At 36.1% G+C, this 126,589-nt stretch overlaps 2 protein-coding genes across 2 annotated transcripts; one reads left to right on the top strand and one right to left on the bottom strand.

Annotated features, from left to right (window-relative positions):
* The first annotated feature begins 8,519 nt into the window (after positions 1 to 8,519).
* LOC131552230 (leucine-rich repeat and immunoglobulin-like domain-containing nogo receptor-interacting protein 3) lies at positions 8,520 to 78,327 on the top strand. Its single transcript, XM_058795864.1, is given in 6 exon segments — positions 8,520 to 8,868; positions 71,372 to 71,649; positions 71,652 to 71,884; positions 73,886 to 74,301; positions 75,237 to 75,600; positions 77,451 to 78,327. Coding segments are annotated over 5 exon segments (1,827 nt in total). The 5' UTR covers positions 8,520 to 8,868; positions 71,372 to 71,399; the 3' UTR covers positions 78,015 to 78,327.
* Positions 78,328 to 95,146: 16,819 nt separating this feature from the next.
* onecut3b (one cut homeobox 3b) lies at positions 95,147 to 119,801 on the bottom strand. Its single transcript, XM_058795937.1, has 2 exons — positions 118,772 to 119,801; positions 95,147 to 95,559 (listed from the first exon to the last, which is right to left on the bottom strand). Exons 1-2 carry the CDS (start codon positions 119,799 to 119,801, stop codon positions 95,267 to 95,269), a joined length of 1,323 nt encoding a protein of 440 aa, XP_058651920.1. The 3' UTR covers positions 95,147 to 95,266.
* Positions 119,802 to 126,589: the final 6,788 nt, after the last annotated feature.

Raw genomic sequence — 126,589 nt, 5'->3', positions numbered from 1 at the left:
CAGACGGAGGCATTTCGTCATATCCTGCCCCGGCGGTCTGCTGCTGTCTCCACCCGGCTGCAGCCCCTCCGTCTGCTCGTCGCCGAGGGCGCCCTCCTGCGGCCTCCACCTCCGCTCCAGCTCGGCCCCAGCAGCAGCCTTCACAACGGCCGCAGCGTGGAGCTGGCCGCGGGAAAGCGGCACAGCCCATCTCCGCCCCTGCCAAGCCCGTGAAGCGCCAGGGCAAGCGGCGTCCCTGAGACGGGCGACCCGGAGTCTCTGGATCCTGCTCTTCAGGAGATGGTGGCCGGGAGGAGAATCTTTTGTTCCCTTTTTATTTTGTTCCAAAACCTCAAAAAAAGAGCAGTTTCCTTTTTCTCTGGGTCCCAAGAGGGCCAGGATGGCGGTGCACGAGACACAGTCTCTACACCCCCGTTTCCTCTCTCTTCGCCAGCGGGCAGCAGGGTCTGGTCCGAGGACGCGATGCCTTCTCCCGCGCCCCCTGCCCAACCGTGGAGCCAGGTAAATGTTGTACCGCACACTCAGACCCCACTCCGGGACGCACTGCCTTCCGAGTCGGGTCCCTGTGCTCCACCTCGCTGCCCCACCGCGGGTACGTCGGTGGCTCCCCTGGTCCCGCTTTTACGGTCTCTGGGGGCCTGGTTAGCGCTCCCCAGGCCGTCTCGCTGGCTCCTGAGAACCATCAGACTCGGCTACGCGATTCAGTTCGCCCGGTGTCCTCCCAAGTTCAGAGGCGTTCAGTTCACCTCTGTGTTGAACAAAGATGCTCCTGTCCTGCGTGCAGAAGTCGCGGTCCTGCTGGCGAAGGACGCAATAGAGCCGGTCCCTCCAGCCGAGATGAAGTCAGGGTTCTACAGCCCCTACTTCATCGTACCCAAGAAAGGCGGTGGGTTACGACCAATCTTGGAACTGCGTGTTCTGAACAGGGCCCTTCACAAGCTCCCGTTCAGGATGTTGACGCAGAAACGCATTTTTCAGTGCATCCGTCCGCTCGATTGGTTCGCAGCAATCGGCCTGAAGGACGCATACTTTCATGTCTCGATCCTCCCTCGACACAGACCGTTTCTCCGTTTTGCGTTCGAAGGGCGAGCATATCAGTACAAGGTCCTCACCTTCGGGCTAGCCCTGTCGCCTCGTGTCTTCACCAAGGTCGTGGAGGCAGCCCTTGTTCCATTAAGGGAAGCAGGCATTCGCATTCTCAACTACCTCGACGACTGGCTCATACTGGCCTAGTCTCGAGCGCTGTTGTGCAAACACGGGGACAAGGTGCTCAGTCACCTCAGCTGGTTGGGGCTTCGGGTCAACTGGGAAAAGAGCAAACTCTCCCCTTTGCAGAGGATCTCTTTTCTCGGCATGGAGTTGGACTGGTCAACCTCACAGCACGCCTCTCAGCAGAGTGTGCTCAGTCGATGCTGAATTGCCTGGAGTCTTTCCAGTGCAAGAGGGCGGTTCCACTGAAACAGTTTCAAAGGCTCCTGGGGCATATGGCATCCGTAGCCGCTGTCACGCCGCTCGGGTTGCTTCATATGAGACCGCTTCAGCGTTGGCTTCACGACCGGGTCCCGAGATGGTCATGGCGGCGTGGCACATACCGGGTCTGTCACCCCGGCCTGCCGTCAGACCTTCAGCCCATGGTCGGACCTTGCCTTTCTTCAGGCAGGAGTGCCCCTAGTGCAAGTGTTCAGGCATGTTGTTGTATCAACAGATGCCTCTGCCATGGGTTGGGGTGCCGTGTGCAACGGGCACGCAGCTGTGGGGCTCTGGACAGGGCCCCGACTGCAGTGGCATATCAACTGCCTCGAGTTGCTAGCAGTATGGCTTGCTATGCGCCGCTTCAAATCGCTGCTACACGACAAGCATGTACTGGTCCGTACAGACAACACTGCGACCGTTGCGTACATCAACCAGCAGGGTGGTCTATGCTCCCGTCGCATGTTGCAACTCGCCCGCCATCTCCTCCTTTGGAGTCAGAAGCATCTGAGGTCGCTTTGCGCCGTTCATGTCCCAGGCGAGCTCAATCATGCAGCCGATGAGCTCTCACGTCAGCTCGCTCTTCCGGGAGAATGGCGACTCCACCCCGAGACAGTCCAGCTGATTTGGAGACGCTTCGGGGACGCTCAGGTAGACCTGTTTGCCTCCCCAGACATGTCCCATTGCCAGCTATTTTACTCCCTGTCCGAGGGGACCCTCGACATGGACACGCTGTCATACAGCTGGCCTCGGGGCCTACACAAATATGCGTTTCCCCCAGTGAGCCTTCTCGCACAGACACTGTGCAAGGTCAGGGAGGACGAGGAGCAGGTCCTCTTGGTGGCACCTTACTGGCCCAATCGGACTTGGTTCCCTGAACTGATGCTCCTCGCGACAGCCCCTCCTTGGCAAACTCCTCTGAGGAGGGATCTCCTTTCTCAGAGAGGGGGCACCCTCTGGCACCCGCGTCCAGACTTGTGGAATCTCCATGTGTGGTCCCTGGACGGGACGCGGAGGTTCTAGGTGGGCTACCTCTAGCGGTAGTAAACACCATCACTTCAGCTAGAGCCCCGTCTACAAGACACGCTTATAGGCTGAAGTGGAACCTGTTCGTCGATTGGTGCTCTTCCCGCCGGGAAGCCCCCCGGAGATGCCCGATCAGGGTCGTGCTATCCTTCCTGCAAGATGGGTTGGAGCGAAGGCTGTCTCCCTCCACCCTCAAAGTGTATGTTGCCGCTATTGCCGCACATCACCATGCAGTAGACGGTAAGTCTGTCGGGAAGCACGACTTGGTCGTCAGGTTCCTCAGAGGGGCGAGGAGGTTAAATCCTCCACGCCCCCATCTGGTACCCTCTTGGGATCTCTCCTCGGTCCTGTTGGCCTTGAAGGAGGAGCCCTTCGAGCCTCTGCAGTCAGTAGAGCTTAAGTTTCTGTCATTGAAGACAGTGCTCCTCACAGCATTGGCCTCGGTCAAGAGGGTAGGGGACCTGCAGGCATTTTCGGTCGACGATTCGTGCCTAGAATTCGGGCCGGGGAACTCTCACGTTGTCCTAAGACCCCGGCCTGGATATGTGCCCAAAGTTCCTACCACGCCCTTTAGGGATCAGGTGGTGAACTTGCAAGCGCTGCCCCGGGAGGAGGCAGACCCAGCCATTGCTCTGCTCTGTCCCATCCGCGCCTTGCGCGTTTACGTGGACCGCACGCAGAGCTTCAGGACCTCAGACCAGCTCTTTGTCTGCTTTGGAGGACAGCAGAAGGGAAGGGCTGTCTCCAAACAAAGACTTGCCCACTGGATAGTGGAGGCTATAGTCCTAGTTTACCAGGCCCGGCGCTTGCCGTGCCCCTTCGGAGTAAGAGCACACTCTACAAGAGGTGTTGCTTCTTCTTGGGCATTGGCGCGGGGTGCCTCGATAGCAGACATCTGTAGAGCTGCCGGCTGGGCGATACCTAACATGTTTGCGAGATTCTATAATCTCTGTGTAGAGCCCGTGTCCTCCCGTGTACTCACCTCAGGTGGCCAGTAACACAGGACCCGCTCGGTGTCGATCACGCTTGCTGCGCCATTCCCCTCTACGGACCGGATACGTGCGCTTTACTGCTTCTCAGTTCAGTTCCCCTTGGCGAACCCTGTTGAAGTTCCTCCCGCACCCTCGGCAGTCGGGCGTGGCGGAGCGCCAGACGCCAGGAAGGGGTCAGCAATAGTGCCGTTTTCCAAGGGATCCCATTAGTCAGTCACACTCACGTTATGTCGAACGTGACTGACTGATAGGTTAACGTCCCGTCGCCACAGTTGCTTTTTGGAAGTGAAAAAGAACGTATAATTTACAGTGCATAATTCCCTGCGTTACAGTTCAAATTTGATGTTTTTTTTGTTAAAATAACTATGTTTCTTCTTAATTTTTTCTTATCAGTTTTGTACATTATGATTGTATGTTACACCTACTGTTGTTAAATTAATGTTTATTGCATTATTTCAATTTCATGCGTGTTACCATGATGGTGTTTAGTGTTTGTGTGAATGATATGGTACAAATCTGGCAACCACAGCTGCTGTATTTTGACAGTAAATTTTATGGATTTTTTTTACAGTGCAGGCTTCTGTAATGATGGCCTGTATCTTTTTAACCCATAACACCACAGCCTTCAGCGCTGGATTACTCTAAACCGGCTGGTGTTTTCTATCACAGCCTCGCGTGGAAATGCACCTAAAGTCTGAGCACACGGTTAAAAGCAGCGCTGGATGGGAAGTCAATAGTGCGGGCTGTTATTGTGTGTCAGCCCTGAGAGAGAAGCTTCAATGCGACCGTGACCTATATTTACTGCTCGAGTGCGTTTCGCTCCTGTTACGCTGAGAGAGATTCTGGACAGAGAGACACGGATATGAGAGAGAGAGAGAGACATCTGGTAAACCGAAAATGTAATTATAAGCTGTTCCATAACTTAGTTACATGGTAAGTACATTTGTTTGATGTAAGTACAACGGCTACTACTAAGTACTTAATTAGGTAATTACTCTGTATTATGACACCTTAAAATAAAGCGTTACCGGAAAATGTTTTTAGAACATATTTTTGTTATTTGGCTTATCATTTTTTATCACTCCATAAATCACACATACTGTCAACAAACAGAAAAAAAAAACATTTTTGTGTTTTTAGGAATAAAATGTTCTGTACAATCAGTATAAATGAAATATGAACAAAACCCTCAGTAAAAACCTTCAGAATATAGAGAGGAATAAATCTAAGTTTTGGCGTTTGTAAGAGAAAAAACTCTTAAAAGATATGGATTGGAATTGAAATCCACAGACGCAAATAGATGAAGCGCAAAAAACTAAACACTTAAATGTGTATTTTGGTTGTTTTCTTCCACTAGATTGAAACAAAACATTATGAAAAGCCTTAAAAGACCAGTGCATGAAAAACAATGTTTTGCTTTTAAAAATCAATTGCAAATCTAAACCCACATGCAACTGCAAATTCTGGGATAAAACAAAGACGCAGAATATCTGACTAGCAAAGTTGCACGGGAGATAAATGGTGTGCACAATAACGAGATCTGTAATTGGCTCATTCCTTCACTCAGTGGAACAATTTACTCAATTTGCACAAACCCGATTGAGCTGTTTGTCTGTTTGACGGGCAACTTGTTTGGGGAGATCACGGGCTTTAATGCCATCATTAATTCACTTCATAAAGCACCCAGGAAAATAAAGATGTTTTAATAAGACACACTTGAGTAATTAAGGAACTGCATGAGACGAGCCTCTAGAATAATTCATCTAAAATCGATCAATCTGTCATGATTTACCCGCCCTCATGACAGTCCAAACCTTCGCTTTCTTCTGCTGAACACAGAATCATATGGGCTATAGTTTTATTGTACTTTTATGCTGCTTTTTTGGAGTTTAACAGCCTGGTCACCATCTGCATTTGTGAGTTTGAATCCATGACAGGGCGTTGCGAGCACAATACTGTACCATTTAAGCTCCTTTTGGCTTAAACGCAATTAAAGTTTGGTGAAAGTTCTATTTTGCTGATGTACTTGAAAATATTAAATGAGTTGCTGAATAATTGAACTCAGGGTTTCTGCAGTTCTTAAAAAGTCATATTTCTTGCTTTCACAATTTAAGTCCTTAAAAGTTCTTTAATCAGAGCAGAAAGTCTTAAATTCATGAAGTCGTGACACTAAATGTTGCATGCACTGCATAAATGAACATCTCCATCTGTAATTTAGTTTTGTTTTCCAATACAAATATCTAAACATCCTTAAATCAAGATACATTTACAGGAGATGCAAACTGAACAAATGAAGTACTGTTTTCTGAGAAATTGGTATGCTTGAGAGAAGAACAAATATGTGTCAACGGGGAATGAAAACGTGTTTTCCCTTTGAATTAAATTATTGTTTTAATCATAAACTTGGTTCATTTTGATCACTTTCTCAGAAAACAAGACTTAATTTGTTCATTTTGCATGAATGTATCTTGACCATACTGACGGATTGTTACATTCAATTTAATCCTTAAATCTTCTTTACTCGATCTTCTAAAAGGTCTTAAATTTACCTGCATGAAATGTGCACAAACCCTGTGATGCTAAATTATCTTCAGTGGAGCTGCTTTATAGTCGAAATTGCATTTGAAATTATAATTTTATCTTGAAATTGAATAATTTTGCAATGCTTTTTTTCTGTTTATTACTTAAAATCTGCATTAGATTAGAGCAGCTTTATAGACATTCTGCTAAATCTGCTAAATTCCACAGAAGAAAGAAGGAACGGCATGAAGGTAAATACATTTTAAGGTTTGCATGAACTATTCCTTTACTCAGTCTGGTCAGTAAATGCTGAAGACGGTGCTAAAGCTTTTACTTCAGTTTGGTTGCCTTTTGAAATGATTTGAATGGGTAGATTTACAGAGGAGGACTGGGGTGCAAGCATACACACAGCACGCTTTTAGTGGCAGCTGAAGTGAAATCCAATTACAATGTTAACACAGCGAGACACTGAGGCAGACAGTGAAGCGGCGCTCATCCACCTCCCTCAGAGACTCGTTCTGTGCTGCCCTTACATACACAAAATCTGAGACGTGCGCTCATGCACACACATTCTCCCACAATCCCGGACACTTTTACAGCACGTTACGACCCCTTCAAAACATGCATTTATGTGCATGATGGTGAAACACAACAGAATGTTTTCAAATCAGCATGAAAAAACATTTGCAACCCATTTTGTGTCTGTAGCGTGATGCACTTCCATCTGAAGGACAAAAATGAGTGTGAGTCTGCAGTAGATTTGTGGCTGAAGGTCAGGTTGCCAGTAGTAAAGCTTCTTTTTATTTTTTTTATTATTTTTTTAGCATTCTTTATTAAATGAATGAAGTTAGTCAGCATTAAATTGCTGTTAACTTATGGTAATTCCTATTGACAAAAAGTTGCATAACAGTAGCCTAAAACAATGGCTATATATTAGATATTTGGATATTTAAAGTAGATATTTGACTACTAGTTAACATTAAAGGGATATTTCACCCCCAAAAATTTAATTCTGTCATCATTTACTCCAAACATGAATTTCTTTTCCTTTGTGGAACATAAAAGAAGATATTTTGAAGAATGTTGATAACCAAACAGTTTAGTTTCCTATTGACTTCCATTATGTGGACAAAGATTACAATGTGAAGTCAATGGGAACTGGAAAATTTAACAATCCAAAAACAAACGTCTGATGTCTGATTTTAGAGATGGAGCTAGTTATTATATTTTGATGACACATACTTTTCTTTAAAAGAATGTGCACTAGTTAACATGGTTTTAATCATGCACCATTCAATGTGACGCCAGTGGAAATATTTTTTATGACATAGTATTGTCAAAACATTAAAAATACACTTTCAGAAAATATCCAGTGGAAGAAAACATGGGTTGTAAAAATGAGAGTGACCTTGAGCCCAAAAACAGTAGGACACATTGGTCTTCTGTCCCTCGTTTTCCAGAATATTGTAGTAGATTATGGATTTAGGGATCGCCTTTTGAATGTCCTACTGTAGCAACCACAGAGCAACATGCTAAAAACACTCAGAACCAGCCTGAATGTTATAGCAGCGGTCTAGCAACATGCTTTGAAATGATATGTATTGTGAAAAGCGCTTCACAAATCAATGCAAATTGAATGTTATGTAATTGATAGTTATCATGTGACGTCACACCCTTATAGGAACGCCCACCTGGAGGCCAGTTATTTTTACACGGTTTGCATTAAGTAGTAATGTAGTAAAATGCTGATATTAAAAGGTGAATTTCAGTATACACCTTATTGATGATGCAGACTTTGAACAGGCAAGCAGAGGAACCCAGAATATAAATGCAATGCGCAAAGTTCCCACAGACAACCATTATAAAGAAAAAACTGAACCTTTTAGCGCATTGCATTCATATTCCGGGCTCATCTGCTTGCCTGTTCAAAGTATGCATCATCAATAAGGTGATTACTGAATTTGGTCTTTTATTATCACTGTTTTAAATCGAAATGTTTGTGGCTTGGAAACAGATGGAGAGAGACACACAGACTCAGGTAACTTAATTCACACATGCAACTTTTCTCTCTCGCTCTCAAAATAGCCATATTTGAGGAAAGAAGTCCAGTAGTTTGCATCACTGGATATAGCTGTCCGTCATTTAACGTTTTTACTGTAAAACAGTTGGCTAATATTAAATGATTGAACTGAAATTATATCATGTTTATCAGCAACACAGCATATGAGTGAATAATGCAATATCTGCCTTTGATCTCATAGTAATCTGTTCCACTTGGAGAGGTCAGAACTGTCGGTCTTGACAGCGTTTATTTCACTCCACCCCTCACTGCAGCCGCCTACTCGCCTACATTTCAAGCGAGGCGCATCTCAAACAAGCCTAATGTCACAACACCGGTCACGTGACTGAAAGCTATGAATTGTTCACGATCCCTTATCCGCGCTGCGTTTTTGCTCCAGTGCTGCACTTGCGCGTCGCTCCCTGAGCGTGTCAGCGGGGTGAGCTGAAAAACCAAACAGCAGCGTGAGCACTGAGCAGCAGATAGACGGAGACAGAGACTCGAGACAGCGCCAGTGTGTGTTCTCTCTCTCTCTCTCACACACACACATGCACGCGAGCGAACCAGAGCTCTCTCTGGAAGAGCATCTCTGATCGTGCGCGCAAGGAGGAGAGAGTGTGTGTCGGCGTTTCTGATGCCAGAGAGGTAAACACAGACACACAGACACACACACACACACACACACACACACTCGGGTTTGAGGACACGTATGGACGCGTTCGTGTGACTTATGGACAGACGCGAGGAGGAGACGGCGAGCAGGAGACAGATGAGGACGGAGCCGTCACACTCCAGACCTGGGTGAGTGAACTTAACACAACACACACTCACTCACTGTCTCTCTCTCACACACACGCGCGCGCGGGAACAGGTGAACCCTGGAGCCGTGCAACCTGTGGAGCGCGTGGGCTGCGAACGCTGAGCTTATGCAACATTAGTTGGAGGTTTTGCTTTTGCGCGTCGCTTTCGTCCTGGATGTTGAGGAGCATTGAAAGTTTAGTTTGGATGAAGTGAGCGGCGCACATCCTGCACTGAAAAAAAATAATTTTCTTACTTAGTATTTTTGTCTTGTTTTCTAGTATAAATATCATTCTTGAATCAGATGCATTTACTTGACAGGTAAAATTACATAAGATTAAGTCTTGTTTTCTATTTTTTTTAAAATATCTAAATTTAGTTAGTTAGTTTTTGCTTAAAATGAGCAAAAATATCTAAGAAAAGTAATTTTAATTCAGTGGCTAAACAAGATTATTTTCTTACCCCATTGGCAGACATTTTTGCTCATTTTAAGCAAAAACTATCAATAATTTTTTTTTAGAAAACAATACTTTTAAGTTATTTTACCTGTCAAGTAAATGCACCTTGATTCAAGAATGTTTAGATGTTTGTACTAGAAAACAAGACATAAATACTAAGTAAGAAAATCATTTTATTTTGCAGTGTGACTGTGTGAGATGCTGTTCAGTCGTGCATTATGGCTTTTTAGTTTGACACACTGTATTGACGAGGCTTTTTGAAGGCTTGAGCTCCAGGGACTCGTGTTCCTGCGTTTATAGTCTCAATATCTATCTCTCTTTCTGTCCTGTCTGCCGTTCCACCATCTTTATTGTAGTTCTGAATAGAAATGCACTTGTTTTAAAGACGAGCGTGCCAGTGAATGTGTTTAAAATAGTTTTCTTAATGTTTGTATCACACATTGACTCAATTGGCTTATTTTGAAAAAATCTGATTTCTAGAAATCTGAATAAAAGCAAGACAGAATGTCGTCACTCACATTTCATGACCAGATTGTGTCGAATCGAAATTAATTTGCATACAAGCTTGTGTACATGTCAATGCGGTGATGTCAACAAATAAGCATTGTTTTTGCACTGATTTGAAAAGAGTAAAGATAAGAGGCATTTGCGTCATATAAACAGGTTGACTCACTTGGCATAACCTGATTAAGGAAAATTCAGATTTCTAAATAACCGAATAAAAGCAAATGCATGCTACAAGACAGAAGGTTGTTGCTTGGCGCATGTTTCATGACCAGATTGTATCGACTCAAAATGAATTTTCACACAAACTTGTGTAAATGGCAATGCATTGACAACAACAAATAATGTGGAGGAAGGGTTTTGCAACATTTTGCACTGATTTGCCAAGAATAATAAAAGATAAACACCAGTTGTATCAGGTTGACTCAATTAGCATGACCAGATAAAGAAAAATTAATGTTCCTAGAAATCTGAACAAGAGAAAACACACACTACAAGACAGAAGGTCATCGCCATTTGCATATTTTAAGACCAGATTGTATTGTTTAAAAATTAATATGTGTACATGGCAATGCATTGATATCAAGAGCTTTGCCTCATTTTTGTACTGATTTGCAAACAATAAAAGGTAAAGTATATCAAAATGAAATAAAGATCGAATAAATAAATATAAAAAAGATAAAAAGTGCCTGAAAATATGAAAATGAGTCTTGTAGTGTGTGTTCTGCATAAGTTGTATTAATCAGTTCGGTGTCTTGCAAACCTTTATCTCTTCATATTTATGCACCAGTGGTGTGTGTTAGACTTCTGAAATGACCCTCTCTGCTTTTTTTGTTTTTTTTTAGTCCAGTATATGTACACTGTAAAAAAAATTCCGTAAAATTTACAGTAAAAAAAACGACAGCTGTGGTTGCCAGAATTCTACCTTAAGAAGAAAATCTTCTAAATTAAGAAGAAACATAGTTATTTCAAAGAAAAAACATCAAATTCTAACAAAATATGAAATGCAATGCATGCAATTCTGGGAACGTCAGTTTACGTTTTTTCCCTGTAAATTTTACAGGAACTTACCGTTAACCGTTTAACAGGTTTTTTACTGTAGCATATTCACAGATTTTTACCGTTAAAATCACAGTCATTTTTTACAGTGTGTATTAATAATTTATTCAAATATTCATACATAGTTGACAGATTTAAGGCAGCAACGTGTATTTAGTCCGTCCATTTCCTTTGTGATTAATCGGTGAAACTGGATTTCAAGCATTTGCACTGATTTGTACTGTAAAGCTGGTTTGAAGCTATTTGTATTGTATAAATCACTAGGCCCTATATAAATAAAATTAACTTGACGTTATAGAAAGATAATTGGCCACTCGTAGCACAATGAGGCACTGCTTCCTCTCTGGTATATCTCCATTCCTCCTTCACATTCACAGCATGATTTAAGATGTCTATGAGTGGAGTACACAATGAGCTCGGTCTGAAACTTCAGAAAAATGAGTGCTTTAAACACTATTCAGTCTCATATTTCATAATATTTCTTTTTGTACTGTTGATTAATTTTTGAGCCGCTGCTTTACCGCCTCCTCTGAGAAAACACCCCCAAATGAAAGTAATTATGAGTGATATGAAACACCCCAGACGTATGTTTAATTGCTCTGAAATTTGTGTTTCGGAGTTTGGAAGATCTTGGTAAACTTTCAGTTAGATATCAGCTTTGTCTCAAATGTTTTCCCTAAAACTCCTCAGGAGAAATAAAACCAGACTCAAATGAGTCAGTAGTTGTTATTCAGAAGGAGTAGCTGCTCTGATCATTTGATGAGAAATGTTTGTGTTCATATTGAGATATTACAGACTTTGAGATGTTAAGCTCTGTGTGAGATATTGTTGAGAGAAACTCTATAGAGGAGATGCATATTAAGGTTGTGCAATGAATCGTATTATTCTCATCATGGTTACTATTTCCGCTTCTCTTGATTTATTAAGCATACTCGCCAGCAGGTTATTTATCCTGAAAATGTTTCATTTTAATTAAAATTTGGCATCTTGCATTGGTGTGAAGCTTCCAAAAGATTTCAAGATTGTGGTTGCCAGATTTCAAGAGTTTTATTCCCCCAGAGCTTTTTTCATAAGTTGATACATTTTCTGCCCAGTGGTTTACTTTCTTTTCGCACTCGCTCTCTCTACATTACGCAAAAAACACTGACCTGAAAAAAAAACAAAAACAAAAAAAAAACCTTTGTAAGGAGTTCACCAATCTCTTGAGATATTTTTTGCTTTAAGTTTGATTGCAACATATAGTCATTGCTGTTAGTAGTGTTCACCGTTCACCAATTTTCTGTAAAGCTGCTTTGCAACGATTTGCATCATGAAAAGCGCTATACAAATTAACTTGAATTTAATTGAATATTCTGCTCAAATAAAAGTGTATAAGTGCAGTGCAGTCTGTTTTCGGTCATGCAGTTGTTTGCAGCAATTAAGAGTGCCTTTACATGAAAATGATATACTAAAAACTGAAAATTTGTTTCTTTGCATTTTTAAATTTTGCAATAATCCCTGTTCGCACATATCCAGCAAAAATGACTAAAAACACTATTGTGGTTGTCAAGTACTGACTGTTGTACAAGACTGAACATGTAATACACATGCGCATGGCACTTTCCCAAATTAGAGTTTTTGAAGGTTACACAGAAGAAATAGTACAGTTTTTCAAAGTTTGCATTTTTTTTTTTTTTTTGCAAATAACTTAAAAGGCTGTATTATGCATGCCAGGCCAGTAGTAAACACTACGTGAACACAAGACGCATGCACACGAAGAGTTCAGATGCAAACGCTTCTAAATGCCGCTTGAAATTTCTTTTAAAATGAGCATTTTTATCAGGCTCCTATGTGTAGGTTCAGTAATTTCACTTTAATGGCAATGAATAGGTTCTTTTCATTGCCTTTAAAGTGAAATAACTGAACATTATTGAAATTTTAAACACAAATTTGCGTTTTTGTAGTTTAAATTTGTAGTTTACATGGAGATGATAATGGTATTGTTTTCAAAAACGTGCACTTTGAAAGGCATTTTAGAGCCCCAAAAACACTGTTGTTGTGTAAATTAGCTGCTGAAACGCTTAATAAGTTTTCCGTTTTTAGTTGAAAATGAAGTCATGTCACCGTTTTCACGAATTTGTGTTTTTGTAGTTTACACAGAAATGATAACAGCAGCGTTTTCAAAAAAACTTTAAAAATGGTTTCCGAAAGTTTGCGTTTTCAGGCCTTGAAAAAATGCCATTGTTGTTTAAATGAATGGCCAAAACGCATATAAAGTAAAAGCCTTCTTAATTTGTGCTTATGTGAAAGTGCAATAATTCTGATGAAATGTCATTTAATTTTTAATTTTTTTAAATTAATTAATTAATTTTTTTTTTACAATAATCTTGATTATATTTTTGAGCAAAATAATCATGCATATGAGATAACTGGAGTCTGACTAGAGCAGCTCTCTATTCTAGCATTCTGGATTTAAGTTGCATGAATGTGAATGATGCATGCAATGCTAGGTTTAGGAACATGGCTTTCGATATGTGTGCACTTTATGCAAAAAATTGCAATCAATGCTGCTACACAGAAATATGTGCATTTATGTTCTGTGCATTGAAATCATGCAAACACAGTCTGTGAGATATGAGCTTATGCATGTGTATGTGTGCATGCACTGCATGTTATCTGCCTCTCCCCCGTTCACAAGCCGGGCCATTATAACGGAAAGTGCTTTTGACAGGCGCGTTATCGTGTTGCCCAGGGCAATGAGGGTTTTAAACAGGCTACAATCTCAAACCGCGAGAAAGATGGGGGAAGGAGAGATAGAAAGAGAAATCCAGCTATAATAATATACATGGCATGCATGTTAGCATCAGTCTGTTTCCGTTTCCATTTGAAGGTGAATCAGACAGGCTTGTTCGTTCACACTGGCCAGTTAATTTATGCCGTAATCAAGCAAAACACCAAAGGAATCGAACAAAATCATCTTGATTGGCTGAATGAGCCGGTCCACCGGGTCGACTATTATGATTAAAACTAGTGAATTAGAATAAATGCACATTGTTTGTGCTGATTAGACAGCAGAGGATTTTCTGTAGGATGCTTGCTTTTGATTAAGTGCTCATTTGCATACGTAAGGCGTATGTTGAATTTTAAATTAGCTGTGTTATCTACTATTGCGCATACTTCAACAAACATTCCTTTAGCTTAAACGACACCATCACTGATTCCTTAAATAAGTGAAAAGATGCCGTTTGCATGTTTAATGTTGTGCATCTTGTCCATTTCTGATGTGTTTCCGGTCTGGGCGTCGTAAAACGGAAAGGCAGTGTTCCTGCATCCAACAGTTCGCCCGTTTGGCATCAGTGCTAATGAACATTTCCTCTAATGAACCCAAAGCGGCGCTGCCATCTGTTTTTACGGTTTGATTTTGTAGCGTGATGAGAAACGGAAGGCGCTTGACAGAGATACAAAGTAGCAACAGGAAATGTTTGCTATTTCATATGTTTTTGGTAGTTTCCTCTTTCATTAGTGGTGTGTTGATGCATAATTAGAGAACACAATAGTGTTTTTATTTGGCGTGTTTCTTTAAATGCTCTCAGAGGAAGATTTAGTTGCTCAGAGGTTGCTCGTTTAAAGCTCAGGGAACTTAATGGAGTTCTTAGTTAAGATTGTCCTAAAATTCCTCAGGAGAAATAAAGCAGACTCAAATGAGACAATAGTTCATAAAATAAGAGTATAGTGCTATAAAATTAATAGAGAGAGCTGCTCAGATCATTTGAGATCATCGTCGAGAGAAATGTTTGAGTTTGTATTGAATGCTTTTGATTGCAGTCTTCAGTAGCTTGGCAGATCTGAGCACAGTTTGAGACCTTCTTGAGATCTTGTGAGAACACATGAGTTCGTTTTTGCTCTAGAACAAGGAATCCTAAACTGTTTTTGTCAACCAAACCTATTTGAGCTAAAATTCCCCACGATATTTCAGTAATTTAACAACACATTCACATGTTAATATTTCTCTAATGCCAGTTATTGTCAGATAACATGCATGTAATCTGACAATAACCTGAGCGGGTTTCGAACCGTGGTCTCCGGCGTGGGAGGCGGGCGCTCTAACAAGGAGCGTCAGTCGTTAGAGCGCCACTTGAGATCGGGGAGTGAGGTTTTTACCTGCACAGCACTTACCCGCTGGCCTCTGCTACACTCACCCCCCTAAACCTCACTCCCATCCGGGTCACGGCACCAATGTCGCGGTCCTACTCGCCCCGCTCCGAGCGTTATCTACTATAACGCACAGCACAGCACTTACCCGCCTCTGCTACACAAACAAATAAAATATTTTATTTTTTTAAATAATATTTATACAATATTTATTTATTTTTTGTTATGAGTTAATTTATTTTCAAATTATTTATTGTAATTTTCCATTTTATGATTTTATTTTTTTATTTACTCAATTTAGCAACACATTTACATTTATATTTCTCTAATGTCAGTTGTTGTCAGATGACACGCATGTAAACAAATAAAATAATATTTATACATTTAGTTTTTAAATTATTTTAAAAACTAATTATTTTAAAATTATTCATTTTAATTTTCCAATTACTAATTTTTATTATAATTTTTTTATTTATTTATGAACTTCAGTTTGGAAAACACCGATCTAGAAGAATCAATTGAGATTGCATTTTTTTTCCTATTTGTATGCGATCTGCCTTTTTATTTTCGTAGTAAAAGGTTCACAAAGATGCATATGATAATACAGGAATTGCTGTGAGTTTTATGTATATTTATAGAAACTGCATGTACAACAGTGAGATTCTGTAGCTGCAGTGTTAAACAGCACCTCTGACACCCTCGTCCCATTAGAATTCATGGCAGAATAATAGAACAGACATGTAGAATTATGAGATTTCTATTATAAGACAGAGACTGTCTGATATCTGACTGATGAGACAAAGACCTGCTTTATGAATCATAAGTCATTTTGAAAAAACTCAGGCTAATAGACCATGAGAGGAGTATTAGCACGTTTCGTTTAAAAGTGCACTCAGTCATTGAAATGAAATGCATATTACTTTTTGGCATGTAGAGATCACACGATCACTTGAATATTACTCAATTAATCTCTGGCACTTTTGCTCACAAGTAAATTAATCATGTGTAGCAAAATATGCCATTTTTACATTCTAAATGTGATTCTAAATGTTGGCTCAGAAATGGTTTTGGAGCCAGTGCAATATTTCTTAATGAAATTATTACTTGTATTCATCAAGGGTGCATCAAAAGTGACAGTAAAGACATTTATAATGTTACAAAAAATTCTATTTGAAATAAATGCCATTCTTTTGATCTTTCTATTCATCTGTGAATCCTGAAAAATAAAATGTATCACGGTTTCCACATAAATATTGTGCAGCACAACTGTTTTCAACATTGATAATAATCATAAATGTTTGTTTAGCAGCAAATCAGCATATTAGAATGATTTCTGAAGATCATGTGACACTGAAGACTGGAGTAATGATGCTGAAAATACAGCTGCGCATCACAGAAATAAATTACATTTTAAAATATATTTACATAGAAAAGAGCTATTTTGAATTCTAAAAATATTTCACAATTTTAGTGTATTTACTGTATTTTTAATCCAATAAATGCAGCCTTGGAGCGCAGAAGAGACTTCTTTCAAAAACATTTATAAACTGACCCCAAACCTTTGTATTTTACAGATCTCCCTGCTTTAAAGGAAAGTTTTTTCCACTTTTGCTCAACACAGCAGACATGAATGATGAACAAAGAGCAAGACCGATTTATTACTGAAGGCTAAATTGAATTGCAATCATATCAGTGTAGCCTAAAGCTTCTTAACTTCATTAAGGAGATAGATACGCACGTCCGTTTAACAGAGAAAATTCAACAGGTTTCCCACTCAACCCAAAGACAAATATAAACTGACCTTGTGGGTGAAAACTGTAATCATCGTTCATCTCTTCTGGACATTGCAGAGGGCGGCTGTACTTGTTTATGAGATAATTACATCAGTGATTCGTTTAAGTGCTGAGGAAATTCTCACAAGAGTCCTCGTGTTGCTCTGAGCTAATTATGACGGCAGCGTCAAAAGTTTGACCGTGAGATCCGGTTTGGATCTGTCACTTTGTTTCTGTTTTCATGAGTTACATGAGCTTGTTTGGAAATTCAGAACTGAATTGAGAAAGCTATATGAATTAAAGCTCAATTCCTGAGTTTAAATTGAATTCGATTTGAGGTAGAAAACAGGAATCTTAATTGCAGGACTGTAAATAACTATAGATGGATGGATGGATGGATGGATGGATGGATGGATGGATGGATAGATAGAATGATGGGTAGATAGATAGATTGATAGATAGATAGATAGAAGGACAGAAAGATGGATGGATGGATGGATAAATAGATGGATAAATGGATAGAATGATGGATGGATAGAGCAATAGATGGATGAATGGATGGATAGAATGAAAGATGGATCAATAGAATGTTGGACAGATGATAGAACAATAGATGAATAAATGGATAGAACGATCGTTGGATGGATAAATGGATAGACCGAACAATGGATGATGGATGGATAGATGATATAACAATGGATGGATGATAAAACAATGGATGGATAAATAATATAGATAGAATGATGGATATACAGTAGATGGATGGATGGATAGAAAGATGGATGGATGGATAGACGATAGAACGATGGATAGATAAATGAATAGAATGATGGATGGATAGATAGAAAGATGGATGGATGGAACAATGGATAAACTTCAATTCCCAGAATGCATTGCCTGTGTTGAATTTCTTTAAATTACAATTCAGGAAGTAAATTCAGTAATTCCTGTTCAGATTTAAACGTGTCCAGTTCAAATTCCAAGCCCTGAATGGAAGCCGATCGTTGAGTTCTGTGTGTGGTCCTGATGTAGTGAAAGCTGCTCTCTAAACCTCATCTGAACCTGATTCAGATCAAACATGCATCTCACATTTCCTCACATTTGATGCACAGAATCCAATGCCTTTCTCCATTAAATCATTCCCTGCACAATTATTACATCTATTTAAAGATGCATTTGACAGATGAAGTTTCTTTGCATGTTCTTAGAGATTCTGTGTCTCCATCTTTATTTGACCCTCTAACTCTAGCACTCTCTATTCTAATTCTGTTCTTTAAAAAAAAAAGAACCTTTTAGACTTGCACTCTATTCATTTAACTGCTTGTTTTCTTTAAAAAAAAAACAACTAACACTAGCTTCTCTAATCTTTTTGTATTCTATCTATCTGTTTTCTTTTTATTTATTATACAATTAACAAAAGCAGAAAGGCCTCTAACACTAGCTCGCCTTATTCTTTTTCTATTCTATTTATTATATAATAAACAAACAAAAAACCCTTGCTACGTGTCTTGCGTTAGACTAACTGAGACTTGTCATAGCACTTGCGTATCATCTTTTGTTGATTTCGATTGCTTCTATTGTCCTCATTTGTAATTCGCTTTGGATAAAAGCGTCTGCTAAATGATTAAATGTAAATGTAATGTAAATTTATTAGACGTTAGGGGTTTTTTATATTCTGAAACGGATGTGAGGCGTAAATGACCCTCTTTCTGTGCTCAGCCGTAAATCTGAACACAATCTCACACTGCCTTATGACTCTTATCAATATTGCATTTTAATTAACGATTTACAGATCAAACGGGCAGCTGCTGTGCGGAACTCAATCGATGCAGAGGAAATTACAGACCCGTGTTCACGTTATGGCTTGAATCCAGGGTTTATGTCTGAAAGATTTATTAAATTGATTAAAGTTTGATTACTGCCCTAAAATAGCTCGGCCGGTATTAGAATGGCTGGTATTTTGGTCTCGTATCAAAATGACTTTCTGTTCTTTCATGAAGCTGGTCAGAAAATGTCTGGTATGTCGATGTTTTTGGATGCTGTGATTGTTTTGATTGTAAATATGGCGTCTGGTGGTGATGATGTTTTTGTGTGCATTACTGTGCATGATTGTGGCTGTTTAGAAGGATATGTGTATTATTTCTGTAATGTGCAGTACGCACACTTCCTTTTAATTAAATGTGATGAGGTCATGTGACAGATTTGTTGCATAATGTAGTTTCACAAACAATTTTCCAAAAATTACATTATCTTAATCCTGCTAATTTGCAACAAAAAAAGGCATAATATTACCTAGTTTGACGGTGTTGAGTTTATAAAATTAATAACTTTTCATCAGTTTTTTCACAAAGAATGAAGGTTTATCTGTCTGTCTGTCTATCTTTGTGTATGTATGTACAGTATGTACCAGCTTTAATGCACTTATCAAAGTAACAAAAGCAGTCAAAAAGTTTCATTTTTAATTTAATCAAGTTTAATTATGCATAGTTAAATGGAAGCTTGTCTCCATTATGGGATTAAAAAATGAAACGGTAATTGCAACTTTCATCTTTTTTCTATTATTTTTTTCCCCAGCAATTCTGTGATTAAATTTGTGAATTTTAGATTAAATCTCAAAACTCATTAACAAAAAACATTACGAGAAAAAAGAATTGTGAGAGGAAAAAGACACACACATCTTTTTTTATTTCGATGTGGAAAAAACCCCAGAAGATGTGAACTCAGAATTCTGAGGGAAAAAAGACGCGGAAAGCGGAGGAACAGACGAACCGATTCAACTGAGTGAGTCATTTACTCTGGAACCGCTCCGATTGATTCAAACTCGTGACTTCGATCATTCAGTTCAAGCGATTCACTAGAAAAAAAAACGGATCAAAAGAGCAAATTTCGACATCGCCTTTAATGATTTTAAAAAGCACGTACAGTGATGGGTGAAACGGAGCTTTTCGAAACTCCCAATCAGTTAAACCACTGCATCCCAAAATGATTCACTGTTTCAAAGCGCTCCAGTCGGATCGCGAATCATTTGATTCGGATTGGGTCTTAAAATCGCATATAGCGAATCATTTGATTCAGATCGGGACTTCGAACGCATCTTTTTTTACAATGTTTTTTTTTTTTATTAATCTCTATAAAACATCAAATCATTAAGATAATACAGTTATAAAAACAAAACAAAGAATAAAGAAACAAAGTATACACACATACAAATCCCTTAAGGAAATTAACCATAGTTTTAAACTTTTAAACTTTAACCGCACAAATGGCTGTAAAAGCAAAAATGCAATGAAATGCATCTTATTTAGTGAGAAAGTGCGATGTGCTCCAGCAAAACTGACACTGTTTTTGGAATCAGCAGCATTAAATTAGTAAGCTTTGGATTTTATTCAGTAAATATGCTGCAGGGTGGAGTTTTAAGCAGAATGCAGTGCACTAGTAGGCTATTCATTGCTAACTTACTGCCACTATCAGTTTCTTGTTGGCCCAGGTGGACCAATCAATTTCATTAATTGGACAATTAAGCATTGAGAATGTCTATCCTCGGCTGCCCTGCAGTTTCATCAATAACAGTGTGCAGTTTATTTGAAAGACAGTAAATGTGTGTTGTATACGAACGGCTGCAGGGCTCATATGAAGTGCATACTGTAAATGCTTGTGTGTGTTTAAAGCAATATTCTGGCTAGCTTTCATCTTAATTTCTATGTGCCGCATCTGTCGTCTGCTGTCGTTTCCAATATCCAGTAATATCCGAAATCCAATAATAGTGAACGTTTAGCAAGTGTGGGGAAATAATGAAAATCTATTTCAAATTTGAAACTCTCACACTTTTATAAGCATAACATTTTCATTTATGCATTTGACAGACATTTGTGTAGGACTCAATTTGGGGGAAAACTGTTTTTTTGTTTGTTTGTTTTTTTCTCATAAAAATTGTGATTACAGATTTAAAATGTGATTTTAAAAAATGAAAAATAATAATAGTAAATATTACTATTATTATTATTATTAAAAAATATAAAAACATTATGTAAAAATAAATATTACTGTTATTTTCAAATTATTTATTGTAATTTTCCATTTTATGATTTTAATTTTTTTATTAACTCAATTTAGCAACGCTAAACAATTGTCAGATGACACGCATGTAAACAAATAAAATATTTTATTTTTAAAATAATATTTATACATTTAAATATTTTAACCATTTAGTTAGTTAATTTTAATTAATCATTTTAATTTTCCAATTACTAATTTTAATTTTTTTTGAAAATGAGTATTATATTATATATAATTATAATTTACATCACAGCTGTTAAATTACCTGTGTTTGTCTTAATTTATTCATTTTCAAATTTAAACCATCAAACATTTATTTTGATTGGAGCCACATGAGCTTCTCTTCCTACAAAAAATATTCAGCAGTTTTCAACATTGATAATAATCAGAAATGTTTCTTGAGCAGCAAATCAGCATATTAGAATGATTTCTGAAGACTGGAGTAATGATGCTGAAAATTCAGCTGCGCATCACAGAAATATATTACAGTTTAACAGGTATTTTACAGTATTTTAGATTAAATAAATGCAGGCTTGATAAGCAGAAGAGACTCTGCACATACTGTGTTCTCTGCAGCTCTTGCTGGTGAAAGCAGATGGTGATATTTTAACAGTCATTGTTTGACTCATTAATCTCTGTCACTCAAAGTGGGTGTGAAACATTTTGTCACGAATGTTTCTGACTTTCTGAAGCACTCCTTATGAATCTCTGCTGCGCTCTGAGAAATGCAAATGAGGGTCAAACTCTCAACTACAAGCTCGGTGTGTGTGTGTGTTGCACATGTTGCAACGGTGAGCGATTTTGTGCCGTTTTGACAGAGATTCATCAAAGACAGTGCCATATAGTGAATTACTATGGCAACAGGAGTGTTGGGTGTAATGAAAGGCGACTGGCACAGAGTCGCTGGCGCCGCTCCGTCATACAGACTCATGTTCTGCGAGACACACTGTTACCTGCCAGCGTCAAACACTGCTGTCATACTGTGATGTCAAGCCTTTCTCGTTCACTGTGACATCAGTCAGTATGCAGTGAGGCTCTGGCTCGTCCATGATACCTGAGTTAACTATGGTATGTATTTTATACCTGCGACATAAAAAAGTGCAATATTTGAAGGGATTACAACTGAAAATGATTTTTTTTTATAAACCTGTATGATTTATTTTCTTCTGCAAAGCACAATGGATATATAGTATAGTAAATTTATATACAGTGTGTGTGTGTATATATATATATATATATATATATATATATATATATATATGTATGTATGATGTATTTGCTTATATATTTAACTAATGTTGCATATATAAGCATACATGAGACATGAAATACATTTATTTTTTCATGCAACATGTGAAATACAACTTAAAATACTCCTCAAAATGGCAAACCTATTAAAATATGAAATGAAATGCACCTTAAAACAATATAAAATAAATCAATATATGAAATAATTAAGTGCATGATGAAATCTTGCAATAAATTAAAGTGCAAAAAATGTAAGAATAAATAATAAATGTATTTTCATGCAACATGAAAAAAATATGTGAAATACATTTATTTGTTTTATATTATTTTAAGGTGTATTTCTTTTTTGTATCAAAAAATAACTGAATACAAAATGACATGTTGGAATGAGTACAATGAGTAATTTAGGCATGAAATGCATTTATTTTATTTTCCATCACGTTTTCCTCCCTTTAACCCATTCTGTGAAGTTTTTGACCTGCAGATGCTTTCATATCTTCATATCCCTCGAGGCAGTGACGGTTTTCGTTTCAAGGCGTTTTTCATGTTACACGAATAAATACATTTCGGATCCAATTCATTCATCTGTACTCACTTTTCATTAGGTTTATGTTTATTGATTCCAACATTTCATTATATTTTCAATTGTTTTGTGTTATATTGATTTGTTTTATATTGTTTCCTTCAGTTTATTTCAAGGCGTTTTTCATGATTTTTTTTTTTTTCATTTTTAAGGTATATTTTAGGTGGTATTTCAGTGCTTTTTTTAATGTTAAATGAAAAATAAATGCATGTATTGCATGTCTTATTTATTGCATATATTGTACTTTTATTTATTGCAGCATTCCATGACATATTTAATAATTGGATTATTTATTTAATTTAGTCTGTAAATCATTCCAGACAGCATTGACTTTCATTGTATGTTCCATGGAAGACAGAAAGTCACACAGGTTTGGAATAAAGTGTACAGTTGAGGTCAAAAGTTTACATACCCCTTTCAGAATCTGTAAAATGTTAATTATTTGACCAAAATAAGAGGGATCATACAAAATGCATGTTATTGCTTATTTAGTACTGACCTGAATAAGATATTTCACATAAAAGATGTTTACAGTCCACAAGAGAAAATATTTTAATTTATAAAAATGACACCGTTCAAAAGTTTACATCCCCTTGATTCTTAACACTGTTGTTCCCTGAATGATCCACAGCTGTGTTGTTGTTGTTTTTTTGTTTAGTGATAGTTGTTCATGAGTCCCTTGTTTGTCTTGAACAGTTAAACTGCCTGCTGTTCTTCAGAAAAATCCTTCAGCTCCCACACATTCTTTGGTTTTCCAGCATTTTTGTGTATTTGAACCCTTTCCAACAATAACTGTATGATTTTTAGATCCATCTTTTCACACTGAGGACAACTGAGGGACTCATATGCAACTATTACAGAAGCTTTAAACGCTCACTGATGCTCCAGAAGGAAAAACCTTGCATTAAGAGCCGGGGCGTGAAAACTTTTGAACAGAATGGAGATGTGTACATTTTTCCGTATTTTGCCTAAATATCATATTTTTTCATTTAGTACTGCCCTTCAGAGGCTACAGAAGATAGTTACATGTTTCCCAGAAGACAAAATAAGTTAAATTTACCCTGATCTTCAAATTCAAAAAGTTTTCACCCCCGGGTGAAATATCTTATTCAGGTCAGTACTAAATAAGCAATAACATGCATTTTGTATGATCTCTCTAATTTTGGTAAAATAATTAACATTTTGCAGATTCTGAATGGGGGATGTAAACTTTTGACCTCAGCTGTAGGCCTATATGTTTGTAGGATTTTTCTCTTTAATGCACATTATAGAGAAAAGATCTCTTAAAGGCAGAATGTTTTGTACATTTACACTCGTGAGACGAGCCCAGAGTATCTCAGAGAGAGACGCTGAGGTCTGTGGATTTTTATGATCACATTATAGGAGGAGATGAGGTGCTGGAGAGAACAGAGACACACAGACTCAGCTGGACCGACCGTCTGCTTCATTCTGCTGGAAAACAGCACATCCTTACACACACACACACACACACACACACACACACACACACACACTCGGTCTGAATCTACAGCAGATCTAGATGCCATACTAATACAATACAGTCACAAAAGGTGAGATGTGTTATTGAGTTCGTTTGTTTTTCTCTGGTGCATCTTGTGATGAATTTGCAATAATTTTGCTGGTGATATAAAATCAAGCAACATTGTCAATATTACAATCAGTTTCATGTGCTTTCATTTGGCTGCTAATTTTCCTAATGAGTGTGACATTAGACTAGTTTCATGATCCTTAATTGTTTTGTGATGTTAGAGTTGGAAAATGATTCATTTCATGAGTCAGTTCAAACTGTCCGTTTCAGTGAATCGATTCAAAATGAAAAATATTTGCAGAAGTCTGCTCACAAAGGCTGCATTTATTTGATTAAAAACACAGTACAAATTGTAAAATATTATTACAATGTAAAACAGCTGTTTTCTATGTGAATATCTGTTAAGCTGTATTTTCAGCATCATTACTGCAGTCTTCAGTGTCACATGATCTTCAGAAATCATTTTAATATGCTGATTTGCTGCTCAAGAAACATTTCTGATTATTATCAATGTTGAAAACAGTCGTGCTGCACAATATTTTGTGGAAACCGTGATGCATTTTATTTTTCAGGATTCACAGATGAAAAGAAAGTTCAAAGAACAGCATTTATTAAAAATAGAAACCTTTTGTAACATTAGAAATATCTTTACTTTCACTTTTGATCAATTTAATGCATCCTTAATGAATGAATTATTATTTTATTTTTATTTTTTTTAACCTTACCCCAAACTTGTGGATGTGGTAGTGTTGATATGATTTCTGAAGGATCATGTGACACTGAAGACTGGAGTATTAATGCAGAAAATTCAGCATCGCATCACAATAATAAATGAATTTTTACAATATATTCACACTGAAAGCCTGTTTTTCAAATTTTAATAATATTTCATAATATTACTGTTTTTACTGTATTTTATTTATTAAATAAATGCAGCCTTAATGAGCAAAAGAGACTTTTTTTAGAAAACATTTCACAGCAGATGTAGTGGTGAACACGCAGACAGTCAGTATTGTTTGACTTTGTGATCCTGCAGATACAGAATTAGATTCAGTTTATATGTGGTCATTGAATACTTTTGAGATGAAAGTTTATTCTTCAACAATGACAAATGAGTCTCCAGCTCACATCCTCCCACAAACCTCCGGTTAACCTGCGGCTCGTCCTCATCACCTGTGCAGGGTAAATGCACAGAGAAGTACCGCAGTAAAACACACAGAGCGATGCTGAGGGCAGATGTGACGCTCTCTGCGTTAAAATAGCACCATGAACAGACTCCATGTTCAATAATTTTTGAGAGACAAAGCGCTGAATTATTCATTGTGAACCATCGGCATGCGTGAAGGGGACAAATACGCCGAATCAGAGCTCGGTTTTGAGTCCCATCATAAATTCATGACTCACAGATGAAGGAGAAGAGGATCTGGAGCAGCCTGGCGTTTCCCTGGGAAAGAGAAGAGTGACACATTAAAGACGGAGAACGAGCCGCAGTAGCACTCATACAGATTCAGAAAACCCACCAAACAAACAGGCTTTCTTAAAGGGACAGTTCACACTGACATACAAACTCACTTCAGCCTGTTCCTCTCACAAAACCATTGTCCGGCTTCACAGTACGTTAAACCTAACTAAAACCAAAGCCATAAAAAACCTTCCGTTACTTGAAATAAAAAAATATATATTTCAGCATTTCATTATATTTTCAATTGTTTTGTGATATATTGATTTTCACTGTATTTAACTTGTTACATTTAAACATTCGGATTCCTATAGTTTTCAGAGCAGATGAATACTGATATATATAATATATATATATATTATAATACACAAAAAAATAATAATTGAATACAAATACCCTGGAAGAAAAATACTCCTCAAAATGGCAAACCTAATAAAATGTGAAATGAAATACACCTTGAAATAATTTAATGCATGATGAAATTTTGCAATAAATGAAAATGCAAAAAATGTAAGAATGAATAAATAAACACATAAGTATATTTTTATGCAACATGCAAAAAGATGTGAAATACACCTAAAAATGAAATGCACCTTAAAATAATATAAAACAAATAAATGCATCACAATTTTGGAAAGAGTACAATGAATAATTATAAATTAGGCATGAAATGCATTTATTTTGTTCTCCATCACCTTTTGTTCATCCTCCCTTTAACTCGTTCCGTGAAGTTTGTTTGATTACAGATTCTTTCATATCTTCATATCCCTCGACGCAGTGACAGTTTTCATTTCAAGGCATATATCATGTCATATTTCATTTTTCATGTAACATAAATAAATACATTTCACATCCAATTTATTTATCTGTACTCACTTTTCATTAGGTTTGTTTATTGATTTTCAACATTTCATTATATTTTCAGTTGTTTTGTGATATATTGATTTGTTTTATATTTTGTTTGTATGTATATTTCGGAGTAAAACCATAAAAAAAACTTCCATAACGAAATAAAAACAACTTTCAACTGAAATAAAATATTAAAAATGTAACCTTATTTCAGCTACAACGTTCCTCATTTTCATTTAGTTAACTAGATGTACTAAAATAACTAAAACTATTAATTAATTAATTGAAAAATAGACATAAAGAAAACAAAAAATAATATAAACACACAACAGATCTAAAAGTTTTCCTAAAATAATTTTTCTAATTAAAAAAATAATCATTTGAATCCAAATAAAAAAAATTAATACAAAAGCATCATAAACCTGAGGTCAATGCATAAAGTAATAAATGCATACAAACAGATGAATGAATAAACACATCAGTGAGAAATTGTGTAAATAAGTTATTGTGTATGACGGAACTAAAAATTTATAATAAAAATAGACATTCACAAAAAAAAAAAAAAAAAACTAATAAAAATTGCAAAAAAGAGACCTAAAATTAAAATGAAAATTTAAATTAAATTAAAATTTAAAATATGATTAAAAACCATAATATTATATCAGTGATACTAAAATAACACTGTTTGTTATTTTACAAGAAAATACTATTTCAGTCTTTCCGCTCCAAAATTTCACACGTTTTACTTTTTGTGAAATTTGCCAGTAGTTTCTAAGTGAAAATCATTTTAAAGTAAATCAACATTTTTTTTCAGTGCAGATGTGTTGAATACTGAGATGTTGGTCAGATGTGAGTTATTGTGAAGCGAGGCCGCTGCAGATGTGAGTGAGTCTTTGACTGCTTTAATGCACAGTCGAGCACATGATGCAGCTCAATTGTGTTTCAGAAACGAACGCTTCATCCATGCAGAAGTGTGTCCTCTGCACACACAGTTTGTCCCGCAACTCTGTCCTCTGTCTGTATTTGGCTCTCTGACTGATGTGCTGTTACTCGAGTAGTTTGTGTGCATGCATCTCTGTTGTACGCCTGATGACTCTATTAGACTAAAGAGGCGCCGGCGTTATTTACCCAAACTCTGCCTTTATTTAAAGTGTCGGCACGCTTAAATATTTATGAGTGTTTATTCAAAGAAATAGCTTTGGGAGTCCCTGCATCTCTGTTGGGTTTGGTCTGATGAAGAAGCGTCTGTGTTGCACATGTAATGCATATGCCTTGAATAATAGAACAAAGCCAGCGCTGGCGTTCTGTCTGTCACCTCCAGAGGCAGAGCCGGTTTCATCGCAGCTGTGAAGGATTTCTGAGATTGGAAAGGATCGCAAACTTATTCCGGCTCTAATGGAATTGGGCTGTGCATTTGAATCCCAAACTCACACATACCTGCCGTAACCAGGTGTGTGTTTCATAGGAGTTTGAACAAGAACCTTTGGCAGGGTGATTATATTTAATCAGAACCATATATTAAACATTTTTGTTATTGCAGCTGGTCGCCAAGACGTTTCTCATTTTATTTTAGTTTAAGGTGGAGTGCTAAAATAACTAAAACTAAACTAAAAATATAATTGAAAAATAACACAATGCAAAATATAAAATTCTAAAACTGTAATTGGAAATGTATCGCAATACTAAAATAATGCATACAAACAGATGAATGAATATCACAGTAAATAATTGCACATTAGGTGCATGCATTTATTTGATCAAAAATACTGTAAAAACTAATGAAGTATTATTACAATTTCAAATAACTGTATTCTATCTGAATATATTTGAAAATGTGATTTATTCCTAGAAACCTTGAAAACGTTTGGGGTCTATAAGATCCTGACAAAGTACAGATTCAATTGTAATCAAAAGTGAAAGTAAAGACATTGTTATACAAGATTTCTATTTCAAATGAATGCTGTTCTTTTAAACTTTCTATTCATCTGTGAATCCTGAAAAATAAAATGTGTTTCCACAAAACACATGATTTCATGATTTCTGAAGATCATGTGACACTGAAGACTGGAGTAATGATGCTGAAAATACAGCTGTGCATCACAGAAATAAATTACAGTTTAACTGATATTCACATAGAAAACAGATATTATAAATTGTAATAATATTTCACTATTTTTTACAGTATATTTGATCCAATAAATGCAGCCTTGGTGAGCAGAAGAGACTTCTTTAACAAAAACATTGAAAAATCGTAATTACTCCGAACTTTTGACCGGTACTGAATGAATATTCATATCTGTACACATAAAGCATCCTCTGAAAATCTAAAGTCCATCGTTCTTGAAATACGAGGCTGTTTTAAAGGATTGAGTCTTGTATTACATAACGACAGCATCTCTCAGTTCTGTCGTCTCATGCAAAATTCAGAGGCTGATAAATACAATTAGCACGTCCTGTTTTATCATGGTGTCATTTCGGAGATCTTTTTGAACATGATATCTTCATCAGCAGCGTGATTTCGTCAGGAGTGAAGGTGTCGTCTCGAGTGATGGAGGAGGAATTGATTCAGAAGTGACGGCAGCTGTGTGGTTTTGTGGTGAGAGTTTGACGCCGTGTGTTTGTAAACTCCGGCCGGATTCAGGCATGAATATCTGTCTGTCTCTTCATCATAGTGTGTGTAACTCTCTGTCGTTTCAGCCCGGCGCGATCAATCACTCTCAACATTTCATAGCGCCGTACAGTTGCTCTGCTGCAGAACTAAACCAGCAGGACCTTCTGCAACCATTTGATGCGTTTGGCAGGTGCTTCTGTGCTGTTTACTGACTTTATAGTGTTTTTATAATAGCGTTTTGTTCTAGACCGATTTAAAATCGGTTTCTTAATCAGTCCTTTTGTCTTGTTTCAGAGTAAAAAAATATCTAAACCTGCTTAAAACAAAAGGATAAGCAAAGTTGTAAAAATGTAAAGTATATCTTGAATTTAGATTTTTCTTTCTTGTTTATTTATGATACAGTGGAATTATGGAATTTTCATTTTTAAGTACATTTATAATTTGAAGGATTTTTAGTTGTTATTACTGTAAACCATCACAAAAGTACTGATTAAAAATGATTTGAGTGTACTGTGGTGCTCTGATGAATATCATAGTTACTAAATTATTGCCATAATTATGCACAATGGTGAATGATGCAATCCAGAGATTTCCACACATTTTTGTCAGAGATAAAACATTTGTTATATCTTGATTTTTTTTTCTTTTAAAATAATTTATTTAAATTTTAAATTTTGATTATATATATATATATATATTTTTTTTTTTTTTTTTTAATAATTTGTTAATTTTATGTTTTGTATTTAGTTAATTTTAGCAAGTGTTTTTATTTTAACATTTGTTCTAATTTTACATTATGACATTTAATTTTTAGTAAGTTTTATGTTGTTTAGTTTTTATTTGATGGTTGTAAAAAGCTCATTTATTAAAATTTTTAGTAGGTATTTAATATTTTAAAAGAATAATTTTAATATTTTTTTATTTGAATACATTCTTAGTAAGTGTTTTATTTTAAAGTAATGTATTATTAGTTTTATTAATTTTATTTGTTATTAATAATATTAATTGTATATTTTTAAGTAATTTTTTGTAAGTTTCTTTTTTTTTTTAGAATAATTTCTTTTGATTTGCCATTTTCATGATTTGATTCAGTATTAGCTCACAAACCGTACAGGAAAGCCTGATGTTATTAATTAATCTGGGTTTAGTCACTTATGAGAAAATAGCACTACTGTCTTTAATACTCAAACACTACAACCTATCCATATATATATATATATGGATAGGTTGTAGTGTTTGAGTATATATATATATATATATGCTTCCTGCTGATGCTGAGCTTGTATTGTTTCATTAAGAGACGAACGGTTTTATTTCTCTGGTTCTTCTGCTGGACTCTCAGCGGGTCATGCTTTCATTCCTGTCTCTCCATCTTTCACTCTCTCTGTTTCTCATCCTGCTCCTCTCATCTCTCGCTCGATCTGCTCATTTTCTCTTCCGTCTTTCAATCAGTCCATCTCTCTTTCAGCATATTTCTCTTTATGAGTTCTGTGCTGAGCAGTAAATTAGCTTTGGCAGATGCATTGTTGTTTCCTCGGAGCTGCCCGATGACAATCGCAGTGCTGTCGTCTTTAACCCAGTCAAATGAATCGCATTATTATGCTTCCCGTCTGTTTTGTTCTTGGCCTTGAGCTTCATACATTTCTGTGATTTTCATGGACTGCATTCACACAGCAGCAGAAGACGCCTGTCAGTCCTACTTCAAGATGTCAAATACAGTTATGTTGAATGGAAGCTTGTTTCCACCATAGAATAAAAAATATATAAAAAATGTAATTGCAACCTTTTTTGCAACCTTTAATATAAATTCAGAATTGAGAGTCAGATATAAACTTGCAATTCTGAGGGGGAAAAAGTCAGAATAGCGATGTATAAACTCAGAATTATTGTTTTTTTGACAGCCGATGCTGATATCTTAGAGAGCAGCTGTTGGCCGATATAAAGGTTTGTGAAATTAAATGTTCATTCGACATTCAAAGATTTGTTTAAATGATATAAATGCATATTTGCTGAATGCTGACAGTAAACCAGAAATAATTATAATGTTTGCCTTTCTAATACTATAAAAGCAATCACTTTAATAGTATTTGTAAAGCTTTTAATTCCTTTGTTTAACATTCTGATTATTAGACAGACTTCTATCCCTATTAGCGAGAAAATTGTTAAACAGCGATAGTAAACAATGAAGAGTAACGTCAAAATAAAAGTCCCACTTCAAACACATTGGCCAAACAGAAAATCTTTTCAGCCAATGCCGATATTTCCAAAAATGTCAAATATCGGCCGATATATCGGTATTGATGATATATCGGTCTACCATTACTCAGAATTGCGAGATGTAAACTCAGGTTTGTGAGTCAAAACTGCAAGATATACAAGATATATCGCCAGATATAAACTCTGAATTTTGAGATATAAAATCGGCATTGCGCGATATAAGAAAAAAAAAAAAGTCAGAATTGCTAGAACAAAGAATTCCAATTTTTTTTAAGGAAGTAAGTCAGAATTGTGAGACATAATCTCGCAGTTGCTAAAAAAGTTGCAATTACCCTTTTTTATTATCTTGTGACAGAAAAAAAAAGCTTCCATTATATTCACATACAGTTTGTTTACAAACGAAAGTGATGAACTGCACCGAGTCCAGAAAAGGAGCTTGACTTCAGTTCGTATACAGACAGTATTCATTCGGCTCCTGTAAACTGCTGTATGAAGTATGAAATCTGTTGTATCGTCAACCGAACACTCGCTGTGTGACGCAGCTCTGGATGTGTTACTAGTTAGAGCCGGTTGTTGCTCCCGGCGAGTTTTGCTGCCTTTAAGTCCTCGGGGACGTTTGTTCTTCTAAGCTCTGCAGTTATAATATGATGTGTGTTCAAGAGATCTTTTACTGCTAATGCAACAGAATGAAGCAAATAGATGATTTATCTGTATTTTATCATTCATGCAGCCAGAGAATGATGGGAAATGTAGTTTTGACATGCAAGCCTGTTGCATCAGAAGTATTTTTGTTTTTTAGTATGTGCACAAATGTGCGTTGAATTATTTGAAGCCTTTATGTATAATGTATTATATGTTGTAATGCATTAGCATGCATCTTTTACTAAATAATTGTAACCAAAGTTAAAATGCATTATAATATTTGCACAATAAATCTGAAATTGGTTGTTTGTCATGCATTTTAATGCATTATACTTTCTAATGGTGTAACAATGAATTTATAAATATTATAATGTATTTCATTACAACATACAGTGCATTATAAGGTGCATTACAAGGCATAATTAATGCATTAAAATATGCATCATATAGAAATGCTTTAATTAAACTGTTTTATTTTTCAAAGTTGTAAATAACACCAAGATTATCGGAGAATGTTTTACAAGAAAATACCATTGCAATCTTTGAACTTGTTGCTTGAAGTTTCTTTATTTTTTTAAAAATCTGCCAGCAATTTCTGATCAAAAGATGTTTCAAAGTAAATCCAAACCAATTTTCAGTGCATTCTCATCAAGTTTTGTTGCATAACAACCTTTAGCTCTCTTTGTTGCATAAACATTATTTATGTCCATGCCGTGTTCATATGGCGAATAGGTTTTCTTTAATTTATTCTACAATCATTTATTTTGATTAAAAGTCATGTTTGAGTCTGGTAATGAACTGCTTTGGTGATAAATGACCCCTGTCAGCATAATGAAGTCTTTGTGCTGCTTTCTGCTGCCCACCCCGTCATTTAAAGAAGCGCTCGTTTACAGCATTTCATTAGGTTTCAGCACAAACAGCAAGGATGGCTAAACGCTGTAAGGCTAATGGTCTTTTTGTAGTGCGCTGGACGTTCTCCAGATAACGGATCGGAGTTTATCATTGAATCTCTAAAGTCCATCTGCTGCTCTCGCCAGTGCTGTCGACACTCATGTCTTCAGTCTCTGCTGAAGGATCCGAGCGGATCGAGCTGCTCGTCGCTAGCATGGAGATGAGAGCCGTTTCGACTCTGGCATCTGTTGCTGGAGATACTGAGATGAAGGAGTTTTGTTTATTCACATGCATGTCATGCATTGATAGCTACTTAAAGATGTGCATGTGAAGTCTGTACCGAGATACTCTAAACGCAGTGAAAATGCCCACGTGCTGATTCTCGTTTCATTTATTGACCAACTATTAATCTTAAAGTTTACATGCCAACATCTACTAGTTCAGGGATTCTCTAAGAATTTTTTGTCCACCTGAGATTTGAATAGTTATTTTTTTAATAATATTAAGCATATAATATTACCCTGGGCTTTAGAATACATATGCCGTATTATTATAGTATTTTACCTTTATTTAGTTTAATTATGTTATTTACTTTGATTTGTATTTTTTCTCACAGAAAAATGAAAAATAACTTGAGTTAATATTTTAAAACATATTTGCATGTTAATGGTTTTCTGATGCCTGTTTTGTTATGTGCTTTTGGCATTTATTTATTTATTGAATATTTTATTTGAAATTTTATTTTAAAGTTTTGGTAATTTTAGTACTTCAACTTAATTATTTTATTTAGTTGTCAACACACCATTTCTAATTTTAGTTCAGGTTTTCAAGTTAAAGTTTTTCATCTGATATTTATATTTGTGTCATTTGTTTTATCATACCAGTATTATTTTGAATTAGCTTTTATTTTTCTATTTTCATTATTGTTTTAATTTTATGTTTTAGTATTTTTGTTATGTGCTTTTGTCGTTTATGTATTTATTTATTAATTTTTATTCAATATTTTATTTCAAATTTCAGTTTTTGTTTTAGCAATTTTAGTACTTCAGCCTAAACTCTTTTATTTCAGTTAGTTACCAAGGCAACATTTCTGTTTTAATTTTTCATGTAATTGGTTTTTCATTTAATATATTAATATTACTTAATGTTTTTATAATTTTTTTTTAATAGTGTCTCCTCAGCAACATTAGCATCGTTTCCAGTTTCCAGAGCGTTTAGTCTTAGCAGCCTTAAGAAACACTAAACAATAGTAGATGTGCTGAAAAGTTGTGCAAAAAATGCAATGCTTTTCCCAACACTGGTGTCAGTACTCTAAACGATTGACCTTTGACCTCAGCCGTCACATGAGCATCTGCGTGAATCAGACAGACGTTTCAGATCAAGGTTCACGCTGATATTACCATCTCATTCCCACATGCCAATCTACAAACGGAGAGCGCAGTGACACGGCGGACGCTTTGATGCGTCTTCTAGAAATAGATTGTGTCCGAACCCAACCTGCGCGCGAGCTGCCAATCACTGCCAGCGGAGAGCTCAGAAACGGCCATCTGTCACAGAAAAACAGCCTCAGCGCTGCTTTGTTCCGCTGATTTCATGTTTATCCGTGACATTGTGTTACAGACATGATTTAGAGTCATTGCATTGGAAGAGATTCACTGAAATTGTTGTTTTTATTGTTTTACTGTCAAGAATAAGTTTATTGTCAAAAGACAAATTCAAATTCTGTCAAATTATTATTGTTTTGTCCTTCAGTTGATTTCATGCTTATCCATATTTTTTAAACAATTCAGTGTTAATACAATGGTTTGCAAGAAAAATGTTGCACCAATTCAAGTCCAAGTTTATTTATAAAGCACATTTAAAAACAACATCTGTTGTACCAAAGTGCTGTGCAATTAGGAGGAAAAACAGCAAAATAAACAGAAAATATTGAATAGAGTTAAGGTCCTTGCACACGGAGTCCTGAGTCGGGTTTTTTTTTCGTATTTGTCATCCTTTCCTATCAAAATGCTTGCTACAGACACAAAAATGCAGAAAATTGAACCTGGTCCGAAATTTTTTTATGACGGAAGAAGGTTTCGGAGGCAGTGTGTAAACGTGATTGACACAACATAACGTCGTATTTATTTTTTAACGTACTGTTATATAATGAATATGGGTGTAAAGTGCAGACTCTGAGCTTTAATTTGAGGGTTTCTCATCAAAATTGGAGGAAAGGTTAAGGAATTACAGCTCTTTAATATGTATCTCCCTCCTTCTTTAATTGGACAGTTGACTCAAAAGCTGTTTCATGGACAGATGTGGGCTATTCCTTCGTTATTTCTACATCATTAAGCAGGTAAACGGTCTGGAGTTGATTCTAAGTGTGTCATTTGTATTTGGAAGCTGTTGCTGTGAACCACATCATGCGGTCAAAGGATCTCCGTACAAGAGAAACAGACGAGTGTTAGGCTTCAAAAACTAAACAGATCCATCAGAGAGAGAGAGCGGGAACATTAGGAGCGGAGAAATCAACAGTTTGCTACATTCAGAGAAAACAGACCTCACTGATGAGCTCAGAAACATAAAAAGGCCTAGACGTCATAACACTGCTGATGATCGGAGAATCCTCTCCATGGTGAAGAAAAACCCTTCACAACATCCAGCCAAGAGAAGAACACTCTCCAGGAGACAGACGCGTCTACAATCAAGAGAAGACTTCACCAGAGCAAATACAGAGGCTTCACCACAAGCTGCAGACAAGCCCAGAGTAGACTTTGCCCAAAAACATCTTAAAAAAAGCCAGAGCTCTTCTGGAAAAGCATTCTTTGGACGACTGAAGTTAAGATGAACCTGTACCAGAATGACGGGAAGAGAAAGTGTGAACAGCTCATAATCAAAGCACACAGCATCATCTGTGAAGCACGGAGCAGTGATCATGAGCTGCATGGCTTCAGTGGCTCTGTGTTACTGCGGTTCAGTGAAGATGAGACCGAAGCAGCGGATCCGTTCTGAAGTGTATAGAGATATACTCTCTGCTCAGATTCAGTCAAATACAGCAAAGCTGATTCAGCGGCGCTTTATAGTACGAATGAATGATGACCCCAAACATACAGCAAAAGCCACCCAGGAGTTTTTGAAGGTAAAAAAGTGTAATATTCTGCAACGGCCGAATCAATCTCCTGATCTCAACCCGATCGAGCAGCATTTCACTCGCTGAAGACTAAACTACAGACAGAAAGAGCCACAAACAACAACTGAAGTCAGCTGCAGTACAGCATCACGGAGAAGAAACCCAGTCTCTGCTGATGTCCAGGAGGTACAGACTAAAGCCAGGCATTGCCTGCAAAGGATTCTCATCAAAATATTAAAAATTAACATTATTTATGATAATATTTATTTGTCCAATTACATTTGAGACCCTGAAAATGGGGGACTGTGTAGAAATAATTCCTAAGCATTTTATGTTATATTTTTGTTCAACCCCTTGAATTAAAGCTTAAAGTCTGCACTTCAATTTCATCTTGAGTGTTTCGTTTCAGATCCATTGTAGTGGTGTATAAAGGCAAAAAAAAAAAATTCAAGTAACAAAAATGATTTTAGTTCCATTGTTTTAGTTTTAGTTAACTATAATAACCCTAAAAAAGATTCAGTGAAATTTGCCGTTTTACTGTCATGAACACATTTTCTTGTCAAAAGACTTTTTGCTGAACTTTTTGTAAATTCGTTGATAAATTGCCGGTAAACATGCTGGTTTGTGGAACATGTTAGCTGGTTTATTTATGTTTTTCATCAAGGTTTACTCGCTAGTAAGTGCCTCAGAATGCAGAAATGTTTTTACATGCATACACTGAGGCAGTCTGTTTGGGAATGTTTTCATAAGTGCTTTCTAGCTGCTGCATGCTCTGTTCATCTGAAGCCGGTTAGGTTTATGTAGGCCGGTCTGGTCCGGTTTGAACCGGTTCGCTGGTATTATCCGGATTTCCAGTGGGTGTTGTATTATGGTTATTGTATGTTGTGATATTTGAGTGGAGTGTTTGCTGTGGGAGGTTTGAGGTCAGTCCTGTTGACCGCTGGTGACTGCAGACTTCCTGAAATATCCTCAAACCAGAACCGCTCGGACTGATAACTTCATGTCACCGTCAATTCAAAAACAGTTAAATAAGGATGAGCTAATACTTATTTGAATTAAATACTTAAAATGACCTCATCTCATTTGATTGTTTTTGTTTGGAACTTTATAGATCAGTGTATAAAATCAAAGATTTTTGCATTTGTGCATCTGCCACAAAAGGTGGATTTTTGTATGCACGAGTTTTCAGATTAATAAAACTGTACATACTCAGATCCTGCACAAATTCAACAGAATAACCATATATATATGTATGGAGCTAACAGTGGCTTATTTTTTACTATGCATAATCTCATTTGCATATAATTTCCATATTCATATTCTCATCCATGTGTTTAATGGTACAAGGCACTAGAAAATATGAGTTATGGACTGTAAATCATGTTAAATTGCTAATAATCATTTGGTGTTGTTCAGTCTTGTTTTAAAATAAAATATACAAATATCCGTGAAATAAGATATATTTGCCAGAATTGTATTAAATATGATTCAAAGCAAGTTTTCTCTGTCATTCATATTGGCAAAATATTTGTGATGGTTTTAAATGAACCACATTTATGCAGGTTTAAAGTAAACACATTTATTGATTTATTTATTCGCAGATAAATACAATGGTCTGCAGAAAAACTTTTTAAAATATAAATATTTCCACTTAAATTCATACACAGGATGCACTGTATTATTCATTTGTAATTATTAAAAAAAAATCAATTATTTAAAAATATTTATTATTAATTTGTAATTGATTTCATTTATAAGATGTTTTTATTTAAATGTGCAAATAAAGTTGATATTAAAATTTGATAAACTCATTAATTATTAAGAAAAAATATCAAGAATCATTTCAGATTTAAAAAAAATCTTTTTCTTTTTTCTTTGCAGTGTAAATACAGTAATCTGCAGGAAAGCTGTTTAAAATACAAATATTTCCATTTAAATTTGTATATAAATAAATAATATATTTTTTTTCCTGGATAATGGATAGCTTACTATCATTAATGAGAGTGCCATATTTAATTGCAAAAATTAATTTAATTAAAAAATTTTATTGAAATGGAAATTTGTGTATCAAATTGGTAAATAGTTTAAAATCATCCCGTTTACTTTATTTTTACATGAATTCGCTTACATCAGTACAGTGTGCGGACAGTCCATACATGTTTTACGTGCATATTTTTTATAATTCCCAATACATGCATGAAAAATCATAACAAATGAATGAGTCTGAATAAATAAAGCAGTCTTGTCCACACTCATATATCTCCTGTGGTATAAAATCAACACATTTCTTCTGTCTGTCAGTCTGATCCCTGTTAGTCACACCTGGATCTGTGCAGCGTCTGCATGGCACTTATTAGCGAGCGACGTGGTTAATTAATCCCATAAGCGGCACTGTTAAGCTGTGGGATAAACCCGCTGACAGCTGAGCGAGTGTCTGCTAATCTGAACAGCAGCGCGTACATTCTGAACATTCTGCGTTTGTCGTCTAATTTGGGTCCGGTGCACACATCGTCAGCAGAGGACGAGCTGAGAAACATCCCTTACTGCGGTTTGTCTGGAAGACTTTCAGATACTGAAAGCACTTTTTCTTTCTTTTTTTTGCACGTAATGTGTTTCTTTGTTCCCCTTTAAATTTTAAACATTTTCTCAGTTAACAATTTTTAACATACAGTTGATTTGATTTCTTATTAATTTGGTTTATTATTTATTATTTGTAATGATATATATATATATATATATATATATATATATATATATATATATATATATATATATATATATATATATATATATATATATATATATATATATATATATATATATATATAAATATTTTATTATTAATTTGTAATTATTTTTAAGAATTTGTAATTACTTTTTAAAAACAATCATTTGATTTTTTTGTAATTATTTAAAATATTATTTATTAATTTACAATGTGTAATTCTTTTTAAACATGACTTTTATATTTATTAATTTGTAATTATTTAAAAAAATGTTTAATATTATTTTTAAATCAAATCAAATTTATTTTATTTTTATTTTATTATTTTTAAAATTATTATTTATTTTATTTTTAATGTATAATTTGTAATTACTTTAAAAAATATTTATTGATTTATTTATTTGCAATTATGTTTTACAATGTGTATTTATTTATTTATTTGTAATATTTTTAAAAAAAATCATTTATATAAGTAATTTTAATACAATTATGCAAATAAATTTGATATTCAAATTTAGTAAACTCATTAATTATCCAGAAAAAATGTAGATCAAGAATTGTTTTACATTTGGTTTGTGATTCCCAGAATTGTATTGTGAGGTGCTAAAGGTTCCCATCCTAATGATGCAAAGATGTTGTTTTCGGTTCTGTGTTTGTCATCTAATTTGGGCCGGTCCGCTGCACACATGCACACTAATCGAGTGGGAAGCTAGCAGAGGACGGCAGCGTTTATGAATCTGTTGATCTGTGTTCAGTGAATGTGAACTGATTCCCCACAGACAGGCAGAGCTCATTGTGTCAGTGATTATAGCCCAGAATGACTGAATCCATTCAAACATCTTCACAAACAGAGTCCTGCAGTGAAAGATGTGAAATTGGGCTTGCTTGACCAAACCCAGAACGAGGACGTGTGTGTGTGTGTGTGTGTGTATTTGCATTTTAAAATTTCAATTTTTAACATTTTACAGCATTTTAAAACTAAGACTACTGATGAGACACTGAGGAAAAAACAAAAACAAGTGTGAAGCAGCAGCAAAATATGTACGTCTGACACATGTACACAGATTAATAATTAAAAATAGTGTGTTCCCTCAGTCTAATCTAATTAATACAAATACAAAACACAAAACTGATGGCAGAATGGATTCCTGAATGCCTAATGTGCAATCAAATGAAATAAAACAAAAATATAATACTTTATGTAATTTGTGTGTGTGTGTGTGTGTGTGTGGACTGTAGGTCCTTGACTGCCTAATAATTACATTAAATAACCGATTATTAATTATTTTATAAAAATTATTTTTAAAACGTTTTTTTTTTTTATTGCTTATTGTATTGTTATTATTATTTGAAATTTTTATTTAATATTAATTTGTTTATTTAAAAATTGGTCATTATTTTTTAAAATTATTTGTTGTTTTATTAGTTTCTTTTTTCTTTTTAATATTTATTATTTTGTAATTATTTTAAAATATTATTTATTAATTTGTAATTATTTTTAAAATTTGCAATTATTTTTATTAAATATTTTTATTTATTCATTTGTAATTTTTTTTAAAGTTCAGAATTATTTAAAAACTCTTTATTTGTATTTACTATAGTAAAATGATTTATTATTAATTTGTAATTATTGTTAGAAATTATTTTTGATTTATTATTTTTACTTTAATACATAAAAAATGTTTTATTTAAACTGATTCAGTATTAATCGAGCACAGACCTACAGTCCACAATAGCAGTTGCAAAATATGACTTTCATTTAAGTGCATTAAAGTTTCATACTAGGACTGACAATGAAGTAAAAAATGGAAATAAAAATTCCGGGGTGGAAAATCTAATATTGCTTTTTTTGTTTGTTTGCATCTGTACTATTAGAGGAGTTTATTTCTCTGTATTTATTTGGTCAGTCGTTCCTTTACTCATCCAAAGCGTATGAAAACACAATATAACAGCAGAGACATGGAAAGCTATGAAACAGAAAGATAATGACATTGTTCATCTGTGAAATCAGGTTTGCTTGATTAAACCAAGGACAAGGACGGGTGTGTGTGTGTGTGAGAGAGAGAATCTTCCCCTGCAGCCTCATTTTCATAGTAAGGTCCCATAATGACATTATGTTCCCTTTTGAAGTGCACTAACCTGCTCACTGAACACACACACACACACACACACACACGTTCACCTTGAGCAAGGTTAGAGAAGGAGATCTCAATCTCAAAGTCCTCGTAAGTTGTTTTGGAGAAATCACAACATTACAGTATTAGAAAATTAGAAAAATCTATTTTTCTGCAGCAGATTATCAGTTCAGTCACTACTCCATGATATAGATATTTAAATTTTCTGCATAAAACCTGTATGTCTGTGTCAGCAGCTACTGCAAATGCACTTGCAAATCCAAATACTTTTATGATATGAAATGAATGTAAACGCAGGACAGGACACAAGATCTGTGCATTACTGTGAATGCAGCCAATCAGAGCCGCCGCTGTCTGTGACCTCATCATCAATAATAATCAAACAGCAATAATACAGAGAAAAAGAGAACATCCCTCATTGCACTTGTCTGGAAAACCTTCAGATAATGAAAGCACGTTGTTTCTTTGGTCCCCTTTAAATATTTCACATTAAAATGGTATATTTTCTTAATTATTATTAAAGCTAAATTTATTTAAGTATTCTTGACATACGATAATTTATTATTAATTAGTATTTTTTCAAATTTTATTCATTTAATTTAATTCATTTTAAAATATGTAATTATTTTTATTTTTTATTTTTATTTTATTTTTAAGTTTGTAAATAGTTTAAAAAAATTATTTATTATGTAGCATATTGCTTTATGAGATGAACATAATTAATCAATAACGGGTTATCAATTATATATCCATCTTCAGGAATTAGCTGTAGTATTAATAGTACAATAAAATGATTAGTTCGTCCGCAGTACGGACCCTTCTATTGACTCTAAGGAAAATTATTCCTCTGGTCACGACAAATAATTTCCTTACTGAAACATTGCTCCGAGCATGTAACAAGACCGGACGTTAAAGTGACTTCGTTCTGAGAGCAGCAGACACAGACAACCAAGTGTGAATACATATGGATGTTTATTAAACTACACTACAGGGGAACATGTAACATAGAACTAGACAGACATACACACATTAAACATGGATGCCAACGCAAGGAAGGCATGGAGAGAGAGAGAGAGAGAGAGAGAGAGAGAGAGAGGGAGCGCCACAAGAGAGAGAGTATGGCAGGATTTTAACATCAGCTAACTACAACCTGTTATGAACCATCAGATAATCACATCACCTTAATTAAAAGGGGTCGAAGCCTAGAAGCGCATCTAGATAGTTAACAAGCGGTTACTTGCATGGGTTTTGTGAGTGCTGAGTAAGGCATCCTGGCGCATGTATAATGCGTAGATTCCTGATGAATTCCTTTAGGAGTGAAAGATTTGTCATTCCATCCATGGGTTGGTTAGTCCGAAGTGAGTTGACAAAGTTACTGATCTTAAAATCTGCCAGAAGATCGGACTCCCCCCGGAAGGGGAGCCGTGAGGTTTCCAAGGTGATAAGTGTGTCTCCGGGGCACCGAAAGTTAAGAGAAACCTTGGCTTTTGGTGTGGGAGAAGTTTTATCTGTTTCCCTGTAACACCCATTTTGGTTAGTTTGACCAATAACAAGGCTCATAGTTTCAGCGGGAAAATGTTCTTTGTCCCACTTGACACCTCGTTTGCATGTTTTATGACTGATCTGGAGAATGGTGTAATTTTCCCCACAGTACAGTAAAAATAGTGTGATGCATTTCATGATCACATAGTGTACATCATTGTGTGAGGAATAAAGAGCAGATCATTTTGATATCAAGAAAGAGACATCTGAAAGGTATTAAACCAGAGATACCTTCATACCTCTAAATATGAGTGTTTAGAGCTTACTAATACGAATAACGAGTGGTAACTAGGCTAATATAATAAGGAAACATACAAACAACACATGCATATACCAGATACATTTATAACTGCTTAATTATGGCCTAAATAGAGAAAATGTCTTTAGGTGTGTGTGTGTGATGTGTATTTGAAATCGTGGAGACAGACTAGTCTGGTCCGGGGGGGGTTACCCCCCCCCCCCTTCTGTGGAATGTTTTTGAAGCTTGATAAGGACACTTAGTCGATCCTTTTGCATCCTTTTGATAGTGATAAAGACCATCTGCAATTTAGTACCCATATAAATGTAAACGCTGAGGCCAGGTCAGTAATTTATATGCAAAAGTCAAAAGGCTAAGAGGGTCCCTTAAGCCATAAAGTCCCAACGACCATCAAGGATCATAAGCAGATGTTACAGAATCCCCCCTTTTGGCTGAAAATGTTCACCTGGAGACATCTTCAGCCAACAGTGGATCATGATGGTCAGATGGCAGGTGGATCACAAATGACTGATGACAGGTGGTTTCTACTTTTCCTCAGCTTGGGTGTTAACCTTGTTCAGGTTCAGCAGTGTCTCTGCCTGGGCCCCTCTTCTCCAGTGGTTCCGTTTGAAGGTCTGAGGGCGTGCAGCTGTGCACCTGTTCATGGACCTTTGCATCAGGTTGACTCTCAGGACTGGATGTGGGTCTGAGGAGGTGTAACCTGTCTCTGTCAGTCGCGTGAGCTTCCACTTCTGGATATCTTGGCCTTCTGTAGTGTTTGGTCAAACTGGGTGATGTTTTAGCCAGTTTGTCAAGGTCTTTGGGAGTCGTCTCGTGCAGTTTCGGGGTCTGCATGGAGGCTTTCTTCTTTGCTAGAAGGGAAGAGTTCTATGGTGAGGGCTGGCGATGCTTTGGTTTGCGGCCATTCACTTCTTCCAGTGTGTAGCAATTCTTGGATGGGGGACTCCGTTCTGCTCAGCGGTGGTGATGCTGATGAGGGCTCCGCTTTTCTTGGCTCTAATTCCTTTTCAGGTGGTCTTCCAGAGCATTTATCTTAGAGTCTTTGTTTTAAGGTCAGTTTTAGCTTCCTCTAGTAGCTGTTCTGCAGACTGTAGATGTCTTCTCATGTCTTTCTGGGAAGCCTTTAGTTCTTGTCGGTCACGTTCAGCAACTGCAAGGGCTTCTTGGAGCTGTTCAACTTTTTTCTTTGTTTCCGGTTTCACTCCACCTGGTACCTTGAATTTATCCTGAGTCTTCACTTCGAGATTGTCTGTGAAGCGTGAGGTGTGCAACAGCTCTCTCAGGAACTCAGTGGTCTGATGCCTGAAGCCATCCTGGACTTTCACTGCCAGTTTGTCTATGCGGGTTTTGGCCATGTGTCAGTTCCTTTTGCAGATGGGTGCTGGGCTTTGAGGGCATAGCTTAAGGAACTGATGGCCTTGTTTAGCTGCTGGTAGTCCGATTGGATGTGTCCTGGCTGTCGAGCCAGGAAGCGTCGCACTTCTGGGCTACAGGTGATCCAGAGTAGATAGAGTCTATCTTGGTGGTTCACACTGGTCCATGACTGCAGGAAAAAGTCAATCTCTCTTAAGTAAGCGTGAACATCATATTCTCCTGCCAGTTCTGGCGTGAATGCAGGGATGTTTCTGGCCATTCGGTTGAGGTCTTTGAGTGTCACTCCATGTGCTGTTTCAGGGCTCGCCTGAATAAATCCCTTTCCTTCTGCAGCTGCAGAGGTTTTCAGGAAGCTGAATTGTGAAATATCAGGCAGAAGGCTTTGGCTCCCCTCTTCGTATCTGTGTACAGGAGTGAGGGGATTTGCACTGCTGGCTGTGTGACGTGCAGCAGGGTGCCTTTTATTTGAATCCATGCACAGCCGGTAGGACTGTTTCAGTTCTCTCTGAACCATGTCAAGCTCCTCATTAATGCTGCAGAATTGCTGAGTCAGAGTTTGGACTTCAGCTCTGGCTGCATGTAGATGGCCTTCTAAGGCCTTAGTTCTGGTGTTCACATCTCCTCCTGTGGGGTTTGCTTTCTGTGACATGCTGGCAGACTGGAAAGTGAGGACTGACACAGATCTGTATAGTGTTATCGGCCCATATGTGGTGAAACAGCTAAGTGTCATTTCAGTGATTGCAAACCCAAAGTGGAGTGCGTTGTAGTGGGCTTTGTGGTTCAGGCTTGCTGTTTCGGAATTGACAGCAACCTGACATGCTCTGACATATTCCGCCACATCTTGCTTTATGCTAGCCCCGTATGCCACTTGTTTTAGTGTCTTATAAGTGTCTCTGGTACTGTGGTGTCCAGCACATGGTGCGTTGTGGGTATGCATTAACCTGACCCCCCTTTGTCGCTGTGTCACCACAAGCTTTGGCGCAGAGTGGGCATCAGGGACATATTATGGAATGTTGCTCAGCACATGTAGCATGTGTGTGACGTCATGCCGCAGTTTGAGGGCTGGAGCAGCAGCAAGTCGAGTAGATGTGATAGGGTGGTTGGAGGGGTCCGGGAGGTGGTAAAGCATAAGCTTTATTGTTCAGTCAGGGGTTTGCATTTAGGCAATGACATTTATGGATAGCTCTTAAGTTAGTGTCAGGGCTGCGAGGTGGGTACTCTGGAGGTGAAAGTTGGTTTCATTCTGGTTATGGCTGCCATGTCATGGGTGGGTGGGTGGGTCTTGGTTGAGGCCGTAGCTCACCATGCCATACACTTGTGATGTTGTTGCATGCCTGGTACAGGTGTTGGTGCTTCACTGGCTTCCTGTTCATTGTGGCAGACTCATCTTTTTCCTAGCCAAGGAGGTGGCGTGTGAAGCTGAGATTGGCATGATTTGGCAAATGGGAAATTTGAGTCTGTGTAACTGAGGAGTTCTTTGATGCAGTTCTTGTGAGCTGATGCGATTTAAAGGGTGATCAGGATGGCTGTCACTTGTACTGTGATCACTGGGAGTCCAGCTTGAAGTGTTGCTGTGGGAGACTGGAGAATCACTGGATGATTAGTTAGTGCCCCGGTGGGAGCAGTGTTCTGCTGAAGTGGGCAACCCCCCTTTAGTTCTGGCCATGTTGTTGGTGTAGACCAGGACTAAGGCAGTAGTTGGTGAATCCAGCTGTAAGATGAAACTCCTTGGGATGAGGGTAAATCAGGCATGGTGTAGAGTGCAGATGCCATTTGAGTTTGATGATGTAATGTGGTCTTGAGTGAGTCCACATAGCTGACATCAGCTCTGCATCGTTGCTTCTTGTGAAGAGCAGCTTTGGCACTGGTAGTTGTCGACAGGTGCAGGATGTCTCTTAGAAAAGGGGGTGTGGCTCAGAGTGGGGCCAGGTTCCCTCCATCCCCTTTAAGGTGTGTGCTTGAGGGTTTGGCCACGCTGTCTGTGTGTCACACTGTCGCTGTCTGCTCCCCTTTTGTGTGTGCTGGTACTGCAGTCTCATATTTTTGCCGATGTAAACGTCTGGTATGATCTGGCCAGACGTTCTTGCACTTTACAGGGCTTCTCCAGGGGGTTGCAAGGTCTCATAGGAAACTTGTGCACTTGCTTGCGAAGGCAGGTCTGGTGTGTGCTCGGTGAGTGCTTTGAAGCGTGTGAGGCTTCAGGCCATGTCCTCATGGCTGGCTGTGAGATTTTCCCGTGACCTCTGTGACCTGACAGTCTGTCTAGGTGACCTGTCTGGCTGGAGTGGCTGGGGTTCTTGCACTTCAGCCCAGAGTTTCGGCTGTCTCACTTTCAGCAAAGGGTCAATGTGACCCAGCAGCTTTTTATCACTGAGAAGGTAGTATGCATGTATGGCTGCATGTTCCGTGCACACCTTTGGGCCTTAAGAGTTCAGTTCTGTTTCTGAACTTCAGCTTGGGGTCTGCCCAAGAAGTGGAAGTGACATAAAAGTTGGATTTACTCCAGTGTCACCAGAACTCCAAGTCTCGCCTTGTTTTCCAACATGCTGTTTCCTGGTTTTCCGACTGGGTCCCTCAGACGTCCTGGTATCGGGTTTGTGTGGTGACCGGTATGCTGACAGGTGTTGAATCAACCTGGATTTGCAGCCATCAGCTGAGGTGGCTGGGTGATGCTATTACCTGGCGATGGAACGGCTGGCTCTGTGGTCAGTGGCTGGTTAGCAGAGATCTGGGTGAGTGTTCAGCTGGTGGGCATTTTGGGGCGGTCATCCATCCATTCTCACACTTATAAGGAGTCTGTACTGCCCATTTTGTCTCTTTTGCGGGGCCTCCTCTGAATGAGTTCCTTTAGGATACTCAAGATCTCTATACTGTCTCAGATGTAGCCACACTGTTCAGCTCTGAGAAGAGCTGGGATGTGTCACGAGGGTTTCTGCTGGTGAAATTTCAGGTTTGTTGCTCAGTGCTCTGTCTGGTGCTTGGGAGAGGCACCATCACGGCTATGCTGTTCCTGCTGGTTGGGAACTGTGTTGACTTTCTGATGAAGCATCTATCACAGTGATGTGCCTTTCAAGATGCAAAGGCAGGAGGAGTCTGGGTCGTGGGCTGGTCTGACCTTGAAACTGAGTTCTCGCAACCAGCTGAGATGTCAGTGCTCATCTCTGTGTCCTGGCTGTGCACTTCAGATGAGTTGGCTGGCTGGAAGTGTGAACGTTCCCGCACTTGAGGCTAATTCTCTGAATGCTTAAAGTCCCTTGGGCTCAAAACCATACGGCAGGTCCATGTTGGTGAAAAGAGGGCCGGTGTCCATTTGGGTTGTGTACACGGGGTGTACGGTCTCATGGAGCTGGTGGTCAGGTGCAGGAGAGTTGACTGTGTGTTTATTTTGGCTTGTCGTGGGCGGTCAGCCGTCTGCTGATGTGCTGTTTGGGTGCCATCTGGTGTTAGGATGGATGTCTCTGTGGTGAGAGACTGTTTGACAAGATCTGGGCGTTTCTTTTAGTAGGAGGGCTTTCTGGTAAGTTGTTGGTTTCTTATGCCACTCGTAGTTAAAAGGAGTTTGATGTTCTGATATATCCTGTTTGCCCTGCTGGGGAGGCCACTTGCAGGATCAGTTCGTTTTATGTCCTCAGGATCTCTGTTGCTGGCCCGTGCGCTCTCCAGAGTCAGTTCTGGGTACTGTGCAGGGATAGGCAGGATTTTAACAGTCTTTTTGGAGGCAGCGCTGTGTTGTCTGTAGGCCATATGGGCTGAGTTCCGCAGATGTCAGGTGGTCATTGTGCGGGGGAAGACCATGGCGCTTGAATGGTGACTCACAATGTGATGCGCATTTCTGGGAGGAGGGAAGGTTCTGGAGTTGAAACCTTCCTCCCTTGTGGCCTGTTCTGTTGTCTGCCGTAGACTCAGAGCTGGCTGTAGCAGGCTTCCTGTAGTTTTTGTAATCCGCTTTGACAGTTTCAGACTGCTGGTACAGGATGTTGCGTTTCAGGCTGGAGGTGATCCTGAGCAGATAGTCTGTCTCATGTGGTCACATTGGGCAGAGTTCGAGCATAAAAGTTCATGTTTTGCAGGCAGGCAAGTGTGGTGGCCTTCTGCAGGCCAGTTGGTTGGGGTCTGTGGGGCCACACGGTGTGTGTGTCTGCAGTGATGCTCTGGAAGGGTCCCTGCCCCACCTGTGGTTGCTGGCAGGTGAGGTGTGAACAGTGGGCCTGGGCCTGCTTGTCAGGGAAATTCTGTGTTGTGTTTTCCTTTCTGTTCACCTTGTGGTCTGCAAGCCTATTTCAGTTCATTTGTGACATTGAGTTTGCCTTGGCTTCGTTGGTTGATGTTTGAAGTTGCCTCGTCGCTGAGCAGAGACTTGGATTTCAGCTCGGGCTGCTTGCAGGTGGCATTCACAGGCATTGTTTCAGTTCGCCTGGGTCATTACTTAAGAGAGCTTTAGCCTGCCGGAGCCTCTCTGGCTTCTATGCCGGCTGCTCTCTGTGCTCAGTGTCTGTGTGGGTTTTGTAGAGGCATCCTGAAACTTTCTACTTCCTCTTGTAGCTCCTTGTCCTCTTCATCCGCTGTCCTTTGCTGGTCCAGCTGGTCTGGCGGTTCTGCACGCGCTCCCGGTCCTCCGGGCCTCCTTGTGGCTGAAGCATCTTTCGCTTGGTTTTAACTGGATGATGCGGTTGTAGGCAAGGGCACCGATGATTCTGGCTGGCTCTCTGTGGCTGTAGCCCTGGTTTGATCATGGTCTGTCTGCCGGTTCAGGTTGTCATCCAGCTGTTTCGCTCAGGTGCTGTAGATCAGGAGTGGTCCCGGACCGGAGGGCGTCTGTTGCAGTGCTTAGCTAAGCCGGATGATCTGGACACAGGTGGAACACAGGTGGAGAGGGAAAAACACAAAACACCAATGCAAGTCGGCACAGATTTAGTGAGCTAAAATATTTGGGCTATGTGTTGCATGATTAACTGGTGTGATCAGTTATTGACGCAAACTAAACGCTTACATATCGTGGCTGATAAGGCAGGAGTGAATAATTGGTGTGAGTGAGCACCCGAAAACTAGGGGTAACACTGTTGATGGGTGATAACCTAGGGGGTCATTTAATGACTTAGGATATTTGGTTTATCAACGTTATTACCAAGTATTTTCTGATGGTTCAAACAGGTTCGGTCTCCAGGCAAACAAAAACAATCAAAACAAACAGAACCCAAATTAATAAAACAAATCAAAGTTCAAATTTAGAAAGGAATAGTGGAAATCAAGGGCTTACTACCACCTCTAGGGGCTGTGACAAGGACTGCGGAGCGGGCTCTTGTACTGCCTAGGGAGGTGATGGGAGAGATAGCTGGACAGACCAAGCACGCTAAAGCAGAGAGGCTCTCTAGTCCTCTTCACGTTTCATATTGAGTGAATGGCTATATCTTAGGTGTTGTTAGGCTTGGTGATGAGCTGAGGTCACTCGGGTGAGCCCCAGTGGTTGGGTCGTCTCCTTGACTCTCCCGAGCACGCAACTGCAGGGGCTCCTGATCACTGCACCCATGGCACCCGGTGGCAACCACTCAAACAGCAATGCCTTTTGGCACAATGTTGCATCACTCAAGTGAGGGAGGCTCAACGACTAGCTGGCACAGCCAAAATTGGGTTTCGCCTGAGGGTCCCAAGTTACACGGACCCCTTTTGGGCCTCGAACTATGGATGAGTTCGCTCCTCTCAAAAGGGTGGACCACCGTGTAACTTCACAGGGTAATTAACCAAAATTGCCCTTATGTGTCAGTCAGTATGGTTGATACAACACTTGAGGTACCCCATTGCTGATGTCGTGCTGCGTGTTGCCACTCGGAGTACAGGGCCAGAGGTATCCGAGGCGCCCCCCCCAGTACATGTCGGGTAGGTCAGGCAGACGAGTCCAGTCCCCGAGAATTCCCCATAGATGACTCGTCAGCTTACTGCCAAGCACCAGGGGGCATGCTACCTAACAGGGAACATTGAGAGGGGACAACAGAAAGATTAAGCGTCTAGGATGAAGCAGCTTGATGCCAATGAGCAAGGGAATCAGACGTGTGACGGTGGGCCACTAATAGATTTGGGGGCTCATTGTGCACCGCAGTGGCTAGCATTACCTATGCCTATAGAGGAAGGAGAGGAAAAGGGTAACAAAATAAAATTGAAAATTGAAAACAAAAGTTAAAATGTCCTAATTGCGTAGGAAAGTAAATGGAAAATTGTTTTAAATAGATTTAAAATCTAAGTAAATTCAATTTTGCTCAATGGGTGTAGCTAGACTTAAGACTGGAGTAGATGAAATAAAATAAGCCCAAATAAAATAAATAAATAATTGCTGCAAATAACACGGTAAAATAAAATACACAAATCAACCAAAGCATGTGTGGGAGACCAAAGTAATCGATAGCCCAGCAGAAGGTGGGACAGAAAGAAACTGTAGAGGTAGGGGTACTGTTTTATTTTACACACACTGTCTCTTAAGTGTCAGTCGGATGCTAACAGCTGAGGTAAAGGCCTCTATCCATGTAGGGCCGTTAGCGCGGTAGCTTCGGCTATGCAATGGTCTGTTTACATTAGTCTGTGACGTATGCGCTGTCTTGAGTTTGAACCGGAAAGAGCTCGCTATCGCCTTCCGGAGTCAGACATTGCTAAGAAACCGATGCACGCTTAACAACCGGTGTGCGCGAAGCACTTGAGCCAGATGTAAACATGCATGGGAATCTCTCGCTCAGCCAGACGTGACCTGTCGTTCACACTTCATTCATAACTTACACAGCGCGTTCACTTCACAGACAATGGCAAAACATTACACCATTAAATCGACCAATTGCATCACATCAGTGGATTAATATGAATGCAATGATACGCGACAATAAGCAGATGAAATACTGTAGTGAGATTTTTTTTTTATCACACAGCTAAAATTCAAGCCGCTGTCCTGAAGAGATTTTATCTGTTCAGGAGAGACTTCTGTGATTTACAACGAAACCCGAAAGTGGGGATTTTCTTTACCCAATATCAAATAGATTTAATCTAAACTCTATGCGCTGCCGATCTGACATGTACTAGTTGGATATGGAACTTATGCTGTTCAAAACTGAAAATGGGGATTCTTCGCCCAAGATCATAACTTTAATATAAAAATATTTATATATATATATATATTTATCTGGCGCTGCCGGTCTGGGATTTCTTCGCCAGATATATGGGACTTATGCTGTTCAAAACTGAAAATGGGGATTCTTCGCCCAAGATCATAACTTTAATATAAAAATATTTATATATATTTATACGCTGCCGGTCTGGGATTTCTTCGCCAGATATATGGGACTTATGCTGTTCAAAACTGAAAATAGGATTCTTCGCCAAGATCATAACTTTAATATAAAAATATTTATATATATATTTATACGCGCTGCCGGTCTGGGATTTCTTTGCCAGATATATGGGACTTATGCTGTTCAAAACTGAAAATGGGGATTCTTCGCCAAGATCATAACTTTAATATAAAAATATTTATATATATTTATACGCTGCCGGTCTGGGATTTCTTCGCCAGATATATGGGACTTATGCTGTTCAAAACTGAAAATGGGGATTCTTCGCCTAAGATCATAACTTTAATATAAAAAATATTTATATATATATTTATACGCGCTGCCGGTCTGGGATTTCTTCGCCAGATATATGGGACTTATGCTGTTCAAAACTGAAAATGGGGATTCTTCGCCCAAGATCATAACTTTAATATAAAAATATTTATATATATTTATACGCTGCCGGTCTGGGATTTCTTCGCCAGATATATGGGACTTATGCTGTTCAAAACTGAAAATGGGGATTCTTAGCCCAAGATCATAACTTTAATATCAAAAATATTTATATATATTTATACGCTGCCGATCTGGGATTTCTTCGCCAGATATATGGGACTTATGCGGTTGTTGCAACAATTACTTGATCAAGTTTTTAAGACTCCCGATTATCATTAATCCGACACTGACCTGCAGTAAGATTAATGTTGCTCCGTGATCGGGCGAGGGGGCACGCATTAGTTAGCTACGCTAATGGTTAAACCTACGGGAGTAATAGTCTAGTTGTATGGCATCGGAACACCAATGGCATCAATCTAGCTACATATAATATAAGGCCTTAATTTTAAGATAAGCGAGGAACATCGCTCGCTATCTTCTTCGCGCTAAAAGAGGCTTTCTTCGCTCGATTTAGGGCGGTTAAAATAGCATTAAGACACACTATAAAAGGTTTCGTCGTTTTATAGGGTCAAATGTATAAACTGCAGTTAACTTAAGTCATTAACAGCGGCTGTTTCTCAGCGAGAAACTCGAGAACTGTTAAGGCACGGAAAGTGGGCGTGTAGCCTACATTCATTCACAAAAAGATGCAGTTGGATAGTTTGAATAAACACACATAAGAAACACATAATTGTTACTGAGTCTGCTCACAGAACTAGGTTTAAAACGTTGCCCGCATTCTCCACCAAACTGTAGCATATTGCTTTATGAGATGAACATAATTAATCAATAACGGGTTATCAATTATATATCCATCTTCAGGAATTAGCTGTAGTATTAATAGTACAATAAAATGATTAGTTCGTCCGCAGTACGGACCCTTCTATTGACTCTAAGGAAAATTATTCCTCTGGTCACGACAAATAATTTCCTTACTGAAACATTGCTTCCGAGCATGTAACAAGACCGAACGTTAAAGTGACTTCGTTCTGAGAGCAGCAGACACAGACAACCAAGTGTGAATACATATGGATGTTTATTAAACTACACTACAGGGGAACATGTAACATAGAACTAGACAGACATACACACATTAAACATGGATGCCAACGCAAGGAAGGCATGGAGAGAGAGAGAGAGAGAGAGAGAGAGAGAGAGAGAGAGGAGCGCTCGCGCGCAAGAGAGAGTATGGCAGGATTTTAACATCAGCTAACTAAAACCTGTTATGAACCATTAGATAATCATATCACCTTAATTAAAAGGGGTCGAAGCCTAGAAGCGCATCTAGATAGTTAACAAGCGGTTACTTGCATGGGTTTTGTGAGTGCTGAGTAAGGCATCCTGGCGCATGTATAATGCGTAGATTCCTGATGAATTCCTTTAGGAGTGAAAGATTTGTCATTCCATCCATGGGTTGGTTAGTCCGAAGTGAGTTGACAAAGTTACTGATCTTAAAATCTGCCAGAAGATCGGACTCCCCCCGGAAGGGGAGCCGTGAGGTTTCCAAGGTGATAAGTGTGTCTCCGGGCACCGAAGTTAAGAGAAACCTTGGCTTTTGGTGTGGGAGAAGTTTTATCTGTTTCCCTGTAACACCCATTTTGGTTAGTTTGACCAATAACAAGGCTCATAGTTTCAGCGGGAAAATGTTCTTTGTCCCACTTGACACCTCGTTTGCATGTTTTATGACTGATCTGGAGAATGGTGTAATTTTCCCCACAGTACAGTAAAAATAGTGTGATGCATTTCATGATCACATAGTGTACATCATTGTGTGAGGAATAAAGAGCAGATCATTTTGATATCAAGAAAGAGACATCTGAAAGGTATTAAACCAGAGATACCTTCATACCTCTAAATATGAGTGTTTAGAGCTTACTAATACGAATAACGAGTGGTAACTAGGCTAATATAATAAGGAAACATACAAACAACACATGCATATACCAGATACATTTATAACTGCTTAATTATGGCCTAAATAGAGAAAATGTCTTTAGGTGTGTGTGTGTGATGTGTATTTGAAATCGTGGAGACAGACTAGTCTGGTCCGGGGGGGGTTACCCCCCCCCCCCTTCTGTGGAATGTTTTTGAAGCTTGATAAGGACACTTAGTCGATCCTTTTGCATCCTTTTGATAGTGATAAAGACCATCTGCAATTTAGTACCCATATAAATGTAAACGCTGAGGCCAGGTCAGTAATTTATATGCAAAAGTCAAAAGGCTAAGAGGGTCCCTTAAGCCATAAAGTCCCAACGACCATCAAGGATCATAAGCAGATGTTACAATTAATTTGTAATTATTTTTCAAATTTGTAATTATTTAAAAATATTTTGATTTATTATTCATTTGTAATTATTTTCAAAAACCTTTCTTGATTTATTATTAGTAATTATTTATACTTTGTTTTTGTTTTTTAATTATTTAAAAAAAAAAATTTGTAATTGTAATTTTGTAATTGATATTCAAAAAATTATATTATTATTTAAAATAATTAAATCTATATATAATTTTTAATTTAAAAATGTGCAATTGAGATTCAAAGATGGTAAACGGAGTAATTATTAGAAAAAAAATTAAAAATCAAGAATTGTTTTAGAAGCAGATCGTGATTTTTGTATTTTGCTCTAAATGAACAAACAGCACTGATTACGAGGTTAAATTCTAATTAGCCCTTGACCGATCATTCGCTGCACACAGTGCGTCTGTTCCTCGTCGGGTTAAGAGTCTGTTGTTAGCGCTGTTTGTGAATTGTTTATGAGGTCCTTCACAGCGCTGGAAAGGTTACAGCGCCTTTCCAAACTTCTGCTTTCACCTTCAAAGCTAAATGTGTGTGTGTCTGGACCCCGCTGACGGGATTTCATCATGCACTGTAAACACAGAACAACAGCAATAAAGCCGCAAGGTCGTGTTTTACATGCTGTACGTCCAGTAATGGCTCTTTTACATGTCGCGCTTTTGTTTGATGCAGATGTTTTAGTGTAGTAATAAACAGTGTATACATTTCATGTCTATAATGTGTTCATTTAGTAACATTAAGTGGAATGCATAACATACAATACAATGTATCAAGTTTCTGTTTAAGAAGTGTGTAGTGTACAGTGTGTGGAACAGGTACAGTACGTACTCAATCCAACATTTCTACACAATGAATACAGTGATCCACTTCCTGATGAATATTACTGACTCTCTCCACCAAACACAAGATGCAATTTATTAATACTACTAATAATGTTAATATGAATATTAAAAACAATATTTAATAATATTTAATATTAATAATATTTTTATTAACAACAAATAAATGTTATTATTATTAACAACAACATTAAATTATAGTATTAGTAGTATTATTTAATTAATATTCATAATAGATGAGTATTATTTTTAAATAATTTAAATGAATATTTTATTATTATTATTATTAATAACAGCATCTAATTATTATTATTATTATTATTATTATTATTATTATTATAAGAATATATGTTGTTCTAGTTAATAACAGTAAGAAATCTTTTTAATAATAATAATAATAATTATTATTATTATTATTTATTTTGTTCATGAAAATAATAGATACGTTATTTTTATTAATGATAACAATAAATGTTGTAATTATTATTTTTAAATAATATATATTTTATTATTATTAATAATAATCATAATTTTATGGTGTTTTTGTTAATAATAATAGCTATAATATATAATATAATCTATATACTAATTATTATTAATATTATTATAATTATATTAATATATATACGTTTGTAATTATTAATATTGTTAATGATAAAATCAATTGTATTATAATTTTTAATAAATAATGTATTATTATTATTCAGTGTTATTTTATTTATCAGACTGTCAAAAGACATTTTTACACACAAATTCAAAATTCAAAAGTCACCGTTTTTATTTACCTTATCTTACACATCATGCATGATAAGGTCATGTGACAATGTAGCACACTACTGTTTGAAACTGTTCATTGCATACTATGCGCTAGTGGACTAGTTTTAAAAAAGGCAGTAAGCTGTCTGTACTGCGTTGTACTCACTAAAAAAATCAATCCAACACGAGGCAGGAGAAATGTTGATAGTAAATACATTTGTTTGACACACAGTTGAGAGTTGCTTCCAAATCAGTGACTTGAGAAGCTCCAGTGTGCTTAGGATGCTGTCTATGTAGAAATGGATGCTGTCTATGTCAAGCAGCTCACTAGATGTTGGTTGGTTTGAGTGTCTCGGGGTTATTTGTCTCTTTAGGGAGCGCTTGCAGGATGCTCTCGGCAGAGAAGAGCTTGTCACAATCCATTACATGCCCTCAGAAACCTGCAAGGGAAATAGGATCTGAATGGTAATTATTTCCCAACACAGTACAAGCGATGTTTGCGGTTTGTTTACGCCTGTCTCACGAAAACTGTGTTTAGGTTGTTATAGATTCTGTTTGCTTCCTCCCAGCGAATGCTTGAGAAGATCTGCGTTTGAACCGCCGGTTTATTTATTCATTCATTTTGTGCTGCAAAAGTGACTTCAGTTCAACATGCACTGCTTTGTAAAGAGAGTTTCACTTCCGATGTCTGTGACACGAGCTGCAAAAACACCACATGATGGAAATGGTTAACAGAGAATGATGACTGACAAAATGCAGTAAAAATGTGAAATATTATTAGAATGTAAAACAGCTGTTTTCTATGTGAATATCTGTTAAACTGTAATTTATTTCTGTGATGTGCAGCTGTATTTTCAGCATCATTACTGCAGTCTTCAGTGTCACATGACCTTCAGAAATCATTATAAGATGCTGATTTGCTGCTCAAGAAACATTTCTGATTATTAGCAATGTTGAAAACAGTTGTGCTGCACAATATTTTTGTGGAAAATATTTTTTCAGGACATTTGTTTTTATCCTATATTCTATATTATATGTATTTTTTATTGTTTTATCCCATTTTTAAATTTTATTTTTTATTATATTATTTTTAAATGGTTTTAATTTCTTTAATTTCTTTTTATTGTTATTTAATTATTATTTATTATTATTAAATTATTTAAATTATGGTATTATTTGTTATTTATTATCTTTTAATTATTTTACTTTTGCTTTTATTTTATTTTATTTTTTGCTTTTATTTTATTTTCATTATTTGTTATTTATTTTATGTATTATTTTTAAATATTTCATTTTTGCTTTTATAATTTTTATTTTATTTTTATCTTTGTTAATATTTGATCTTTTATTTTATCATTTTTAAATTATATTTTCTTTTTAATTTAATTCCTTTTTTCTTTTTTAATGAGCCATGCAAACTGTAGTCTATAAAAGTGCACTATGATAATGTTAAATAAATAATTAAATGTATTAACAATAATATCACAATTAAACAAGTAATGTAGTTTATTAATGCAACTGTAGATGGCTTAGGCTTTTACCAAAGCAGTTTGATGCATTAATATAAAATGTAGTTGTGGGTGTGTGTGTATTGTCTATTGTATAATGATATTTTAGAGGCCTAATATTCGTTTTATAGTTTGATGTGTTTTGTACGTTGTTGAGCTGAAGCAGAAACACCTTCTCACGGCTCAATCTGTTTCTGGTTGTTTGGCGTCTCGTGTTTCTCGCTCCATTTATAGTGAGACTGATGGCACTGTGCTCTGTGTGTGTGCTTGTGGGCCCCGGGGCCACGTGTGATGTGATGGAAGTGCGCTGACCCTCCTCATAAATCACAGAGCATGAAAGAGCCTCGCGGTGAGACATGCTTTCCTCCGCTGATCCGCCGCCTGAGGAAGAGAAATGCCTTCAGATCAGTTTTTGAGGAACAAAACTTCCAAATTCAGTCACATACTCACCCTAATGACATTTAAACCAGTGATTTATTCTGAGAAACATATAGTGGATCATAACAGTAGTTCATATTACTTGAGCTATATATCAAGTCTTCTGGAGTCATGTGATGCTTTGGGTGAAAAACACACATTTAAGCTCTTATTCACAAAGAACCTTCCTTTTCATCACAGCTCTGAAATCTCATTCCTGCTGTGGTTACTGTGGCATTGAGCTAAAAGAGAAAAGACATCCTTCCTTATTATTCTAATGGTGTGTTTAAATTATTATATTATACAAATTGAATTAGCATTTATGCTTAAGTATATGCATTTAATTTTATTAAATTCTTTCATTATTTTTTTTTCGTTTATATTTTTCTTATGTAGTTGTTATTATTTTTTAATTATTTTTGTTTTTATTTTTTATTTGTATGAATTTCTTTTAGAATTTTAAAATTATTTAAAGTTTTTGTATTTTATTTACTTTTCATTCATATTTTTGATATGTATTTGTTTTTGTTTTAATTTGTTAATTTTAATTATTTCATATTTTTGTTGATTTTTATTTTATGTTTTTATTTTTTATTTTATATTTATTTTATGATTTTTTAAAATAATTTTAAATTATATTTTATTTACTTATTTAATTTTCATTTGTTGTATTTTTATTTATATATAATATTTATTTATTTGTTATTTACAATTGTTTTATTTCTTTTATTTGGTTTATATATTTTATATCCTTTTTAGGTTTTTTTAATTATTTTTTTTTATTCATTTAATTTTTATTTATGTCTTTACTTTTAATTAATTTTTATTTTCATTTATTTTTGAACGGTCTTTGGGGGTGACGCTAGATGTGCCTTAATACTGAATGTAATGTCTCTTTAACCTTTGACCCCACTCACTCAGATATCATTTCACTCATTGCCCATGTTAACCGTACAGTCACGTCACACCAAAAGTCCTTCTTGTGTCCGGAAAATCCCTCTCAGCCAATGCAAACATTCAATTCCATTTCAGTCCAATTTGAAATTCAGTTAGTGTTTCTCAATCTAATGAAGGTTTGAGAGATATTTGAATAAAAATCAGGTTTCTCCTTATCTCCTCTGTTAACACAAATGAAACGAGGTCAGTTTAGGAAACTCGTCCCTGTTGGCCGCATTAAATTCATTAGTCGTGAAGCTCTTATGACTTTGTTATGAATGCGTCGGCTAATTAACATACTGAAGCGTGTGTGTTTTTTTTGGGCTTGTAAACACGTTCGCTGGGGCTGCGAGACTCCGACAAACAGCCAAAACACCAGCGGCTCTTCTGCATCTCCATGAGAAAGACCACGAGTGCCAGTCGCTCTATTTTTAGGATGTGAACAGAGTTCAGAAAACAGCCTCGCTAAACTGAAGTCATCTGAGCGTTTCTCCAAACGTCCAGAGAACTGAACTCGACTGACAGGAGAGAGCTGAAGATCATCGCTGCTTTCATCAAAGCTTTTCCATCTGTTTTCAAGACTTTGCTCTTGTCAAAAGCCATGCATGTGGGTAGTCGTCACATAACAGACATTTCAATGGTTATTTTGTTTAGAAAACATTTTTGGTTGAACTTTATCTGAATGTAGGGGAGAATTGTTTTAAGTGCTAGCCTTCATTTTTATTCAAGTTTGCATTTTCACATTTTTGTCAGGTTATAACGCTGAATTTTAACATTAGTAAAAGTACTAATGGTCATTTTAAATTATTATATTATTGAATTAGCATTTATGTTTGAATTATGTATGTATGTATGTATATTTTATTTTTATATTTATTTTATTTTTATTTTTATTTTTAATTTAAATTATTTTAGTTTTATTTGTGAAGAATCTTTACAGTCTATCCTTGGACTCCACTCACTTTTGCAATATTTTTTAAAGAAGTTTATTTTTATTTTATATTTATTTTATTTTATATTTATTTAATATTTTATTTTTATTTTTATTTTATTATATTATTTTTCATTTTTAATTAATTTTTTTAAGAAGAAGAACCTTTGTAGGCTTTATCCTTGGACTCCACTTTCAATATTTTTTAAAAAGTTTATTTTTATTTTATATTTTTATTTAAATTTAAATTATTTTAGTTTTATTTGTGTTTTTATTTTTATTATTATAATTTATTTTATTTTTGAAGAATCTTTACAGTCTTTATCCTTGAACTCATTTTTTAAATAGTTTTTAAAAAGCGTGTGTAATAAAAATATATATATTTTTAATTTAATGAAATTGTTTATTATCATTATTATTATTTTCTTTTCTTTTCTTTTAATTTATTTTATTTTTGAAGAATTTTTGCAGGCTTTATTCTTGGACTTTATTCTTTTGATTTTTTTTTTTTTTTTTCACATTTTTTTAGGTTGAAATTTGTCGGAATGTATAAAGAAAATAGTTTTAGGTGCTCGTCCTTATTCTTATTAAGGTTTGCCTCATTTTAAACTTTAGTTATTCATAATATTTAAAATAGGCATGTGATGTTTGAGAAGGAGGTGATCAAGCCTTCATTGTTGCCGATTTTTTAAATACCTGTTTAAAAAACATCTATTGTCAATAGCTTTTATCTAGCCATGTTAATTGTATTGTTATCTTGTGCTTTGTTCTATTGTGTTTTCAAATCTGTTTGATTTTAGTTGTATTGAACAGTACTTTGGATCAACCGGGAGTTGTGTGAAAGCGCTTTGAAGGAAGGTTAAAAATGTACAAATATTCCATACAGTCTGAATTAATATGAAGTCATGAGAATAATAGATGAATTATTTCCAATTAATATGCATGTATAATAAATCCAGAACTTGCTATCTGGTTGCTAGGCATTACTACAGATGTTCTGGTATTTTTCACTCGTTTTAATGTCCACCAAATGAAAGGTATCAGATGGTTTGGTAGTTTTCATGTGATTGGTCAGTGTGTTTTAAAAGCCCGTGTTTCATTTTCAGCACTAAAGTGTGATCTTCCCCGGGCTGCTGAGTCGGCTTTGTCCAGGCTTTACGCAGAAAGGTCATGAATTAGAAGACGGACAGATAGAAACGCCCCGTGGTGAATGTCAGTGAAATAAATCCTTGCGTTTTCTCTCTCTGACATGTTTGTGTTTGGCTATTTTTTACTTCTGAATGACAGAACATGATGACATTAGCATTACATACACAGTTTGATGCTCTTTCTATAAATCAAAGCGCTGATACACTGTGAATCTGTGTTTCTCGTCCTCCCACACGCGTCTGACGAACATCACGCATGAGATCTGCATTTGTGTCATTGATAAAAGCACCATCAGCTGCTCTGTGTGTGTTTGCACTAGAAGAAATTTGTTTATAACCCTGCATTGATTTTGTGTATGATATTTGTGGGAAGCATAAAATAAAGCAGTTTTTTGCACTGCGGTATTGCATCCCACGATGCAGCAAGCTTGATTTGACCTTCTGTTCCAGTGTGACAAATGAACCTTGAGTAATTCAGTTTTCACTATTTTCACTGTTAAACATTTGACTTTTTTTCAACAAAATTAAATTAAAAATAACTGAAATTATTTCTCAAATAATAATTGCATTGAATTATACATGCATCAATGTTTACTGTTTATATATGCATAATGCTTAATGTTTCACATACACTGAAAAAAAAATTAAAAATTCTTCAATCAACTCTATTTTAAAGGTTGGTTGAATTATTGAATGTAGAAAAAGTCATTATTACATACAAAAATTAAAGTAAATTTTAAGCCATTAAGTTTGAGCAACGTAAAATATTAAACAGCAGGAACTTACAATGTCAAGTTTGATGGTTATGATGACAGATATTTGTTATTCAGAATTAAAATTTAGTTGTAAAGGTTGTGCTGTGTAAAATGTATTTGGATATTGTTTTTCACAATACATATAGTTTTAAAGCAGCTTTGCAGAAAGTTATGATGTTAATATTTATAATATCTTAACTAGTGCTGGGCAACGATTAAACATGATTAATCGCATCAAAAATAAGTTTTTGTGTATATAATATATGTGTGTGTACTGTGTATATGTATTATGTATATATAAATACACACACATGCATGTATATATTTAAGAAAAATGTTATGTTTATATATTAAATATATATAATATAAATTATATGAATATAAATATATGTATGTTAATACATGTAAATATTTTCAAAATATATACTGTACGTGTGTCTTTATTTTGGATAAACTTTTATTTTGGATGCGATTAATCGTTGCCCAGCTCTAATCTTAACATCTTCATGCCTTTATAGTCGCATTTATCAGATAAATTGCATTTTGTGACGATATAAACAATCAAACAGCTGTGCGATAATATAGTTTAGAATTTGTAACAACACTTTTTAACAATAAATCACAATCGAACAGTTGAGATTTATTCCTTTGCTTTTGTGTATGTGTGCAGTAGAGTGATTAATGTTATCTTCAGTGAAGTTTCTTCCAAGTTGTTACAGTATATACTACTTGTTTGATGTATAGAAACAAATCTCTATAAGCTTTTCAGTTTGCTAAACTAACGCACAGACAAGATAAACAAACTAAAGCCAAATTTACACTGCAGAGGTGGCACAGAAGCGCTTCTGAAGTGGCATTTAAGTGTTTTTGCACAGGCTAAAAGGTGGCATGAATGTATTTACACAGCAATTACAACTGTACACTTTGATATTTAGAGTTGAGGTGGGTCAGAGCCGGCATAATTTTGTCTGGAGTTTACACTGAACTTTACATGCTATTACATGTCTTTATGCTGAATCTTGAGCAGGCACAGAGCAGCCTTAACTCCGCTGTGTAAAGATGCCTTAAAGTTCTACATCACAACTATGTAATGATAATGCTCAGACACATTTAAACCGCAATGGTGGCACAGAAGCGCTTCTAAAGTGGCATGTTGGGGCTGTTGGGGTTCTGAGCAGTCATAATGTAGTCTGGCTTTTATGCAGCACTGCGTCTTTACGCTGAATTTTGAGTAGGCACAGAGCAGCCTTAACTCAGCTGTGTAAAGACACCTTAAGAAGATTCTACATCACTATTAATGCTAATGCATTAAACTGCAATTGTGGCACAGAATTGCTTCAGAAGTGGCATTTGGCTGTCTTTACACAGACTGTTTAATGCTGCTCAGAGGTGGCATAAATGCATTTCCACAGCAATTATATAACTGTACACTTTGATACGAGGGACTGATGTGGGTCAGAGTCAGCACCATTTGGCAGTCTGACGTTTACACTGAATTTTACGTGCTTTTACATGTCTTTACGCTGAGTTTTGAGCAGGCATAGAGCAGCCTTAACTCAGCTGTGTAAAGACACTTTAAGATATATATCACTATTAATGTTAATGCTCAGACAAATTTACACCGCAAAGGTGGCACAGAAGCGCTTCAGAAGTGGCATTTAGGTGTCTTTACATAAACTGTTTAATGCTGCTCAGAGGCGGCATAAATGCATTTACACAGCAATTACAACAATTTAGTCTGGCTTTTACATTAAATTTTGCATGCCTTTACATATCTTTACGCTGAATTTTGAGCAGGCACAGAGCAGCCTTAACTCAGCTGTGTAAAGACACTTTAAGATATATATCACTATTAATGTTAATGCTCAGACAAATTTACACCGCAAAGGTGGCACAGAAGCACTTCAGAAGTGGCATTTAGGTGTCTTTACATAAACTGTTTAATGCTGCTCAGAGGCGGCATAAATGCATTTACACAGCAATTACAACAATTTAGTCTGGCTTTTATGCGGCATTGCATCTTTACACTGAATTGTAAGCTGGCACAGAGCAGCCTTAAATTGACTGTGTAAAGACACCTTAAGAAAGTCCTACATCACTATTGATGTTAATGCTCAGCCAAATTACACTGCAAATGTGGCACAGAAGTGCTTCAGAAGTTAATGTTGCTCAGAGATGGCATAAATGTATTTCCACAGCAAATGCAACAATTTAGTCTGGCTTTTACATTAAATTTTGCATGCCTTTACATATCTTTACGCTGAATTTTGAGCAGGCACAGAGCAGCCTTAACTCAGCTGTGTAAAGACACTTTAAGATATATATCACTATTAATGTTAATGCTCAGACAAATTTACACCGCAAAGGTGGCACAGAAGCGCTTCAGAAGTGGCATTTAGGTGTCTTTACATAAACTGTTTAATGCTGCTCAGAGGCGGCATAAATGCATTTACACAGCAATTACAACAATTTAGTCTGGCTTTTATGTGGCATTGCATCTTTACACTGAATTGTAAGCTGGCACAGAGCAGCCTTAAATTGACTGTGTAAAGACACCTTAAGAAAGTCCTACATCACTATTGATGTTAATGCTCAGCCAAATTACACTGCAAATGTGGCACAGAAGTGCTTCAGAAGTTAATGTTGCTCAGAGATGGCATAAATGTATTTCCACAGCAAATGCAACAATTTAGTCTGGCTTTTACATTAAATTTTGCATGCCTTTACATATCTTTACGCTGAATTTTGAGCAGTCACAGAGCAGCCTTAACTCAGCTGTGTAAAGAACCTTTTAAGCACCTTTATTTTCAAGAGTGTATGTTTGCTAAAAGCACAGATTTCAATTAAGTTCATACAGTAGTTTTTCCATAAAAAGTCCTGAAGCTAATTGCCTCAAGTTTTTCAGTTTTCTCATCTTCTAATGTCTTACAGTGCAGTGTAGCACTGTGTAGTATTCAGTAAGTTCTAAGTTGGTATTTCATTCCAAACAACCAATTACTGTAAATACTGGATTTCTTTTTCTTTCATTATTTGATTTATGATTTTGTTAACATCTATTATGGCATCAGAGGAATATCTTACTCCGCCCTGTAACCTCTATAAGTGCATCAGATGGAGGTTTAATGCGATTCAAAGACCTGCTGTGCTGTGCTCCTTCCAGACCCACACACTGTTTGACTTTGGCCGGCGTGAAGATGAGACACTCTTGGCTGAAATCCTGGCATCGGTATCCAAATGCAGTGGCTCCGCGCCCAGTGACTCAACCTTTAACTGCGCGCCAGTGCAGGAAAAAACAGAAAAACAAACAGCAGCCATGTAATTTATTAGCACCCACTCCCGCTGATAGCAAATAACCTGATGAAATCTGCCTGTTACAGCCAGCTGATATATTTACCTTGTTCAATCTGGAATTTATCTCACTTACAGCAAAAGCAATCACTTCACTAGAGTATTAATACAAGTGCATTAGGAGTAACGGGTTAAATAAATGAATGATAATTACTGAGCTGTACATCAAGTCAACATGACAACAGAACAGTGTTATTTTAGTATCATTGAAATATTATTGTAGTTTCTGTTAATATTTTGAATCAATTTTATTTTTATATTTTCTGTTTTCATTTGAATTTTAGGTCAAATGTAAGATGAAATTTTACTAATCAGACGCACACACACGCACATACATGCATATATGTGTGTGTGTGTGTGTGCATATATATATATATATATATACAGTATCTCACAGAAGTGAGTACACCCCTCACATTTTTGTAAATATTTTATTATATCTTTTCATGTGAGAACCCTGAAGAAATGACACTTTGCTACAATGTAAAGTAGTGAGTGTACAGCTTGTATAACAGTGTAAATTTGCTGTCCCCTCAAAATAACTCAACACACAGCCATTAATGTCTAAACCGCTGGCCATAAAAGTGAGTACACCCCTAAGTGAAAATGTCCAAATTGGGCGCAAAGTGTCAATATTTTGTGTGGCCACCATTATTTTCCAGCACCGCCTTAACCCTCTTGGGCATGGAGTTCACCAGAGCTTCACAGGTTGTCACTGGAGTCCTCTTCCACTCCTCCATGATGACATCACGGAGCTGGTGGATGTTAGAGACCTTGCGCTCCTCCACCTTCCGTTTGAGGATGCCCCACAGATGCTCAACAGGGTCTGGAGACATGCTTGGCCAGTCCATCACCTTTACCCTCAGCTTCTTTAGCAAGGCAGTGGTCGTCTTGGAGGTGTGTTTGGGGTCGTTATCATGTTGGAATACTGTCCTGTGGCCCAGTCTCCGAAGGGAGGGGATCATGCTCTGCTTCAGTATGTCACATTACATGTTGGCATTCATGGTTCCCTCAATGAACTGTAACTCTCCAGTGCTGGCAGCACTCATGCAGCCCCAGACCATGACACTCCCACCACCATGCTTGACTGTAGGTAATACACACTTGTCTTTGTACTCCTCACCTGTTTGCCGCCACACACGCTTGACACCATCTGAACCAAATAAGTTTATCTTGGTCTCATCAGACCACAGGACATGGTTCCAGTAATCCATGTACTTAGTCTGCTTGTCTTCAGCAAACTGTTTGCGGGCTTTCTTGTGCATCATCTTTAGAAGAGGCTTCTTTCTGGGATGACAGCCATGCAGACCAATTTGATGCAGTGTGCGGCGTATGGTCTGAGCACTGACAGGCTGACCCCCACCCTTCAACCTCTGCAGCAATGCTGGCAGCACTCATAAGTCTATTTCCCAAACACAACCTCTGGATATGATGCTGAGCACATGCACTCAACTTCTTTGGTCGACCATGGCGAGGCCTGTTCTGAGTGGAACCTGTCCTGTTAAACCGCTGTATGGTCATGGCCACCGTGCTGCAGCTCAGTTTCAGGGTCTTGGCAATCTTCTTATAGCCTACGCTATCTTTATGTAGAGCAACAATTCTTTTTTTCAGATCCTCAGAGAGTTCTTTGCCATGAGGTGCCATGTTGAACTTCCAGTGACCAGTATGAGAGAGTGAGAGCACTAACACCAAATTTAACACACCTGCTCCCCATTCACACCTGAGACCTTATAACACTAACAAGTCACATGACACCGGGGAGAGAAAATGGCTAATTGGGCCCAATTTGGACATTTTCACTTCGGGGTGTACTCACTTTTGTGGCCACAGCAAATTTAGGGGACAGCAAATGTACACTGTTATACAAGCTGTACACTCACTTCTTTGCATTATAGCAAAGTGTCATTTCTTCAGTGTTGTCAGATGAAAAGATATAATTAAATATTTACAAAAATGTGAGGGGTGTACTCACTTCTGTGAGATACTGTGTGTGTGTGTGTGTGTGTGTGTGTATCTATCTATCTATCTATCTATATATATATATAATATTTCAATTAATATTTATTTTATGTAATTTATTTTATATTAAGTAATTTGTTGTTGTTTGTTTTTGCATGGTTTTAGTTGACTATAATAACCCTGCAACAAAGCAACTTTACTTATATAGAACTGTGAAATTTTTAACATGATATTCAACGAGAAGAATTTGATATACTGGAATACACTGGAAAAAAATATTTCCTTTGTATATTTGACTTGTTTTTCAATATACCTAAAAAAAATTCTTAAATCAAGTTGCATTTAATTCAAAAGCAAAATGGAATTTTTTGAATTTTTTTGTCATGCTTTCTGAAAAATGTACCATGTTTATGCTTAAAACATGAAAAAGTAAATTTTTGCTTTAAATTAAGAAGATTTTTCTGACCCCATTGACATTTTTTTCTTCTTTGTAAAGTACAATGGCCGAGAGAGGCCACTGAAATGCTCACAACACAAAGAAATAAAAAAATATGCTGCAAATAGAAAAAAACACCTGTAAATTAAGAAAACAACTGACCTTTGACCACACACGCGCTGCAAATGCTCACAACACAAACAAATAAAGACACCTGCTGCAAATAAAATTCTTTATTTGGTTGTGTTGTGAGTATTTGCAGCACCTGCTGTCAAATTGATGAAGATGTTTCTTGATTTGCTGGTGCTTTTTTCTATTTGCATGTGTTTTCTGTAGTTGCACTGCGTTGAGTTCTCTTGGCCACCGTAGTAAAGTCAATGAATTTGATCATTTTTTATCATTCAACTCTTCAAGTAAATATATATTCTTATTTATGAATGCATTTTATGAATGTTTGATTTATGAATGCATTTTATGAATGTTTGATTTATGAATGCATTTAATGAATGTTTTTGATTTATGAATGCATTTTTTGCAGTGTAGATGCACTCATGAAAAGTGTGAATATCATACTAGAATGTTATTTTTGAAAACTAAGAGGTTTTGATGATTTCAGCTAAAAGGAAGGTCATTTTAGAGATGAATTATGACAGCAAACATACTATAAGTGATTCATTGGGAATAAGGCCAGAAAGTAAATGAAGTAAGTTTTGATTTTGAGGCCTGTGACTGAAATTCTGAAATGCAGACATTGTGTGACCTATAAAATAAGAAACATGTTCCAGACTGTTGTTTATGTGTTGTATTGGGTTCTGAATGACTCAGCCATTGCAGTTAATTCACCACCTACATGATGTGTCACGTCTCCTGTTCTGTTGTGATGAAGATCGGTCTGATGTGGCCATCAGAGTCTTCACTTACCTCTTCTTGTTGCGTTTTTCAGCCTGGAATTAGTGTTATATAACTAGCCCAGTGCAATTCATCAGCAGCCTGTCCTATTATCAGAACATGTGAGGATGATAAACACTGTATTAGTATGCGCTGTTGGCTTTTCCAGTCAGTCGCGTCAATTCTTCTCTTACGTGGAGATGAAAAACTGCTGGCATGCCAGATATTAACCGCTTTTATGTAATGGAGGTTATGCATAATCATCCACTTGCATTCAGTCGGCGCTCGGCCTCACTGAGTTTTTATGGGCATTTCAGGGACTGTTTTCTAGGCACATCCTCCGGCCTGCTGCGATTACGTGATCAGATTAACGAACGAGAGCAGCAAGCCGAGAAATTTGCATGTTGTGCACTACACAACTTGAGGCTATTCGAAACAACGTTTGTGTGTTTTTAGGTTGGCATCATTGGAAATTATTTAGACACTTCAGGCGTACTTATTAAAAATGTCTGAATGTCATTGCATTAGACAACAACTAGATGAGTAAAGTTTGTAAACAAACTTTGAAGTTGGCTTGAGAAAGCCTAGCCTGAAAGTTTGAAGCAGATTTAGATGTGGCTAGCACATTGCTAGCATGATTTTACATGTTGTTACCATGTTGCCAACATGTTTTAGCATGATTAGAATGTTTGCTAGCAAGATAAGCATGTTGCTAGCATGAATAGCATGTTAAAATGTTGCTAGCATGATTAGCATGTTGTTAGCATGTTTTTGACATGATTGATATGTTGCTAGCATGTTTTAGCATGTTGATAGCACGATAAGCATGTTTTTGGTGGCATGATTAGCATGTTGCTAGTAAGATAAGCATGCTGCTAGCATGATTAGCATGTTGCTAGCCTGTTGCTAGCATCGTTCCAATGTGATTAACAGGTTGTTAGCATTTGGCTAACATGTTTTTAGCATGATTAGCATTTTGCTACATATTTATAACATGATTAACATTTTTTAGCATATTGCTAACATGATTAGCATGTTGCTAGCATTTTTAACATGATTAACATGTTACTAGTAAGTTTATAACATGATTAGCATGTTGTTAGCATATTGCTAACTTGCTAACATGATTCTAGTATGGTTTACCATTATTGGCACATTGTTAGCATTTTTGTAACATGATTAGCTTGTTGCTAACAGGATGATTAGCATGTTTTTATCATGGTTAACAAAGTTAGCATGTTTCTATCATGATTAGTATGTTATTAGCATGTTTTTAGCATGACTAGCATGTTGTTAGAATGTTTTAGTACATTTCTAGCATTATTTACCATGTTGCCCTAGGATAGTCGTTAATCTTTGCTAGTGATATACTTTGAGCACAGCAATAAATTACATTTTACAGTATATTCACATAGAAAACAGCTATTTTAAATTATAATAATATTTCACAATTTTACTGTTTTTTTCTGTATTATTAATCAAATAAATGCAGCTTTGGTGTGGTGATTAGAAACAACTTTTGCTCTGAGGTCAATAGCTTGTATATTAAAAATTGCACTTGTGTAATGATGTATTTGTGCATATGATATATAATAAAATAGCTGACCTAATTACTCCCAAAATGAGCTTTATTGGCATGACCTGCACAGTATTGCCAAAGCACTGACCGCTGCATGAACAAATAATGATTGTATAATATATAAACAAAACAAGAATAGATCTATAAATCATTCAATAAATAATTACTTGAATACATTTTTTTAATAAACAAGAAATAAGTAAATAGTTAAGATATTGTCTTAAAGAAGAAGAAAACTCTGTTCAACAGCGAACAAGTTATGCAGGCATATAGATAGTTTAGAAAAAAAAAAAAACTTATTCATGGCCATATTGTACACACAAAAAAACAATAGCAAATACAAGGTAAATATTTACAGAAAGCTCTCTCTCTCTCACTCTTTAAATATTTTTGAAGGAATATGTGGGTACTGTGTATATTTATTTATTATATGTGTGTGTGTGTGTGTGTGTGTGTATATGTATGTATATATATATATATATATATATATATATTTATATACACATGCATGTATATATTTTGAAAATATTTACATGCATATGTGTATTCATATAATTTATATTATTTATAAATATATTTAATATATAAACAACACATTTTTCTTAAATATATACATGCATGTGTGTGTATTTTATATATACATAATAAATATACACAGTACACACATATGTAAACAAAAACTTTCATTTTGAATGCAATTAAATGCGATTAATCGTTTGACAGCACTAATATAAATATTTTTTTTTTAAAGTTTTTTTTAAATAATAAAACAACAGCATAGATAATAAATCAAATCCATCTAAATAGATGAAAAGATAAATTGAGTCAATTTAGAGTTAACTGTGTTTAACACCTAACATTGTGAATGGCTAACACAGATTTTGCAGCTAGTGCAGCTGTGTTGTTACTTAGAGGGTATTTTCTCAGTATCACTATATTCAGTAAATGATGGAACCAGTGCTTCAAATCTGGGGAGAAATGTTTCTCTCACATTGTGATATTTAGGACAAATCAGCAGAAAGTGTTTGCTGTAGATCACAGTGTCTACAGATCCTCTGCTCTTGCTCTGTGTGTCTATGTCTTCCTCTATCTGTTTCTAAATCATGGTTACTTAAACGATTTGTCTCTTTAAATGGTTTAATTAATAGATAATTGGTGAATTTAGTGGTTTTGTTTAGGGTTGAGTAGCATTGGAGTTTATTTGAAGGTTGAAGTGGTGTTTTTAGTGATTCATCATGAGTGTCTTTTAGATTTTTGTCAGTTTGTTTAATAATGGCTTTGGGGTTGTAGCTGTAGTCAGTGAGGGGTTGGGTTTTATGGGCTAGCTGAAGAGCGAGCGTGTTTAGAGGATGAGATGAGGTTTCATTGGCATTTTCATTTTCATCTCTCTCTCTCGTTCTCATTCAGTGGAGTTTTACATGGCACAGTTGCTGTAAATGCATTTGTGAGTGTTATAAATCCCAATATATATCCCTTTTTGTAAAACGAGGGAGACAATTTTTCACTGTTTTTTAGAATCTCAAGGTTGTGTGATGTTTTGTTTTCTTGAAGTTTGGGGAGTCTTTTTCTTCTGAGATTTTTATTCTTGGCCCCAAATCAAGGGTTATGCTTGATTTTATGTTCTATAAAATGATGAATGATTTAGAAAGTTTTTTGTATAAATGGTATTTTAATGAAGCTATTTGTACAGTTGTAGAAGAAATGTTGATCTTTACTACTGTTACAGTAAGCTTTGGTGTTTTGCACACCCTTTGTGCGTTGAAAACTCAAAACTCTCCTCTCTTGTTGTCAGGTGTGTAGAGTGAAGTGGAGGGAGGCTCATGGCTTCATTATGGGGCCTGGGCCGGCTTCGGTGGCTGGTTCTGGTTCTGGTTCTGGCCCTGGCCCTGACGGCCGTCCCGTGCGCAGGTTGCCCTCCTCGCTGTGACTGCGTGGCGCAGCTCCGCTCCGTGTCCTGCCAGCGCAAGCGTATATCCGGCGTCCCCGAGGGCATCCCGACAGAGACCAGGCTCCTGGATCTGAGCCGGAACCGCCTGCGCTGGGTGGCCCCGGGAGATCTGGCTCCGTACCCCGTCTGGAGGAGCTGGATCTGAGCGAGAACCTGATCAGCACGCTGGAGCCCAACGCCTTCGCCAGCCTGCAGGCCCTGCGGACGCTGAGACTCCGAGGAAACCAGCTGAAGCTCGTGCCCATGGGAGCCTTCGCACGGCTGGCCAACCTCACCACACTGGACCTGAGTGAGAACAAGATCGTCATCCTGCTCGACTACACCTTCCAGGATCTGCGCAGTCTCAAGAACCTGGAGGTTTGTGCCTTTAACCCTTTGGTATTGTTCATTTGGGAGTCACACTTGTGTTGTTCGCCGGTCAAAACAGGCCATAATCGTGTGCTAATTTTATTTTTGTGAAATTAATATACTATATTTAATTTCAATAATGTTTTTTTCTTTAATATTTAGCATTTTGAATGTATTTCATGTTACTAATTAATATTCATATCTAACTTATGGACTATTTTCTGTATAAAATGTTTTAAAAAAAAGTATTTAAAATACATTGAATTGAGGCATATTTGTTCCAAAAAAATAATGAAAATCACCTATAATACCATGGTGTAGCCATTAGATATTAGGCATATATAGCCATATATATTCAGTGCTGTGTATTCCTTAGTTACTGAGCAGTGTTTTCAGGCAAAATTTCACACAAAAACATCTTAGTATTTTTGCCATAAAAGTCACAGTTTCGTACCATTCCAATGAAGTAGCGATTTTTAAAATATCCAAACAATTTTTTTTTTTCCGGTTTATTACCGAACAACACCAGAGGGTTAAGTCAGCTCACTTGGAAAACAACATTTCTTTTTTCTAGAACAGTGTTTCCCGAAAACTACAAGCATACACATTCATTTTCATTAATTAACCGAAATAAAATAAAATAAAACATAAAAAAACAATTTATTTTATTTCAGCTTGTTTCCAAGGCAACATTTTTAATTTTCATATCAGTTAACTTGTGTAGCAAAATAACTCTAATTTAAACTAGTTTTTATTATCAATGAGACGCTATTGTGGTTTTTATTAATAGTATGAATTAGTTTTTCTATTTTCTACTTTTATTTACATTTTTCTTAAAGTTTTAGAAAATGTTTTGTGCTTTTCTCGTTTTTATTAGTTTTTTTTTTTTTTTAAATGTCAATTTTTTTTCTCGGTTTTAGTTATTTTAGTACATTGTTAAACCTAAATGAAAAGAAGAAATGTTCTCTTGACAACTAGCTGCATTAAGAAAATTTACATATATATATAAAAATATATATATTTTTATGGTTTTAGTTTTAGTTAACTATAATAACCCTGAACTGAAATAAAAAAATAAAAACCATATAGGAATTAAATTTTTAATCGGAAACTACTAAAAATGACAAAATCACACAAAAAAATTACATACAACAATTTAAAAATAAAAATAAGAACTAATTCAAAATATTCATAAAAACTATAATCATATCTCAACAATAATAAAATGACACTGAACACTGACATGCTGATAATTAAATTTTATGTAAAAATGTAAATAAATAAATGGCACTGCACAATTTATCGAAATAAAGCGAAATCACAATATAGCTTATGAGTTGTCAAATCAGAAGCTGTGATTTAATAAAGTATATAGTCCGTGGCATTTACACGCAAGACACAAAAACAAATAATCAAATGTAAAAATCACTTCAGTGTGTTCATTACAAATAAATTGATTATTAAAACTACAAAAGCAGTTCAATCAAGAGCAGTGATCTTTTCTTTTATTGTTTGATTAACATTGAGACAGACGGCCTGCATAGTAAGTGCTACTGTACTGCACAGATCTAATATAATGTTACACATCAGATGTTTTCCCCAAACTGTCACTTAAGACATTACAGATTATGTTTACGTGAATATTTAAATACTGTAATTCTGTGTATACAGTATGTGTATATTTATCGGGATTCATATATCAGTCAGCGGGCAGCGAGCAGAGAAAAAGGTACTCCTCTCAGAAAACATAAAAATAAAGATAATTTTAGATGTTTACATGCTATTTGGATTACTAGACGAGGGCTTAATGGACTAATTTTTGTGAAAACCTCAAATTTTTCACTCTTTTTATTTGTTTTGCCTGTAGCTCAAAATTAGCACGTGTGCATTCCGACTCATTTTGCCAGCACGGGTCACATATACATATTACAATACATGATGCAATAAAAATATATGTATATAATTCCCATTAATTGCAGTCATAATAACGATTCTGTCTTCATTCTCCAGGTGGGTGACAATGATTTGGTCTACATCTCTCACAAGGCTTTCTCAGGACTGATCGGTCTGGAAGATCTGACCATTGAGAGGTGCAACCTGACGTCCATATCGGGCCAGACTCTGTCTTACCTGCGTAACCTCGTCACCCTTCGCCTGCGCCACCTCAGCATCTCGGCCCTCGAGGACCAGAACTTCCGCAAGCTGTCTGCGCTGAGAGGCCTGGAGGTGGACAGCTGGCCGTACCTGGAGTACATCTCGCCGCTGAGCTTCCAGGGTCTCAATCTATCCTGGCTCTTCATCACCAACACCAACATCAGCTCGGTGCCGTCGGCCTCCTTCAGGAACCTGGCCTACCTGACGGCCCTGAACCTCTCCTACAACCCCATCTCCACGCTCGAGTCCTGGGCCTTTCGAGACCTCATCAGGCCGGTTTATATGTGGTTTATTTGTTTACCTGCATGTCATGTGACCGTGAACGTGTCAAAATAGTTTGTGAATCTTTAAAGATGCAAGTACAGCTTCATGTGCTTAAATGGGGAAAGACTCTGAAACAGTTTTTTTCAGGATTACATAACTTTAATGTGTCAACCCAAGTTAGGTTTATTTAGTATTTACATTTATGCATTTAGCAGATGCTTCTATCCAAAGCGACTTACAAAAAAAGGAACATAAGCAATTCATCAAAGAACAGATTTTTTTGCTGTGAGTGTGTGTGTGGGGGGTGATTATATATACTGTAATTTGCTCTATTTTTGTTGGTCTTATTTTTTTTTTTTTTAGCTGCTTTTATTAGTGTTTTTATATATTGAATTGGTTTATAGTTTTAATAATGTAGTTTTATATATATATATATATATATATATATATATATATATATATATATATATGCATATAGCAACTCTAATTTTGTTGTTTTTTTAAAGTCGGTTTTATTAGTATTATATATCAAAGTTTTTTATATTTAAGTTTTTTATATCCATTTAACAATAACTTTTTATATATTTTTTGTATTTTAATTTTTAATTTAAATTTTTTTTTTTATATGTCTAGTTGATGTTTCATTTTTAGTTCAGTTTCTTATTAGTTTATTTTCAGTATTAATTTCAGGCTAGACAAATGCATGCAAATAATGCTAAAAACAGTATTTTTCAGGCTAGTCCATACATTGCACATGCGTTCTAGAGAAAAACACAAGCAGTTGCTCTGGTTCTTTTGCCTTTCAGTCCTATAGTCACAATATTGTGCGTTTGTAAACTTGGCCTGTCTCTGTCCGAGTGCTGTGCATAACGTTAAACATTTATCTCAATAAAATGACATTAATTACAGTTGTCATCATAATAATTCGGTCCTTGTTTTGCAGGCTGAAGGAGCTGCACATGGTCAGCACTAACCTGCTCACCGTGGAGCCTCACGCTCTGGGAGGTTTGCGTCAGATCCGAGTCCTGAACCTGTCCAACAACGATCTGGTGACGCTGGAGGAGAGCTCCTTCCACTCGGTCAACAGCCTGGAGACGCTTCGTGTGGACGGGAACCCGCTGTCCTGCGACTGTCGTCTGCTGTGGATCCTGCAGCGCAGACGCACCCTAAACTTCGACGGGAAGATGCCGGTGTGCGCCGGACCGCCGGAGGTGCAGGGCTACCTGTTGAGCATGTTCACCGATTCCGCGTTATTCGACTACTTCACCTGCCACAAGCCCAAGATACGCAACCGGAAGCTGCAGCAGGTGAGCAGGGATGGGTATCGTTAAGGTTTTAACAGTATTACTACTCTTGCCGTTTATCGATCCGGTACTTTAAAGGGGTCATCGCATGCAAAATTCACTTTTACATGTGGTTTGAACATAAATATGTGTTGGCAGTGTTTGTACACATCCACCCTATAATGATAAAAATACACTCAGTGTTTTTTTTTTAACCCCTATATTTTTTTAACCTCCTGTGTGACATCACACAGACCCAGGCCCAGCATTTGAGGTTAAAAAGTGTGTAAATCTTAATTTTTTTCCAGAAGATGACAGATCGTTTTGCTAGGTAAGGCCCTTATTCCTCAGCTGGGATCGTGTAGAGCTGCACTGAAACTGCATTTTTGACCTTGAAATCATTGGCCACCATTGAAGTCCACTATATGGACAAAAATCCTAGAATGTATTCCTCAAAAAATGTAATTTGTTTTCGACTGAAGAAAGAGAAAGACATGAACATTTTGGATGATATGGGGTTGAGTAAATTATCAGGAAATTTTTATTCTGGAAGTGGACTTAGGGTGAATCCCATTTCTCTGTCTTACCCTTCCCTCGTCTTACCCCTAGCCCTTGTCCCTCGAAACCGAGTGGTAAGCGCTAGGGGTGAAAACATACCCCTATGAAATGAGACACCACTTGGTTACGGTTACGTCATCATACACCGTCGCTAGCTGGCTGCTACGTCACCAGAGCCGACAAGTGTTGATCACAAACTTTGGATCGTTTTACAAACTTGTTAAAACTGTAGACATGCATGGAGTCCATTCAAGGCTAGTCTGCGGGACTGTTGTGCAAATCAGCAATGTAACGTTAGCGTCGCAAACTAGCGATTTTTTTAAAAACCTTTCAATTAAGAACATGGTTGCAAATATATATGTACAGGACTGTCTAGAGCACAAAACAAAACTGTCGTAATTTTTAAATAAATTATTTAAGCCGAAAATACTTGATTGTTGCCGGTTGCGCAGTGTGTTCTGGGTACCCCTCGGTTTCAAGTAAGCTCGTGAAAATGCTTGGTTTTAAGGGGTATCTACCCCTTCCCCTTAGCCCTACCCCTCGATCAAAACGAGAATTGGGATAGCCCTTACTCTCACGTGAACGCGCAAAACTAAGGGGAAGGGGTAAGACAGAGAAATGGGATTCACCCTTAGCCTATTCTTTAAAGGGGGGGGACATCAGAAGCCCATTTTCCACAAGTTGGTATGATTATTTAGGGTCTTCATGAAAAGTCTATAACATACTTTGGTTAAAATTTCTCAATGGTAGTGTAAAACACCCTTTTTACCATGTCAAAAACAGCTCTGTTCACAGCGAGCCGTTTCGGTGCATGGCCCTCTAAATGCTAATAAGCTCTGCTGACCCCGCCCCTCTCTTCCGTGGGGTGACGCAGTTCTCATGAGAGACTGTAAACTTTAGCCGCATTTTTGCATCTGATGATCCCTTTAACTTCAGAGCTTATCGATACACTGATCTTTCATAATTTAGCCCCGGGGCCCATTTAACTCTTTCCCTGCCAAACATGGAATTTTCGGTTATTCATGAGACAACACTTCCCTGCCGTGTTTTCATTGTTATACACTCGGGGGCACTATTACACATCTCCTGAATGAGTCTTGAATGTGCCGATCAAAACCACAGACTAGGAAGAAGCAGTAACGAGCGATCTCATATGTAAGCATATGCATATGTGATGTGATCTAGGAAAACCCGTCGGATGTCGCACTGGGACATTTTCAGGAAATTAGACAAAAACGCTGGCAGTGGTTGTTAACTTTTTTCAAAAACGCTGGCGGGGAATAAGTTAATACCAGTTGTTGTACCCATCTCTACAGGTGACGGCTCACGAAGGCCAGCCGGTGTCGTTCCTGTGCCGCGCCGAAGGGGAACCGACTCCGGCCATCATCTGGATTTCCCCGCAGAGACGGAGGATCACTTCCAAAAGCAACGGCAGGATTACGGTTCTCCCTGGCGGGACGCTGGAGATCCGTTACGCACAGGTGACAGATAGCGGCACGTACATCTGCATCGCCAGCAACGCGGGTGGAAACGACACCTACTTCGCCACGCTGACCGTCAAGGGCCAGCCTTCGGATTCGGTGCTCTTCGCCAACCGCTCGCTGTACGCGGTGGACTTCAACGACACCGGGCTCAACAGCACACGCGTTTTCCTAAAGTTCACGCTGGATTTAACCACCATCCTGGTGTCCACGGCCATGGGCTGCATCACTTTCCTGGGCGTGGTGCTCTTCTGCTTCCTACTGCTGTTCGTGTGGAGCCGCGGACGAGGACAGCGCAAGAACAACTTCACCGTGGAGTACTCCTTCAGGAAGACCGAGGGACCCACCACCACCGGCGGATCCGGAGGAACGCGCAAGTTCAATATGAAGATGATATGAAACAACGCAGCCAGGGGCCACTTGGGAGAAGCATAAACGCCCAACGCTAACACACACAGTGCTGAATCGCAGAAATACACATGCCGTATGACCGTAGAAACGTGATGACCTTGCAGTGTTATTTCCGTACTATTAATATAGGATTATACATTTATGAACTGGTTTTTATTTTTATATTCTGTTTTCATTTTGTTTTTTATTTTTTTTTATTTTATTTTTATATTTTCTGTTTTTATTTTAGTTATAGTAATTTTGCTGTAGGCTTTTTTTGTCAGTTTTATTTATTTATTTGTCAGTTTTATATTAGTAATAAAGAGAGAGAAATAATGTTTTATATTTTGCATTCAAGTAATATTTTCTAGTTTTTTTTTTTCAGTTTTATCAATGTTTTTAATTCATTTTTTCAGTAGTTATTTTAAAAAGTTTAATTATTTCAACTGAAAAAATAAATAAATAAATAAATATATATATATATTTATATATTCCAGTTGAAATACTTAAACTGCTAAAACTGAATTGGTTTTTATTTTAAATTCTGTTTTCATTTTGATTTTAGTTCAAGTTTTAATAAATCTTGTTATTGTTTTTATTAATATAGCAAGATAATTATCACTATTGTCTATATTATTATCTCTTTATTAATATTAATAATAATAGAGATACATTTTAGTTGGTTTTAGTAATTTTGTTGTTCGTTTTCATCGTTTTTATTTATTTTTAATGTTTTTATTTGTATTTTTCTTTTTTAAATGTGTATTTAACCACTTGAAGTAAAGAAAAATTAGAAATGTTTTGTTTCAGTTAATGTACTTTATTAAATAATCTTAGTTAACGATAATAACACTGCGACCTTGTTCTCACAGCCTTTCTGCTGCAGCTGCTGGTTAAACAGTACAGTAACAAATAGTGACCCCAGATCTGCATTTAATAATAAGTTTCCTTTCAATGCTCGTTTTATGCACGGTTTACTGGTAAACCAGTTTCCTTTCACAGAGAAAATTACAATTACTGCCATCATCTTCAGATGACTTAAGTAATGACAAAAGTAATGACATGTAAATTTGCTCTTTAGACTTGCTAATTAGCATAATAATTTAGACACAAATAAAGCCGAGGCGATTTCCATAATGTGCTTTAATGCAAAGCCCACTTCCACCAAACCACAGCTGAGACGAGACGAGGAACTAAATTACACACGAGTTCACAAATTGTAATATGTTTGTCCTGCATCGAACAAACAAACGCACATGCAAACCACCATAAAACGAGTCATTCCAGCATTACTGCTTCTGCGATGAGCACCTGTGTGAGTTGGGACAAATGCACCGGCCGCGTCACCGTCAGCCAGAAACGCTTTGTGTTCTGGCTGCACGGTTCTTGCTTTAACGAGCCTGGACCGGGCTGACGAGGGGCCGCTTACCCACAATCCCCCTCCATCAGCCTCGGTCCACGCACACGCCGACAACCCGCTGGCCTTCATGGGGGGAGGCAGCATCAGTGTCGGATCGGCTAGACGTCAGGAACGCCGAGAAACACACACACACACACACACACACACACACACACACATACACATACTAGAGCCATATATTTACATGAGGTTTACAGCAATAGTGCATCATCTTCTGTTTGCAATAACTGCATATTTAATTTTTCTACTCAGCCTAATTTATGCATTTATGACTAATAAGTGCATTTATGCACAATTAAGATGCATTTGTTTATTCATTGGCTTCACTGTGAATTCATTTTCTGTTTCACATACACCAATTGCTATATAGCGGAATTGCACATTATCATTGATATAGATTAGCACAGACTCCATAATGCACACACTGATATGATGCATGGTTTTCTCTCGTCCTGACGCTCTATATTTTGCGGCCGGTGTGTGAACGTCTCTGCTTCTCCTGCCCAGTCCAAACCCCCATGTCATTTCCCATCACCCCCCCCGACTGGGTCTCAATGAGGGAGGGTCCCTGGCTGGTGACCACGGATGTACATGAAGTCATGTTGCCCATCTAGTCCATGTGTCTTTGACTGTAGAGGGTATTCTGTGTTTATTATATTTACATCATTTGTTTATAATGTGTTTTGGACTACTTTGAATTGTTTTTTTGTTTTAGTTTTTTTCTTTAGTGTTTTAAATATGTCAACTGAAATCGCAACAGAATCTGTTCTCAACACCACAGCAGTGTTTCTGAGAAAATGCATTGTTAAATTTGAACAGACTGAGAACCAGAATGATTAGGACAAACTTGTTCTGTGCATCATGCACGTCTATTAACTGGCCGCAGGTGTTGAAAACAGATTAGTTAACCAATAAGCTACAAGAGCCATAAATGAAGAATGTTCTAACTTAAACTCACCTACAGTGTGTGTGCAATATGACAAATACGGTCAGATCTGCTGGATATCACCTTCATGATGCCATTAACTATGGGCATTGGTATATTCTACTAAACTAAAACCATAAAAAAAAAATCTTTTTTGTTACTTAAAATAAACTGATGATGAAAATCTATAAAAACTAAAACATTTTTAACTAGTTGCCAAGGCAACACTTTTCATTTTCATTTAGTCTAAATTGAAATAAAATTGAATAAAAACTATAGACATGTTTTAAAAACAAACAAAAAAACAAACAAATTAGTTACAAATTTTTTTTTTTTTTTAAATGAAAACAAATTTACACTTTAGCAAAACTTGCTAAAGATGAAAAATATAAGAACTAATTCAAAATATTAATGAAAACTATAATTAGTATCTCAGTGTTACAAAAACTTGTTAACTTATTACTTTTTTTAACACTTAACGCAACCCAATTCAGTGCAAAATTCTTTCATATTAATACAGTAAATCACCCTATATTTACTTTTTATAAAATTATTTTTATTTATTTAATTTTTTACAGTGCACACTGAAATAAATTTTGTGTACTAGCAATTTTCACTCACTAGTAAATTTCACAAACAATTTGAGGTAGAAACTAAAAAGACTGAAATAGTATTTTCTTTTCAAATACTCCAATAATCTCTGTTTTAAATAATTTTTACAGTAGTCCTCCATAAGATTTGTAAATGTTACAGTTCTTATGTATTGTCTTAGGTATTACGTCCAGGTTGCATTGTTGTCTTCTACTGAAACGCTGTTAGTAATGATGGCTCAGACGGTTTGTCAGAGGCTTTGAGTAGAAAGCTGAATGTTTAATGCTTCATTGAGCTTGACTTACATAATCAACTGAGAGCAGAGACTCACGCACCGCCCTGGAGCGACGCTAGTTATGCTTTTGCTAACAGTAGGCATAGACTATGCTCTGTTCAACAATCTAGTGAAATAAACAGGCACCTAGACAACTAGACAGGACCTTTTAAAAAAATTAGTTTCAAACGGAAGGATGTAATATAGTATATATGAATAAGAAAATTTGGAAAAGGGAACATATACTGTGTGTATATATATATATATATATATATACACACACAGCATATGTTCCTTTTCCAAATTTATGTATACATATATATATATATACATACAAATATATATACATACAAATATACATATGCATATATATACATATACATATATACATGTGTGTGTCTATGTATGTATATATATATATATATAGATATTGATGGTTTGCAGATTTTAATCTTTACACACATATAATTGGGATTCTGAAATTTAAATTAAAGTAATATATATTAAACATTTCATTTTCATTTTAAAGTTTTAGTAATTGTATCTAGTTTTTGTCTTTTATTTATTTATTTTAATTCATTTTATTTAAATTTAGGTTATTTTAGTACTTCAAGTTAAACTAAATGTAAATGAGAAATGTTGCCTTTGCAAATGCAATAAAATCTGTTTTTTATTAAAAAAAAAAAAATTATGGTTTTAGTCCAGTTGACAAGAATAACCCTCATGTATCAGTCAATATATAATATTTAATATGGAAATGCAATAGTTTTTAATAGTTACAAATATTTAAAATTGGAAATTTAATTTCAGTATTTCTTGATAACATGTATTTGTTCTCTTTAGAGTGCATTGACATTTAAATTTTAATAGAGCGTTTCAAATCCATTTCGGTTGTTCCCTAAGAAGGGAGCTGCCTATGTAGACGGTAGGTTGACTCACTAGGATTTGGAACAGAGCTCATCACTCTTGAATTATTAGTGTAATCTGTGATGACAGTAAGTGGTTAATTTCATCTTGTAAAGACTGAGCATTATGACATTATCTAATCAGTTAAGATACACAGAGTGTCGTAAGACTCTTGTGATAAATGGAGTGTGACATCCAGCTGCTTCGACTGTATTTCATCTTTTGAAACGGGGACAAACGAGAGTCTGATCTCGTCTGGATGAGGTGAAGCAAACATATCAGGTTTTGTGACCCTTCGCTGTTTTGTTCACGCGTTTGAAGCGTAGCTTGTTGCTCTCAGACCTCACCGACATCATCCACAGTCCGTAGGCTGGAGTTGTGGTCGTGTGAGTACAGTAGATGTTGTCCATATGGCCTGTGATTCGATGTTGTCGATGGGTTTAACTGTTTTAGTTTAGCTCTTTCTGTTAGCGTTAGCCTCTAGCCGTGCAGTCAGTCACTGTGTTTAGATGTGGTGATGATAGAACGAGAGATCGGAGGCTCAGCCGGGATCCATCCCACAAAAACCCGGCTTCCTCTCAACCGACCCTTCCTTTCTTCCTCATATCATATTCCTTCATGAACTGGACGATGAACTGAAATGACCTGCTGACACTGTTCATAATCTGGATTATTCTCTGCTGTTTAAATCAGAAAGGATTTGTAAAGTGTCCTGGAGCGCATTCAATGTATTTGTTCCCTTTTCTGAATTTAATCGACATTGTTTGCAAAATGCCTGATGCAGGTTGAGCAAAACTCAGAATTGTAGAATTGGGTGTGAATTTGAATTGAATTGCATCACAGGAAGTTGAATTGGAATTTTGAATTTACTTTGATTTATTTGCAGCTTGAATTGCATTTCAAAGAAATTCACCAGTTTTGAATTATTATGTCTATTTAATATGTAGAAAGTTCTGGAAGAAAACCATCTAAACCAATTAGAATTTATTATTTATTAAGTAAATCATAGCATCATGTGTTGATATTTTTATATTTTAATTTGTATTATTTTTTTTAAATGTAGTTTTTATTACATTTTAGTTATTTTTAATACAACTAGTTTTAGTTGTTTTAATACTTCAACTTAAGCCAAATGAAATTAGAAATTTTGTTTTGGCAACTAGCTGAAATAAGTTATATATTTATGCATATATTTTATTTCAGTTAAAGGTTTTTTTTTTTTTCAAGTAATGGTTTTATTTTTTATTTTGGTTAACAATAATACCCTGCAATAAAATGAATGTTGATTTATTAAATATAATGATTGTAAATTAAAAGATAATTCTATAGGTGGCATTTGAAACTTCGATCATCTAATGTTTCAGAAAATATACCGTATGCTGTTTATATGATGTTTATGTTAAATTCACACCGAAACTGTTAAAAACTCCACTTCATTTCATTGAATTCTACATTGCCATTTTTCACCCTGTTTGCTACAGCAGTTCAAATTCATGAATTGTATTTGGTTTTAAAAGCATCTCAATTCAGTTCAGAATGATGCTCAACCGTCCGATACAAGAAACTGTCAGCATCAGGCATTTACATAAGAATCTATGATTGTGTGTGATCATCTATGAAATGTGCACCGAGTCTTTTATGTGCTCTTATTCAGTCTGATGATTCTGAAGCAATGAGAACAGCAATAGTTCAATCACATGTTCACCTCTAATAGTTTGAGCTGCTGCTCATCAGCTCCCTCTATTGAGCGAGTCAGTCGTTCCTGACCTCCATCCAGTCCTCGCTGTCTCTCTCTCTTCCATCTTTCCTCCCAGAGCTGCATTACAAGCATCAACATCTGCCAACATTCAAGCAGCAAGATTAATGGAGACGCTGGGGAATGTTTCATGGTTTTCTTTTACCAGGAGGTTTAATTTTCTCTAAACCGGTTTGTGGTCAACTACACTGGCTGTGTTCAGAATGGAATACTAACATACTGCACTGTATATACTGCATATATTTTTTTAAATAGTATGTGAAAATGTATGCAGCGTGCAATGATAAACGTTTTAAATGGTGCTACGTTGTCAGTGCATTGCATTGTGGGATGCATTTTTCCACTGTGTGCTTAGCTGTACATTTGAGTAAATGCAGTAGGTCATCTGGGTTCTTTGCATATGAGAAATAGTGAGAGTAGTATGTTATTCCGAACACAGCCGCTTTCACACATCCTCTAAGCATCATGTCATTTCTTCATATCAAAGATAGCATGTCCAATAAAAGCTCTGCTGTCTCATCAGCTCTCAAAACAGGATCTTCTTTGTGATTCATACATGTTCTGGTGTTCAAGCCGAGAGTCTGTTCTCTCATTAGCCCAGGCGGTGGAGCAGATGCCCCTCTCATCTCCAGAAAGTAGGTCTTATGGTCCCCGGGCCCCTCGTCAGTCTGGTCTCTTCCACCGTCTCCTATTGATTCTCACACACAAACGCTTATCGCTCATGCTTTATTTTACAGAAAATCCTCATTCACAACCACCGGACCCCATTACACTCTAATTTAGAGTGTCTCTTGTGGAAAAACGGTCCTTTTAATAAAACATCTGAAGTTCACAAAATGTTTCATGCTCTCATTACAGCAATGGTTCTGACCCACATACATGTGGATCATTAGTGTTGTTTAGTGTATCCACCTGACAACATTTCTCTTGTATTATTTTTGTAGTTATTAGTAATGTTTTCCATGTAACTACATACACTAAGTACCCTTACGGAAATTAAAAACCGTAAGGTACAAAAAAACCATAGTTAAACCATGGTGACCACAAATTAACCATAGTTTAACCATGGTATTTGTAGTAAAACTGGTTACAAATGGTGATCAATACACCAAAAAACCCATGGTTACTCCACTTTTACAATAAGACCATGGTTCATTTAAAGTAAACAACCGACCTAGCCAACGCGATTAGCGAAAACATGTTTGCGCTAATCAAGAACGTTGCAGTTTTGTATCTATTACAAGACGACATTTCTCTTGTATTATAATTATTTTATTTTATTTTGCGATTATTAGTGGTGTTTGCCATGTCACTACTTAATTAACACAGTATTAAAGTAAACAACCACCCGGAACACCAGAAATTAACCAACGTCCTCGCGATTAGCGAAAACATGTTTATGCTAATCGCTAGGACGTCGGTCTTGTTTAGTATATTTGTTTATTAAAATTATATGTATGTGATTTTATTTAAACATTAACCTAAAAATTCATATGTACACTATAAGTTGTATTCGACAGCTACAGATGAAAATATCTGTATTGTGCTGAAGAGAGTTAAAGATATGTTCGTCTGGAATGGAGGTCATTTTAACATCGTTCTTGAATCATTTCCCACGTGTCAAATGAAAAGACTCATGTAAAACACTCATAAGAGAGATGTATTGTAATTTTAGATGACCTATAGTGGTTATATTTTATTTGCTCTTAAGGGATTTTGTAAAATATGAACATGATGTGCTCGGAGGTATTTTGTCATGTAATTTTACTGCCATCTAGAGGTGAACCGCCAAACCATTGAGAATCTCCATCCACGATTCTCATGTTCTCAGTTTTGAAGCTCTTCACCTGCCATATGCTCAAGAATAATTTTATGCAGATATAAATATGACTGTTAGTCTCATAGTACATGGCAGAAAGTGTCATTGTTGAAGGAAAAAATGTGTTTTTCTATCTTTTATGGTCATAAACTCTCATGATCTTTATTTATGTGGCTCTATATTGAGATCAGGTTTAAGATATTTGTTGGTACATTGATGATAGAAAACAAAATTAGTGTTAGTGCTGTACGATGCAGCCTTTTTAGAGTTGAATAAGGTTCAATTTGACTAGTAAAATTTGTGTGAGAAGAAAAGGGGGTTCCTATCTTAAACTCGACAATTGTTAATATTTCTACTTGTAATTAATTAGGTTCAGGAATGCTATCCTTCAGAAAGTATCCATTTGGGATTTCTGCATGCCTTCTTTACATTTAATGACATTTTGATCCCTGAATGTGTCGAAAGCATCCCTGTACTTGTGTAAAATCCATCGGATGTCTTTATTGCTTGCTGTGAGATTGGATGAAAACATTGTTTGTCTCATTTGAACTCGCTGTCTGAATATGAGCCATAATCTAGTGAGATGTTTCACAGCATTCAGACTGAGTTTGTGAATATTTCAGGTATTACATGGAACACATAGAAGCCTAATCATGCAAAGTTTCTTAATGTAAAGCAATATATTCTTGTCTTTTGCTTACTTTTGCAATGAGACATGATTTCTCTTCATCTCATTTCAGTTCACAGAGAGAAGTCAGTGGCAGAGGGACGTTTGTCTTCATGAATTGTGGGCATTCGGTGGCATTAATAAAGAGTTATTGAGCCCAGCCCTAGATATCATTGGCATATCGTTGATATTTCAGGTGAAACGATTGAGCTTCTGATGTGCCATTTTCATGCACGTCACTTTTATTTGCTCATCATATGTGTGTTTAACCTTTGCTAAATCATCCCGGAGGTTTACAGCACACATGATGAATGAAAGTGCAGTTTTAAACTCGATTTGGGTTTTTTTTCCATCCGATCTCGCAGCAGCATGGTCTCGTCCATTATAATGTGTATGAATGTTGTTTCAAGTGTTTATCTGTTATTTTCTATGCATATGTTTGTTTTATACTGTTTGTCTTGTATAAAAAAAGAGAGAGAAAATACCTTTTATTCATAAAAGCATGTTGTACCCTGTTCACTGTCTTGGGTGTTTCTTGTCTGTTTGCATATGTTTCTGCTCATATATCTGTCCAAAAAGCACTAAAATCATGAATAAAGAGGCCAGTTATTCATCTTTAACCTGTAAGGTTTGGCCCTATGGCAACATCATTTTCTTCCACTTTTGTCTCACTATTCTAAAATGTGTGCATTTAAAAGGACAGATTTAAAGCCATTAATGTGTTTTAAAGCAAAATGGCATTTCGATTTTCTTCTCCAGAATATTTTTGGTATCACCAACGTACTCAAATTGAGCTTTCATGTCTGTACTTTTCTGCTACATCAGGATTTTTGATTAATTAAATATACCAATGCAATTTTGTACCACAATGGAATAATGCATTTCATCATTGGAAATGTTCAGTTATTGCATTTGTTTATTTTGAAGTGTTTATAGTAATATAAACATTTATAGTATGTTTATGTGCACTTATAATAATAATAATTAAGTAACAATTAGTTATGATTTGTGATCTGATTTTAAGACCAATAAAATATAAGTAACGGTTGACTTATAGTTTGAGTCTGTAAGAGCCATAAACTTTGATTTAATTAAAAGATAATTTAGAAATGGCTTAATTTTCCAATGTGATACATGTTTCCTCCTTAAAAAAACATTCCATGTCCAGGACATGATGTGTGTGTGTGTGTGTGTGTGTTTCCAGCCCAACAGAGGGCAGACCAGTGCGTTACTGTGGTGGGCTCACCGCTAGGTGTCGCTGTAGCACTACAGTGTTTCTGTTGATTCACTCAAAAGATGAAACAAGGTGTTTTCCCCCAATTTTTTATTTACTTAATTATTCAAAACACACAATTGTATTTACCCATACTGGTCTTTTTAGTTCACTGATGTTCTGTAACAGTTATCACTCAGGTTTATAGCCATCTTTAAAAGACTCAACATATGAACATACTGTACAGGCGTTCATAACCATTGAGATCAAGACTGGGAAATGAAACGCTCAGAGAATGACGGGGACAAAACACGTCAAAAGCAGCCGCTATATGCAGTAGATGAAACGGCTTTAATGCCATCATTTGGAATTATTTTTGATTAAATCCCTAATTTAAAACTACAGTGATTCAGCGCTCCGTTCGCAGTCGGATTTGGGATATTCCTACTTTCAGTGTCTAAATTGGAATTAAAATGTATTGGAATGACTGGATTTGGCGCGCGAAGTTTCGCAGAGGAACTGTAGGCCTAAAAGTGACCGCGTCTTTATTCTCACAGCTCCCTCATTAATAATAAAGTTGCATTTTGCACTGAATTTGAAAATGCATATCAATAGCACGTTTTTGTGTGTGTGTGTGTGCTATTTATAAGCAGAAACTGACTTTGGCGTGCATACTAAACGCGCGTGTTTGACGTGCATATAATACGCAGTTTTTGCGTGCATATGATACACACTTTGTTGGCGTGCATATGATACGTATTTTGGCTTACATATAATACGCACCTGCCCCACACCCCCTAAACCTAACCATTGCGTATAATATGCACGCCAAAGTCAATTTCTGTGTATAAATAGTACCCCAAATAAAACAGAAAATCGTGCCATTGATACGCACTTTCATGAGATCAGGTTACAGTATAATCAGGAGGATTTACATGAACTAAAGTCACACGAGTGTACTGGTGAGTTGAGCGTAGGCACTTTTTTTTTTGGAGAATCGTGGTGATATTATATTTGATATGGGGTTCGCATGTGCTGTGTCTCCTCATCAGGCATTCAATCACAATACCCTGAGTCACGTGAGGATGGCGGCGGGAATATGAGAAGGAAATGGCGGGATTTGGGAAGGTTCTTGCATAGCTCAGTGCAGCGCTCCTCACCTAATGTCTGTCCAGATGGAAAGTATTCTGTCAGAAACAGCAGGTAAATAATAGCTTACTGTCTCACATGTAAAATGATTCACCTTTTATCCGGCCACATGGAATCTTATTTTAAAGGAACAGTTCACTCAAATACAAACCAAGCTAACAAAATGTGTTCTAAAATGTTTTGCTAGTTTAAGTCATGAACCATTACAGAAAACCCACATGTGAGATCAGTTCACAATTTCACAAATTTACACCATTAAAATGTTCTAAAATCACATTTCCCATGTGCAAAGTTCATGTTTTACATGTGATGTTAACGTGAAATTAATGTGTTTTTCTGTAAAGGATATAAATGTTCTCTGAATGTTTTAAAATAATTTGTAATTAAAATTTTTTTTTTTTTTTTTTTTGCAAACATTAGGAGAACATTACTTTTAAATGTTCTCTAAACATTCTGCAAAACATCAGAGACACTAAAATGTTTTAGAAAAAGTTCCCTATTAACTGGATACTCATCCTCATGTCAGTCCAATCCTGTTTGACCTTCTTTCTTCCATGAAAGACTGGAAATGTTCTTTTTCATGAAAGGAATCATATGCATTTGGAAGGACATGAGGGAGAGTAAATGATGCCATTTTGTGGTGAATTAACAGTTTAATGCATCTGAAAAACATAGTATCTAAATGTTTCGGTCTAAAAGCCTCACTGGAAAATGACTAAAATCAGAGCTGTTCTGAAATACAGTTACCATGGCAATCTGCTAAAAAAATCTATATTATGCCTTCTTGATGGGTGGATGGTTTAAACGCACAGCTGCACTCATCGCTCACAGCGTTTCTTTCCCAGTCTCAAGTCTTTACGGCGACTATCTCTCAAGCGTTCTTTCTCGTCTTTTGTTCTTCTCCTTATTGGAAATTGATTGTCTTCTACCATCACAAAGACACATGGTTCTGATTGATTCTCTGGTACCAGAAGAAGGAGGAGGATTCGCCCGCAGGGGTCTCGGATCTGAACGCATGCAGGGAGACTGGAAACAGACTGTTGTTTATACGACATGTTGATAAGCCACACGTGTTAAATCAAAGAAGAATGCACAGGTAAAAGAGTGAAACTCACAAAACCCGACAAGAAAATGTCCAGCTCATATTTCACTTAAAATCAAAGGAAAGACGAAATTGTATTATTGTATAAAATATTATTAAAAATTGAATTAAGTTTTTAATGTGCTTATTAAATAATTGCATATATATATATATATATATATATATATATATAAATGCAATTATTTATATTATTTATTATTATTATTTATATATGCATATGCACACACATATATGCAGTTGTTTAATAAATACATTAAATAATATGGTATATATATATATATATATGCGCATGTGCACAAATATATATGCAATTGTTTAATAAATACATTAAATAATAAGTTACATATATATATATATATATATATATATGTATATGTGTGTGTGTGTGTAATAATTATTAATTATTAATAAATGCAATGGCTTAATGCAAAAAAGTTACTAAAAGGTCTCTATTTTCTTAATTAATTTGCAATTAATTTGATTTTGGGTGAAATATGACCCAGACATTTCTTAGTGATATTTACCTAATAACACACACATATACATATACATATGTGTGTGTGTGTGTGTATAAAACAAATAGTCTAGTTATGAACTCCAAAACCTTGATTTAACTTCATCGAAATTTCATTCATAGAGGTGGGACAGAAGGAGAACACAATATTGTCAAAGCAAATAAATAAATAAATACATAGATTAAAAAAAAAAAATAACACAGTTATCAAACTGAATTGTTCCCCTTCCGTTCCCCCATTGGACGAATCCACATTCCTCCTGCCTCTCCCTGACCGTGACGTACGAGTCGTCCTGTCTCTGAACAGTTAGATTAATAGCCATGCATAAAAGAATCACCAGCGGTTCCCTAACGACAGAAGAGCTGGTTTTCATTACCTTTTTTTTTTTTTTTTTTGTCTTTTAAATATCAGGATCACTTGAACACGCACAACAAACACTAATTCAACTGAAATGCATTTTCCTATGGACAGAAACATGGGTCAATAAATTAAATAAGATAGAGAAAAAGAAATGGAACATTAAAATGAAACAAAAGTATACAGCAATCTGCCCCATGATATTACTTTGGTCTCTAAAGCTCATTTTGGTGTTTCTCATAATTCAAAAGAACTAACTACTACACAAGCTTTGGATAATTTCAAGCAATCTTGACTCCCGTGGTCAAAGTTTTCATATGGTGACGCCAGAAGGTTTTGTAGTTGATCTGACGCCACTTAAATGTTAAGTTCGCATTGAGCTCAACTTAAAGATGGCTGATTTTGAGGGAGCATGCCAAAAATGATCAGGGAAATTACTCAACTCAACAAGACGGTACAGAACAGTAAAAAGCTTCAAGTCACAATATTTCCAAAACTATTATTTAGCAGTATTATCTTCTACTATCATCGTTATTGTTTCATCAGATTACCTTTACATTACAAGTGTTTGAGGTATATTAGAATTCTCATTGTCGACACGTGCCTGCCAGCGTGAAATGACATGATTGGTTGGATCGCCGACTGGCAATTTGATTGGTCAAATGTCTGTGAAAATGGCCGATGGAGGCATATGATTGGACGACCACTGACAGTGCAGGTATACCTCAGTTTTACACAATTATCACAAGCACACACTTCCAGAATACTGTAAATTACACAAAAATAGCTCTGTCGGAAGTGTGTGTGTGATTCCAGAGGCGTCGGCACACAGTAATATCACATGTGTTAAGCATCACTAACTGCTCGTCTGTGACTCCCGCACACTTCATTGAGAAATAAATACACATAAATAAATGCAGCAAATAGAAAAACAACTACTTTCATTAAAAAAAACCCCAAAAAAAACAAAGTGCTTCTTTGTCTGTATGGAAACAGAGTCCATTGTTTTTAGGCAAAATATGCAGCTATGTAAATATATATGTTTTAAAAAGTGTGTGTGTGTGCGCACGCGTGTGTGTGTGTTTGCGAGTGTGTCCAGAGCAATTCCACCCGTGGTTGAAGGAAAAAGGCACTCAACTTGTCCTGCATAGTTGCCACTTCCTTCACCGTGGCATAATGCAGTCTGACTACTCTGTGTGTGTGTGTGTGTGTGTGTGTGTGTGTAGCTTAGTTTGGGGACAAAATTGTGAGTTTAAGTTGAAATTACAGGAACAGTTCACCAGAAAACTGAAAATTTGATGAAAATGTTCTCACCCTCAAGCTTTCCAAGAATAGGATGAGTTTGTTTCTTCATCAGGTTTGTAGAAATGTGTCTCTGCATCAGTGTCTCAGCAATGGATGCTCTGCAGTGAATGGGTGCCGTCAGAATGAGAGTCCAAACAGCTGATAAAAACATCACAATAATCCACAGCACTCCAGTCCATCAGTTAACATCTGGAGAAGACAAGTTTTTAACTTCAAACCGTTGCTTTCAGCTAAATGAGTCCATAATAATCCATAAAAATGCTTCCTCCAGTGAAAAAGTCCATCTCCTGTTATCCACATATGTTTAGAGCTGTTTTGGCTTGTAAACAGTGCTTGATCTGCAGATTTCTCTCCTGATTCAGACCAAAACACTTTTTCACTGGAAGAAGCGCTATTATGGATTATGGACTCGCATTTGAGTTAAAAACGTCTTAATGATGGATTTGTTTTTATCAGCTGTTTGGACTCTCATTCTGACGGCACCCATTCACTGCAGAGCATCCATTGCTGAGACACTGATGCAGCGACACATTTCTACAAACCTGATGAAGACACAAACTCATCCTAATCTCGGATGGCCTGAGGGTGAGCACATTTTCAGCACATTTTCATTTTTGGGTGAACTATTCCTGTATGTCCCCATTTAGACAGCTACGCAAATGTGTTTGTGTGTTTGAGAGGGAAATGCATCGCTACACTAAATCACATTGGTGTACGTGTGTGTTTGTGAGGAACAGGCGGGTGATGATGATGATGATGATGATGATGGTGGTGGTTAAACTGGCAGGCTGAAGAAGAATCTTTGGTATCAGTGGCTGTATCACACACACCACTGTGTTTCTGTGAGGTAGCCACATTGATTCTCACTACAAACGAGGTGTGTGTTCGCTTTTTTCACATTTTTGCTTCACATCAGAGTTTGCAATGACACTGTTTAAGAAAAACTCGCTCTTCGCCTGGTCACAGCTCAATGCTGTCTTTGAAAATGCTACAGACATTTGCTGTCTTACCTGTCTGGACAGCGAGACAGGAATTAAGCAAAGATGACCGTCACCTGGCAAATGCGTCAAGAAGGGCCTTTTTCTCCAGCAGAAACCTTTGGATTGATAGACAAAGAGACAATATCCATCTCTACAGCTGCGAGAGTTCAGAGTTCAGGAGTCCGTTTCTCCACAATTGTTCGTTATACACAACAATCCCTTTTTTTCTTAGTTTCTCGTCGTCACAAGGTGCTTCTTTACACTTAGTTTATGCACAACAGAGCACAAAGAGTCCAGACGTTTAATACAAACTTTGTGTCTATGTAACTATTTTTACCCGCATCGTTATTATAGAGGAACAGAGAGAGAGAGAGAGAGGGAAGGAAAACAAGGAGGAAAGATAGAGCATAATATTTACAGTTTCATTTTCAGTACGTTTTGGTAAATGGAGCGATTTGGTTTCCAAAACAACGGATGAGTGTTTCTCAGCCCCTGTGGGAAGGGTTTCGCATGATTTGTCGGATTCTCCCGCACAGACTCATGGGAAAGGAAGGGAGTCTTTGGGGTGTCATAAACATCCTTTATAATTATCATTAAGGCATCTGTCGTTGGCACTCAATTATCATACAGTGACATTTTACCTTTAGGTTTGGCCACTAGAAGCTGCGGGTCTCCACAAACAGGAGAAAAATAATCGAACAGCTTTTACTCTGCGTTTGGTTACTGATTGTTTCATCTTTGGTAACGGAAAATACCATTGGATATAAGACATAAATGTATGAAAAAAGCGCATGGATGAGAAAAAAGTCCTGACATCTGACAACCTGCGCAGGACAGATTTATGCTGCCTTCAACTCGTTCTGGGACGTTCCTACTCGAGAGTTTGGAAATTGCATTGAAAATAATGGGAAAATGATAAATACTCTCATTCTAAATTGACTTGATGCAGGGTTATTAATGGTAACTAAAACTAAAAACTATATATACATAAAAAAAAAAAAAAAAAATTCAGTGCTTGAATTAAATATTAAAGCTTACTTTATTTCAGCTAGTTGCCAAGGCAACATTTCTCCTTTTTTTATTTAGTTTAACTTGAAGTATTACAATAACTAAAACTGAATTAAAAATGAATCAAATCTGTATAGACATATTTAACATAAAAATAATAAAATTGCTAAAAATTGCTAAAACTTTAAAATTAAAATTAAAAATATAAAAACTAAAAGATAAAAATAAAAGATAACGGTATAATTATATATATATATATATATATATATATATATATATATATATATATAATTATACTAAAATAACTAAAGCTAAAACTAATGTAAAATTAATAAAAACAACATAGACATTAAAAACAAAAATGATGCATCAAAATTACAAAAACCTTAACTAAAATTGTAAAGAAAGCAGGAAATATAAAAATAAAAACATTCAAAATATAAATAAAATTATATTAATGATACTAAAACAAACTGAAATAAAATTAATAAACGCTATATACACATAAAAAAAGTTTTAAATATAATAAAAATGAAAAAACCACAACAAAAATTTTAGTTTAAAAAAAAATAATTAAAAAACATAATAGTAAATGAGTAATGCTAAAACAGCACGGAGTTGAAGGCAGCATGTCCTGCAGCAAACGAAGCGTGAGTTTGTAGGGTTTTCCAGGAGGTGGCGCCGTTGCTCTGTGCAGGTGAAGCTCTCTGTAAGACCCCTACGGTAAAATGATTCTTTAGGGGCGAATACAGAGGACTGATTGATTCTTTGCATCCCTTTATCATTGTGCTGAAGCAAGAACAAGGCGCCACGCTGGCAGTGAAAGTACAGACTGAGACGGCGAGACACCTGAAAATATCTGACGTGATTTGAGAAGCTACCGCGATATGAATATCTAGATATATCCTGATGTGTCAAGGACAGGTCAAAGGTCAAGGAGTCGAGAACCAAGGGTTGTGTGCTAAAATACGTATTGCCTTCTTTTCCTTCTTTCTGCTGCTCTATGAGAGAGAGAAAATTCTGCTCGGCTAATCCAGAGACTGAGATGAGAGATGTTTTAGCTCAAATATCAAGCACAGGTGGGGGGATGGCCAAAATATCCATGATGAGAAAGAAATACACGGAGTAATGAATTAAAAGAATACGTTTGATTTGACAAATGCAAATGATTCATCCACATCCGCCGTGCACGGAAGAGGTTTGTGAGGTTTGATGGGCGCCGTAGATCATCATCAGCTGTGCATCTGGCACAGATCTCTCCGCATCCGAGACGCTCAAGCCTTGGAGAAAGTGGTCGCCGAGGTGCCGGGCTGCCCGGGACTGACCGCATGCTCGTCTTGCCAGCGATCCATGCATCTTCGGCGTGCGTTCATGAAGAAGTTGCTGACGGTGGAGAGCTCCAGGCCCAGCTGCTGTGAGATGGTGATCTGCATCTCTTTGCTGGGCCGCTTGTTCTCCTTGAAGATGGCGATGAGTGTTCGCCGCTGCAGGTCGGTGAAGACCAGGCGCTGCTTCTTGGGCACCATGTTTCTGTCTTTGTGCTGCTCCTGTTCCTTTCTCTTGCAGGCTGCCAGAAGGAGACACAGAGAAAGAGAGGAGTGAAAATACAAGAATTCGACGTCCATAAAATCATGCAACCAGTAGAAAGCTGATCAAGGAAGCCGTGAAACCAAGAGTCATTCAGTATAGTAGAGTGTTCAGAATTGATTGCAAACTAACAAAAAAATTATTGTAAAGCACTATATGCATACAGTTAGGTAGAAATACTATTTTAAAATATCTTAACACCTAGTGCTGTCAAACAATTAATTGCATCCAAAATAAAAGTTTTTGTTTACATAATATATGTGTGTGTACTGTGTATATTTATTATGCATATATAAATACACACACATACATGTTAATATTATGTACATATATTATGTAAACAAAAACTTTTATTTTGGATGCGATTAATCGCAATTAATCGTTTGACAGCACTACAACACACTATATCAATTTATATCCAGCTAACAAAATATATGTTATGAAAACTTTTTCTTTCTTTCTGAATGTTCTCAAAACGTTCAAATCATCCAGTTTTTAAAATGTAAAAAAAAATTGTGTTTTTTTTTGGTTATGAGAACATTGCATTTTATAATTTTATAAAGGAATGTTACTTTTGAATGTTCCCTGAACATTTTGAAACACACAGTAACATTTAAAAACGTTAGATGAACGTCCAACTAAAATGTTTTTGAAGAAAAACGTTCCATGAGTGATGTATAAATAATGTTTTGAGAATGTTATTAAAGACCAGAGAACTTTAAACAAACATTCCATTCATGTTTTTTCTTGGTTATTTGAATGCTAAGGGAACATTCCATTTTATCATTTTGCAAACATTATTGAAATTTTATTTGTGAATGAACATTCTGAAACAAGTAATAGCCTAACAAAAAATATCAGACTAGCATCGAAAGTTTCAAAAAAATGTTCCATGAACGATGTATGAATTATAATTTTATGCTAACGTTTTGAGAACTATATTAAAGACCAGAGAACTTTGAATAAATGTTCTTTGAATAAGACATTTGTTCATGACTCGTCAGAATGTTTTGAGAATGTTTCCTGTTAGCTATGTATAAATGTTGATATATATTTAAAAAATATTTTTTTTATTTATCTGAACAATTTATGTCTCTGAGCTTATAATCCTCAAATCAATAGAACTGCCACTTTAAATGACATATTGCACAGGAAGTGACATCATTAGAGTCTTTCTGCTACTTTAGAATAATCATTTGTTCAGAATTGCACGCTTACTTCTCTTATCATTTCTGAAGTATATTGCATGCATATTGTCCCCAGATATACCAAAATGTGCAATACACAACAAATAATAACACATTTCAGACAGTGAAGACTAAATTACTGCATTAAATCTACATGTTACACTCTTAAAAATAAAGGGGGCATTTTGGTTCCCCAAAGAACCTTTCAGTGAACAGTTCTAAAAAGAACCATTTTTATTAGTGTGAAGAACATTTTAATAATCTACAGAACCTTTTCCACCATAAAGAACCTTTAGAGTTTCCATAAATGTTAAAGGTTCCTCATGGAACCATTGATGTCAATAAGTAAGTTTATTTTTAAGAGTGTGCATTTTGCAGGTCTATGCATTTAATGCGCTTTTGACATGTATTTGACCAATGTATTTGTTGTAGTGAAGCACAAAACCAATATGTTCTGTGTGTGTGTGTGTGTGTGTGTGTGTGTGTGTGTGTGTGTATCCTGTGGGACTCATGTTTGAGAACCCTCAGGCGAAATCCACTCTGCCTCTGCGAGCTGTTTGCAGTCATCCAGAGGATTTACATTCATGTGTTCGCACTCACAGCTGACTCTATAAAACACTGCTGACGATACGCCAAAGCCCAAGCACTTTCCGCTTTTAGCAACAAGCACCACAGAGAGCAGGACAATCTGTCTGCGCAACAAAATCATTATGTCAGCGTTTCACAGTCCTGCCTGTTATCATTCATTAAAACAAACCTAATCGTCTGCTAATGCACAGAACATCCCGCTCTGTTTCTTACTGTATAACTCTACGATTCCTTCTCTTGCATACGTGTGTATTTCTCTCTCACACACACACACACTCTTGCGGTGAGGGTTCCCCCAGTGAGATTGTGCTGAGGAGGCTGATGCCAGGCCGAGCGCTGTATGTCTAATTACAGAGAGCCATGAGCCAATCGATCTACCCTACACAGTCAAATCTGTTTACTGCTGCCGTCTAAAGCTGCAGCTCACTCATCCATCATATTCATATACCACCACACACCACACACACACACACACACACACACACACACACTGTTATACTGTACACATACACTAATAAAACACACACCAACATGCAGAATCACTCAATCACTCATGCAGAATACTGACCCTACAGCAGTTCATGTCTATCTATCCGTCTGTCTGTCCGTCTATCTATCTATCTATCTATCTATCTATCTATCTATCTATCTATCTATCTATCTATCTATCTATCTATCTATCTATCTATCTATCTATCTATCTATCTATCTATCTATCTATCTATCTGTCTATTCGTCTGTCTGTATATCTATCTGTCTATTCGTCTGTCTGTTGTTCTATCTATCTATCTATCTATCTATCTATCTATCTATCTATCTATCTATCTATCTATGAATCTATCTATCTATCTATCTATCTATCTATCTATCTATCTATCTATCTATTTATCTATCTATCTATCTATCTATCGTTCTACTGTTCTATTTGTATGTCTGTCTGTCTATCTATCTATCTATCTATCTATTCATCTGTCTGTCTGTCTATCTATCTATCTATCTATCTATCTATCTATCTATCTATCTATCTATCTATCTATCTATCTATCTATCTATCTATCTATCTCTTCATCTGTCTGTCTGTCTATCTACCTATCTATTTGTCTGTCTGTCTGTTCATCTATCTATCTATCTATCTATCTATCTATCTATCTATCTATCTATCTATCTATCTCTTCATCTGTCTGTCTGTCTATCTATCTATCTATCTGTCTGTCTATCTATCTATCTATCTATCTATCTATCTATCTATCTATCTATCTATTCATCTGTCTGTCTATCTATCTATTTGTCTGTCTGTCTATCTATCTATCTATTCGTCCGTCTGTCTGTCTATCTATCTATCTATCTATCTATCTATCTATCTATCTATCTATCTATCTATAATTTTATTGTTTAATCCACTGTATGTATCTATGTAATAGACTAACATAACTAATACACACTATATTATTTAAATTATTTATAGAGGTATATACATCACTTAATCGTTATTGAGAAACGTTTAGAAACATTCTGTATATTTTAGGTTTGGGTTTGTTCAAATTACAACAGCTGTATTTTGATTCATGAGAGCATCATGGCTGTCTTAGCTGGACAGATGTGAAGACAAAACAGATTCATCTGCTTCAACAAATCATATATGGAGAAGTGACTAACGCTCAAATGACGGAAAATACATATAGCGCAGCATTTGATGAGGACTCTCCCTCTTCTCTGACCCATATTTAGAGCTCTTTTGTCCGACTGTCTCCTGTTTCTGTATCGAGCATCATTTCGGCTCTTTCCCACCAGCCTCCTCCCGGTGTCACGCGCTCCGTGGGGGATCAATACGGATCGATCGCCTGGGAAGGGGCCCTGATTACTGGACCACGTGCGCAAGAGAAAACAGAGGAAAATCGATCATTGCAGCTTTTAGGGCAACAGCAGAGCGCAGACAGAAAGAAGAAAGACGCGCATTCTGCCTCGCGCATTAGACGCACTTTAACATTCAACCAGCAGATATGTTCAAAACACTCAGTACATTTACTATACAGTCCTACCGAGAGTATTTCTTGCTTGCTTTATTCATTTATTTATACATTCATGATAATGGCCTAACATTTGTTTATCTGGTTGCACTTAAATGTTGGTCTTAAAGATGGAAAATATCATTTCGACTATTTTGAACCTGAATGATTTCAGAATCAGAATTCAGGAGACATTCTGCAAGAAAAAGAAGCTGATCCTACTAAAGTTGATATTATTCACTCAATATTTAGCTACATGTACTAGGCCTGTTCATTTAGCAAATGCATATATGAGAATAAAAAATAGGTTACAAGAAGCACTAAACAAAGTGCCACAAGAATAATAAAATGCGAGAGCGAGTGCACGTGCAAAACATTACGGAAATGAGTATGCAATTAAATATGCGTTCATTCAGTCGCTTGCATTCAATTTAACGTCGCGTCGCCACGTGCGTGTGGACAGAAGCTCGAGACAATATTGTTTAATGACATTGGAGTGTCTAAAGCCGCCATTTTGAATAGTACAGGTGGGATTTCTGGCGGAAAATGAGAAGGACTTGATCCCTCACACAAAACTGTCATCTGGCTTCAGTTGTTTTTGGATGTTGCGCATAAACCATGCGGATTACTTACAGTGCCTCTATGGAAAATAAAAGACTGCAACGGGCGAGTAGACACAACTTTCCCTTACTTATGTGTAAAGAGAATGCATACACCTAAAACACTGGGGAAATGGCCAAGACTCTATAATTTCACGCACGGTTTATTCAGATCTCAAGCGTGGAATGAACGCAATGTGGGCAATTCATAATTACCAGAAACAACACGTTCAGACTACAAAATGCTGACCTATATGCCTCGAAAAGAGAAATGCGTACTGTAGCAGAGTATTTTAGCCTATCTGTTAAGATGAAAGGAATTAAGCTGAAACTAATCGGGAAAATTCATTATTTGAGACATCACAGAACCATGCATTTCATCTCTCAGGCCAACAAACGAACCAAATAACGTTTCTCTACGGATACACAGTTAACCTAATCAAAAAGCGAATCTGGTTGCATAAATAATATCCATAAATGCAAAGGAATGACCTCTCCTCCAGGTCCAAATAAGTTACAGCATATAAACCCTTTTATCGTTGTTTATTATGACACCCGCATTCAGTTGCTTCATTTTTAATCCTTTTTCTTACAAATTAATAGTCCAGGAATCGATTGACCTTTGCTTTAAATTCTTTTCATGAGGCATGTATTTAATATATAGGTCACACAGCAGTGCTTGTGCCAGGCTTGATAACGCTGCATCTCCAGCTCAATAATAATAATATACAGTGCAGTGTGTGGGAGTTGCCCCTTAATACAGCCAATTTGCTGAACATTTTTGGTTTTTAACAGTTTTACTGTTATTCCATTTGAATGCCAGTTGCAATAAATCAGACTCAATTGCATCAGAATATTTAAATAATTCCATATACTAAAATATGTCAGACAGCACATTGAGGGTTGTCTGTGACATCAAGATTACATAAACCCGCATTGATAAAATAAGAAAATTATCCATATTGACTGTAGCTCATGTGAAGGAAGCCGGATAATCACAGAAAAGACATTCAATACGGGAAGTGTGTGTGTGCGATGTTTGCAGATGACATTTTAATGGGCAGCGTCTGTTTAGTTTTGTAATCCAATGGTAAGCGCTGATATTGATATCTTATCACTCAGATGGATGAATATGAACTGCTGCAGTTTGTCCTTTTATTTATATTTGCTATATCCTGAGTTCATATGGCAGTTTTTTAAAGAATATGAGAGTTGCCTAAATCAATATCCATCAAGGAGATAGTCTAACTAATCTATTAATCACAATCTCGTATTCTTTTGCTTAACCCTTTAACTAAAACACTACAAAATGCTTCTTCTAAACAAGCTTTCTAGTGAGTATAACGGATTCTTGCTTAAAAAACAAACAAACAAAAAAACAGACTAATGCAAAAAAGTGGTTTGCTTCTGTAATGAAACTGAGATTGGATTATAATTGTTTCAGAAAATGATCCATTATACTTTTTAATGTGTGTGCCAGATTAGGAATAGGTTTTCTTTGTTTTATTACAATAAACTTTAGTAGGCTAATACAATTAGACGTTAGCGCCATATTTAATTTTTGACATGAATGAAAACGAGGCTGAAATAGAAATAAACAGTGCGTTCAATGGATTTAACAGCATAGGCCTACCGAATGTTCATCTGATGCAATGTATTTCAGAGAAAAACAAAACTCCTGTCCCTCACAGCCTCGTTTTCATCCGCGTTCAATTCAAAATGGCGTCTAGGTCTCATGAAAATGCGTATCAATAGCACGATTTTCTTTATATATATATTATTTTATTTTATTTTTATTTATTTATTTGTATTTTGCGTGCTACTGACTTTGGCGTGCATACGATACGTGTTTGTCGTGCATACAATACGCAGTTTTTGCGTGCATATAATACGCACTTTGTTGGCGTGCATATGATACGCATTTTGGCATACGTATAGGCTAATATGCACCTACCCCACACCCCTAAACCTAACCATTGCATATAATATGCAAGCCAAAGTCAATTTCTGCATATAAATAGTAGGCTACTCCAAATAGAAACAAAAAAATCGTGCCATTAAAACGCACATTTGTGAGATCGGGTTATAAGTTAGAGCATTTGTGCAAAATAAATCCTTTTGTAAAAGTTCCGTAGCCTTGAACCCCAAAAAGTCAATCAAATGAACAATACAGTTATTGTACATATGTGAACATGCTGTCTGCTGAGGTGGGTGTGGTCTGTGTGTGCGTGTGGGCGTGGCGGAGAGGGCGGGGGGCGGGATCGATAACTAACCGCACCAGGCCGCTAACAGCTCGGCTCGGGATCGATGGCTTGAGCGGGGCGGTTCTGTTTTTGGGTGCGGTGAAACGAACCCTCTCCCGCGCGGGCCGGGCTACTGCTGGCGAGAAACAGTCATGTCAATCAAAGCCCAGTCAACACAAACCAGATCAACAATACACACCCATTACATTCTGCGGCTGCTGCGAGTTTATAGATTAACCATATTTAATCAATGCGGCTCATTTCTGCTGCTTAAAATATCACTGCAACAGTTTTTCTTGGCCAAACAATGCTAGTGGATTTTTAAAATCACAAAACGGCACCAAGCTTCCTCTAGTGAACTGTTCACTGGCTTAAATTCTGAATTGAATAATTGTAAATGTACTCTACTTTACTTTATCCGTAGGATCATATTTGATGTGGTTACATATTATAATAAAATAAATAAAATATTAAAATTCTGTAGAATCCCTTGATAAATGTTTTTTTTTTTAATCTTCAGAGTTCAGTGTGAGCGAAGGCAAAATGAAGCTGTGCTTTTGAGTGGATGTCAATGTTCATCATCGATACGCTGAGCGTCTAACAATAAAGGTTTAAGCGGATCCTATAATTCGATTTTTATTTTGATTGTGTGTGTGTGTGTGTGTGTGTGTGTGTTCATGTCGTGCATACACGCCACACAAATCTGTTCTTCGTGTTTTTCTGCCAGCAGCACAAATGAAAATACACTTTTTTTCGACTTTTCGTTGTCAAAATAAATAATTATAATTATTCTCCATAGTCATATTAATATTCTGCGCTCATATAAACATTAATTCATTAGTGAATTGTGCGTTTGCTATTAAAAGTCCGCAATATCAGCACGTGCGAGAAGTAAATAAATAATGAAAATAAATGGAAGTAACAGTTAAAAAATAGGTCTCGGTAAAAAAATAAAAATAAATGACAAGCGGTTTTCTGTGAAATGAAGAAAAAACGAGTCATCTGACGACCATGTAGGCCTATTTCAAATGGAATATTACTATAATATTTTGTCAACCAGTTAATAAAATAATAATGATAAATAATAACAAAATATTATATTATTAGAATTATAAAGCATTGATATTTTTAAATGCAGGCTGCTTCATCTAGTCTCACCTCACAAGAATTAACACCTCAGAAGAATTAATAGTATTTGTAATGCTTGTTTTAGACATAATAAATAGCACTTTTACGAATGCAGACAGTAGTCAATATTTGCTTTGTGGATCTGCTCGAATAATTCAAAACAACATGTCGAGAATATTATTACTGCGGAAGCATCTCATATGCGACTGAAACGGAGTTTGACCTCAGTAACTCTCCTGTGTGTGTGTGTGTGTGTGTGTGCGCGTGCGTGTGTGTGTGTGTGTTTGAGCGTCTTTCTTTCTCAGCTATTATTTTAAAAATGAATTATAAATAAATAAATAATCAATCCACTGCTTTATATCGTGCATAGAAATCTTTTTTAAACAACATGTAGAAATATACTTCCCAAATTATTGCTTCTAACATCTGCTAAATACATGCATTACTAGGGATATAACGTGATGGATTATTTCTAAATAATCTGAATTTATTCCTTCAAGTGGCTTGATTCAGAATCAACTCTGAGACTGAGATTTTATAAAGTCTTAATACAGAGGTTCATATATTCTTAAAAGTTTACTCTGGGTTTAAAATAAGAAAAGGTAAAGACGCAGATTCCTTTTTGTATTTTAGCCTTAATGTGCTAAAACAATGTAAAAGTATGTACAATGCTTCAGTATTATCACATTCATATTCAAATAAATCATGTCCATTACATTAAAACATCTTTATAAAATCTCACACAGACTAGAAGGCTCTTCATAACCATTCTGATTATAATTAGATAATAAGAATATTAGATATAATGAGAGAGTTTGGTGTTTAAGGCAGGTGTAGCCTAATATAAGTGAGGTTTTCTCTTTGTCCAGGTCAGGATGAGTTCGTCTTTGTCTTGCGGCTTTCCTAACTGGTCTCCAAAATCAATTTCTCAGTGGACAAACATCTGACAGACCAGATCCATCCCCAGCAGCTCAATTAAACGCCATTCATAGACAGTTTGATTGATCTGAAAGCCAAGAAGTCATTGCAAGAGCAAACCATCACTTGCAGATCTTAAATTAACCCTGTGTTTTATGTATGTATGTTATTCTCGAGCGTCTTTCGGTCACTAACATTTCACACACACACACACACACACACACACATCTAAACAACTGCATGCCATAGACTGTTTATATCAAACTAAACGTGCATTTTTTAAGTATAAAAACATTATTTGCATCATGTTTAGATTGTTTTCAAGTGTTTTAAGTGTGCATTTGTCAGATTTAATTTGCATTTGAGGCCAGCTGTTTTCTCCAACTGTAAATAATATATGTACACACAAGGTTTGCATTGCTAGTTTCTAATGCATATTGTATAATCTGTACTGATCCTTGATTTTGTGATGGTAAAAGAAAAATATGCATAGATATGTCCTATTAATAATTATTGTATTAGAATATGTGAATATGTGAAATGTTTTCACTGTAAGTCAGTCATTGGTAGTTTGATGTCTGAAGAGTGAAACACTGATGCTTTCAGAACATTGATCTGTTTGTTTGAGTTCCTGTCAGTCATGTTTTGGGGGCGGGACTATCTGATTGTCCAGCCAAGGGTGGTGTGGTAGAAGTGTTTCTGCACTGAAATGAATCCTGATAAATGTGTTCATGATGTGTGTTTGAGAGCAGGTGACATGAGGACTATATTCCAGTATGTTTGCTTTTCATAAAAACAGTATGTGGAACAGAATGCCTTATGCAACAATAAATGTATGCTACATCACAATGTACTCTGCTTGTTTACTGCACATGCACATTGGCAAATGCAGTAGGTCATTCAGATATTAAATTTAAAGTAATTTATTGGCATAACTGTGTTTACACAGTCTCAGAAATAAAGGTACAAAAGCTGTCACTGGGGCACTATACCTTTTCCAAAGGGTTGTTAGTACCCTAAAGGTACATATTAGTACTAAAAATGCATATTAGTGTCTAAATTAGTATCTTTTAAAAAGGTATAGCCCCAGTGAGAGATTTTGTACTTTTACAATATTACCAAAACGTTATACACAAAGCTAATATACAATATAAGAATAACAAAAATAAAAATAAAAAATACAAATAAAATATATATATATATATATATATATATGAATTATATTGTACTGTTGAAATAGTATAGTATTCTGAACACAGCTCTGTTGTGTTTATGTTCTTCATCTCCCACAGACACAACAGATTGTGCATGTTTGTGCATGAGTTCGTGTTTGTGCGTTTGTGTGTGTGCGTTTGTGCGTGTGTGTGTGCGTTTGTGTGTGTGTGTGTGTGTGTGTGTGTTTGTGCATGTTTGTGCGTGTGTTTGTGCATGTGTTTGTGTATGTGTGTGTGTGTTTGTGTGTGTGTGTGTGCATGTTTGTGCATGAGTTCGTGTTTGTGCGTTTGTGTGTGTGCGTGTGTGTGTGCGTTTGTGCGTGTGTGTGTGTGTTGTGTGTGTGTGTGTGTGTGTGTGTGTGTGTTTGTGCATGTTTGTGCGTGTGTTTGTGCATGTGTTTGTGTATGTGTGTGTGTATGTTTGTTTGTTTGTGCATGTGTGTGTGTTTGTTTGTGTGTGCGTGTGTCTGTGCATGTGTTTGTGTGTGTTTCATAGACAGATCTGTTGATGGGAAAGCTTGTGGTGTTGCAGGGAGGGGGTCTGCACGACCGTGTGTGTGTGTGTGTGTGTGTTGCACGGCTGGCTGCGGCTGCTGCTGCTGGCGAGAGCCCCAGAGATGCAGGAGCGAGCAGGGGAAAGGAAATCAATACAGATTCAGCGCAAGTCAGATAAGCCTTAACAATGTGTAGCGCAGACGCACTCTATAACCCAATCTCACACGCACACACACACACACCACAGTTTCCTGCATATGCACAGGTAGAAGCGTTTAAACATGCGACCAGACCACCGTGTGTTCATGCACACATTCACACCTGGGTGTTTTCACCTTTAACACACGTCTGGACAACGAGACCAAATATCTGAGAGCACTAGTGGAAATAAACCTGTTTTGCATTGTTCATACTTTTTTTAGCACAAGAAATTGAATTTAATAATGAGAATGCATCTTAATATTTGCATGTGTATTTAGTATCTTTTGCTTCAATGGCAGCGGCAAACATAGCCTCATGATCTTGTTCTCCAGCGTGATTTGTGATGATCAAAAGAGCATCTTGAGCTTCAATGGGAAATCTGACCCTTAGTATAAAGAATCACATGATCAAAGACACTGTTAAATGGTTTAAAGTGTTTTGCAATCCCAAAACTTTGTCTGTTTCTGGGTTTAAATTAGATTTTGAATCCTGGATCCGCCTCACGTTAACTCTTATATATTCTCTAATGAGGACATTTTATTTCATTTTATTTATGAATATATTTGAGTACTTTTATTAATCAAATTGTATAAAATATGAATATTTGTGCTGTGTTTTTGTGAATCAAATGCTCTTATGTGGACATTTTATTTAATCATATTTTATAAAACCTCCCCAATTATATTCACATATAACTTATCACATTTATTTACGAATATGTGAATATATTTTTGGGGTGCTTTTATCAATCACATGCTCTTATGAGGACATTTTATTAATTTTTTTTTTTTTTTTTTAATAAACCCACCCTAAATATATTCACATAAGATTTCTCATATTTATTTAATGATATGTGAAGATTTCGAAGAAGTTTTTATTAATCAAATGATCTTATAAGGACATTTTATTTAATTTCATTTAATTAAACCATGCAAAATATACTTGCATATGATTAATCAAATTTGCTTAAATATATGTGAATATGTTTGGGGTGCTTTTTATTAATCAACTGCTTATATGAGGACATTTTATTTAATTTTATTTAATAAATCTACCCCAAATATATTCACACATCATTTATCAAATTTATTTAATGATATGTGATTTTTGTGTGTGTATATTATTATTAATCAAATAGTCTTATGGGGACATTTTATTTAATTTTATTTAATAAATCTACCCCAAATATATTCACTTATCATGTATCAAATTTATTTAATGATATGTGAATCTTTTTTTTATTTTTTATTAATCAAATGGTCTTACAGAGACATTTTGTTTAATTTTATCTAATGATATCTGCATATATTTGGGGTGTTTTTATTGATCAAATGCTCTTATGAGGAGATTTTATTTAATGATATGGGAATATATTTAGTGAAATTTTTACTAGTCAAATGCTCTTATGTAAATATATTTGTGTTTTTTTATTATTATTATCAGATTTATTGAATCTTATGTGAATATATTTGTGCTGGTTTTATTAATCAGATGCATGCGCGCAGGATAAATGGTGTTATTTTGTGTGAACACAATGCAAGCGCATCTTCAACCTTCAGATCTCACTTGTATTTGCTGACAGGCACAAATGATAATCAGTGGAGCATCACGATTCTCGCTCCAGTTTTTCCTTTCTCTTCTCGAATCCATTGTGCCGTTGGTCACCTCAGTGTTAATGTCTGCGTGAGCATTCATGGCACGTTTTACTTTGCTTACCAAGAACTGAGTCTGTTACGCAGCTCCACGTCTCCCTCCCCTCCCGCTTATCAATTATTAAAGCCCCGATCGATCATTTCAGCAACTCGCCTCCATCCTCCGCTTCTCTCCCATCCTCAATCAATGGCCGGATCACCTCCGCGTCTGCTTTCATGTCAGACATCATCTGCTTCATATTTGAAGATCTCATGTTTTGAGGTCTCGTGCTCCTCTAAAACACGCTAACCGTCATTTCCACACTTTTGAGGAAAGAGATGGGAAAGAAAAATACTATTTTGTTTTGGATTCTTTTGAAGTGTGTGTGAGCTTCAGTCGGTGTGTGATGTGAATATAAAACTGCCTACAAAACTGGTTTGTAAGTTACTGATTATATCTTGATGAAATGATAGTTTTGAGTATTTATTTCATCATTTGTTGTGTTATAATCATATGTGAATATATTTGGGGTGATTTATTTATCAAGTGCTCTTATAAGGATATTTTATTTCATTTTATTTAATAAAACCACCCCAAATATATTCACACATAATAATCAGATTTATTTAACAATATTTGAAAATATTTGGGGTGTTTTATTTTATTAAATTTTATTTAATCATATTATTTAATATTTTTGTGGGTTTTTTTAATCAAGTGCACTTGTGATTAAAAAAAAATTATTTAATTGTGAATATTTGGGTGGTTTTTATTATCAAATACTCTTTTTTTAATTTATTTATATTAATTATATGTGAGATATACATTTATTTATTTTTAATCATTATTAACAAACTTTAAAAACTTTAATTTGTTTATATATAGTTGATCAACCTATCTTTCTATATTTATGTTTTATTTAATTTTCCTATTTTTCACTTGTTTTTCTCCATGAATAGTCATGGTAGCTTGTGCTAGATTATAAACAAATAATAATATTACGTAAACTGTTGATGATTAGGAGGCCAAAAATGATCAAATATTAAGATTTTTTGACTCGAATGGAAGTTCACGATACTCAAATATTACTGTATTGTAAGGTAAATTGAATAATATTATGTAAAAGGTTGATGATTTAGAAGCCCTTTTCCACATGCTTGTTAAATTTCATTTTAATAATCCATTTAATACTAAGAAATATCATCATTTGTGGACTCAAATGGAATAAGTTCATAGTGTAAATATTACTGTATCGTAAGGAAATTTAATAATATTATGTAAAATATTGATGTTAGGAGGCCTTTTCAACATGCATGTTTACTTCAAATGAGGAAATACTATGTAAAATGTTTTTATACAATGATAAACCTATAGAGAAAATTCACAGAGTTCATTATTTCTAACTTTTAAACAGTAAATCAGTATCTTATTGGCATTAATGTGAGGGATGCATTGCTGGTTCTTCTGCATTGCTGTGATTTGCTAATTAGTCATTGCGATAATATGTCTGCAACCGGTTTTAAAAAATAGCATAATATAAAATATGACAGTATTGGTATTGTGTATTTAATTAGAACTACAACCTGAATTTAAAATAGACTAAAAAATACAGATTTTGCAGGGCTCAGTAGATATTCTCACATATGTGACCCTGGACCATAAAACCGATCAAAAGGCTCAATTTTTTGAAATTGAGACTTATATATCATCTGAAAGCTGAATAAATAATCTTTCCATTGATGTATGGTTTGTTAGGATCGGACAATATTTGGCTGAGATACAGCTATCTGAAAATCTGGAATCTGAGCGTGCAAAAAAATCAAAATATTGAGAAAATCACCTATAAAGTTGTCCAAATGAAGTTCTTAGCAATGCATATTAAGTTTTGATGTATTTACGGTAGGAAATTTACAAAATATCTTCATGGAACATGATCTTTGCTTAATATCCTAATGATTTTTGGCATAAAAGAAAAATGGATATTTTGACCCATACAATGTATTTTTGGCTATTGCTACAAATATACCTGAGCTGCTTATGACTGCTTTTGTGCTGCAGGAACACATATAATGGATGCACAGTGAGGTATGTGAAGCTCAGAGATGAAACTTTAACGTTTAGATCACAGATATCAGGGTCATCTGTTATTCAGCTCGCGTCTGTCGGCGGTGAATTTCTGCTGCTGTGAATGTTCTAATCCAATAGCGGCGTGGCAGTCGTAATGGATGGAGGGTAATTTTTTTGTGATGTGTTGCAGAGAAAGAGAGAAAGGACGGAGAGAAGAGAAGAGGGGGATGGTGGGCCGTTATTGATCTCTCATACGTGCACCGGCAGCCTAACATACGTGAACGAGAGAGAGACGCACATCTGCTGACGTTCACAGTTCAGTCCGGACATCAGGAGAGACGTTCAGAGGAGATGTTTCAGACTTGGAGAATCAAGCATGTCTCACAATAGTACAGGGTTTTTATTGGCTGGTTAATGTGGTCATGTGTTGCTATGCAAAATTCACCAACCATTGGTTTGGGATCAGAATTGAATACTAATATTGATTGTTGAACAATACAGGTTTTTCATTGACTGAATCTCAAAATGGCCAACTACTGGTCATTACTTCACTGTACACTTATTATTTTTGAGTATGAGTACTAGTATGCAAATCTTGGCAAAATGTGTAGTATGCAACAGCATGATAAATACAGTACCGTATGCCAAAATGCAACCCAAATGCAATAGTTTTTGTTAATATTTTGACTTATATTTTATTTTTATATTTTCTGTTTTCACTTTAAATGTACTTAAAGTTTTAGCAATTTTATTGGATTTTAAGTAGCTGATCTATTTTTTTTACAGGTCTGTATAATTTATAAATTTTTATTTATGTATCATTTTCAGGGTTATTATAGATAACTAAAACTGAAACTAAAATTAAACAAACAAAAAAAAAACATTACTTGAAATAAAATAGATGTTGAAATCAAATAAAAAATTTAAATTAAAAATAAAAAAATTCAGCTAGTTAATAGTTTCAATTCATGTACTATTATAATAAAAACTATGTAGACATAAAAAAACAAAAACTACTAAAAATAACAAAATCACAGCAAAAAAAAAAAAAAAAAAAAACGAAAGTCAAATTGAAAATGGAAAATAAAAAAATGTAAAACTGGTTCAAAATATTAATAAAAACTATAATAGAATTTTAAAGATATTAAAACATTTTATTTTAATTATATTAGCACTTTAAGTTAAAATAAACACATTTTGTTTCAAGAAACAATTTTTTCAATTTTATTATTTATTGTTTTAGTTAACAATGATAACTCGACTCAATATTATTCAAGTTTTCCTTTTTTAGTTTGATTAATAAGCGCATGTAAATGTAAAATGACCTGCGGATTTTAACATCATCTTGGCTCTTCCTTTTTGACTTTACTCATTTAAAACTGATAACTGAACGCCATTAAATTCAGTGTTCAATGAAGAGAGGCAATGTGACAGAATACATGGCACCATCTGAAGTGTTTGCACTTGCATACTATTTTGCATCCTAGCGTACAGTAAGGTGTGTAGTATACTAGTATTCTGTTCTCCACACAGTCTCATCGTCGGTCCTCATCAGCTTTGAGCGTTTACGATCCGCTTTAAATACAACAGACGAGCTGCTTCTGCTTTATAAGTGCCAGTGGAATAATGTCATTAATGTTTCTACCTTTATAGCTGCTTAATGAGAGACGTTTGCTGTTGTACTTCTGCTAATGCTCTCTCTCTTATATGGATTGTTTCTTGTGCTGTAGAGATCAGCGCTTACAGTAGCATTTGTGATTTAGAGAAGTTCGTGTTTACATTGTTGTTAATCATCTGAAAGAATCAATCAAATTCTTTACTAAAAGTCAAATGATGAAACTATTAAAGTGCAGAAATCTAATGTAAATTTAGAATCATATTGTCTTAAATACCGTAAACATAATTAGTTGTTTACATTATTAGTTTTTGCAAATCCCTTACACAAAGAAATTAGGAAAGAATCATTAGGTTATTTATACGAAAACATACAGAATAAAATATTGTGTTTAATATTTCAATATATGGAATACACAAGAAATTGTCACTTTTCATATATTGAAAAATATTTGACAATATATTTACTTATATACTGTTTATATATCTCAGTTTATATTCAGTAATAGTCTTCATAATACATGTGATAAAATATGGTACTGTTTGTGTATAAATATATTTAAACAAATATGTATATATTTACTGTATATGGGAACACGTGTGTGTGTATATATATATATATATATATATAAGTCAAATAATGCACCTATTAAAGCTATATTCTCCTTAGTTCTGTTGTTTGTTGCAAACGTGTTGCATATGAACATATACTGTATTTTGCAAGTTTGGTGCAAATAGTTTTTGCAAGAAGTCAAAGATTGTTGACTAAACTTGAATCATGTTTTGGTCATTACAGTCTCACTTTTAATTATGTAAATGCATTTAAAATAGATTGTTGGTTAACTCTTAACTTCATGCTGCTATAAAAACAGAAGTATATTCTTATATGACTTGGTGTTTGTATGTTCATATCTTCAGTATTATTACAGTAATTTTCCGATGTTCAGTGTCTGGTGAGAAACTCTGACATCAAACCCTCACAATCGCTCCTCCACACACACACACACACACACACACACACACACACACACTCACTCACTGGACAATCTGTGTCTTTGTCAATACGACCTAAAGCTGCTAATGCGTTTCAGTGTGATATTCACAGATTGTTCTGATGTATAAGGCTGAGATAATCGCTGGATTTGCCAGCTTTGCTGCATCAATTCTTCAATAGAAACAGAGTTTAGTTTCATAATGACTCCTAAGAACTTGAGTTTGTTTGGTTTGGGAAGCAAGACTTTAAACGCATTCAGATCTGTGCGTTTGTGATGTCAATTAGTTCTTTTTTTATTTAGACTTTATTATCTAAAGGCAAATATAAAAGTCTTGCCACTGTTCTCTTTTCCTTTTATATAAATACTGCATAATCACTACTCATTATGTCCATGATTTAACTGTGATTTTATTTCAGTGTCCGGCTGCTTTTCTTTGGGAATCACTGAAATGATTTTTAGGTTGATCTGTGTGCGCTCTAAACTATTAGAAAATGCATTATTTTATGCAATTTTATCATCTTATGCTTTCTTTAGGAACAGTTTACTAATGCTGTGTTTGATTATCTGCGTATAAAAAGTGAAAATCACTCTCTGTTCCCATTTCAGTTCATGTAAAATGCATATAAAGATTTAATGAAATCATTAGCGAACACATTCTATCATCATGCATTATAAATGCATTCATGATGACCTAAAGTACACACAAAAATTTGTTGTACATAATTGCAAAAAAACCCTTTGAAATACATGTAATGCATTAAAATACTCTTTAACGCCCAATTTTGTTATATTATTCATGCATTACACTGTAAAAAAAAAAGATCTTTCAAAATTGTAAATAAAAACAAAGAGTGTTTTACAAGAAAATACAGTCTTTCAAAATTTCATGTTTCATTCAATGCATTACTTTTATTTATTAAAGTTGCATTGTTTATTACAATGCATTATTGTTTCTTTGTAATTATTTGTGAAATTTACTAGCAATTTCTGGTATAAAATTGCTTCTACATGGGTTCTCTAGATAATTAAGTATTACAATACATTATGAGTCTGGTTATGAAAATATAAAGTGCAATACAACGTGTGCATTATACAACATTATGGATATCAGTAACACTTTACAATAAGGTCTCATTTGTTTACATTAATGCATTAACTAACAATGAGCGATATAATTTTTTGAGCAATAAGCAATATTATATTTCATGCTAGTTCACAGTGCATTAACTAATGTTATAACAATGTGAATGTTATATGATCTGTCACTGGTGTAATATGATCATATTCAATATTTTCACACGATGTGTGATGTGGATTTGACTCGAGTGTCCTTCACTAGCTCTGGTCTCTGATTCCGTCTCTTTAAGCACAGAGCGTAACACGACTGTCCTCGTGTTTCTCGTGTGTTATTAAACAGCCGAAGTCCCCCTCTGTGTCCGTGAAAAAGCCCTATTAGAGGCTTATTCTCAATTGATGTTTTCACAGCACAAGATGGATTTACCAAAGCCTCCAGAGCATCAATATCTCTGCACTTGTAAAGTGTTTGCAGAACATAAAATGCTTAAACAGACCTCGGCTGTTTGTGGTTTCGTTTATAAGGAAGAGAATTCATCTTTGGCCACTAATTCTCAATTTTAGTTTTTTTTTATGGAGCAAAAACACTAAAAATGATTATTGGAGTACGTTTTACAAGAAAATGCAATTTTAGGCTTTCTACTTCAAAATTTCACATTTAGTAACATTTAGTGTTTTGTAACTATTTGTGAAATTTACTAGCCATTTCTGAATAATTCTTTCTACACCAAATTTATGGTCTGAGCGTATTCTGTAAAAAACATAAAACATTTTCACATTTATTAAAGATATTTGTGCGTTAAATGTTAGTCCAGTTAAATGTTAAACTTGTTACCATCATGTTTTGGTTGCATATTCATTTTTAAACAGACTATATCACAAGTTGTAAATAAAACAAAGATGGTTGGAGTATGTTTTTCAATAAAATACTAATTGAAAATTTCACATTTAATTCAATGTGTTTCTTGCCATTTCTTTGTACAGTAATTGTTTGTGAAATTTACTTGCAATTTCTAAGGAAAGATTGTTTCTACATCAAATTTTTTCACTACATTTTTTTTTTTTTCACAAACATATCCATGTTTTTTAAGGATTTTTGTGCATTAAATATTAATCCAGTGCAAATACATGATACCATCAGCATTGACACAAAGCATTGTGTGTGTGTGTGTGTGTGTGTGTGTGAAGTGGCCGGTCATAGTAGCGCGTGTTAAAATGGCTGACGACTCTCTCTGGTCGTTTCAGACCGCAGACCTCAACAGACTGAACATAATACAGCACACAAACACACAGATATCTGAGCTGAAACCACACCAAAGCCTTGCAGAAACCAGCTGCTCGTTTCAAAGCATGTGTAATGAGTTCTTTCTCAACCCTCCTGATCAGGAAATTTAATGACATTTGATTGCAGACATCATTGCTCTCTCTTCTAAAACAAAATGATTATTTTAACGGTAAAAGACTGTTAATTGATTAATGGCAAGTTCCTTTATATGGTGAAAAACTGTAGATCTAATGGGACATTACATGTAATTTTACAGTAAAATATAATTTTGGAAGTGAAAAATATACATATCATCTTATAATTTACAGTGAAAACCCATATATTGATTATTCCCAGTGTGACTCTTCACATTTGATGGTTTTTCACTGATATAATTACGTTTCTAATTATCAGTTATGTAGGTTTTTATGTTGTGAAATGAATGTGTATTGCATTATTTTATTGTTTTGTGTCTGTGTGTATGTGCATCTGTTTATTTCAGCTTGTGGAAAAGTTGTGATGAACTTTCTCTTAACCATTTGTGTTCTTAAGGTGGTTTTCATTGTATTATAAAGGTAAATAAAATCTTTTTTTTAGGTATTTTATATGCATACATAAGTCTGGTTATGAATATATACATTTTGATTATTTAGCCATTTTAACTTATATTTTAATTTAATTTATTTGTTTAACAGTATTTCAAGTTAAGTGTGTTTTTTTTTTTTTTTTTACTGCAAATTTAATTTCATTCTGTAAAACTTAAAAGGTTGTTACTGTATTTTTATGCTTCTGGCAACTAAAGCTTCTTTTTTTTAGCTTAAATTTTAGAGATTTTTTACAGTTTGCAGTAAGAGGAGAAACGTGAGATTACAGGGCATTTTCTATCATTGAGATATTAAAAAAAAGACTGTGTGGTTTTTATTTCTTATATGCATGTAGGTGTTCAGGAAGTATAATTTTGTGAAAAGATGAGTAAGAGATGACTAGCATCCCTCTGATGCTGATCTGAATGCTGTGTTAGTCAGAATAACCTCAGAGAGAGAGAGAGAGAGGGGAAGGATGTCTTAGTTGTGCTGAACAGCAATTAATCACAGTTGCCAAGTGATCCATTAGACATTCAAATGCACACAGATTGGACATGTGTCCAGGCGCAGGTCACTAATGCTGCCCTCTCTAACCACACGCGTCTCATGGGCCTCAGTCCACACAACCCCCAAAAGCTGAACGGAGAATACCTATTGATTAGGATACTAATAAATTTGGAATATCAATATGATGAATAGATGTGGCGGAGTATTTCACAGCTCTAATGCTACCACACTTTAGCTTTTATTAGGCTCTTTACTCCAACATACTTGCTGTTTTTTGTGAGTATTGAAGGAGTTTCTTTCAATTTGTGTGAGATCTCTGCATGTAAACATGCTTTTTTTTCATGCGAAAATCTGTGTGCACACTTAGTTGCACTACCATATTTTTTTAATTTCATCTCAGTAACCACTTTACTTTCATGCATTTTTATGATGATCTTGCAGAGATCACAGTGTCAAAATATTGTTACTGTCAAATGGCCTAGAAATCTAAATAAACATTATATGTAAAATATTTTTAGATGCATATTATTTGTAATTTATTTATTTTATTGGCCTTTATTTGGGTCATCTTAGGTCAGACAGAAAGTAACAATAACGTAAATATAGCAACATACACTCTCAGAAATAAAGGTACAAAAGCTGTCACTGGGGCGGTACCTTTTCAAAAGGTACATGTTTGTACCTAAAGGGTCCATTTTGGTACCTTAAAGGTACATATTAGTACTTAAAGTGTACATATTTGAACCTAACAGGTACAAAAGTGTACCTTTTGAAAAGGTACCACCCCAGTGACAGCTTTTGTACCTTTATTTCTGAGAGTGTAAGATAAATAAAATAATTTATATATTTTTAATATTCTTAAAACATATAAAATAGGTTAAAGTAGGCATGCATATTGTGTATATATAGGTTCAAATGTATAGATTTATAAAATAGGTTAAAGTATACATAAAACAGGTTACACCAATTACAGTAATTTGCAGGTAAATTCAAATTGTAACATTTATATTAACTGGTTTTATTCAACTGAAAAATATTAACCAACCTATATACATTAATTTATACCAGTGCAACTATTCTCATGTGTTAAATCAGTTAGAAATAGCTTTTTAAAGTAATAATTGCAGGTTAGCACTTTTTACAGTGCAGTTTTCTGAAAACTCCACATTTACAGTAAACGTTGCTGCCATATATTTGCGCGTTATAGTTTGTCTGGAACGTTTTAATCAACGCGTCTTTTTAATCAGTGAACCCATTTGCCTACTTAATGAGTGCGTAAAATCCAATGTCGCCCTCAGACGCATGCAAATACAGCCGCGTCACGCGTGCGTGGAAACTGACGCATAATCAGCGCGTTAAAACAAAGCGCGCTCAGCCGCCTCTCATTGCATTGATCTGCGCTCCGTTTCAAAGGGACGCTGGGAAACTGCGCTATCGATCAGCTGGAGGTCACGCTCCGGAGCCCCGGTGAGAGTCGAGGGGTATCAAATGGACCCGAGGACGAGGGACACCCAGGAAAAAACACACAAATGTGAGCATTTGCGAGAAATCCCGCGAGCGGCGATCTCCATCTGTCGTCGCTCCATCCCCTTATCAGCCTCTGACAGCAAATCGTTCTCTAATGTTTGATGGTCATCCAGTCCGGAGCACTCTTTAAAGCCAAGGCGTCCCTCTTAAGAAAAATGGCTCTAAATCGCACCAGACGAGGGTTCTTTGGCTTGGGTTAAAATCAGTGGCCTTTTTGCTGTTAAATGGCATTTTTAGGTTCCATTTCGAATTTGTAGGCTACTAAAGAACCTTAAACTCCAGTATAAAGAAATTGGCAGATGCTTGAATGAGTATCAGTTGAACTATAAATAAATTGTGAAAACAAATTAAGGAACCCTCTAAAATGGCCCTTTGCCGAAAAGACATTATTATAATGCCAAACTGTCGTCTTGAAATGGCTTGAGCACATTTGCTTGTGTATTTGCCCTCATGATGAAGATGTGATGTAATGTGTATTTGTGCCTCAGAAAGTCACTTTTGCGTAAAATCCTGTTCTGAACATCACCAGATGAGTTCTTGTGTTAAATAATATATTTAGGTTTCCATAAAAGACCCTGTTTGGAAAACAAAAGCTTCTGAATTGAACTAAAGAAACTTAAGCACTGGTGTTTTGCCAGATATTAATATTTTGGTACAAAACTGCCATATACAGTAGCTAATTCTAGCTACTCTTAGTCTTTAATATGCATGGAACCTTTCCAGTTTCTTTAATGTTTTTAACACTAATGAAATATGGTTGTTTTAAGAACTGAAAGGTTTCAAAACGTTTCGCTTCTGTCAAACCCCGCTTTTGGAACCATTATTATAAAACATAAAAAAATAGGTTAAAGTAGGCATAAATATATTGTGTGTGTATATAGATTTAAAAGGTTCAAATATAGTTTATATATAGATTTATAAAATAGGTTAAAGTAGAAATAAAACAGGTTACACCAATTACAGTAATTTCCAGGGAAATCTAGTCTTAAAAGTTAATGGTAACATTTATATTAACTGGTTTTATTCAAAAATTCATTTACACCAATAAAACTATTTTTGTGTGTTGAATCAGGTAGAAATTGATTTAAGGTAACGACTGCAGGTTACCACTTTTTACAGTGCAGTTTCTTAAAAAAAAAACCTCCACATTTTCAGTAAACCTTGCTATACCATATTTGCGCGTTATAGTTTGTTTGGAACGATTATACAATGAGCTCATTTGCCTGCACAATGAGTGCGTAAAATCCAGTGTCCCCACAGACGCATGCATTTTAAGGGTGTAAAATGTGTACTGTTTTTCCAGATTAAATTTCCTAAATCCTGGCCATGTGAAGGTGATGATGACTTACCTGCAAGCCTCAACGCGGACATCCTCTGAAACTCTGGTTCCTGTAACCATTTCCACATGCGTCTGAAAGTCTCGCGGCCGGACTTGAGTTTACTCCAGGGCTTTGGGTTGCGCAGCAGATCCGACAGAGTCCCCTGCGACCGACACAAGATCCTCTGCGCGAAGATGGCTTGAGGTATGCTGTATCGCTTGAGCTCGGCCGTGATCCTCTGCGCCACCTCCTTGGTGTTGATCTCCTCCACCTGCCCCGACCCGCCGCTCTGTGCGCCGCCGCCGCCGCCGCCGTGCCGCTCTCTGTCCGTCAGCATGGATCCGTTCGCCTGCGAGTGCAGGTGGCTGTGTGGGTGCATCCCGTTGAGATTAGAGATCATGCCGTGCCCGTGGCCGCCTAAACTCCGCGCGAGATGCTCCTCGCTCCGGGAAAGCATCGCCGCGTGGGACTCAAAGCCGCTTGGAGAGAGCATCTTGTCGTTGGAGAGGTGCGCACTTGGCCCGTAGGCAGACAGCGCTTGTTGGGAGTTGTGCAGAGAACCGAGGCCGTTGGAGAGCGGGGATAAGGACTGGCCCATGCCTGACATATCTTTGGGATAGTGGCTGTATAAGTTGCCCATGGACGCCAGGCCGCGGTCGTCGCGCATGAGCGTGAAACTCCCGCTGACGTTGCCGGTGGAGAGGCGCTGGTGCGCGGCGTGGTGATGCGAATGCGGATGCGCGTGGTGGAACTTATCCGAGACTGTAGATATAGGTGGCAGGTGCTGAAGCGGCGTGAGGGTGGTGTAAGTATTGGACAAACCCATGCCCGACTCGCACATGGTCATAGCGGGATGCAGGTGGCCCGACAGCGCGGGGTCGCTCCGGTACTCACCGGCGCCCTCCAGGATCGAAGCCATGCTGGACACCATCGCCGAGCGCCCGTGGGTAACCAAGCTCCGGTGGGAAGCCGACGAGGGTCTGCCGTGCGAGGAATTCATCAGGTCCCCCGCTTGCGCGTGCGACGCGACGCCGTGCATGTTTTCCATCGTGAGTTCCATCGTGAGAGCCGCGCAAAGAGAGCTTATTTTCCCCGAAACAATGTCAAAACCAATCCATCGATTTCAAAGCTAGTCAGTCCAACATGATGCGCCGAAGCTTTTGTCCTGGTTAAATCGCCGCGGAGCGTTCGTTACGCGTCTGGCTCGCTCTCTGCACAACAGCGCTTCTACAGAGAGGCGGGACTCGCGTCTGTCTTTGAACTAGAGAGAGAGAGTGTGTGTATGTGTGTGTGTGTGTGTGAGAGAGAGAGAGAGAGACGTGCGCTGGCCGCGGTGCTGAAGTCTCGCCTGTTCTACTATCACTGCATGCGTGAGTTCGCTTTCTCCTTAGAAAGAAAACAACTAAATGAGAACAAATATCTGCCACAATTATAGCATATTTAATTATTTTAATATAGGATATACTTATATATATACTTTAAGTATATGAATGAATAATGTAATATTATATGATAAAGAAATATCAGCATACATTTCGGATTAATAATTTATATATTTGTATTATATATGCATAACACTGGACCACAAAACCAGTCATAAGGGTCAATTTCTTAAAACTGAGATTTATACATTATCTGAAAGTTTAATAAATAAGCTTTCAATTGATGTAAGGTTTATTAGGATAGGACCATATCTGGCTGGGATACAACTATATGAATATCTGGAATCTGAGGGTGCAAAAAAAAAAAAAAAAAAATATATATATATATTTATATATATATATTGAGAAAATCACCTATAAAGTTGTCCAAATGAAGTTCTTAGACATGCATATTACTAATCAAAAATTAAGTTTTGATATATTTACGGTAGGAAATGTAGAAAATATCTTCATAGAACATGATCTTTACTTAATATCCTAATGGTTTTTGGCATAAAAGATAATTTTGACCCTTACAATGTATTATTGGCTATTGCTACAAATATATCTACTTATGACTGCTTTTGTGCTCCAGAGTCACGTTTAATTCAGTTCACGTTGTTTACTTGTCTAGCGCTTTTCATGATACAAATCGTTGCAAAGCATGCAACATTTTCTACACTATATTTAGGAATAGCTTATCAGTGGTGACTATTTAAGGGTGATGTCCATATGGCATAAATGTACCATAAAAGTCATCTAGTTAGTTAATGGCATGTATTTAAATAGACGGTGAACACTAGGATATCAACAACAATGATTATATGTTGCGATCAAATTTATAGCAAAATTGGGTAGTTTTGTATGTTGGTGCAGAGTTGGCATCATCTGAGGTCCTCTGAGGGGTTGTCTCTCTATGTAGAGAGAGAGAGAGAGAGAAAGAGAGAGTTTTAAATTATTATTAAATGGTTATTTTTTTTATTATGCTTGTCTATGACCAGATTAATATCCAAACAGAGTGTAGCTCTTTCATAATATAATGTTTATACAACAGCAAATATGTGGCATGCTAACCTGTTATATATGTTAATAATATAGACCTGCATAATTGCCTACTTCTCTAAAAAAAAAATAATACTTTTTTTTAATTATTATTATTATTTTTGAAAACGCAGTTATTTTTATGCTTGATTATTGTATTGAAAAGAGTCGTGTGACCATATATAAACACATAATTGGTCTAAATACCTTTTTTTTTCTTTTTCTTTTTTTTAATATCATATTATATTGATATTTTCTATCATAATTTCCCATGCAAACTAAAGCATTTTTTAGATGAATAACATAAAAGCTGTCTTGTAACTGGTGATGCTCGTGTCGGTAACTGTTCAGCTCTCCTGCGTTGGCACGAAAAGCGTGTAGTTCCTTTTGGGTGGTCATTGATAAATCTGATCAATATATCGACTGACACTGATTAATTATGTTTTCTGACCCTGGGTGAGGGGGGCCGCATAGGTCAGAAAGTTTTGGTGCAGAGAAGAATGAACGCAAAGCGAGGAGCAGCAGGTTCGGCGAGCCGCAGTCGACGCCTTCCTAAAACCTCAGGTATTTTCTAGGCTATAATAATTATATAAAAATAGCATTCATGTAATAATATTGTTTAATCTAAACTTGCAAGATATTGCAACAGAGTCAGAAATGCACGTCGGAGTGATCACAAATCGATCGGTAGCCTATTAATATTTTTATTAATAGCTTTATATTTTATTTTGAGTACAGCTGTAATTTTGTTTGCTTTTTATTTCTCTTAATACAAGCTTAATATTTTGCATCTCTAAAATTACTTAATTATAGGCCTTAGGTAATTTATCATGCTGTAAAAAAACAAAAAAAAAATGCAATTTAAGGAGTTATTTCTGCCTGATATGGCTTTTAGAATTGTGTATCTTTAGGTTAATTAAAATGAAATGATATTTAATATATGATTTGATTTAGATGTAACCAAACCAAACACATTTTTAGCTTTCATGAAAACATTTTACAATAATGCTACCAATTATATTAAATATACAACATGAATTTTGCCTCGTTTTTGAAAGATGCAGCTGCCAGGTTATTAATTATTGTAATTTTTGCCATCGGTGTTGTTGTGTTTAGGGTGTTTCTAATGTAAACACATCTTTGAGAGAGGCCTGTAGGCCTGCAGAAGTAATGGCCTCACTTTAGAGCTGTCTTAGTCAACGTTACACAAATGAGCTCTGTGTCTTCTCGCTTTAATGTCCCTCTATTGATGAGCACTTCTATCGGAAATAAATTAGGCTTCTGGAGCCAGCAGTGAATCGGTTGCAGCGCGCGACGCAGCGGCTCTGGAGCTTCAGTATCGGCTGCCTGAGCACCGGCGTGATGGATGTGCGCGAGCACTCGCCGTTAATTCAGCCGTGCACCGGCACAGACTCTAACACGACACCCCTGTGAGTCTTTATGAGTGCGGCTTACTTTATGCACTGCAATTATGTGCAAATTATTTGTATTTCTAAATGTATAAAATGTTAAATGCAAATGCACACTTGACTTTAAATGTGTTTGCCAGAACAGGAATGTGTCTTTATGTGCACGAGTGTGTAAAACTTCACTAGTTTTTCATGCATTTAAATGCATTTGCTTTTTTGATCCAGTAAAAAGGCAAAATGTTCTAAAGTTTATTATTTGCTGATGATTTATTTGGTATGACCACAATTATTATTACAAACATATGAATAGCCTATATCATGTGCAAATCATCAGCTTCTATCTGTAACCTGTTTTAGGCCGGCTGTAGTTCAGTAATTAACTTACTGTATGATTTTCAGCCTTGCTTTTTGTTTTGTAGAAATATAGGCTAATGTTTCGGCTATTTTTCATTTCGCATTTTACAGATTTACTCAACTTATTAATGATCATTATCGCCCAGTTTTATTTTCTTTAATATTTGTTTTTAAATTTAAAGAGATGCGGCTTGAATTTGCTCATTTTATTTTGTATATTTTTAATTTTATATCTTATGGTAGATTTAGGCTATTAAATAAGTACAACTTTTCAGTTCTAAAAAAAAGTTATGTTAGACTCGAATTTCCTGCATATTTTTTTCTTTATTTGATCTTTGCATTGCAGATGTTGTTTGATGGGAACTTTGTCTATTTTTATGTGATAAAAGACAGTTTATCCCGGTCATTGATGATATTGACCAGGCCTGAGGTGGACATCAGCGGGAGACACAAGCAGAGAAAGTCAGAGGACGACTTTCACAGTCTTTCACAGTTTTTATTTATTTATTTTTTACGTGTTTTGTTTTAGGCTGTCTTTCACCTCAACTAAGAAACATATCTGATATTTTAGCATAGCTTGTTAATTTTAGTGATTTAATTATTGTAAGTAATTATATATATTAATCTAGTAAATTATTGAACATTATTATTATTATTATTAGCCTATTATTATTATTGAATATATAAATAAATAAAAATTGTTAGTTTCATTATTATTAATAAATAACCATTTTCCCAATAGGACATAGGCTATCCGATGTCGGATAAATTATTTAATTTAAAACTTTTATTTTGTATTTTTTTTTTTTTTAAATTAAGGATTTACACTTTAAAAATAGGCTAAAAGAAGTTTTTGATATTAACCAAAAATATTTTGAGTTTGAACACGTGAAAAAATCTTAAATTAAAGCTTTAAAATACTACGGGAAGTTATTGTCTGTTTAAATGCTGATGTTCATCACAAGATTTGATTAATGCCTATTTCAGGTTCTGTTGAATTAATTCACATTTCTTTTCAAATAATCAACGTTTTACACTCTTTTTTTAAAGTTAATATTTCGGACGATAAAGTTTTATTCTTTAGGTGACCGCATTCAACTTTTTCTCCCCGTTCCGCAGATGTGCGTGTTTTCTGATCTTCTGTGTGATGTTGAGGAAAGACAGACGATCTGTGCCCTCCTGTATCGATGCGATCGGAAATCAATAGCCTTTAGGTCAATGGAATACACAGATTTTGGGTCTTACGCAGCAAATTAACCTCTGAAACACGAAATAAGAGAAACCTGATCGACGCGCGCGCGTGTAAATTCCGTCGCGCAGCTTCTCTCGGAAACACAGAAGATAAAGGACATTTATCACTCTCCTGTAACTCATTAACATCGATGTTTGAGCGCTAATCTAAACAAATGCCATCTCTAATTTAGTTTTTCATGAAGAACGCTTTAAAATCATCCTTGCATGTAAACATCTGCAAAACAGAAAAAAAATATATATATATATTATTGGAGAATCAAGGAAAATTAACAGGCCTAATTTCTTTAGATTATGCTATTTTATTTATTATTAAATATCTGGGCTATAAAAAGAAATAAAAAATAGGTGGTATGTGCTGCACGTACGGAAAAGTCTTTTGCTCGTGTAAAGTTTACATTTTTCATTAAAAAGCTATTCTTGAACTATTTTAATTTAAATCAAATTGCCATTGAAATATTTCTAGTAGAACTCTCAAAGATGACTCCAGTAATTACCTTTAAAATTAGCAGTTAGTTTTAGAATTAGCAGATCGAATTCGGGAATGTTTAATAATAATAATAGGCTAATAATAATAATTATTATTATTATTATTACTGATATTATTAGCTATTTATATGTAAAAGTCCAATATCCCTTATAAACTAGGCATACTTTTTGTTTTATTTTTGTAAAAATACTAGGTTTGCATTTAAATACCATTTATTTACTTAATTATTTTTACGCGTGTTCCTTGCATTTGAGAATGTGATTTTATTTTACGCAAAGGCCTGCTGAATTTTATAGGCTATTAATAAAATGCAAACTGCTTTTCACTGCATGCGTATATCTTGTGCTTAATTTCTGCGTGGGAAACGGCTGATACGAAAAAGAAATGCTTTTGTAATGAAAACAGCATTATGTGGCTTCAGGCCTATAAAGACGATTCTGATTCTGGATAAATTCATAATTCAAACATGACTGTGGCAGCAATCGATGAGACAAATGCCTTCAACTCTCACAGGCGCCGTACCTGCAGGATATATGCATATGACATGCATCAACATACTTCATTATAAGTGTATGAGCCTAGAAATTATTATTTCGACGCAGTATGTAGAAAGTGTATCGCTGCATTTGAAAAAATATATATATATATATATATTAGCCTAAATCTAACGGATCCCATATAAATAAATAAATAGGCCTATATGTGTTTTTTGTTATTGTTACATGCTGCACTGCAAACGGTGCGTGGTTGTTACATATTTTTATATAATTTTAGATTTTAGATCATGATGCTCTTCAGTAGTGTGACATTTGGCGAACAGTTACTGATAAAGAATGACATCCGATTGATCCGATAGCGTTTCCTCCCCAGATTATGAAATATGTATGTTGATCAATGACTTTTGCCCTGAACGGTACCTAAAGCTGCTCTACAGCAGTCCAAACATGCTCCTTTTATAATTATTACCAGATCAACTCTAACATATGCAGGAAGCATCTTTTGTAAAAATATATAAATAAATGAAATAATAAAACATCTCGGGCCTTAAATTCATTGGAGCTCCGGTTGCTAAGAAACAGACAGAGAGATGGATTGAGAAGGAATAGTCGATCAATTCTACAGAGAGAGAGAGAGAGAAATGCTCCATTTTGCATTTTTCCCTTTTCCTTTCTTTTCTTTTCTTCTTCTTCTTTTTTTTTTTTACAAAGAAATATATATACACACACACACACACACACACACACACACACACACACACACACACACACACACACACAGTATATATATGTGTGTGTATATATATATATATATATCAGTATATGCATCTACTAATTAAACATGAATATTTATGCTTTTATGGGCTGTAAATTTCCACACACATGCATGTTTTCATTTAAATAGTCTATACATAGTATATCATCCCCAAAAAGACATAGAAATGTTCATCAGAATCAAAAAGAGCTTTATTCCCAAGTATGTTTATACACATACAAGGAGTTTGTCTTGGTGACAGGTGCTTCCAGTGCAGAACAAAGTACAGACGTATACAGAAATTAAAGCAATGAAGTAAACTATAACACAATAATAAAAATTAAGTGTTATTGTCTATTGCTTGTGCAAACTAGCCTATAGTTTTGTGGGCACATTCATGATTCAGATTTATGATACATTCTTAATTCTGTCTATCATGAATCATGAATTTGACCACTCATGTCCCCACACAATTACTAGTTTGCATGAAGCAACACAAGAAAAAGCCCACACATGTACACACACTCACACACACACACACACGCGTGCGCGCTCACATGTTGTGTTATGGCTGTGCCGAGCATATTGAGAATGGATATTGATCTTCTCATGCAGTCAGCTCTGTCTCATC

Source organism: Onychostoma macrolepis, chromosome 02 (genome assembly GCF_012432095.1).
Source record: "Onychostoma macrolepis isolate SWU-2019 chromosome 02, ASM1243209v1, whole genome shotgun sequence".
Lineage (NCBI taxonomy): Eukaryota > Metazoa > Chordata > Actinopteri > Cypriniformes > Cyprinidae > Onychostoma > Onychostoma macrolepis.
Note: the sequence above shows the minus strand (reverse complement) of the source record. Positions and strands in the feature narration are given on the sequence as shown.

Coding starts and splice junctions, on each gene's coding strand:
- onecut3b (XM_058795937.1), bottom strand. CDS start 119,801: ATGGAACTCACGATGGAAAACATGCACGGCGTCGCGTCGCACGCGCAA. Junction 95,560..118,771: donor GTCCGCGTTGAGGCTTGCAG/GTAAGTCATCAT, acceptor TCCTTCTGGCAG/CCTGCAAGAGAAAGGAACAG.